The 144,179-nt window shown below is 43.1% G+C and overlaps 1 protein-coding gene and 1 pseudogene across 9 annotated transcripts; one reads left to right on the top strand and one right to left on the bottom strand.

Moving 5' to 3' along the window:
* Positions 1-35,406: 35,406 nt before the first annotated feature.
* Positions 35,407-98,522, top strand: LOC116461768 (SIN3-HDAC complex-associated factor-like; annotated as a pseudogene).
* A 1,458-nt stretch (positions 98,523-99,980) lies between these two features.
* SLC25A37 (solute carrier family 25 member 37) lies at positions 99,981-143,600 on the bottom strand. Of its 9 annotated transcripts, XM_058433553.1 has the most exons (9): positions 143,192-143,335; positions 135,439-135,509; positions 134,886-134,965; positions 129,325-129,448; positions 127,478-127,639; positions 125,447-125,491; positions 105,921-106,149; positions 103,892-103,948; positions 99,981-100,926 (listed from the first exon to the last, which is right to left on the bottom strand). In XM_058433553.1, the coding sequence occupies exons 7-9, from the start codon at positions 106,141-106,143 to the stop codon at positions 100,406-100,408; spliced, it is 801 nt and encodes a 266-aa protein (XP_058289536.1). In that variant the 5' UTR covers positions 106,144-106,149; positions 125,447-125,491; positions 127,478-127,639; positions 129,325-129,448; positions 134,886-134,965; positions 135,439-135,509; positions 143,192-143,335; the 3' UTR covers positions 99,981-100,405. The 9 variants fall into 9 exon arrangements, with proteins under 9 accessions (XP_058289536.1, XP_058289538.1, XP_058289540.1 ...); XM_058433555.1 differs by lacking the exon at positions 127,478-127,639; XM_058433557.1 differs by lacking the exons at positions 127,478-127,639; positions 129,325-129,448.
* Between the last annotated feature and the right edge of the window lie 579 nt (positions 143,601-144,179).

Raw genomic sequence — 144,179 nt, 5'->3', positions numbered from 1 at the left:
CACCAATAGAAGACAGAAAAGAAAATCTCATTTTTGACTGTGCTGCTGAGGACTTTTCACCCACTCAGAACCACAGAGCCTTCTTAGTGCATCGCTGGGAATAGCAGGTGCCAGCTAACATCTGTCAGTTAGCATCACGCTTCCCTGACAATTCATCTATCAGGATTAAATCATGTCTTAAGGCTGACATAACATTTACACATCCTTCTGCCAAATTGGTAATGTACATTTAAAATTTTTTTTGTCTTTTTTTTTGGAGACAGTCTTGCTATATTACCCAGGCTGGACTCAAACTCCTGAGCTCAAATGATCCTTCCACCTTAGCCTCCCAAATTGCTGGGACTACAGGTGCACACCACTGCATCCTGGTAGATAGCAGACTTAAATTATGTGTTCAGGGATAGATGGGTGTGGAGGGTGCTCCAAGGAGAAGGAATATGCCTTGCATTTTAAAGTAAAATTGGCATGCAATTAATGCAGAGTTGGCCTTAGAACTCCATCCCAAAGCCACAAAAGCTTAAACTTGACCTAAACAGCATCTGCAAACAAGAGGGATGGAAACGAGTTAGTTCTGTTATTAAGAAGAATGCAGGCAATATTCACAACATGAACTTGAGGGCAGGGAGGAGATGGCATTCTATCATGGAAAAGTTTGGAATCTCTCCCTCACTCCATCCTGAGAGCTGGTTTATACTTAGATCCTTTATATTTTTTTCCCTTCAAGGAAGATCTGACTCATGGAAGGCTAATATGTGCAGGTTCTCCTGCTTTGCAAAGACTTGGATGGTAGGTGACTATGTGGAGTGGGCACGGAGGATTGCAGTGAGTGAAGATACATGAGAAGGTGCTTAATTAGCTTTAGCAGAGCTCTACTTAGATGTTCCACAATCTCCTTCCTGTGGGGGGAAACAACCCAACATAATGAAAATAACAGCATGAGAGACTTTTGGATTAAATTAGAATGTACAGACTTACAGAGGGTGTGGATTTTTCTTTAGCTGCTCCATTAGCAAAACACACAAATTGCCAGAGAAAATTGATCATCAAAGTTCAGGACAAAGGTCCCGGGGTCCAGAATGTGACTCCCACAGAGGATTTCTCTGGGTTTTCAGTTTTCCTTATCTGTAAAATGCATACACAAGACCCTCTGTAAATTGCAAACTGCATCAAGAAATTCCGGTAGAAGTAATTCTTTAGATTAAAAAAAAAATGAACAGAGTGAAGGATAATGGCATGGGCAAGAAAAGACACATTAAAGACACCCGCAGTGTAGATTTCAGAATTCTGCAACCTCCTACGTGCAGAATCCCAACTTCAGAAATGTCTCTCAGGCCCTGACTTCAGTTGTGTGCCCTGTTACTGGGTTGTTGCCTTTCTTTGCTTTGAGCCAGTTGAACTTCATGGAAAGAGCAAAGGAGAAGGAGGAGGGACTGCAAAGAGTCCAAAGCGAGGGGGAAGAACCGGATGGGTAGTTTTCCACGGGCTACAGAAGCATCTTTGTACACATGTGAGCTCACTACCCCTCTCGTTGGCTCCTGATTGACCCCTGAGCAGAGAGATGGCTCCACATCCTGGAGATTAGATTTTATTACAGAGACAGACTAGGGGCATGTCAACTTTGGCATCAGGAAGGAACAAAAGCTGGACTGGGATCTGAGGAAAGGTGTTCTCATTATAACCCAAATAGGTTTTATAAAATCCTGTGCAGGCACACACCCCCATACAAAAATGGCCAGCTTCGCACACAGAGAAACAGCTTGGCGGAGAACGAGGCACACTACATAGGAGGTCATGGGGAAAAGCTCCAGAGAACTCGTTGACAATGAACACCTAAAAACCAGAACTAATTTGATCTTAGGCAGCAATCAATAGTGTATGGCATCTCGAGCAATGGAGGTAAGTGTCCCCTCCCTTCTCTGAACTGATCAGACAGAGGTTGGACACTAATCAAATATATGTCAAATGAATGAATAAATGAATGAGTGAGTTCAGACCTCGCCTGGAGTACTAGGTTCAGTTCTACACACCATACTTTGAGAAAAACTATAGCAAGTTCAGAAGAGCATAACTGGGAGGATGCAAGAGTACAAACGTGTCATGTGAAGAAAAGTAGGAGAAACTAGGAATATTTAACCTGAGAAAGGAAAGTCAGTGCTAGGGGTGGGGAAGGCATGGGGTTCAAGGAAGAGAAGAAGGACTAGACTTTTTCTGTGTTGTCCTAGGTGGAATATTCAAGGTGACACACGACTGAGATCAGCAACACCTGCAAAAATATTGGGCTGATGTGTGTTCTGCATCATTGGGGAAGTTTCTCGAAACTAATAATTATTTGGTAAGGAGGTCTTGAGAAGAATGAACAGCATGGTGCTACTCTAAGATCCTTGCCAACCTTCTGGTTCTGTCGTTCTAGAGAGAAGTATGTGGTTGCAACCCATCTGCCACCTACTAATTGTGAGATGTAGACAAATCACCCAACTTCTGTGAGTTTCAGCTACTCCTCTGTTAAATGTAGAAATTAATTCTTCTGGTGGTTAATTGAATCAAATCAGCTCTGCAGGTCCATCTTTGATTCATAAGGAAACCAATTGTGCGATTTCAAGGACAGTGAAGATCTACTGATTGATGATACCTGCTGATTAATATCTGAAGTTCCACCTGGAGGGATTCATTCTTGAACCTTAAGAATTTATTTCCAATTAAAATATGAATATTCATGGCAGAAGTAATGAATTAAACATAATGAATCATTTATTTCTAATATGAATAATTTTCTTAATTTCAACACAGCACCATGTGATACAGAAAATAAATTTGTATAAAAGAGAAGTGAAAGCATACTGGAGGCCTGAGAAGAAAAAGATAAACTTATATTTCTATTTCTAAATTTCATCTAAGTTTAGCCCTGCTTATAAGTCAGATAATTCTGATTGTTTTATTGCTTAGTCTTACATTCTGGGCTTAAGCTATTGCCTTATTTTCTTGGAATCCTTTTGACTTTAGACCTCAGAACATATATATTGTGGCCTGGAAAATGGATATCCACAGAGAGAGAGGTAATAAAGTTGTTCTAGAAGCAAAAGGACAGAGAGGGATGATGATTTCTCTCTATTGTGTCAGTCCTGTGTCCTTTCCTCCAACTCAGAAATTATTAATACAGTGAAGATGAAGGGGGACAAAAAAATATTTTTATATTTACTTTTATTTTTATTTTTAACCCGAAATGCTACAATTCTGAGCCCTTTACCTAAGTCTATCATTGCTTAGATTTCTCTAAATGTAGCATGGCATAATGAAAAGAGCAGATTCCAGCTTTAGGACCAACCTGGAACTCTGGCTGTACCTTTATATTAATATTAGCTGTGTGACTTTAGACAACTTATTTGATCCATTGAGACTCAGGTTCTACATCTTCAAATGGAGGTAATGACGCCTAATTTACAGGATTGTTCTATGGGTTAAATGAGATAAATTCAGCATATATTAGGCCATTAAGAACTGCTAGTTCACTTACTTCTTTTTGAGAAAATGTCTAAACTTTATCCACATGTTACGTAAATTTTTCAGACTATAATTAAATATATGGAATGGTCACTTAATATGTTTCGGATGTGCTGTTCCATGAAGCTACACAGCAGATGATATTTTCATTTGCATTTTTTGTGGTCACTTAATATGCCAGTGAGTTAATACTCTATAATATATAACCACCATATTATTGGACATGGAAATTGGAAGTAGGTAGGCAGGCAGGTAGATAGATAAAAACATTTCAAAGCAGACTCAGAAAGAAATGCAGAAAATGCAGAAGTAGTTGCCACAAAAAGAATTCAACGTGAGTCTCCAAGATAGAATAATATCTCCTGGGCTGAGCTATGACTCCATGGAATCCCATATGAGGCCATTCCTATAGAAAAAGAATTACGTCCCCTGAATTTAAATCATTAGAGGTAGAGGACCAGAAACCAGAGCTGCTTGCTTCTATGCCCAAAGCTGGATTGCACAAACACAGACAAAGAAAATAAATCAACAAAAATAGCTAAGAGGCATTTCTAAACATGTCCAGCTGCAAAAATTTATGGCTATTAGCTCTTGGAAAAAGGTCATTTCAGATAAGATAACTATTTATACAGAAAACAAAAATGAAACATATATTGATTGGTTTTCAGTTGACTCTCCCAGACCTGGGAGAGGTAGGAAGTAGGAAAAAGCCCAGGTAAATTGCTTGCTCCCATCTACGTCAAGTCCCCAAAATTTGGACAAGAGGGTGGCTTCAGAAAAAGCTGAAGTTCAGTGTTTTATGACCATGTGGGCCTTTTTTTATTTTCTCCAGCATTCTTTTGTAAAAGAGAGGAAAGGATCCAAAGACATAAACATTCTTGAGATGGAGGCTTTTCCATAGCCAAGTTAGACCTTTGAGTACTACAGGAGGAGTGGTTAATGGCAGAAATTCCCCTGGCAGGGAAAGAAGACTTTCTCTTTTAATTGTTCCAATGAATCTACTGTTCAAAGGCTGTATGATGTTGGAAAGTTATCCATTTCTCTACGTCTTAGTTTCCTCATCTATAAAGTAGTTGCTGAGATCTCTTCCAGCTCTACCAGTCAACATTTAATGATTTTTCTTCTATTTTTGAAGCTGTCAGACTCTTCTCCTAACCACATAAGTTTGAACATATTAAAATGTAAAAATAAAGTTTTCATATAAAGTGTCATTCAAGTAGATCCCTAGTAATTTGTCACAATGTCCAGCCCAATGCAGATTGAGTTAAATTTGCACAATCTACAGAAAGGGTTTGCTTCACATGACTGTTAAATAGAGTCAAAGGAAAGAATGACATTAGAGTAATTTGAGAACAAACAGGCATCTTTACTATAATATGTGCAAAGCAGATGCTAACCTAGCTGAGGTCTCCTGGACCCTGGAGAACCAGATAAGCTTATCTCCAACCACCATTCACACCCTATCAAAATCCAAACCTCAGCAAGAGGGTTGCTAAGTCCTGGTGGGCTCATTTCATTCTCAGCTTCCTCAGGTGTTCTCTGTTCTTCACTGTAAAAGTAGAACTCAATTTCTTTCCTGAATTCCTAAAAAACAAAACAAAACTTTCACACAAAGCATTCGTAAGTGTGATAGACTTTACTAAGGATGGGTTGAGGTGGTTAGGGACAAAAGTGAGTGTCATATCACAGCAGCAGGAAGATTTTCAAATTCAACATCAGGCATCCCTAATCTTATATGGTGGAATTTCTAATGGTTGCTTCATTGCATGTGGATCTCAGCTTTATTTCATCTACTAATTCCTCCAATCTCATTTCTTAATCTTTCCTTTCCTCTCTTCTGTATCCTCCCTCTTGGGAACACAGAGCGTCTTCTCCTTGGTTCAAACAGGGCACTATTTTTTTTTGTTGTCTTGACTTACACCTTTGGAAATTTTACCTTCTTTTCTTAGTAACTTATCAAAATGTTTTTCCAAACAATGGCATTTTTTCCTAAGAAGAATTCTGGTGCCTAAAATATCTTAAGTTACCTTAGCTTTTTCATCTGAAAATTTTATGGTTATAAATTATTACCATAAAGCGGTAAATTATGGTAATACATTATTACCATAATGGTAATAACTTATTACTCATCATAATGGTACTATATAAATATACAATTTATAACTCTAGAAAAATTTTCAGATGAAAAAGCTAAGGTAACTTATTTTCCAGTAGTCTTAAAATGACTTTAGTTGTACTCAGAAGTAAACAAACAGTAGACAATTAATTCAGAGCCTGTAATTAAGTAGGGCTCTAAGCCAGACTTTGATGAATCAATGAAGCTTAAAATGCAATATGAAGGCAAAAGACCCAGAATACCCAACATACTAAAAAAGAAGAAAGAAGTTGAAGGACTGACACTATCTGACCTCAAGACTTACCTCAAGACTTATATAACCTCAAAAAAGAGAGAATCCTCCCTAACACATTTTATGAGGCCAGCATCGTCCTGATACCAAAGCCTGGCAGAGACATAACCAAAAAAGAGAATTTCAGACCAATATCCTTGATGAACATTGATGCAAAAATCCTCAATAAAATACTGGCAAACCAAATCCAGCAGCACATCAAAAAGCTTATACACCATGATCAAGTGGGCTTCATCCCTGGGATGCAAGCCTGGTTCAACATACACAAATCAATAAATGTAATCCAGCATATAAACAGAACCAAAGACAAAAACCACATGATTATCTCAATAGATGCAGAAAAGGCCTTTGACAAAATTCAACAACCTTCATGCCAAAAACTCTCAATAAATTAGGTATTGATGGGACGGATCTCAAAATAATAAGAGCTATCTATGACAAACCCACAGCCAATATCATACTGAATGGGCAAAAACTGGAAGCATTCCCTTCGAAAACTGGCACAAGACAGGGATGCCCTCTCTCACCACTCCTATTCAACATAGTGCTGGAAATTCTGGCCAGGGCAATCAGGCAGGAGAAAGAAATAAAGGGTATTCAATTAGGAAAAGAGGAAGTCAAATTGTCCCTGTTTGCAGATGACATGATTGTATACCTAGAAAACCCCATTGTCTCAGCCCAAAATCTCCTTAAGCTGATAAGCAACTTCAGCAAAGTCTCAGGATACAAAATCAATGTACAAAAATCACAAGCATTCTTGTACACCAATCACAGACAAACAGAGAGCCAACTCATGAGTGAACTCCCATTCACAATTGCTTCAAAGAGAATAAAATACCTAGGAATCCAACTTACAAGGGATGTGAAGGACCTCTTCAAGGAGAACTACAAACCACTGCTCAATGAAATAAGAGAGGATACAAACAAATGGAAGAACATTCCATGCTCATGGGTTGGAAGAATCAATATCGTGAAAATGGCCATACTGTCCAAGGTCATTTATAGATTCAGTGCCATCCCCATCAAGCTACCAATGACTTTCTTCAGAGAATTGGAAAAAACTACTTTAAAGTTCATACGGAACCAATAGAGAGCCCGCATCGCCAAGTCAATCCTAAGCCAAAAGAACAAAGCTGGAGGCATCACGCTACCTGACTTCAAACTATACTACAAGGCTACAGTAACCAAAACAGCATGGTACTGGTACCACAACAGAGACATAGATCAATGGAACAGAACAGAGCCCTCAGAAATAATGCCACATATCTACAACTATCTGATCTTTGACAAACCTGACAAAAACAAGCAATGGGGAAAGGATTCCCTATTTAATAAATGGTGCTGGGAAAACTGGCTAGCCATATGTAGAAAGCTGAAACTGGTTCCCTTCCTTACACCTTATGCAAAAATTAATTCAAGATGGATTAAAGACTTACATGTTAGACCTAAAACCATAAAAACCCTAGAAGAAAACCTAGGCAATACCATTCAGGACATAGGTGTGGGCAAGGACTTCATGTCTAAAACACCGAAAGCAATGGCAATAAAAGCCAAAATTGACAAATGGGATCTCATTAAACTAAAGAGCTTCTGCACAGCAAAAGAAACTACCATGAGTGAACAGGAAACCTACAGAATGGGAGAAAATGTTTGCAACATACTCATCTGACAAAGGGCTAATATCCAGAATCTACAATGAACTCAAACAAATTTACAAGAAAAAAAAAGAACCCCATCAAAAAGTGGGCGAAGGACATGAACAGACACTTCTCAAAAGAAGACATTTATGCAGCCAAAAAACACATGAAAAAATGCTCATCATCACTGGCCATCAGAGAAATGTAAATCAAAACCACAATGAGATACCATCTCACACCAGTTAGAATGGCCATCATTTAAAAGTCAGGAAACAACAGGTGCTGGAGAGGATGTGGAGAAATAGGAACACTTTTACACTGTTGGTGGGACTGTAAACTAGTTCAACCATTGTGGAAGTCAGTGTGGCGATTCCTCAGGGATCTAGAACTAGAAATACCATTTGACCCAGCTATCCCATTACTGGGTATATACCCAAAGGACTATAAATCATGCTGCTATAAAGACACATGCACACGTATTTTTATTGTGGCACTATTCACAATAGCAAAGACTTGGAACCAACCCAAATGTCCAACAACAATAGACTGGATTAAGAAAATGTGGCACATATACACCATGGAATACTATGCAGCCATAAAAAATGATGAGTTCATGTCCTTTGTAGGGACATGGATGAAACTGGAAAACATCATTCTCAGTAAACTATCGCAAGGACAAAAAAACAAACACTGCATGTTCTCACTCATAGGTGGGAATTGAACAATGAGAACTCATGGACACAGGAAGGGGAACATCACACTCCCGGGACTGTTGTGAGTTGGGGGGAGGAGGGAGGGACAGCATTAGGAGATATACCTAATGCTAAATGACGAGTTAATGGGTGCAGCAAACCAACACGGCACATGGATACATATGTAACAAACCTGCACATTGTGCACATGTACCCTAAAACCTAAAGTATAATAATAAAATAAAATTAAATTAAAAAAGAAAAATACAAGAAATAAATTTATATATAATCATTAAAAAAATACTTAAACTGAAAAATAAATAAATAAATAAATAAAAATAAAAATACGAGAAATAAATTTATATGTAATCATTAAAAAAATACTTAAACTGAAAAAAAAAAAAAGACTTACAGTAACCAAGGCAGTGTGATCATTAGTTAAAGGAGACATAGATCAATGGAACAGAATAGAGAGCCTAGAAATAGACCCATGTAAATATAGTTAAGGGAATCTTTGACAAAAGAGCAGTAAATGAAATCTAATGGGGGAAATGATGGTCTTTTCAACAAATAGGGCTGGAACAATCAGATATCCATATGCAAAAAATAATAACAATAATCTAGGCACAGACCTAATACTTTCCACATAAGTCAACTCAAAGTGGATCATATATAGACCTAAATAAAACATACAATGCTATAAAACTTCTAGAAGAGAACACAAAATCTGTGCCACTTTGGATTTGTGATGAGTTTTTAAATACAACACCAAAAGAATAATCCATGAATGATTTCCATGAAAGAAAAAACTGATGTTAGATCTCACTAAAATTAAAAACTTGTGATCTTTGAAAAATATATTTAAGAGAATGAAAACACAAGTCCTAGACTGAAAGAAAATATTTGCAATCACTTATCTGATGAAGGATTCATCTCCAAAATATACAGAGAATCCTTAAAACTTAGCAATAAGGAAACAACTCTGTTTTAAAATGGACAAAACATTTGAACAGGCATCTCACCAAAGATATACAGATGGCAAATAAGCCTATAAAAAGACACTAAACATTATTTGTAATTAGAGAATTGCAATGTAAAACGAGATAACACTATACACCTATTAGAATTGCTGAAATTTTAAAAAATGACAATACCAAATGCTGGTGGGGATTTGGAGCAGTAGGAATTTTCATTCATTGCTTGTGGAAATGAAAAATGGTAGAGTCACCTTGGAAGACAGTTGTTTCTTAGAATGCTAAACACAGTCTCACCACATGACCCTGCAATTGTGCTCCTAGGTTTCTAGCCAATTGATTTGAAAACTATGTTCACACAAACATGCACATGAATGTCTATTGAAGCTTTATTCATAATTGTCAAAAAGTGGAAGCAACCAAAATGTCCTTGAATATATGAAAGAATAAACAAACTGTGGTACCTCCACACAATGGAACAGTATTAACAATAAAAAGTGAGCTACCAAGCTATGAAAAGACATGGAAGGACTTTAAATCCATATCAATAAGCGAAAGAGGTCAGCACAGTAATGCTACATACTAACTGATTCTAATTATACATTCTGGAAAGAGCAAAGCTATAGAAATAGTTTTAAAAAAAAAATCAGCGGTTGCCAGCAATTTGGGGGAGTAGGGGAAGTATGAAAAGGTGGAGCACAGGGGATTTTTAGGACAGTGAAACATTTTTAGGGCAGTGTAACATTGTAAGAGTGGATACCTGACATTATGCATTTATCAAAACCCATAGAACTTTGCATCACAAAGAGGGATGCTTAATATATTTTTAAAAACTCACTTAGTAGGCTGGGTCCAGTGGCTGACGCCTATAATCCCAGCACTTTGGGAGGCCCAGGCAGTCGGATCACCTGAGCTCAGGAGTTGGAGACCAGCCTGGGCAACATGGCGAAACCCCATCTCTACAGGAAATATACAAGATGAGCCTGGAACATCTTACAGTTTCAGAAAGTAAGAAAGCATTAAACACACACACACACACACACACACACACACACACACACACACACACAAAATGATGGGGGTATATCAAAGGGACATAGGAACCAACTGAAAGAGATTCCAGTGGCCAAATATGAAATAATTTAAGTAATAAAATAAATAAAGGAATAATGCATTATAACCCCAAGCATGAAATAAATACACATGAGCCCATTCTAGTAACAATAAATAACTGAATGAATGAATGAGAAGAAACAAAATCCTGTGCAGAAGAATTCAAAATAATTTATGTAGATATTCCATCCTCAACGAAGAGGGTGGAATACTTTGCTCTTCACTCCTTAAGATGGGCTGCAAATAATGACTTCCTTCCAAAGAGTGCAGCTTGGAAAGGGAGAAAACAGGATGAATTTTGCCGTGGAGAAATGTGACAAACACCAGTTCATCATGTGATCAAGGTCAGTTGATAGCTTGTACTCTAAATATAACATGGTGAAAATGGCACTTTACCTCTCTGACCTTCCTCCCCTAAACCCATGAATCCAGTCTAATCATGAGAAAGCATCAGACACATTTCAATAAAGGGCATCCTGCAATATACCTGACCAATACTTCTCAAAACTGTCAAAGTCATCAAGAACAAGGAAAGTCTGAGAAACTCACAGCCAAGAGGAGCCTCAGGAGACATGACCAAATGTACTGTGGCATCCCAGATGGGGTCCTCAAACAGGAAGATGACATTAGGTAAATACTAAGGAAACCTGAAAAAAATATGTTGGTAGATGTCAGTTATTAATAATGTATCAATATCAGTTCATTAATTGTAACAAATGCATCCTAGTAATGTAAGAGGTTCATAATAGGGAAACTGGAGAGGGTAGATGGGAGTTCTCTGGGGCATATATAGGACTCTCTGTACTATCTATGCGATTTTTCCAAAAATCTAAAACTTTTCGAAAATTAAAGTCTATTAAAAATATACGGTATATTCACCATTAAAAAAAAAAAAAACAAGTATATGAGTAGGCTGGACGCAGTGGCTCATGCCTGTAATCCCAGCATTTTGGGAGGCCGAAGTGGGCAGATCACTTGAGGTCAGGAGTTTGAGACCAGCCTGGCCAACATAGTGAAACACCATCTCTACTAAAAATACAAAAACTAGCCTGGTGTGGTGGTGTGTGACTGTAGTCCCAGCTACTTGGGAGGCTGAGGCAGAAGAATCACTTGAACCTGGGAGGTGGAGGTTGCAGTGAGCCAAGATCACACCACTGCACCCCAGCCTGGGTGACAGAGCAAGACTTCATCTCAAAAAAAAAAAAAAAAAAAAGTATATAAGTGATGGATTTGTTAATTACCTTGATTTAATTATTCTACAATGCAAACATATAGCAAAACATCACACTGTACCTCATAAATATAATAATCTATACATCATTGTCTATCAAATAAAATGTATAAATAAATAAAATAAAAACATACAGTATGACACACAACAAATATTTATTGAACAGGAAAACGACAATGTATATGGCATCAAGGAAACTATATTCTGCACAAAAAGAGAGAACATCATATATGAAAATGTTAGTAATATAAGGCTGTCTGATCTGAGTGTCAAATAACCGGTAATAACAAGTAACCTTTATTAAATGCTTACCATGTGTTTACTAATACTTCACGTGTATTATCTTATTTAATGCTCACAATAGCCTCCAGAAGAGGTGCTAGGATTATTGCCATTATAATCATCTCTGTTTTACAGATAAGGAAGCCGAGGCTCAAAGAGGTTAAGTAACTTGCCAAGTCATATGGATGACAAATGGCAGAGCCAGGATTTGAATTCAGCCTCTCTGATGACAAAGTTAGTGTATTACAGCTTAAAGGAGTTACAGAGACAGAAGCTGTCTTCTCTGGAGGGCCAGCCAGTTTTTATGGTAGCATGGGGATTTGAGCTGAACTCTGAAGGCTGGAAGGACTAAGATGAGCGGAAAGATGGAAGAACATTTACAGTGGAGAGAAGTCTGTGAGCAAGAGCTGGAAGGCGAGTGTGGCCAAGGCCTCCAGAGAGCAGACGCGAGCCTTACCCTCAGCCTCCTGTGTAGCACTTCTCCCAGCCCTGCTGGGTCTTCTCAAATCTGGAGCTGGGAAGCCTCTACCACGGCTCCATCCAGCTGCTTTGGGAGTCACACTCATGCCTTTCTATTGCACCAACATGGAAGGACAGGCATCCTGTCCGGAAACCCACAAATACTTCAAAAAAACCAAAGTTAAAAAAAAAAAATCCTAGCCACTGGAATTCCTTAAAGAGCTACACAAAGGAGAGTGGCACAAGGACACGCGCCCCTGGGGGGCTTTGTGAGCAGTACATCTGCTCAGCAGAGACCCACACTTCCAGCCCGGGTTTATGAGAGTGGGCACTGCCCTTCCATCACATAATGACTCCTTCTCTGCTACATTAGAGCCACCAAGTCTCCACTCTGACTCCTGCTGCACCTCTCAGATTCTAACCCTGGATTCTGTCTCTTTACAAAACAATTTCCTATATGCATCCCAAAGGCCACTCCTCTGCAATTTAGAGTCTAATGTGATTCAATACGGCAGCCAAAAGATCTTTCCCTGGAGAAAGTCTTTGGTTAATTTGTGTGGCTCTATGAAGTCGATTTTCCTATCAAGTCACATGGCCTTCTCCTCCCATATCATCTAAAGTGGTGGCATTCAACTACACGTCGATTAATTTTCTTCAGTCCTGGGCCTAAGCAAAGGGAGAGAGGCTTGTCTTCAGTTCTCCCCTCTGTTCACTAACAAGTTGGGGTGGTCCTTCCTCTTGTGCAGACTTTAGCAGCCCCAAGTCCACCCCAAGGCCCACAGATACATTCTCAGCAGCAGCCCCAGAGGCCAGGCCTTCTTGGAGCACCAACATCTCCACACTGCTTGCTGTAGGCTCTGTTCCCTGTGTAGGAGGAACTGCTCTGGGTGAATTCTTCCCCAGATTACAGGTTTCTGCACTCAATACTCTGTAATTGTGATAGCCTTTATACCCAGTGTGGTGTTTGGACAGGGAGCCCATCTGGGAATGGCCATTGTCAAAGCTGAGGGTCGCTGGGCACTGCCATCTGAGTTTCAGCTAATTGCCAGGCAAGGCCCTGGGTGCTGGAGAGGACATAAAGGATTGCATAAATAAAATGCAATTCTGTCCCTCCAATTGAGAAAAATTACATAGTAACTGTAAATAGTCAAATGAGACTCAGAATTGTTTTTCTCTGACAAATAATATTGTAAAGGGATGCAGCAGATGGTCTCTAAAAACATTTTTTATTGTCATTCTGTGATTCTCTGAATGATTTGCATTCATTCACTGGGCAAACACAGATTAAATACCTACCAAGTTGTATCCTAGGCAAGGCATTTAATCTGCATTAATTGACCCAGGACACTTTACCTGATTGGGGCTAGAGATGCAGCCCACGGCCATGAAATAGAAAAAAGCTAACGTGCCCACAAAGGAAAAGGACCCACACTTAAGCTTTTGTTAATGCCCACTTTCAACCAGCTGAGCTAACCAGTCAGAACAGGAGATTCTAGCAAGCCTTTGGTATATACACTATCTGAAGAGTCCTCACGGGCCCCCAAGTATTGGAGAAAGGAAATCAAGCCACCATTTCCAGTTTGGTTCCTAAATGGAGCCAAAGCAGAAATAGAACCTAGGAACTTTGGGCTTCCAAGCAAACACTGTATTTATGAGGCTCTGCACCTCCCACTGCCCCAGAGACTGCCAAACCCCATCAGAGTGAAGAAGCAAAGTGCAGACAATGCAATCTGTGGCCCCTGGCAAAGGACTAGGGATGTGCAGGATGTGCTCTGCTTTTAATGCATGTCCCCTTTTAATTACAGAACTGGTCAAGAGCTCTCAGCTCCCACGCACCCAGCTCCTTATAATGCTAGACTGTTCTACAGCCATCTCCAGCAGCAACAGAGTAACAAACACAACTGCTAGCCTCAGCTCCTCAAGGGAGCAGGGGTTCCAGCTGATATGACCAGTTCAGTAACAGTTCCTTGTTGCCTTGCTTTTTTCCAAACCAGGGCCTGTTGCCATGGGTCAAGGACGTGGACCCTCTGCTGTCATCCTCTCCCCAAAGAAGTCATTTTCCAGGGCAGGAAAAGGCTCCCATTAAATTTCCTTCTGCCCTGGAACAGAAGAGTAGTTTGCAGGAAGAACTTCAAATCTGGTTTTTGATGCTATTCAAATCAAAACACAGTACCTGAAAGGGGAAACCAAGTGAATTCTGGCAAGGATGTCCAGTTCTGCCTGGGAGATTTTAGCTCCACTATTTCCATGGCTACACAGACAGAGATGCCCAAGGTCTAAATGGGGTGAGAGCGTGTAATATTGGGATATACTATGAAATACATATTTGGTCTCTGCCTGGGATTCTTAAAACCTTTGGAATTTCCTGAGTGGTAATGAGAGGAGCGTCTTTTGTTATTCATAATAAGCCCCTTTCAACTATACCTGAGTTTATGCTAATGAAGTGACTCTCGGAGGATGGGGCCTGGACCCTGGAGGAACTGACCATGTGATTAGAGGACTGGAACTTTCACCCCCACCCTGGAATTCTGGGGAGGAGAGAAGGGCTGGGGATTGAGTTCAGTCACCAGTGGCCAATGACCTCATCAAGCATACTTAAATAATGAAGCCTCCATAAAAACTCTGAACTATGAGATTCATGGAGCTTCTAGGTCAGTGAACACATGGAGGTTTGAAGAAGATGGCACGCCCAGTGAAGGCATGGAAGTTCTGTGCCCCTTCCCCATCCCTTGCCCTCTGCATCTCTTCCATTTGGCTGTTCCTGAGTTGTGTCCTTTATAACAAGGGTCCTCAACCCCCAACCCCACCCCCCACCTCCCTGCCGCTGGGCTGCACAGCAGGAGGTGAGCCTCAGGTGAGAAAATAAAACTTCATCTGTATTTACGGCCACTCCCCGTCACTCCTATTACTACCTGAGCTCTGCCTCCTGTCAGGTCAGTGGCTGCATTAGATTCTCATAGGAGCATGAACCCTATTGTGAACTCCACATGCAAGGGATCTAGGTTGTGTACTGCTTATGAGAATCTAATGCCTGATGATCTGAGGTGGAACAGTTTCATCCTGACACCATCCCCCCATGATCTGTGGAAAAATTGTCTTCCACGAAACCAGTCCCTGCTGCCAAAAAGGTTAGGGACTGCTGCTTTATAAAACTGGTAATAGTAAGCAAAATGCTTCCCTGAGCTCTGTGAGCCATTGTAACAAATTATCAACCCTGAGGAGGCCGTCATGAGAACTCAATTTATAGCCAGCTCCGGCAAAAGCACAGGTATTAACCTGGGACTTGCAATTGGCATCTGAATTGGAGGCAGTCTTTGGAACTGAGCCCTTGCCCTGTGGGGTCTGCAATAACTCCAGATAAATAGTGTCAATTCAGAATTAAATTATAGAATACCCAGTTGGTATCTGCAGAAAACTGGTCAATTGCTTGGTCCAGGAAAACACACACATTTGATGATGAGAGGAGCATAGTCAGAAGTGTTCTGTAAGAGTGTAGAAAAAAGCTTTTTTCTTTTTAGAGCCCATGAGTACTCAGATTTGGGATTCTACTGAATAGAAGGGAAAGAGGACTGAGAAACAAATGTCTTGGAGGCTTATAGCCTGTTTCCTGAAACACAAACATTGCAGTAACTCACACTTCTTTCAGAGAAATTGCCAACACAGAAGAAGATATAGAAAAGCCAGGGAATTCCGAAGCCTCAGGCTCTGGGGGAGAGGGTTCTATCTCCATTCTGTATCCACTTCTTGAGAAGGTCAGTACAGAGATAAATATTCTCTAAAGTAACTAGCCACACAGCTGGTCTCCAAAACCACTCTCTATTAGTGTCAGGCTGTTATTTATAATCTTCCTTCAAGACTATATAATGTTGCCAATGTGCGTGTTTTGTGGACAGGATTTTTTCTTAGTGTATTGCCTCACGTTGGGAGTGAAGAATGCAGAATCTGAATTTTACAGATAAACTCTACCCTGGAACAGAGTTTCGGGTCTTGTGTCTGTTCTATATGACTCTCTTACCTTTAAGCTCTTCAATTAACAACTGTGCAACCAGCTTAGCTGGGTTTCAACTCCAACCCAAGTTAGCTACTCAACTTTTCACCTACATCAACAGACAAAATCCCTGAGCTCTGCTTTTCTGAAATTTTAAGGAACTAATGTAATGAATGTCTACTCTTTGTGTATTTATTTATTTATTTATTTATTTATTTATTTATTTATTTTATTTATTTTTTGAGACAAAGTCTCACTCTGTACCCAGGCTGGAGTGCAGTAGTGTGATCACAGCTCACTGTAGCCTCAAATTCCCAGACTCAAGTGATCCTTCTACCTCAGCCTCTTGAGTACCTGGAACTACAGGTGTGCGTCACCATGCTGGCTGTATTTTTAAAATTTTCTTGTAGGGCCAGATTCTATGTTGCCTTGGCTGGTCTTGAACTCCTGGGCTCAAGCGATCTGCCTGCATCAGCCTTCCAAAACGCTGTGATTATAGGTGTGAGCCCCACACCTGGCCCACCTACTCTTTTTAAGGCATTAACTCTTATTACTTGAGTTACAAATAATACCAAGCTTGTCTGATATTAATGATTTAAATTTATGAAATTTTTTTTTAGTTGTCTTCATATAATTTATTTTTTGAGCCTTCCAGCATCTGTGAAGAAGCTAGGACAAATAAAATTTATAAGCCATTGCTATTTTTTTTTTTTTTTTTTTTTTTTTGAGACGGAGTCTCGCTCTGTCGCCCAGGCTGGAGTGCAGTGGCGCAATCTCGGCTCACTGCAAGCTCCGCCTCCCGGGTTCACGCCAGTCTCCTGCCTCAGCCTCTCCGAGTAGCTGGGACTACAGGCGCCTGCCACCACGCCCGGCTAATTTTTTGTATTTTTAGTAGAGACGGGGTTTCACCGTGGTCTCGATCTCCTGACCTCGTGATCCGCCCGCCTCGGCCTCCCAAAGTGCTGGGATTACAAGCGTGAGCCACCGCGCCTGGCCCCATTGTTACTGTTATTGTTGCCATTTAACAGAGAAGGAAATTAAGGATCAGTGGAGCAGAAACTTGGCTAGGTTTACATAACAGGTCCGGATTGAAACCAGCACCAAAACCCTGGGTTCCTGACCCTTAGTCTAGTAAATAACTAAATACAGAAAATCTAACCTGTGTTTTTGTAAAAAATGATACTGAAACTTTATAACACAGTGCCCCTGCTCCTTTTCCAAAAGGCCTACTTTAATTCCTGAATGGATTCCAAGCTGATGACCACCTGTTGGAGATACTGTGGAGGAGACTCTTGCATTGGGCAGAAAACCAGACTACTTACACAATCAAGCCTCTCCTAACGCTAGGATTCTATTATGCTAGAACCCATTTCACACAGTAAAGTAGTAAGCACTCCACTTATTATGTAGATAGTAAGTTGCCAGACCAATGGTTCTGAACTTGAGATTATAGACACTTGAGGTTTACAGTATCTTTTTCAAATAACCAAGAACTCCATTGTGAATCAAGCAGTCTGAATTAATGACAAATAGTCTCTTGAGTATGCAAGTGCCATCGTAATTAATAACACAAAGTTATTAAAAATTTAGCAAAACCCAAAAATTACATGATCATTTAAACTGATGCAGAAAAAGCACTTGACAAAATTCTACACCATTTCATGATTTTTAAAAAAACACACACAAAAAGTAAATAGGACTAGAAGGAAACTTCTTCAATCCATTAAAGGGCATATATGAAAAACCCACAGGTAACATTATACTTAATGGAGAAAGACTGGATGCTTTCCCCCTACTATTAGGAAGAGACAAGGATGTCTACTCTCACCACTTCCATTCAGTATTACGCTGGGAGGTTTTAGAGTAATTAGACGAGAAAAAGCAGTAAAAGACATCTACATTGGAAAAGAAATATAATTACCTCTATTTGCAGATGACATTGATCTTATATATAGAAAACCCAAAAGAATCCACTAAAAACTATTAGAACTACAGACAAGTTTAGCAAGTTTGTGGGATACAAGATTAATATACAAAAATCAATTGTATTTCTGTATACATGCAATAGAATAATTTGAAAATGGAGTTAAGAAAACAATTCCATTTATAATGGCATCGAAAAAATAAAATACTTAGAAATAATTAACAAAAGAAGTGTAAAATTTATACTCTAAAACCTACAAAACATTGTTGAAAGAAAATAAAGAAGACAGAAGTAAATGGGAAAACATCCCATGTTCATGGAATGGAAGACAACATGTTAAGATGCTGATACTTTCTAAATTGATCTACAGATTCAACACAATCTCTATCAAAATCCCAGCTGATGTCTTTGGAGAAATTCACAAGCTGACTCTAAAATTCATATGGAATTATAAGGGACCCTAAATAGCTGAAACAATCTTGAAAGAGAAGAAACAAAGTAGGAGGACTCACACTTCCACATTCTAAAACTCACTGCAAAGCAATTGACATCAAGATAGTATGATGCTGGCACAAAAACAGACATATAAATCAATGGCATATCGTTGAGACTACAGAAGTAACTACATATCTCTCTAGACCATTGTTTTTTTTTTTACAAGAGCATCAAGACTATTCAATGGGGGAAAGAATAGCCTTTTCAACAAATGATGCTGGGACAACTGGATAGTCATGTGCAAAAGAGTGGAGCTGGTCCTCTACCTCACACCATATAAAAAGCAACTTAAAATGGGACAAAGTCTTAAACATAATAACTAAAACTATAAAAATCTTAAACTTTTAGGAGAAAATATAAGGCTAAGTCTTCATGACCTCACATTCAATAAAGGATACTTAGATATGATGCCAAAAGCATAAGAAGCAAATGTACAACCACTATGTATCTATAAATACACTGGACACAATCAAAATTTAAAACTTTTGTGTGTCAAAGGACTTCATCAAGAAAGTGAAAAGACAACACACAAAATGGGAGAAAATATTTGCAAATCATATATCTGATAAGGGACTTTTTTCCAGAATATATAAAGTACTCTTCTAAATCGATAATAAAAAGACAACATAATTTTTAAAATGACCAAAGAAACTACATAGACATTTCTCCAAGAAAGACTGTACAGTTATCAGGGAAAGGCAAATCAAATTCACAGTAAGATGCTACTTTGTCTCCACTAGGATGGTCAGAATCAAAAAGTCAGAGGATATGTCTCAATGTGGATATAGAGAAATCAGAAAACCCTCTGATTTTGTATTAAATGTAAAATGATGCAGACTCTGTGGAAAGCAGTCTGACAGTTTCTCAAACAAATATACACAGAGTTACCATATGAACAGGCAGTTCCACTCCTAGGCAAATACCCAAGAGAAGTGAAAACATATATCTGTACAAAAGCTTGTACCCAGATGTTTGTAGCAGGATTCTTCATAATAACAAAAAGTGGAAAGAACTCAAATGTTTGTCAAAGGATGAATGGATAAACAAAATGTGATATATCCATCAACAGACTATGATTCAGCCATAAATAAGAAATGAAGCATTCATAAAAGCTAAAACATGGATAAACCTTAAAACGGTTATGTGAATTGAAGGAGACCAGTCATAGAAGACCACAATTCCATCTATGTGAAATGTCAGAATAGGGTAATCCATAGAGACAGAAAGTAAATCACTGTTTGCACAGGTCCGGGGTGGTGGGGAGAATGGAAAGAGAGGAGTGGTAGCTAAATGGTGCAGGGTTTCTTTTTAGGTAAATAAAATGTTTTAAAGTTGACCACAGTGATGGTTACGTGGCTCTGTGATTATACTGGAAACCACTGGATTGTACACTTTAAATGGGTGAAGTGTACGGCATGTGAATTATATCTCAAAAAAGCTGTTAAGAAAAGTTAACAGTGGCTTTTGTGTTATGTAATTTTCTCAAACTTAGATACAGAATTGATACCCACCGTCACATGAGGATCCATGAAGTTTTAAATGTTAAAAGAGTCTTTTTCTATGAGCCATGAAAGAAAAAAATTGGTGAACTGTTCTTTATCACATTTAAAACACTTGCTCATCAAAATACCCTATTAAGAAATTGAAAAGCCTAACTACAGACAGGGAGATGATATTTGCAATACATCTATCTAACCAAACAACTTATATACAAAATATACAGAGAACTCATAACTCAATAGGAGAAAAAGAACCCAACTAAAAATCGGCAAAAGATGTCAATAGACAGAAGATGTACAAATAGCTAATAAGTTAATGGAAAGACATCCAATATAGCTACTCCTGTGAGAAATGCAAATTAAAAGTGTAGTCAGATGCCACCATGTATCCACTGGCATTAGTGAGGATGTGGAGTAAGAACTCTCAGTTACTGCTGGTAAGAATGTACAACCACTCACCAGCAGTGGTACAACCACTTTGGAAAATCTCACAGTTTCCTAAGAAGTTAAATATACACTTATATATGATGCAGCAATTCCATTCTTAGGCATTTACTCAAGATATAGGAAAACTATGTTCACACAAAGATTTGTGTATGAAAGTTCATTAGAAGCTTTGTTTGTAATAGAAAAGAAAACAGAAGTCCATCAGGAGGTAAATGGATAAATAAATTGTGGTATATCCATACAATCGAAGAGTATTCAGCAGTAAAAAGAAACAAACTGTTGATTCATGGAGCAACATAGACGAATCTCGAAAATATCATGCTAGGCAAAAGAAGCCAGACACAACAGAGGATATGCTATGTAATTCTATCTAGAAAAGAAGGTATGGCCTGTTAAGTGGCAGAAATCAGGCCATTCTTGTCCTTGGCTGCGGTGGAGGTGAGATTGATTGACAAGAGGCACAAGGGAGCTTTCTGGGGCAATGGAAATGCTCTCCATTTTGATTGTGGAGGTGGTTACATGACTGTATTACTTGTCAATATTTACTAAACTGTATATTTAAAATGAGTACATTTTATTGTATGTAAAGTATACCTCAATACAGTTGACTTCGAAAGTGTTTTTCTTACTCGTTTTGACTTTCTTTACACTAGACCAGAGAGGTCGAGAAACTCTGGACCACAGGGTAAATCCAGCCTGCCACCTGGATGACTGTGAGCTAAGAATGGTTCTGACATTTTTTAATGGCAGGAAAAAAAAGGCAAAAGAAAGACATTATTTCATGACACATAAAATATATGTGTCATTCAAATAATAATAAAGTTTTATTGGAGCACAGCCACAGGCATGGCTTTCAGACTATAGTGGCAGGAGACTATATGGCCTGCACAGCCTAAAATACTTACTGTCTGGCCCTTTCAAGAAAAGGTCTCCTGACCCCTGCTCCAAACAGTAATCTCTTCTCAATGACACCATCCCTTTGCAGGCTATAAGGAAGAAAGGAGTGCTCATGTTTGTACTTTTGAAACAAAAAAGAGGCAACATTTCTTGAGAAAAGCAACCAGGATAAACCAGCAACAATTTTTTTTCTTGCCAATGGCTTGGCTATTGGAAATTATGAGTGTTCTTTGGAGTTCTGTCACCTTTGTGAGAAACTGATCAGGCTTTGAGTGGCATTCCACAGACACAACATCCCCCCTGCCCCTTAGTCAGCTTGATGGGGCAGCCAACTGCTGGCCTTTGAGGGGAAGGACAATAGACTATTATACAGCTCCTCTCCGGGCCGGCTGTTTTCCGACACTTTCTTTTTCTCGTAGACCACTTGTGACTTGTGATTCAAAGACTCACTTCAGAAACAGCAGACACAAGACATCTTCATATCAGTTTACTATGTCAGCTGCCTACCTTCAGAAGAGACCCCATTTTCCACCATCAGCTCTCGTCTTAATGGAAGGAGCAGGGAGCCAGAGCAGAGATTTGCTTTCTTGTCTCTCTTCCCCATCCCAGCCTGCCCTGTGTGTCCTCAGGGCCCAAACCTGTTCCAAGAGACTCCAAGGGTCAGAAGCAAATCATGCCCTGTTGCTCTCCAATCCTTCACCTCCACAGTGTTTTTATTTAAGGGAAGGTTCAATGAGCTTCCAGGTAAGTTTAAAGGGGGAAAGGTAATAAAAACACATAGCTCAAGAGGTGTCTGTGAAAATAAGAAAAGAGACCATTAACTTTACCTCGTTGATATATTCAGGTGGTTACAAGTTCATTATCCCATTGAAACCTGAGATCTTTTTTTCTTTTTCTCCTGGTGGTGACTTTCTCTCTGTGTCAGGACGAAGGGTACTGATTCAGTTTTTCCTTCCTTAGGAGCATGTCTGTAAATTAACTCAGGTTTACAGTCAGAGAAATGCTGCCTGCTGGTTGACAAAGTTAAAACCAGAAGCCTCAGCTCAGAAATGTTCTTGTCAAGCAAATGCCTCATCTCCTGCTAAAAACATTTTGTCTCCCATGAACCCACATGAGGAAAATTCGGTGAGGTGAGTGGGTCATTTCCTTTGGCAAAGGAGGAGAAAGACAAAAGGCTGGACGTCTTTGTATTTATTCTGATATAAAGGTGACTTACTGCTTTGTTTACCTAATAAAATCTTTCTCCAGGTGTACACACTGAGATGGAAGTGTCTTATTTGCATGGCAGACCTAGGGCATTGAAAGCATAGCCCTGTTCACATAAACCCCTTTTCAAAGAAACACAGGAGAGGAGGACTTCAAACAGAATGAAAACAAGCTCACAGTGAGAGACGATACTGAATCATATTCTATTGGCTGGAACTGCAACTTGGAACCCATAAACTGCAATAAAAACTGCTCTTGTTATTTCTTTGGGGACACATCTTCCTCTGAGTACTTCATTTTCTATAGGAAAGAATGAGAATGGGACCTATCTGTGGTTCCTGGAAGACCTACCAGAGCAGACTCATCATCTGAAGGAGTCCTACCTCCATCTGGAAACTCAAAGTCACACTATCGGCCTGGCATGGTGGCTCACACCTGTAATCCCAGCACTTTGGGAGGCCAAGGTGGGCAGATCACCTGAAGTCAGGAGTTCGAGACCAGCTTGGCCACCATGGTGAAACCCTGCCTCTACTAAAATAGAAAAATTAGCTGGGCATGGTGGCACACACCTGTAATCCCAGCTACTCAGGAGGCTGAGGCAGGAGAATTGCTTGAACCTGGGAGGCAAAGGTTGCCGTGAGCCAGGATCGTGCCACCGCACTCCAGCCTGGACAACAAGAGTAAGACTCCGTCTCAAAAAAAAAAAAAAAAAAAGTCACACTATCTCACGTTCATGAAAAATGCCAGTGGAAGGTCAGATGTTTGTAATTCATTGCCATCTTCTTGACTTTCTTCTAATACACTAAAGTACAGGGGTGCCAGGAGGCCATGCTCATACAGACTTACAAATTTGCTCACTTGGGAGTCTGCTTCCCACATCCCCCAAACTCCTTTCTCCTTCCTTTTTTCCCCCACATCCAATATCCACAGCTGCCCAGCGCATAAATAAGATCATGCTGACTGCTGTTTCCCTGTAAATGAATACGTATTATGGTGTTAGGACTCAATATGTAACTCCTCACATTCTAAAGGTATTATTAAGGAGCATTTTTAAAAATGCAACTTGAAGACGGCAATGATAGATTAGAGGAATGAATCTTCAGAATCTTCAGTCTTCTGAAAGTGGAATTTCAGGCATTAGTGGAGGATCTATTCAAAGACAGTAGGGAGGAACTTTCCTGGTGCCTTTAAGTCACCCCCAGCCCTTCCTAGGAGCTGAGTTCATAGCCTCCCTAACTGCTGCTGTTGAACTCAATTTCAACCACCATTCTTGAATGGCTACTGCGTGCTAGGCACTGTAATAAGTACTTTCCAACATCCTACTTGGTTAATTTAAAATAGACATTTTAATTTAAATTTTATGGATATAGAGGTCAAGTAAATTACCCAAAGTCACCCACAGAAAGAAAGAAAGAGAGAGAGAGAGAGAGAGAAAGGAAGGAAGGAAGGAAGGAAGGAAGGAAGGAAGGAAGGAAGGAAGGAAGGAAGGAAGGAAGGAGAAAGAAAGGAAGAAAGAAAGAAAGAAAGAAAGAAAGAAAGAAAGAAAGAAAGAAAGAAAGAAGAAAGAAAGAAAGAAAGAAAGAAGGAAGGAGGGAGAAAGAAAGAAAAAAGAAAGAAGGAAGGAAGGAAGGAAAGAAAGAAAAGAAAAGAAAAGAAAAGAGACAAAGAGAAAGGAGCATGACTGGTCATGAAGTCAGAAGACCAGTATCTGATTGATGTTTCCAGTGTGCTGTTTCCACAACGGTCAGCTCCACTATCCAGAGCCCTAAAGGTCCAGGGATAGTAAACAAACCTGTGCTGAGGCATTGCTTATTATCGCCATTGTCAAATGCTAAGTGATAAGGTGAGACCTTTAATACAGAAAATTGGGGCTTCAATATAGAAAATTCTGAGTTGAGAGTGATGCCCTAATTAAAAAGAAATTAACTCATTTCCCATACCTGCAGGTCGAGCAGAGCTTTATGCATGGTCCCTAAACTCAGAACACAGCCCCTTCACACAGTCTCAAGAAAGGCAGCAAACCCTGATGGGATGGATTCACATTCAATCGACCAATACATATTTATTGAGCAACTAGTATATGTTCACCAGAGATCTACGTACTGGGGGAGATATAACAAGCCTAAGACTCAGTTCCTGTTCACAGCTTATTTGGAAACCAAACCATACATTGTAAAAAGATAACTAAGAGATAAAGTGGAATACTAAGTTGGGGGGCGGGGGCAGAAAATCAGCACTACAGGGGTTTAAAATAAACACAAATCTCTTGAAGTTGGAGCAATTAGGAAAGTCTTTACATAGGTATTTGGGGCTGGATTAGAGGGGGTTAAAAGGGAAAAGGGGTGGGGTGTGGTGGCTCACACCTGTAATCCCAGCACTTTGGGAGGCCAAGGTGGGTGGATTGCCTGAGGTCAGACCAGCCTGGCCAACATGGCGAAAGCCTGTCTATACGAAAAATACAAAAAATTAGCTGGGAGTGGTGGTGCACGCCTGTAATCCAAGCTACTAGGGAGGCTGAGGCAGGAGAATCGCTTGAACCTGGGAGGCTGAGGTTGCAGTGAGCCAAGATTGTGCCACTGCACTCCAGCCTAGGTGACAGAGTGAGACTCCGTCTTAAAAAAAAAAAAAGACAGGAGGAGAAGGAGCCACTGAAAGGAAGTCTGTGGGTAGGGAGCTATTGCAATGATCTGGCATGGGACAATAAAAAACGAAAAACTAAGAGAATTTAGTAACTCACTGGATGTGGACAACAAGGCAAAAGCCTCTAGACTCGAAAGTAGCACCGGGGTTTCTCCAGAAATAAGAAGTTGGGAAGATTTGGAAGTTTGATTGGGGATCTACTGAGTTGGAAGTGGCATTCGAATGTCCTAGATGTCCAGTGCAGAGACAGAGGATTCTAGTTCTTTGGAGGAAGGCTGGAGCCACAGTTAAAGATCTTGGCGTCCTGTGCCTAGAGGCATGGGAGCAGATAAGGCCACAGAGAAACCAAGTACAATAATCTAATTCATGTTTACAAGGCACAGTCTATGTTCTAAGCATTGTGTTTAACACTTTAAAAGAGTCACCTGAGTTATCTTCACAGCCCCACTAGGTAGACAGAGTACCCTAGAACCATTATTACTCATGCTTTTATAGATACAAACACTGAGTCTTAGAGAGTTTTTATTTTTATACTTTTTAAAGCATTTTATCACATGGACACATAGAAGGGAACAACACACATTGGGGCCTATCGGAGAGTGGAGGGTGGGAGGAGGGAGAAGATCAGGAAAAATAACTCATGGGTACGAGGCTTCATATCTGGGTGATGAAATAATCTGCACAACAAACCCCCATGACGCAAGTTTACCTCTGTAACAATCTGCACATGTACCCCTGAACTTAAAAGTTCAAAAATAAAAATAATTAATTATGCTTTATTATCTTAGAGATGTTTCCACTGAATATGTGGATTAAACTTAGCTTCCTGGTTTGACAGACTTATATAATTCAAAAATATTATTAATGATTTAATAGCCTCTAATTAAAGTACAAATTTAGCTAAACAAAAACAATAAACTCATCTGATTGTGATAAGAGTAATATAGGTAAGAATGACCAATTTGTTAATTATTCTTATATCTGGCTTCTGACTTATTGTTTCTATTAAAAAATGTAAAGCAAATAAAGATTTAGTCCATTATTTTTCTTGTCAGGGAAATAAAAACAAATAGAGCAAAAAAAACCATTTTATTGTATTTATTATTTTGAACTTTTTTATTTCAATAGCTTTAGGTGTATAAGTGGTTTTCGCTACATATATGAATAGTCTGATGAAGTCTGGGCTTTTCATGTACCTGTCACCCGAATAGCATGCCCAATTATTGTACCCAAGAGAGAGTTTTTATTAATATAATTTTCCCAAAGTCACTCGGTAGATAAGCAAATGATGGAGGTGGGGTTAGAGGCCAATTTCTCTGACTCCAAACTCATAGTCTTCAATACAACATTCTCCTGCATGGCAGAAGATGAGATGAGCTGGCTCACTAGTGACTATCAAGGCTGTGGGAGATTGCCAAGGCCAGAGAAGATGGGGAGGGTGGGGAGAGGGCCAAGTCCTCCAACACCTGGCAAGTGCCTCCCTCCTAGCTGAGCACCAGCAAAACGACTTTTGCTAAGAACACATGCCCAAGTCAGAGGGTCGAACCTATCATATCGAGTTCATCTTGATCCCCTCTGTTTATCTTCTCTCTTAGGCACTTCCTGAGCAAACTTGCTTACTTACCCAATATAGCCTTGTGTAGTTTTGAACTGATCACCTCCCTCCCAAATCCCTAGATGCTCTTTGTCAGTCTCCCAGATTGGCTTTACTATTGAACTGGGCTCATGATTTCTGCTTGAAACCTTGTATGTCTTCTGTGAGTAAACTAAGGCAGCATAGTATGACCTAAGAGTCAATAAGAAAAGTGTCTTGGGCAAGATCCAAGCCAAGCCTAACAAAATTGTGAGGTGGGGAAAATTTGCCTATTTTCATCTGACCTTTTTGTCTTTTCTCCTGAACTCACTCATGTTCAGGCTTTTGATCCAATTTATTTGAGGGGAGGAAGAGTTCAGATTCTTTACACCCACTTCTTCCTTTATAACCAGTTTGACAAAACTCTCCCATAGAAAAAGATATGATATACTCATTTACTTTAACATATAAATGACTGATAGTGATTCTATACATGAGCTCTACCAGGTATTTAACTCAACACAAAGTCATTTGATTTATGCCAAAGGAATAAAGCTCTAACGATAAACATCTGAAATCCAAGTCAAAGGGGAATCCTTAAAGAAGGAAAATTGGGCAACTTTAATTTGTAGGGTAGAAATTCCCCAAGATAAAATTCCAAACAATGAACTGGACTCGTGACAATCAATATGACAGTCAAAATTACAAAACACACAAGAAAATATGGAATTGTGAGTGACATCAACACACACAACACACAGCTAAATCAGATCTGAACCAATTATCAGAGTTGAAAAAGAACCAACTACAACTTTAAGAAATAAAAATTTCATGACTTAAAATTAAAACTTAATAAATCAGATTACAGCATATTGAATGCAACTGAAGACAGATTTGTTTAACTTAGATCATAAAAATTATCCAAATACAGCACAAGGAGTCAAAGGGATGGAAAATACAAACGAGAGATCAAAAGACATGGAGGAAGAAGTGTGAAGATTTAACAGATGTGTCATCAGAGTTCAAAGAGAAGAGGACAGAGATAACGGGAGAGAGACAGTATCTGAAGGAATAAACTCTAAGAATTTTCCAGAACTTATACAAAGGCCCTAGTCCAAATAATTCCAGATAAAAAAGAATCAGAAAAAAATAAAAAGAAATTTAACCCAAGTACAACGTGAGTGAACTGCAGAAACCAAAGACAAAGAGAAGATTATAAAAGGAGCCAGAAAAAGAATAAAGTGGAAAGCAGATTGCCTTCAAATAAAGTTTGTCAACTTTATTTGACAACAGCTGATTTCTCAACAAAAATAGGAGTGCAAAAGCCAATGAATGACTACCTTTAATATGCTAAGGGGAATACAACAATTTCTTCATAAAAATAATTCTAAAGGGTGTAATTCAGGCAGAAAGAAACCCCGAATAGAAATTCTGAGATGCAAAAAGAATGATGAGTAAAGAATGCAATCGTGTGGGTAAATCATACCACTGATTAAGACAGTAATAATAACATCAGTGGGCTTTAAACAAAATAGTAAAATAAGGACAATAATGACTTACTAGTCAGGCTTGAAGTTAAATGAATGAGCGTTCTAAGGTTCTTATACTGATTTGGAGGATGGCAAATATCGATTAACTTTAGACTTTGCAAGTTATATTATACATCTTAATTTTATAGGGTATTATCTAAAAGAATGGAAATATTATACAACTTCCAAATAATGAGGGATTTGGGAGACAGAGAGAGAGAAAGAGAGAGAAAGAGAACTAATATAGAGGGGATACATTTAAAATATAAAGAAACAAAAAATGTAAGACATAGAAAGCACAAAATAATATAGTAGATTGAAATTCAAATGTACTAGCAATTTCAATAAATATAAAAGGAATAAATCCTTCAGTTAAAATTTTAAATTTTTCAAACTGTATTGTAAAAAACATCTTATCCATAGATAATATGCTTATCTATGTAGAAAACCCTAATGTACAGACAAATCATTAGAATTATGGAGAATTTAGTAATGTTGGATACTAAGTCAATGTTCAAAAATCAATTACACCATCCACACAAAAACCTGCATGTGAACACTTATGGCAACTTTATTTATAATTGTCTAAATGTAGAAGCAACCAAGATGCTCTTCAGTAAGTGAATGGATAGATACACTGTGGTGCATCCAGACAATGGAATATTATTCAGTGCTGGAAAGAAATGAGCTAACAAGCCATGAAAAGACATGGAGAAACCTTAGGTGCATATTACTGAGTGAAAGAAGCCAATCTGATATGGCTACATATTGTATAATTCCAGTTATGTGACATTCTGAAAAAGGCACAAGTGGAGACAGACAGTAAAAAAAAAAAAAAAAATCTGTGGTTGTGAGGGGTTGTGGGGAGGGAGGGATAAACAGGGGAAGCCCAGGGGATTTTTAGGGCAGTGAAATTACTCTGTATGATGCTATAATAATGAATACATATCAATATACATTTGTCCAAACCTATAGAATATACAACACCAACAGTAAACTCTAATGTAAACTGTGGATTTTGGGTGGTAATAATGTGTTGATGTAGGTTCATTGACTGTGACAAATGGTCCACTCTGGTGGGGGATGTTGACAGTGGCAGAGGCGGTGCCTGTGTGGCGACAGGGGTAGAAAGGAACTCTCTGTATCATCTGCTCAATTTTGTGTGAACCTAAAACTGCTCTAAAAAATAAAGTCCATTTAATAAATTAGTTACACACCCCACATCTTTGAGTTGAATTGTGACTAGGAAACAAAATAACGATAGCTCTATATATCAGCAGCAAACAGAGAGGAAATATAATTTTTTAAAAGAGGTAACATTTACCATAACCTAAAAATATAAAGATGTACCTATGAATAAATCTACAAAAGATGTCCATTCTTTTGTAAAGAAAAATATAAAAATATTATTGATGGACACTAAAGAAGGCCTACATTAGTAGAGAGATATACTATATTTGTGGAGAGAAAGTTAACCGCACAAAAGTGTTAGCCATCTTCAAATTTAATAAAATGATTCTAAAACATCAGTGGATGAGCAAAGAACCAATAATAGCCAGCAAACTCTTGAAGAAGAACAAAGTAGAAGAAGTTGCGTCTACTCCTAATTCTTAGATATCAAGAATTAATATAGAGCTATAATATTTAAGGCAGTGGATGGACAAATTGACAAAGAGAACAGAATCATGAAAACTTGATTTATAACAGAACTAGCCCTGCAGATCAATGGGGACTGGATAGAAAATTGGATATCCGTATAGAAAAACTGAAATTGTACCCCTATTGCACACAATTCACAAAAATCAGTTCCAGGTAGATTGAAGATTTAAATGTGAAGGGCAAAACGATAACACTTTCAGAGGTTTATATAGGCTAATATATTTATTATCTTGGGGTGGGAAAGGATTTCTTTTTTTTTTTTTTTTTTGAGACGGAGTCTCGCTCTGTCACCCAGGCTGGAGTGCAGTGGCGCAATCTCGGCTCACTGCAAGCTCCGCCTCCCGGGTTCACGCCATTCTCCTGCCTCAGCCGGCTGAGTAGCTGGGACTACAGGCGCCCGCCACCACGCCCGGCTAATTTTTTGTGTTTTTTTTAGTAGAGACGGGGTTTCACCGTGTTAGCCAGGATGGCCTCGATCTCCTGACCTCGTGATCCGCCTGCCTCGGCCTCCCAAAGTGCTGGGATTACAAGCGTGAGCCACCGCGCCCGGTGGGAAGGATTTCTTACACAAGAAAGAAAAACTACAAACTATAAAAGACTGCATTAAAATTTAAAACTCTAAATAATTACAAAAATCATTAAAAGGCAAACCACAAACCAAGACAAGATACTTTCAACATATGTATCAAGAATACTTAAAAAATTCCTACAAATTAAAGAAAAAGCATAAATGATACAAAATAAAAACGGGCAAAAGACACAAGCAGGTAGTTCATGGAAGGGAAAAGCCAAGTAGTCAATAAACATAAGAGAAATGATAATCTTAATTTCATTAGTAATCAGAGAAATGAACATTTAAACTTCAACGAGAGAGATTTCTCACCCACAAGACAAGCAAAAATGTAAGTCTTTCAATATCAAGTTTCTACAAATATATGAACAACCAGAACACTGAAAGGTGGGTAAACTGGTACAGCTACTTTGGAAAACAACTTGGCATTATTGGTAAAGCTAAAGATGTTCAAATTATATGACTCAGCAATTTCACTCCTAGGGCTGTACTCTAGAGAAATTCATGCTCACATAACCCAGGGACGCATAGGAAAGAATGGCATAGGAGACATCTGTCAGAGCAACAAAGCAGAAATAACACGTCTCCCTCAACAATGTTATTAATTAAAATATTATTATATGTGATTTTCTTAAAGTACTTCATTGCAGAGAAGCAATTGAATTACAGTTACATGCCACAACAAGGTTGAATTTTTCAGAACATAATATTAAGCAAGAAAAGCAAGTCAAGCATAGAATTATAGTTGCTGGGGATAGGAAGGATGAAGAAATAAGGAGTTGCTAATCAATAGGTATGAAGTTTCAGTTATGCAAGATAAATACGTTCTGAGCTCCACTGTATGCTATTGGACCAATAGTTAGTCAAACTGTATTGTATACTTTAAAAATCTGTTAAGAGGGCACATCTCACATTAAGTGTTCTTACCACAATAGAATAAAAATAATAATAAAAGAGAGAAATTAATGTTAAAAAAGAAAAGCGAATCTAAAAAGAATGCCTATAGTATCATGTAATGATGTACATATACACAAATACACATATATACCACATATACAACAAACAAGCATAAATCTGGATATTATATTGTTTAGGAATGCTAACATATTTGGTAAAACTGAAGAAAAGAAAAGAAATGATGAAATAAAAATGCAAGGTTCCTCTCTGGTAAGAAAACAGGATATAATTGAGGGAGGTACACAGAGGCCTTCAAAGGTGACAGTTACGTTATTTTTTAGTAAACTAGTTAGTGGATACAGTATTTATTGTATTGATATTTATATCTAGATATTATTGTTCATCTATTTTATGTTCAGTTACAGCAATTAAAAAAAAATAAGCATTCATTCAACAAATATATATTGAGTCACTACTATGGCTCCGGCACTGTTCTAGGGGCTTAGGATGCACCAGTGAATGAAACCAATGAAGTCCTTCCCTGCTTACCTGCCAGCTGGAGGGCAGTGGCATATCATTACAAATGATAAACAATAAACATAATAGTAAGCAAGCCATATAACATGTTGGAATATGATAAGCGCTACAAAAAAAGAGAAAATGTTGAGCCATATAAATGAGAATGGTAGGGTGGGATGGGCAGTTTTACCAAGAAAGTATCTGGGAGATGAGTAACCTAGGTAAAAAGTTAGAGCCAAGCAAAGGCTCTAGGGCAGGAAGATGTCTTGCAGTATAAAGAACAGCTAAGAGGCTTGTGTAGTTGAGGTCAAGTGAGCAAAGAGGGGAAAGACTAGAACATGTGCTCAGGGAGGTACTGGATGGAGGGGGAGAACAAGGAGAAGTGGGACTACAGATTATGTATGGATTTTGAGCAAAAGAATGATATATAAATTTCCCATTGCTGCTGCAACAAATTACCACAAACAGTGGTTCTAAGAAATTTGGATTTATTATCTTATAGTTCTAGAGGTCCGATGTTCAAAATCAGTCTCTCTGGAGGCTGCAGGGAAGAATCTGCTTTCTTGCCTTTTCCACCTTCTCAAGTCAGTCCTCATGCCTTGGCTCAGGGTTCCTTCCTCCCCCTTTTTTTTTTTTTTTTTTTTTGAGACGGAGTTTCGCTCTTGTTGCCCAGGCTGGAGTGCAATGGCGCGATCTTGGCTCACTGCAACCTCTGCCTCCTGGGTTCAAGCGATTCTCCTGCCTCAGCCTCCTGAGTAGCTGGGATTACAGGTGCTCACCACTATGCGAGGCTAATTTTTGGTATTTTTAGTAGAGATGGGGTTTCACCATTTTGGCCAGGCTGGTCTTGAACTCCTGACCTCAGGTGACAGGCCCACTTTGGCCTCCCAAAGTGCTGGGATTACAGGCATGAGCCACCACACTGGGTCCCCTTCCTCCATCTTTAAACCCAGCTATGTGGTATCTTCAAGCCTCTCTCTGCTTTCGTCATGAAACTGTCCTCTCTCTCAGCATCTGTCTACTGCTTGTCTCTTATATGGGCCCTTGTGGGTCTACTTATATACACTCCCCATCTGCAAAGTCCCTTTTGCCACATAAGCAACCTATTCACAGGTTCCAGGGATTAGGATGTGGATATCTGGGAGAGAGGCACATGTTTCAACCTATTGCAAGGAACATAATTGAATTTTTTCTTTTCTTCTCTTTTCTTTTTTTTTGAGATGGGGTCTTGCTGTGTTGCCCAGGTTGGTCTTGAACTCTTTGACTCAAGCAGTCTTCCCACCTTCACCTCCCAAGTAGCTGGGATTACAGGCATGAGCCACCATGCCCAAATGAATATTTTTCTCAAAGGGATTTTGCAAGGGTGGAAGTAAGAAAAGCAATTAGGGAGCTATTTCAATCATCCAAGTGAGAGTTTATGGTGGTTCCCATCAAACCCATAGCAGTGGGGGTAGTTAGAGGTGGTAGGACACTAGATATATTTCTGATATAGTGTGAATATTATCTCATAATGGGTAGGGTGTGGGATTTGAGAGAAAGAGAAAAGTTAAGAATAAATCCAAAGTTTTTCACTTGAGCAACCAGAAAGCCCAAAACCCCATCAATTTAGATGGGGATGAACAGGGACAACACATTTTTAGGGGGAAGTTTAGGAGTTACTTTTTGTACATTGAGGGAGATTGCAAAAAATGACCACAATTTTTTTTTCTCATCCCTCTATGCAGGCCTCTTTGCAATGTGGTTTTACTGCTCATGCCATGAAGAAGTGACAGCTATTTCTCCATCTCTTGAATCTGGAAGAGTCTTGTGACTTGCTTTGACCAAGAGAATGTGGCAAAGGTGACACTAGGTGCCTTTCAAGCCTAAGCCTCAATAGCCTGTACTCCCACTACCTTGGAAATCTTCCCTGATACTCCATCCTGATCTAGACGATGAGAGACCAAATGGAGCGGAGATTAGTTGCCCAGTGCGACCCTGCAGATCAGCCAGCCAACAGCCAGCAGCAACCACTAGATCTGGGAATGAGCCATCCTAGACCACCCAGCCCCAGGTGAGTTTCCAGTGAAATCATACTGTTCATCTACCTTTGCAACTTCTTTTTTCCTCATTCAGTATTGTTTTTAAGATGTATCTGTAAATAAAGAGATCCACTTCAGTAGTTTTTAACTACCCGGTAGAATCCAATATGTTGCATATTCATTCTCCTACAAAAGTGGTGACAATCCTTGCATATGTTCCCATTTGTGAGTTTCTTAAGACAGATACCAAGAAATGAAAGTGCTGAGTCCAAGGGGGTGCTCATTATTCAACTGTATTAGGTGTTGCCAAATTCTTGTCCAAAATGGTTCTTTCAGTGCACCCACCCACCAGCAAAGAATGAAAGTTCCTTTTTCCATACATCTTCCCTAACACTTTGTGTAGACTTTCATTTTCTCAATCTTACAGGAATAAAATTGATCTCATTGTTATTCTAATTTTCTTATTCCAGATTGTTGTGAGGTTGAGAATAATTTTATAAATGTATTAGCCATTAGCATTAGGGATTCCCCTTCACATCATGCCTCTTTATGTCATTTCTCTATTTTTCTATTAGATTTTTTGCTTTGCCTCATCTATTTTTAGTCATTCTCTGTGGATCTTAATAACATGGATTACAAATTTCTTCTCCTGATCAGTGGATTTTCTTTCTTTGCACTTTATTTATGCTGTCCTTTGTTGAAGACATTTAAATTTTAATATAGCCTAATTTATTATTTTTGTTATTATAGTCAAATCTTTTTTCTTTTTTGCATGCACAAAATTTACTAAAGGCATTTTGTTTTTTGCTTATAGTCGGATCTTTTTTGTTTTGGCCTATCTGAAGTTAAAGATTTTCTCCTACATGGTTCAGAGTTTGCTTTTCACATTTAAGTATTTAATCCATTTAGAGTTTCCTTTTGTGTAGGATATAAGGATCTGATTTTATAGATCCACTTACAACCAATGTTTCAACACTATTATTGACTAATTCATCCTTCGCCATTAATTTTGATGCCTTGTCTGTCATATTTCAAGTGTCCACCTACTCATAAGCCTGTGCCTAGGTCATTTGTCCTAGAAACCGTGTGTCAATATCAAAACTGTTCCAATAACCACAGCTTTATAGCAAGTCTTGATATTTGATAGAGCAAGTTCTCCATTTCTTCCCTTGTTTATTTTTAGTCTTTTATTCTTCAGTAGGATTTTATAATCAGCTTGTCAAGTTTGGAACCCGTACTAGTTTCCTAGAATGGCTGCAACAAAGCATCACAAACTGGATGGCTTAAAAACGACAGAAATTTGGCTAGACAAGGCAGTTGAGGAGGAGGGGGCGCTTGAGGCGGGGCTGGCCCGGCATGCACTCCACACCTCGGGAATGTTATTGCACGTGGAACAGCTGCTTTTGGAAGACTATTGCCCAGAAGAAAAGATATTTGATTTTTGTAAGCCAAAGATGTGCCAAAGTATAGAGGGCTGCTGTATTTGCAGAGATAAGTCCTCCAGTTCTCGATCCACTGACAGTAAATGCTATGAAAAGGACTTCCAGAGCCTTTTTGGATTACATGAGACTTGCTCAGGAGACATCTGCAATGCCTGTGTCCTGCTTGTAAAAAGACGGAAGAAGGTGACAGCAGCATAAAAAAAAAAAAAAAAAAACTGGAATCGTGTGGTAGTTACAAGACCTGGACCCAGTATAAAGAGTACATTGAAACGAAAGAAAGTGAAAATTCTATCTGGGAACAGGATAAAAAGCATCCAGATCAGTAAACTGCAGAAGGAATTTGAACGTCATAATTCTGATGCTCACAATACCACCTCAAATGCGCCCCCAGCTCAATCTCCTTGTAACAGTAACCAGTTAGATGACAGCTCAGATACAGAAATGGTTTTTGGTTCTAACAGAACGCCAGATTTTGTCCTTTTTAGAGCTCACATACTGGAAAAGACAGAAGAGACATTGTGGGGTCATCTATAAAGGCTGTTTTGGGGAAGTCCTCATCGACACACATCTCTTCAAGCCTTGCTGCTGTCATAAGAAAGCAGCTTGGCCAGGCACTGTGTCTCACGCCCGTAATCCCAGCACTTTGAGAGGCCAAGGTGGGCAGATTATCTAAGGTCAGGAGTTCGAGACCAGCCTGACCAACATGGTGAAACCCCGTCTCTTCTAAAAATACAAAAATCAGCTGGGCATAGTGGTGCACCTGTAATCCCAGCTACTCAGGAGGCTGAGGCAGGAGGATCAGTTGAACCCAGGAGGCGGAGGTTGCAGTGAACTGAGATCACGCCACCTCACTCACTCTAGCCTGGGTGACAGAGTGAGACCCTGTCTAAGAAGGGAAGGGAAGGGAAGGGAGGGGAGGGGAGGGGAGGGGAGGGGAGGGGAGGGGAGGGAAGGGAAGGGAAGGGAAGGGAAGGGAAGGGAAGGGAAGGGAAGGGAAGGGAAGGGAAGGGGCTGCTGAGAAGCCAGAGGAGCAGGGGCCAGAACCTCTGTCCATCCCCACTCAGGAGTGGAGACTGAGGTTTTCATGTAAAAAGGGAATAAAAAAACCTAAATTTTGAAAAGACCACAAAGCAACAATCTGACCCTCCTATTTTTAACTTGGATACCTGCTATTCTGCGAAAAGACAATTTCTAGAATAGTTGTGAATGGGTTGATTTTCCCTCAGTCCCACACTTTGAAGCCAGTGTCTAGCTCACTAAAAAAAGAGTTGCACATAATATTTAAGATGCTATTTCATAGGAAAGCTGAATGCTGCTGTAAAGTACTCTTTAAGTCTTTTTTTAAAAATCCCCTTCTAATTAATGAAACTAGGGGAGTTTCAGGGGACAAAGACGGGATTTGTTTATGATAAACTGTAGTTTTTAGTCTTTCTGTATTGAGAAGCGGTGGTTGGGACATTTTTTAAGATGGCTAGCTACACTTGTTTTCCCTTATGATAATAAATTTGTCATAACTCAGTAACATGGACTTGCCCCTAGAGGTAGCTGTTAATAATTTTGAAATATTAAGGTCTTGCCTAGGTTCTATGATTCAACCTGTACTACTGATTATTAAGCAGGACAGCCTGAGCTTTCTGTTGCAAATATCTTGGAGGAGAAAGTAATTTCTCAATATATATAGAGGTAACTTGACTGTATATGTTGCATCCTGTGCTGCCTCCTTTCATATTAATATTTGACAAAGATTTTAATGTATGTGAAACTTCTACAGCAGAATCAAAGCTTCTCTTGGGGAAACGGCAAGACAGGTGAGACCTTGCAGGAATAGTGCCAAGGCATTACCACATGGTAGAGAACACACCCAATTAAAAATGTTAAACTATCCGAAAAATACAATGCGCAAGTCTTCAGGATGGCACAAAACCAAGGTTAATGCTACCTGGGGCACATTTCTTAGAGGGCTTGCTGAGTTCGTAAATAATCAACTTTTGCTTGTGTTACATGAATTTGATGACTTCATTGAAAATCTACACAATGCAGTTTCAGCTCTGGATTACTTCAGTTGACCTTTGTGAAGGCTTTTATCTGTGTAGAGTGAGCGTTTGACTTGTTTCAGCCTGTTAGGTTTTTATTTTGTTTCACTCTGTATTAAAAGCAAATTTTACTAAAAGAAAAGAGGTTTGTGTTCATGTTAAGTGGGTTGGTTAGGCTTTCTGAACATTGAGATAACCTGAACTTAGAGCCCTTCAGTCCTAAAATCCTCATGAAAAGCCTCTCACTCGAACCCAAACCAAAGCACTCTTACTGCCTCTTTTCTAAATGTTCAGGAAAAAGTATCACCAGTTCAGCCTTTTCATAATGAGGGAGAAGCACCTGCCTGCCTTGTAATAACAAGACTCAGTGCTTATTTTTTAAACTGCATTTTAAAAATCAGATAGTATAACAATGAGTGAGCCACCTTTTATGGGCACCCTGTAGATTTATAGTTCTTAATCTAAACATTTTATATTTCCTTCTTTTGGAGAAAACCTACATGCTACAAGCCACCATATGCACAGACTATACGGTGAGCTGGGTCAGCTCTCCCCCAGTCTTTGAGGCGAATTACAAAAGTCCAGCCATTATCATCCTCCTGAGTTATTTTGAAAATTTTTTTTGTATATGTTGGCTGCAGTATTAGTGGTAGAATATACTATACTATGGATCATCTCTACTCCCGTATTTATTTGTTTATTACTAGACCTCAACCACAGTCTTCTTCTTCCCCTTCCACCTCTCTTCGCTTGCAGGATGCACTATATGTAGTCATGCACTTTGTATTAATATATTAGAAATCTACAGACCTATTTTGTACTTTTTATACTGTTGGCTACTTATAATCAAAACTTTTACTAGGGAATTGAATAAGTCCAGTCTTATTAGAAATTTTTTTAAAAATACAGAAATTTGTTCTTTCAGACTTCTGGAGGCCAGAAGTCCAAAAGGGTATATCAGCAGGGTTGGTTCCTTCTGGGGACCGGGAGCAGGCAATCTGTTCCATGCTTCTCCCTGACCTTCTGGTGGTTTCTAGCAATGGTTGGCATTCTTTGGCTTGTAGGTGTATCACCCCAATCTCTGTGTCCATCCTCACACAGCCAATATCACCCAGCCTTCTTCCCTCTGTGTGCCTCCGTGTCTTCATGTGGCCTTCCTATAAAGATTAGGGTGAGATCTATTATGACCTCATCTTAACTTGATTACATCTGTGAAGACTCTATGTCCAAATAAGGTCACATTCACAGATCCTGGGAGCTAGGACTTTACCTTATCTATTAGGAATATACCATACAACCCTCAACAAAACCTTTGATTGCAATTACATTGCATTTGGCTGCCAATCAAAACCACAATGGGATACCACCTTACTCCTGCAAGAGTGGCCATAATAAAAAAAAATAGATGTTGGTGTGGATATGGTGAAAAGGGAACACTTCTACACTGCTAGTGGGAATGTAAACTAGTGCAATCACTATGGAAAACAGTGTGAAGATTCGTTAAAGAACTAAAAGTAGAACTGCCATCTGATCCAGCAATCCCACTCCTGGGTATCTACCCAGAGGACGAGAAGTCATTATACAAAAACATTTCATTGCACACCGATGTTTATAGCAGCACAATTCACAATTGCAAAAATGTGGAACAAACCCAAATGCCCATCAATCAACGAGAAGATAAAGAAACTGTGGTATATATACATACAATGGAATACTACTCAGCCATAAAAGGAATGAATTAATGGTATTCACAGACACCTGGATGAGATTGGAGACTATTATTCCAAGTGAAGTAACTCAGGAATGGAAAACCAAACATTGTATGTTCTCACTCATAAGTGGGAGCTAAGCTATGAGGATGCAAAGGCGTAAGAATGATACAATGGACTTTGGGGACTCGGTGGAGAAAGGGTGTGAAGCAGGTAAGGGATAAAAGACTACAAACTGGGTTCAGTGTATACTGCTCAGGTGATGCGTGGACCAAAATCTCATAAATCACCACTAAAGAACTTATGTAGCCAAATACCACCTAGTCTCAAAAACCTATGGAAATAAAAACATAAAATAAAATAAAAAAGAAATTACACTGCATTTGGGGATTTGTTTAGGAGAGGATTGTCATTTTTACTTAATTTACTTGCATTTTATTTATTTCCTTCTAGAACATTTTATCTTTTTCTTCATAAGATTTTTAAACATCTTTTGTTAAATTTATTCCCAGGTACCTTATTGTTTTTTGTTATGCTTCGAAATGGTATCTTTTTTCAAATTGCATTTTGCCACTTCTGTGTTGCTGGTGTACAGAATGCTGTGTATTTGGGGGCAATTGACAAAACATCCAATAATTATTATTCTTTCTAACAGTTTGTAGGAGTCGCTGGAATGCTTTGTGTATAGTCGTACTGTCTGCGTTGACAGTTTTATTTTTTCCTTTCCAGTCTATATTCCCTTTATTTATACTCTTTATCTCATTAAGTTGGTAGGACCTTCAGTAAAATGATTAATAAAAGTAGCAACTGGGGATATCCTTTACTTGTTTCCAATTATACAGAAATATTTTTACTGTTTGGCCATTCATTATGATGTTTGCTTTGATATTTTGTTTAAAATATTTTATCAAATTACTTTTTATTCATAATTGGGAAAAAACTATTTTGATTTTGTGTTTGCTTTCATCATGTCAACTTTTATACCAAAGTTTGATCAGAATCTATAAAAATAATTACATGTTCTTTTGTCTTGTTCCATATGTTACTATGGTCAATTTCGTTGAAGAATCTTTTAATGTTAAACAATTCCAACACTCCTGTGATAAACCATATTTAGTTGTGTTTTTCACTCCTTTTATCTTATTTATTATATCCTTGATTACAAAGTTATGATCACATTTTAAAATATTATGTTGCATATCAAGGAAAATAGAAATAGTCACACATAAATATTTTTATATCTGTGTCTATCTCTCCTCAGTTAGGGAGCAGAAATACAACTGTATTTTTATCTACATAAATATCTGCTATCAGATCCCATGAGTGAAGCCCTGACGTGTCCTGTCGAAGTGTTAGTGGATGGCAGAAGTTGTCCCCACGTGTATGCAGGGACACAGGTCCAGAGGGTGCCCTCTAAGAGCTGCATCATCAGCTCACCTGGTAGCAGTCACAGATGGAGCCATATAGGATCTCCAAACACCACTTTCTTCCTGGATGTCAGTGTCTGGGGTTGTTAATGTCTGAAAGGCCAAGAGTCATTGGAAATTCTATCAAGAAATAACAGGAGTTCTCTGAAGATCAGAGAAGGGCTGCAGATTCTAATTAGAAATACTACCACAAGGGAGGCTGGGAAGTCAGCAGTGACTGGGACCTTCAGGAGGGCGTTGGTCCTTCTTGCTTCCGCTCTGTTGCTCTAAAAGACATGTATATTTCTGAAGCTCCCATGGGGAACAGGATCTCCTTGATGATGCATCCACACAAGAGTGGTTGTACTTCTGAGAGGTCACACCAAGATCCAGTAATGTTGAACATGGCCCTTTAGGAGCCAGAAAAAGGGCTGCCCCATGCAAGTTGTGGTGAGGGATTCCCCTGGTTGTCAGAAGACCAAACCTCTCCCTCTCTTTGGTTCTTGATCCACCCTAATTACATTGGACATCACACCTGTGATTATAAAGTAACTGTGGCTGCAATATTTTAAAATTACATATAAGCTACCATAATTCACATATGTACAAGTTGTTGTGTAATTGTTAAAAGTTTCAGTTAGCCATAATCCTGCCTTAGATTAACTTCCTGGAATATGACACCAACGGAATATTTGTTAAAGGGGAGGTAGTCAGTGTAGGGTAGGGAGGTGGCGGCACTCTGAAAGAACACGATGGAAGACTTGGGCTCAAGGTATCAGCTCTGATTCCAACCCCAAACTAGTCACTTAACCTCTGGGACCTCATCCGCCAATGTGAAAACCATACTTGATGACTCTTCAAGCTTTTTTTTTTTTTTTTTTTTTTTTGAGACAGAGTCTTGCTCTGTCACCCAGGCTGGAGTGCAGTGGTGCAATCTCGGCTCACTGCAACCTCCACCTCCCAGGTTCACACCATTCTCCTGCCTCAGCCTCCCCAGCAGCTGGGACTACAGGCGCCTGCCACCACGCCCAGCTTATTATTGTATTTTTAGTAGAGACGGGGTTTCACCATGTTAGCCAAGATGATCTCGATCTCCTGACCTAGTGATCGGCTTGCCTCGGCCTCCCAAAGTGCTGGGATTACCGGAGTGAGCCACTGCGCCCGGCCAACTCTTCGAGCTTTTATGTGCTAGAATTTATTTTAATAAACCAGTTTTATAATCACATCTCCTATATTACCTTGTGTTTCTTTCTTTTGTGAGTGTCTTGCTTTCATCAACAGCTTGAAACGCATTGTGGGCAGAGATCCCATACATTCCTTCTTTTATATATTCCTTGTGGTCTAACCAGAGTTTACAATGTGACAGGAGCCAAATAAGGGCTTTGCAGAGTGAATGTGTGAATGAATGACTTTGTATCTCCCTGTGATGGTGAATTTCATGTATTAACTCAACTGGGCCATGGCATGTCCAGATAGCTGGTAAAACATTATTTCTGGGTGTGTCCCTGAAGGTGTTTACAGAAGAGATTAGCATTTGAATCAATAGACTGGGTTAAGAAGATCCACCTTTACCAATGTGTCAAGGATTGAACAAAAAGGCAGAGGCAGGAGGAATCTGCTGTATCTTTTTGAGCTGGGAAATCCATCTTCTCCTGCCCACCAACATCAACACTGCTGGTTACTTGGACCTTCAGACTCAGAATGGAATTGACCCTATTGGCTCCCCTGGCTCTGACGCCTTTGAGCTTGAATTGGAATGATGCCACTGGTTTTCCTGGGCTGCCAGCTTGTAGACAGACGGCATATCAAGAGACTTCTCAGCCCCCACAATTGCTTGAGCCAGTCCTTCATAATAAAGATAGATGATAGATAGATAGATAGATAGATAGATAGATAGATAGATAGATAATAGATAGATAGATAGATTTTTTTTTGAGACAGAGTCTCGCTCTGTCACCCAGGCTGGAGTGCAGTGGCACGATCTTGGCTCACTGCAACCTCTGCCTCCTGGGTTCAAGCAATTCTCCTGCCTCAGCCTCCCGAGTAGCTGAGACTACAGGCGCATGCCGCCATGCCCAGCTAATTTTTGTATTTTTAGTAGAGATGGGGTTTTGCCATGTTGACCAGGCTGGTCTCCAACTCCTGACCTCAAGTGATCCACCTGCCTCGGCCTTCCAAAGTGCTGAGATTACAGGCATAAACCACCACACCAGGCCAATATCTGCATGTCTATAAAGATCCTATTTGTTCTGTTTCTCTGGAGAACCCTGACTAATACACTGCTTAAACTCTAGCTCATAGTAGCCAGACAAAAGTAAAATATTTTCTCCATACTCTCTATAGTCTGGGTAATACTGTATATAAACTGAGCTTTAAGAAAACCACATGAGCCAAAAATCTTACAAATGTTGGCAGCTGTCAATTATTCTTTGTCTTATAAATGGCGCCTGTATCAGTCAGGGGCCCTGCAAGAAGCACTCTCAAAATGGGCAGTGTGAGAGTTTAGTCAAGGAGCTATTTACAAAGGTGTGGGCAACTGGGCAGAGAAGGTGCCAGGGGAAGTAATATCTCAACCTTGTGTTCCTCTGGACCCCACACTTCAAACCCTCAAGATGCACCATTATGCCAGAAAGAGTTCTGTTAGTCATAACCTTCCTCCCTCCCAAGTCCCTACTGAAAGGTCAGAAAATATATTTTTGAAAGATCAGAACAATGATGGTGCTGGAAAATTTTTGAAATGAGATTGCATGGTCAGAGAAAGCAAAGCAGGAAAGTCACAAAACAAAATACCAGAAGCAAATGCAACCCCTTCCTAGAGAGTACTGGAGAAGCTCCAAGCTTGGGGCAAATAGGAAGAAAAATTGTGAGCCTTTGGGGGTGATTATGGGGGCATGTAATGAAAGAGAATTAACTATTTTCTTGATTTCAGTTGATCCAGAAAGTTCTGAAATTTGGCTCACAGGTTCCTTGTAATATATTTCCCTGTATTTCCATCAGTGATATGTATTTTTCTTGCAATAACTCTATGCCCCTTTGATTGGAAAATCTAGCTCTGGAGCTCTTCCTGGAATAACTGTGCCAGTTAAGCTCTTCCCACTCCCAGCCCCACTTCCATCCTTTTGGGCATGCTGTATGCCCAAGACGTAACTGCACTCTAAAAGCAGTGGGTGGGAGAGACTAATGGAGCATCAGAGTAGCATTGAAAGGGACTCTAGTCTATACCACCTGCTGCAGCAGACATGGAGGAAAAAAGAAAGGAGGATGTCCTTCAAGGAAGGAAATACACAAATGTCCAACACACCAGAGAACAGCCTTCCTCGTTGTGCCTGCATCTCATTTACACAGTGAAGTACATCATGGTTGATAACATGTACCACCCTCAGCAAGAAGCCAGAGAGAAAACAGATGTATGTAACTAAAGAAGAAACCCACCCCAACTATTTATATAAACCAAACAAACGATGACATGCTGTACACACCATTGCTTTCTTGTCCTATATTTCAACCTCATTTTGGAAACTTTCCTGTTATCAGTACATAGAAAAGCTTTCTTATTTTGGGGGTGTTTTTTATTTTTCACTTTTTTGTTTACATCTGAATATTATTTCATTGTATTGATATATCGTAATTTATTTAAACACACTCTTATTGGTAGATAATTTAGGCTGTGTTATCAAACTTTCTGATCTTTGATAACCTTATAGGTGATAAGTGGTAGCCTGGGATAATTTTATTTTGCATCTATCTTATGATGAGTGAAATTGAACATCTATTCATGTGTTCAAGAACCATTTGTATTTTCCTTTCTGTGTGCAGTCCAGTCTGTTAATATCTTTTTTCTATTTGGTTTTGGTCTTTATTTTGAGAGAGATCATTTCTTTACTTACATCAGTTTGATTTATACACATTTGAATATCATTCAAATGACTGACTTGTTTCCAATATGAAAACTAAATTAAAAATAACTTGATCACTTTGTGTCAAACACAACTGTTTGTATACCATACTGCAGCGCCGTGGTCTTTTATTATTGGTAGGAATTCAACTTCTAAACTTGGGGGCTAAATAGCAATGAAATTAAAACTTCTTAAAGCCCCAAATCCATTATTTCTGAACTAAAATACATTGTAACTAACTTTTACAAAGGTTAAATAAATTAGATTACAAATTAGTCCATTGTTTCAAAATGCAGGGTCTTTTAAACCCCATAAACTTAGCTTAACAGAAAATATATTGTTGAAGCCAAGAAATTTCATAGAATATTACAACTTTAAAACTGGAAGGGACCTTTAAAGTTATTAATTCTATTGCATCATTGTATAGATATAACAGAAAATTCAAGCAAGTAGCCAGAGTTAATAGAACCTAACTCTCCAGATTCAGCACAGTGATCTTCCTATGCCACTTTGTTGCTCCTCTCAATCTGCTACTTAGGCAAATCAGAATTTTCTGTCCTTGGCAGCAAGTTTCTTTTCAAGAGATATGGGAATAAGCAGCACCAAACCCTTCGAAGAAAACTCAGGACAGCTGACCTCAAAGTTTTGCTGTGGGTGCTTCTCCTAACTGGGTTCATTGTTCTCCCAACCTTGACCTTAAGCTCCTATACAGGAAAGAATTCGGCAACACTGGGGAGACAACACACATTTTTAAATTTCTCCCCAGTGATAGACGGGACAGAACAAGGCAGCCCACGCAGGGGTGTGGCTAAGAAAATCTTTCAGAGCTGGACACCTCGTTGAATGCTGCCATCCAAGGTAAACACCAAGCTTAGTGAAATCTCAAGCAATTGGCTATTTGCCTTTATGTCTGATCCCCTGTAAAGGAGGGGTAATATTTGATGAAAAACAAAAGATCTGAGAAAACCACATAATAATCACGTACTGAGACCAGGTACAGGAGCTTAGTTGTTTAGATCCTGAATTAATAAATGATGTGAGATATGAAACCCCAGAGGCAAGAACTCCAGCAAAAGCAGTGGAGGGGATCAGCCATGTAACCCCTAGAGAGAGCTCTAGGCTGAGTAGAGGTACGTTGGAGAGTGAGGAACCAAGGGCCAAGCTCTCTTCTTTAAGTAGAGAAGGAATAAGTCCATTCCTACATGTCATTCTGGCAGTCTCTGAAAAACAAAGCAAAACAAAACAGGTATTTCTAAAAGAATGAGAGTTAGAATAAATGCCTTGATGGGCTTGGCTGAGTTGTGCTGTGAAGGAAGGAGAGTAGCAGAACATCTCAGAAGGATCACAAGCAAGGCTGTCTTCGCAGTAGTCCAGGAGACATCTGTCTACGTGGTGAGGACTGTCATGTGCAGATGGGCAACTTGTGCACTGCTCAAAGGCACTGTCCTAAGAAATGCAGGGGCTGAAATACATCCTGCACATCACTAGTAAAACTGCACAGGAAAAGAATTCCTTTTACAAAGGCACCCACAGGGCTGCATCTACCCAGAGGGAGACACTTTTTCTAATTCAGGCAAAGGTGTTATGTAGGTTACTGGCGGCTCGGGATCTTATTATAATTGTAGACCCCCAAGGCCTACCCCAGAACTGCTGAATCAGAATCTTCCCATTAGCAATATCACTGGTACCTTGTATGCCCATTACAATTTGAGAAACACTGGCCTAAAACACAGGAAAATACATTTATTTGCAGAAGAGGAAACAGATCCAGAAGACAGCACTTTGCTTAGAGAAGAGGTACAGGTTGCACTCAGGCCTCCTGAGTTCCAAGCTTCAACTTTTATTCCACGCTAATAACCTTTCATTACCCTTGGTCTATTTTATCATGATAGAACATGGGCATGTGGCCTGAATTCCTCATTGCTTTTAGAGTCCTGAGGCTCCTGGAACCCTCAAGACTTGTGACATATATTTTCAAGACCCCCAAGTTCACTTGCGAATGAGGATCGTTGGATTATAGCTGAACTAGGGCAGTGGAGGTACCCCTGCCCCTGCTCAGAGCTCCAGTCCTTAGATTCAAGCTAAACTTCAGGTCTAGGAGTGTTAGAGAAGACTGGTGTGTGTATGTGTGTGCGTGTGGGCAAGTGTGTGTGTGTGTGTGTGTCACAGAGAGCACACAGGCATGAGGAGAGGGTGGGTATGTAGAGCAGATAGAAGTATCTTGAATGCAAACCTTGCTCTTCTTCTGCATGGCTTTTCATTTGGGGTTTTAGCATTCTTCTAAGAGTACAAACCACCAGCTTAGCTTGTCATACACTCTCGAAGAATCTGTCCCCACATTTTCTTTGCATTCCTCATTTATGCAAACAGATTGTATGTCTAAACTTGGAGTGCCTTTCAACCTAAGTTGTTCCCTGATTGTTGATATGATCTCTCTTACTCTCCCCCCTTCTCCTCTCTCAATTTAATTGTGAAACCACCTTCCTAGAACCTGCTAGATGGTGATCAGCCTATAGGAATAGAGAGAAAGTCTGGAAGCAAAAGTATGGAGGAGAGAATTCACAGTATAAAAGCCTGGTTACAATACATCCATTTGGAGTAGCAAGCATCACCTCACATTGTAACTAGCAGCTTATCACGGTCAGAGAAAAGCTGCTAAGTTTTTCTCCTTAGGACTATCTATGTCTTTTATTCTGTGTGCCAGCTTTCTCTCTCTCTCTCTCTCTCTGTCTGCTCCTCCTCCTCCTCCTCCTCCTCTCCGTCCCTATCTCATTTTCCCTTTCCATCACTCTCCTCACCCTCCCACCAAGGAGGACCTCTTCTATCTTCTCCAAGCTAATTATGATTTTCCAAATTCTCCTTCATGAGTCCCAGCAAAGAGAGAAAGAAGTGGAAAGAGGTGTTCACAGCGTGAGAGCTTCTTCTCAAACAGGGGCTCCTTCCTCTGCCACCTTCCTGCTCAAAGCAGGCTGCCTCCTATCCCCGCGCGGCTCCCTGGGGCTAGGGACCCCTCATGCTTGTGCACAAAGAGGCTGCGCAGTCTTTCCAGCTAACGCAGCTCTAGTCAGCTGACCCTTAGTCAGATGCCACTAACTTCTGTCCCCGCTCACACTCACCCTTTCTCCTCTCCTCCCCAATTCTAGCCTTTTTTCAGGTAGGTGAAAGGATATTGAAGGAGTTTCCACTGGATACTTTTTATAAAAAAAAAAAAAAAAAGGAGGAGAAACAGCAATCTCAGACTGCGGGAATAGGTCATGGGGTCAGAAATTTGAAAAAAGTCAAAGTTTTTCATTGTTATGCTGGAGGAAGAAAGCAAGGCCTGATTGAGGAAACAGGAAGGCTGTGTGGTTTCGCAACTTTCTTCCAGTTCCACTCACAGAAAAGACAGACTTTAGATTCATCCATTATCCCCTCCCTCCTCTCACTCATTGCAGGAGCCTTGCCTTGAGAGTAAGGAGTTTTATTTTGTTTTGTTTTGTTTTGCTTTCCCAGAAGGACTCTTGGTTCATTACAAATCAAATTATAGAGAATGAGAATAAGAAGGAGAAGTTTTTCAATACAAGGTGCTGAGACTAGCCCAAGCCACCTGTCTCAGTATTTTGGCATGTCACTTTGCCTCTCTAGATCTTAATTCCCTTTGACATAAAATTAGGATAACACCATCAATCCAATCTACCACGCGGGAAGGTTGAAAGAAGCATGCCAGATAATGTATGTGAAAGAATTTTTTAAAAGTATAAAGCTGCTCTAAGAGTAGAAGGCGCTGTTGATATCAAATCACTGTTTTAAGTGCTTTGTGAGAAATAAGTTCGAGTAAGAATTCTTTACCAAAGAGTTACAGTACAATTAGGGAGGCAAGACATAGAGCAGATGGCACAGTGCAGAACAGATGACAGTATCAGGTGGCCTATGGTAAGGGTCAGAATGGTGGTGCAGGTGCAAGTCGGCGGCTAGAGACCTGCCAACTACATAAATGCAGAGTGAATAGTGATATTAAAGGGACAGGAGCTGTTTCGGGTTGCATATGACTCCCAAAAAGATATGTTAGAGACTCAACCCCCAGTACCTCAGAAGGCAACCTTATTTGGAAAATAGGGTCCTGCAGATGTAGTTAAGATAAAACCCTACTGGATTTGGGAAGGTGTTTAATCCAATGTGACTGCTGTCCTTACCAGAAGGGGAAAGAGAGAGACAAGGAAGAGAATGCCAAGCGAAGACATACATGCAGAGAATGACACAGGATAGAGAGACTTAAACTGTGCACCTGCAGACCAAGAAAGGTAATGGGTGGCCAGCAAATCCCCAGAAGCTAGGAAAAGGCTACAGGGATCCTCCAATACAGGGTTTGTTTGCTGGTTTTTTGTTTTTTGCTTTGAAATAGAGTCTCACTCTGTTGCCCAGACTGGAGGGCAGTGTCATGATCTTGGCTCACTGCAACCTCCACCTCCCAGGTTCAAGCGATTCTCCTACCTTAGCCTCCTGATTAGCTACAGGTGCATGCCACCACGCCCAGCTAATTTTTGTATTTTTAGTAGAGGTTTTACCATGTTGGCCAGGCTGCTCTCAAACTCCTGACCTCAAGTGATCCGCCCACCTCAGCCTCCCAAAGTGCTGGGATTGTAGGCGTGAGCCACCAGGCCCAGACTCTCATACAGGTTTTAGAGGGAGTGTGGATGGCCCTGTGGACACCTTGATTTCAGACTCCTGGCCTCCAGAATGGCAATAGAATACATTTCTGTCATTTTTAGCCACCCGGTTTGTAACACTTTGTTACAGCAACCGCAGGAAACTAATATAAAAGTTGAGCAGGGTCTTGTAAGCTATGCCATAGTCCCATAGGCACAGCTGGGGAGAGGCAATTATGCATGTCCTGTTATATCACAGTGAGGGATGAACTTCACCAGTCAAGTGAATCATTTCTCAATATGCTAGAATATATGGGAATAATATCTGTGTTCCCTCTGTCTAAATCAGCAATTTCTACTATACAGTAACCAGTATTATCATAGCTTCGTTGCTTAATATATTTGGTTTGGCTGCACAAACTCTTTTTTAATTACTTCTCCTTGCCTATTATCTGTTTATTGCCCATGAAGAATCATGCTGACCCTGTTCTTTTTTTTTTTAAATCAATGTTTGGCTTTCACGTTTATTGATATTCAGATCTTAGTGGTCCATACCCATGTCCTAATAATTTTTGACAAGGAGTTCTGAGGAGAGCATTCTGAAATAACCTCAGAAGCAACTCCTAAAGCACTGTGAGCCCTCTTTGATACTCCATAGATTCTGCTTCAAGGAAATCCTGTTCCCTGAAGAAGTTGTTATGGTCTATTGGACCAGTATCATACCTTGAGAAAGATCTAAGAGCCGTATTTACACATACAGCTGTCGTAGATCCAAAGTAGCCATTAGAGATGATTAGGTAAATAGAGCAATTTCAAATGTACCTAAATACATATTTGCAGAATAATAGTCTATTGGATGAGGTGTTTCTCTTTTAATAGGCCCAGGTTTTAAAAATGAAACTCTGGTTGGGTTACAAGCCCGCTAGATAGCACTGCCCCATCTCTATGTATTGCCAATTAATATATCATGGTTGTATCTGATAATGTCTTAGCAATCTTTGGGCTCTCTAATAATGATGGGGAGTATGTAACATTCGTTCGATGCAGGGCTCAGGACACAAATCAGTATTCTAGTTTTAGAGCAGAGGCTTCTGCTTGGGTGCCCCCAAAGATAGTAATTGATGTCTGTGTGCTATTTTAATTGTTTCAGAAAGTATCAGAAATTATTCACTCGCACTCAAACCACCACAAGGTCTAATTCAAGGGTCAATTGTGCATTACAAAGTTAAGAGTTTAGAGTCTGCAGCCAGACTGTCTGAATTTCAATTCAGCATCACAATTCACCAGCTGTGAAACCTTGTCCAGTTGACTCAACCTCCCTGAACCTCAGTTTCCTCATTGGTAAAATAGGGGTGATAACAGTACCTACTGCACAGGTTGCTTCTGAGGCTCACCTGATTTGATGCAGGGAAGGCACTTAGGGTAGTACCTGGCAGATAGTCAGTTCTCAAGAAATGCTTATTAAGACTTTTTGCTTTTAGCTAAATTTTATGAATTCCAACCAGATATTTTATGCTAACCAGAAACTCTGCTTTGCAATGGCATATGTCTCAAATTAATTCTTATTCATCATTAATCATTAAATATTATTTACTTATAAGATATCTCTTAAAGCCTGATTTATGCAATGGAAAAAATAGAAGGGGTCATTGGTGGTGACAATGCTGGAGATCATTTTTGCTTCTTTTTTTAAGATTCTCTTTCTTGTTTTTAACAATTCTCATGTCAACACAGTATCCAAACCATGAAAGAATATCCAGAGAATCCAGTCCTGTAAGACATTGTAATCTTTCTTTTTCCTTTTTCAGAGACAGGCTCTTGCTCTGTTGCCCAGGCTGGGGTACAGTGGCACCATCATAGCTCGCCGCAACCTCAAACTCCTGGGCTCAAGTGATATTCCTTCCTCAGCCTCCCAAGTAGCTAGGACCACAGCTGTGTGCCACCACACCTGATGATTTTTTTTTTTTTTTTTTTTTTGTAGAGACAAGTCTCACTATGCTACCCAGGTTGGTCTTGAACTTCTGAGGTCAAGTGACTCCCCCATCTCAGCCTCCCAACGTACTGAGATTACAGGTGTGAGATGCTATGCCTGGCCCTATAGTCTTAATATAATAGTAAAAATCACTTAGCAATTAGATGCAGCCTCTGATTCTGTCTCTCTCAATTTCCTGTTAAAATATCCAAGGAGATTCAGAAAAGTATGAAAATGAAAACTGCATGCTGATTGGTACTTTAATAGCCAAATCGGGGAGGAATTTCCACAAGATAAAGTGGTTGGAGCAGACGTGAAGGAAAAACCTACCCAGCATGATATAGAACTTAAAAATGTAAAGCACCAAAATTGAAACCCACACAGGAAGAAGTAAGTAGCAGAGTGAATACTACAGACATGGTCATAACCATTCAAGTCTCAGTTTAGGGGTCACCTCCTCTACAAAGTGTTCCTGTAACCCCTCAAGCTGACCCAGGTGTCTCTTTGCCTGTTGTCTGAGTTCTCAGTGCAGCATCTGCATTCTTCTACCATACCACCCACACATCATATTGATATTATCAGTTTCTAGATCTAAGTCTAAATCTAAATTGTGTGGGCCATGTGCTAGTCCTGTTTGCATCTCCTGAAACTGGCAGAATGGTTGGTCCACTGCAGGTGATCCATTAGACCATTCTGTTATGGTCCAACAGACCATGACAGCTTCTTCAGAGAGGTCAATTGTTTACCGAATTATCCAGTGTTTTGCCGAAAGCCAGATATACTCTCTGCTGCACTTTCCTGAACTATGAATTTTGTAGTCCATCAAAAGAAAGGAATTTGGTTATTCATTTATTCACCCATTTTATCAGTATCTTCTGAGTTTCTACCATGTGACAGACATTACACATGTATTCTGCCTGATATGACTCATGTCTTTGGTCATAAGCTGATGCCTAGTATGGATAATTCCTTTTTTAGGTTCTCAGGAATAATTCCTCTAATAATTTATTCAGAGCCTAATACTTCAGAACCTAAGATCAATGTCAAGTTCATTGGTCTATAATGGGATCAACATATCTTCTTCATTGTTTCAAAATTTAGAACCACAGCTCTCTATCTCTGAACTTCTGATACAACTGTCATTGTTTATGGTCCTTCAAATATCACCAGCAACAAGAGCTGGACACTCTCAACCACAAGTTTTTCTACATGGCACACGATGTCGTCTTTTAGGCTAGAAGACTTGCAGTCATTGAGAGAAGGTATCTTATATTTCCTCCTCTTCTTTAATTTTAATTCCTCTTAAAGTTTATGTAGGAAGATCATTGTCCCTGACAAAGATAGAAGGATAGAAGGTAGGAGACACCAGACAGTCTTGCTTTCCTTGTTAACCTGTCTTTGGTAACCTAACGAAGTGAGGTCATCAATACCAAAGTTTATTTATTTTTATTTATTTATTCATTTATTTATTTTTGAGACGGAGTGACCTTGTTTTGTGACCTTGACCTTATTGCCCAGGCTGGAGTTCAGTGGTGCGATCTCAGCTCACTGCAACCTCTACCTCCAAGGTTCAAGCAATTCTCCTGCCTCAGACTCCCTAGTATCTGGGATTACAGGTGCCTGCCACCATGCCCAGCTAATTTTTTGTATTTTTAGTAGAGATGGCGTTTCACTATGTTGGCTAGGCTGGTCTCGAACTCGTGACCTCAGGCAATCCACCCGCCTCGGCCTCCCAAAGTGCTGGGATTACAGTCATGAGCCACCATGCCCAGCTAATACCAAAGTTTAAATCTGTCCAAATTGAAGATTAACTGCTATAGGAATTAGCTTTCTACCCAAAAATAATCAGAACACTGGACCAAACACATGAAACAACTGTTTCAGATATTAGACAACCATTTTCAGATGCTGGACAACCGTTTTCCGATATTGGACAACTGTTTTTAGATATTGGACAACTGCTTTCAGGTACTGGACAACCATTTTTAGATACTGGACAACCGTTTGCAGGTGTCAGAATGGTGAAGATGTCAGATGTTAGATAGCGCCCTGGGGGTATTCAGAGGTTTCTATCTGAGCCTATGGCTGCTCCCTTAGTTGCACACGTGTGGACTAAAACTCCATGAGGCTGCAGAAGGAACCACCAGAAAGCAACAACAGATGAAACAATTTCCAGAGTTTATGAAAAGCTAGGAGCATTTCATGTTTTGAACAGACAGGGTGGAGAGACCTCATACTATGTAGGCATTGGCAACGGTGTACTGGGGCAGGTTTGTCCCTGTTTGAGACAACTAATTGCTAAGTTTTCAGAAATTTTAAGAGCTGTTTGATGTCACATTGGTAGATGCAGACTGGCCATGATAGGAAGCAAGCAAATGTTACAAATAGGTTTTTATTTTTTCTGAGAACCAGTTGTTAAACATTTACCAGTACACCACTAGGTACTGGGTAGTCTTTAGAAGAATTATGCTTTAGTAGTAAGGATAAACTAATCCTAGAACAAAAGCTACGCTGAACCCACACCCTACAAAAGCCCAAGAGCAAGCCTCAGAAGGGTCAAACTCATCTATAAGCAACATAACTTCAATGAGGGCCCAACACTTTTTTTTTTTTTTTAAGACAAAGTCTTGCTCTGTCACCCAGGCTGGAGTCAGTGGCGTGATCTTGGCTCACTGCAACCTCCTCCTCCTGGGTTCAAGCAATTCTCATGTCTAAGCCTCCCGAGTAGCTGAGACCACACACGTGCACCACCACACTTGGCTAATTTTTGTATTTTTAGTAGAGACAGGGTTTTGCCAGGTTGGCCAGGCTGGTCTTGAACTCCTGACCTCAAGTGATCTGCCCACCTGGGCCTCCCAAAGTGCTGAGATTATAGGCTCAGGCCCAACACTTTTGAAAGTAATACAACAAAATCTAGCTTGTAACACTATAGTATTCTTCATAACATGAACAGCCTTGTATCTATTAACTAAATGTAATTCATTATCAGAAACCATTCCAAAAAGAAAAAAAAAAACAGACTCAGGATATTTTAGTGAATTCCACAAAAACACTTAAGGAGGAAATAAACCCAAGTCTACATAAACTCTTCCAGAAAACAGAAGAGGAGGAAATACTTCCTAATTCAAATGCTATGGGACCAGCATTACCCTGCTATCAAAACCAAAGACATATTACAAGAAAAGGACACTGCAGACCAATATCCTTCCTCAACATAGATAAAAATTCTTTAAAAATATTTGCAGATCAAATCCATCAACTTAAGGATAACAATCCATTATGACCAAGTGTGGTTTATCCTAGGAAGGCAATGTTATCTTTGCCTTTGAAAATCAATTTATATCATTCACCTTATTAACACATTAATAAAAGAAACCAAAGATTCCATAATTGTGTGGTTCCATTTATGTGAAATTCTAGAAAATGCAACACTTTAGTGGGAAGAAGCAGATCAATGACTGTCTGGGCCTGGGATGGAGGAAGAAGACTGGCTACAAAGATAGGACAAGAACACCTTGGGGGTTAATGGAAATATTACAATTCTTGAGAGTAAAAGTAGTTTTGTGACATTTGTCAAAATTTATCAAACTGAACGCTTAAAATGGGTGATTTCCATTGGATGTAAATTGTACCTTTAATGTCAATTTTTTAAAATTTTTGGCCCAAACGCCTTTGTGGCAAAAGTAGTTTCCAACAACTGTCTTTCTATAGATCCCCTTTTCCCTTCCTTTGTTAGCCTGGTGATACCTTACTGCAATATCAGCTCTAGATGGCTGGTCAAATGCTCTAGCCCCCCGCTGCCAGAAATGGGAGTTAGTAATTGATTTTCTCAATGGAGAGTCCACAAGAGAAGATCAGAGCACGAGGGCCTTTGGCTTCCTCAGTAGAGAGGGGGAACATAGGAGGCTTTGGTTGTGATGATGGCATTTCTCTCCTTCCTTTCCTTCTTTTGTCATGTAAACAGATGTTTAAGTCTGGCTCTCCTGACACACTTTCCTTGGTTCAATTCAGAAACATCTATTCATTTATCAGTGATGATAAATACGTCAAGTACAGGACTTAGGAGTAAAAAGACCAGGTCTTTAGAATTGGTTCTGCGTGAGATTGAAGAAGTGAACAACCAGCTTAACCTCTCTTGGCTTCAATGTCATCCTTCATAGATGAAGATCAATAATCCCTAAAGTGTTTGCAATAAAATCTGATTCCTTACTTTCCAGAGGAAACACTCCTCCACACTTGCTGCCCTTCTCTCATATTGCTGCTCAAAATTGTCCATCTGCTTTTCATACATAACTTCAAAAATGGTGCCTGTAATATTTTAGGGATGAGTAACATTCAGTTTAGTACAATAATACTGCATCCATCTAGCAATCAGGTCTCTTGATTTCTTAATTCTCTAGAGTACAATCTAGGATCCAAAAATCAGCTTTAAAACAGGAAGGAAGAAAGGATTCTGAACAGCCTACCTACCAGGGTAACCATTTGCCTGAAAGGAGAAACCCTTGGACTTACTTAGAGTTAATTTGTTGGGAATTTTATATCCAAACCTAACAAGATTAGTCAGTTTGTTCTTAAGCCCATGATAGATAATTATCAGCAAATTAAAAGGTACATTCACAAACCAATTACAAGGGAGGAGACAGAAAAATCATAAAATACAGGTACAATAAAATACAAATAATTCTAGTGTAGAAAATAAATTATCTTATGTACATACTTCAATAGGTCCTCAGTGAACTACTGTATTGGAGCTAAGTACAACTGCAAATTTTATTAATGCTATAATCTTATGTTTTAAGAGACAATCTCTCAGATGTCCAGAAAACTCAACTCTCCAGAATGACTCAACCTTTGACAGTTCTGAAAAGTTGATGATGTTTTCTATAGTATCTTTTATCTAGCAGCTATTTCATATGTGTAAATGTTCTGTTATTGATTATACAGAAGCTCCTTGAGACCAGGTCATGTACTTCTCTGTAACTTTCATACAATCATCGTCATCTGTATCATGAGACTAAGATACCACCCTCACATAAACATAGTCTAGGTTAAAGGCCAAAGTGCCTAGAGCCCATGCAGAGTGCTCGACTAATGTGCCCAGCACACAGCTGATGCTTAACTAGTGTCAATCAAATGAATGATCTCAAAGCGTTGTGCAGCTCAAGGAGTACCTGAATTATTATTGATGTAGGGATCCCTGTGTCTTCTTCAAAGTTGTATTATATACATGGATGCCATCCTTTTTGTCTGAAAAATTTACTAATCTTCTGTCTACATAATTAAAATAATCTCTAAAATCCCACAAATTCCCAAAGATGTTCCTGATTATCCTGAAAAGATCTGATGGCTTCTCTTTGATCTCATGAAGGGTAGATTGCAAACTCCCACAACCCTCATCCCTATTCTCTTCTCAAAATGCTGTTGCTCCCCTCTCTCAAAATTTTTCTGAATTCGGACTCATATTTGATAACAACAGTTCACAGAATTGGTTTAACATTTACATTTCTTTTCCCGTTTCTCCTTCTATGTTCACATCCCCATGGTTGTCTTAGATTACATATTTTTAATGTCTCGGTAGAAGGTGTCTTTGCAATTATTTTTTGCAGTTTCCCATAGGCAATTAGGTGCTTAAAAATATCTTAAGAAATGTAAATCGGGGATTCAAGGATTCAAACACTTCCAAAAGAATGTTTTCACTGGGTCCTTTCCAACAACAAAACATTTTAAACTGGAAAAAAAAAAGGAGTATTAATTTGTGATTAACTCTTCCATAAAATTCTGGAAAAGGCCAAGACTGTTGCATACCGCTTATTACAGCTAACATGGGGCTATGTGAGCTGGGAGTGGGGGCAAAATGATAGAATTCAACAGAACAACAAAGGCATTGCATATACTTAGTTTGTCTTAGTATAAATACAATAATAAAATACATTTTTAATCTTGGAAAATTTAAAAAATAAGAAAACAGTACTGACATTTTCACTGCCCCAATGAGACCATTTGTATACACTTTAGACGTGTTAATTGGGTACAGTACTTGGGTAGAAAACACAGTCCCTACTCTGGAGGCTTTTTAAATCCTGGTGGGGGTAGAAAAGACCACACGTTTGAAGCTGTTAGGAAACAAAGTGAGACCACGTATAATCCAGTGCCAAATGGAGGACTTAATAAAGAAGAAAACAAAGCCTGTAAAATATTTGCCTACAGGTCCTATACCCAAAGTATGAGACAGTGTCCAGAAAACAAAACCCTCTATTCCAATGACCTGCTGGTTGAATGATAAGCATCGAGGAAATGTTCCTGATTCTAGCAATACTCACTGACCAGGTGGGAGACAAAGCTTCTCAGGCCATGAACCATGATGCAACGAAACCTTCAAACCAGTTGGGTTATGGGGAGGTTGGGGCTTTGTGAAGCTTTAATCCTATCACACCCTAGCTTAGCTATGGCCTGACACGAATGCAGAGTCTTGGCCAAAACAAACTCGACATTGGCCCTGAACACTTGAGCAGATACTAAAACACCCCAGCCAATCAAGTCCTCATCGTTCCCCCAGAACAAATGACAGGCTGAGAAAAGCAAGCAGTCATGCATATTTGTGCTGAGAAATTCTTAAAATGTGCATTTTATTTGTGCAGGACAAATCCCCACAGTGAATGAAAAGTGTTACCACCTATATGCTGTGCAGTGTTCTCTTTTGGTGAGATGGTGTGAGGGCTGCTTTTTGTTCCAGGCACAAGAATCTATCACGGTCAGGATCTTCCCATTTACACCTGTGGTTTCTAGTTTTGAAAATCAAATTCCATGCAGTTTAAATATATTTTCATCACTCAAAATCAAGGTAAAAAAATGAATAAACAAATTAATAAATGTCCACTCTAATGTGGCTAATTCACTGGCCTAGAAATAAATCTTATATTCTTTCCAAATCACAACTCTTATGACTTACTCTGGAATTCTAGAAAATATATTAAAAAGTGGTTCTCTTGAAATACCTAGGAGGGAATGGAATCATAGAATGTTAGAGCTGCACATGAGTCTTGGAGATGAATCAGCCCCATTTCTTCATTGTCCAGTTGAGATTCTGACAGGTGAACAGATTATCAAGACAACACAGTTAATTAATGAAAGGATCTCTATAGCAGGCTGCCACGTTTGTGAGCAGTCAACTGACATTTGTTGAGTGTTTCTATATCAGGAACTTCCATGTTCTTGCCTCTGGATTTCCCAAGATGGAAAACCTTCTCAAGGAGTTTATATTCAAGTAGGTGCAGATTGTTCATAGGCATATTTTTTAAAAACGTTAAACGTTAATATTTAATACTTTTTTGGTTAAAAAAATTAGATCTGCTATCCATACCACTCCCATTTTGTCTTAACCAACTCAGTTGAAGGAGTATGGCTGTAATGTGCTTCAGATCCTAAAACCTAGAATAAAAGAACTGGAAGGCATTGCTGCAGCTTTTATTCAGTCCACCCACTAAAAAATATCCTCACTATCCAAGTGTCCAAGCTATGAAGCTATGTAAGGAAGCCAATATGTTTTTAATAAGAAAATGTTCACTAAGTTAATTTTCACTTTTTAAAATTTGTACCCTCTCAAACATGCCACCTCACTCAGCACTGGTGTTTAGTTTCACCCTTTGAGTCAGCATCTTTGTTGGCCAGTCATTCCTTAATCATAATAAACATCAACATGATGCCAATTACTTTTAAAATAAAATTGAGTGTCTTATGAAAAGAATCCATAAAGCCAATCGCATTGATGTCAAAGCACTGTTCAATCACATGCAAAGCTGTTGATGGATGAAGGCCTGCTAGAAATAAAACAGTCAATGGAAGACGAGAAAATTGCAAAGATGGTGACATAAGTTACTTCAAAGAAGAATGGGCTGATATCCTAGAATCAAGAGATGCCCTTGGGAAAACTGATGAAGTTCTCAAATATTTTTCAAAAAATGATCATCACTGGGGTATGAAACTCAAACAAGAACTGGAGGCTACTGTATAATGCCAGCATATACTTTTGCCAGAAAAATCACACCCTCCCAAAAAATAATGAATATATATGCTATTCTTTGTTCATTCTAAGAAAAAAACAGTTTTAATTTAAATATATTTTTAATATATAAATATAAGAAGAACTTATTTTACAACTCTTCAAAATACAGTCTCCTTTGCTTTATCACTACTATTTTTATTTTTTTATCTTTTTGTTTTTTATTCTTGTGGATACCTAGTTGGTGTTTATGGCACACATGGGATATTTTGACATAGGCATGCAATCAGTAATAGTCACGTCATGGAAAATGGGGTATCCATCCCCTCAGGCATTTATACTTTGTGTTATGAACAATCCAATTATGCTTTTAGTTATTATCAAATGTAGAATCAAATTATTATGGACTACATTCACCCTATTGTGCTACCAAGTACTAGGTCTTATTCATTCTCTCTCTCTTTTTTTTTTTTTAGCCACTAACCATCCTTTTTAATCTGGATATGTGTCCTCAATTTTACATAGAATTTGTACCCAATAATGAAGACTGCCTGTAATTGCAGAGCTGAGGGACTGAGACCCAGAAAGGACAGCAACTTTTCTAAAGTCACACATCTACTAGTGACAAAGTTAAATCACTTAACGCTCCCGTCACCCAGAGATTGTTAATCTCTGTACAAAGAAGTAAAGAATTTGCCTTGCACTTAACATGACTTTTCAATCAAGGTAAGAATCTGATGGCAGGAGAAGAAGTAAAAGACACTGAGGAAAGATCTTAAGGAAGATTAAATAAAAATTTGTTTCCCCTTCACTTTAGCTAAAGAAATGACACGTCTAAAACTGATCCTAATCCAAAACTTACATTCCAGGGAGAAGACTCGCCCATTTTAAAGTGTGTTCTAGTACAATTAAGAGGTACACTTAAGATGGGGATTAATTTTAATGATTCTGTTTAGGGTTCTTTGTAAAGGAGAGAGTGCATAGAGGAAACCAAAACACTCCCCAGAACCATCATCCCTGCTGCCTGGCTCCTTCCAGCAAGTGATGATATAAGGCTGAAAAGAGCTTCAAGGTATTACAGAATGAATCTTTGCGTCCCCTCGAAATCCGTATGTTGAAGCCTTATGCCCCAGTGTGATGGTCTTAGGAGGCGTGGCCTTGGGGAGATGATTAGATTTCAGTGAGGTCATGAGGGTGGGGCCCTGTCTTAGTGTGCTTATGCTTCTCCAACAAAATACCTGAGACTGGGTAATTTATAAAGAATAGAAATTTGTTTTCTTACAGTTCTAGATGCTGGGAAGTCCAAGATTAAGGCATCAGTAGGTTTGTTGTCTGACGAAGGCTTGGTCTCTGCTTCCAAAATGGTGCCTTCAACACTCTATCCTCTGAAGAGGGGGAACACTGTGTCCTCACATGCCCAAAGACAGGAAGGTAAAAGGTGAGAACTCCCCCATCAAGTCTTTTTATAAGGGTACCTAATTCACGAGGGATAAGCTCTCATGGCCTAATCATCTTTCAAAGACCCCACCTCTTAACACTATTACATTGGCCTTGTCTGAATTTTGGAGGGGACACATACAAAATGTAGCAGGCCCCTCGAAGGGATTACTGTTCTAACCTAAGAAGAGGAAGAAGAAACCTAAGTGTTCTTGCATAAGAACAGAAAGAAAGACCAGAGCTCGCTCGCTCACTCTCTCCCCTCACTTCTCGGCCATGTGAGAACACAGTGAGAAGCAGCTGTCTGCAGGCCAGAGAAAGGGAACCCTCATTAGGAACAAAATCTGTCAGCACCTTCGTCTTGGACTTCTCAACCTCCAGAACTGTAAGAAATAAATGTCTGAGCCAGGCGCGGTGGCTCACACCTGTAATCCCAGCACTTTGGGAGGCCAAGGCGAGTGGATCAAGAGGTCTGGAGATCGAGACCATCCTGGCCAACATGGTGAAACCCCGTCTCTAGTGAAAAAATACAAAAAATTAGCCGGGCGTGGTGGTGGGCTCCTGTAGTCCCAGCTACTTGGGGGGCTGAGGCAGAAGAATGGCATGAACCCAGGAGGCGGAGCTTGCAGTGAGCCAAGATCGCGCCACTGCACTCCAGCCTGGGCGACAGAGCAAGACTCAGTCCCAAAAAAAAAAAAAAAAAGAAAAAAGAAATAAATGTCTGTTGTTGAAGCTACCTGGTCTATAGTATTTTGTGATGGCAGTCTGAGCTAAGACAAAAGATATCTGTATTAGAGTGCTCTAGAAAAACAGAAGAAACAGGATATAGAGAGATATATAGAATAGATTTATTATGAAGGATTGGCTTACACAGTTATGGAGATTGAGAAGTTCCATGATCTGTCATCTGCAAGCTGGGGGCCCAGGAAAGCAGTTGGTGCATTTCCAATCCAAGGACAAAGGCCCAAGAACCTAGGAAGCCAATGGTTTAAGTCCAAGTCCAAGTCTGAAGGCCTGAGAACTTGCCAGGGGTCTGGGCATTATAAATAGTGTAAGTCTTGGTCTGAGTCCAAAGGCCTGGGAACCAGAAGCACTGATATCAGAGAGCAGCAACAGGATGGATGACCCACTTTAATGAGAAAGAGCAAATTCAAACTTCCTCCACTTTCTTGTTCTATTCACCCAGTAGTTGCTCAGTGTTATTTGATTAAGGTGCAGTTTAGCTGGTCCTTAACAAATGAGTATGGTCTAAGTAGGCAGAGAATAGAGACAATAATGGAGATTATTATAGTAATATTAGAGATAATACCAAGAAATTCCATTGCAGAAAATATTACATAATTCCAACATCCCAGACTTGACAAGTGGATTTTCTGACCTGCCGCGCACAGAGCATACAGGAGGTTTCCAAATGTGAATTCAGGAATGTGGCTGCAGCTGTTCTCTGGAGCTGAGAGGCCCCAGATAGAAAGCTGAGTGGTGTGCACACAGATTCACCTAAAGGCGCACCTGCTATAGCTGAGTAGACTCAGAATGAATGAGAGGCTAAGAAGCAGCACTTTCAGACCATTCTTACCCCAGACTACAGCCATCAAGAAGCGAGCTCCATTAGAATGGATTTCCATTCAATGTGAATTTTTGAAAAGCTACATATAAAATGGCTCCAGTTACCCCTAAGTTAGGATAAACCAGTTATTCCCAACTTAGGATGGCTCTGAAGGGTCACCCTAGTTTCAGGACTCCCCACAGGGTTGGTGATGGCTTCTGTTGGAACTGCATCACAGCTTTAAGGGTTGATCCCCAAACCTCCTGCGTATGAACCATTGCAGCCTCTGCTTCTGGGGAACCCAGCTGTGCAACACTGCCCGAAGAAAGAAAAGGTAAGGTCCCTGATTTCAAGACTCAATTTAGCTAGAAATATCAAATGTAATCACAGAAATCATTACAGTATAGCACAGATTATAGACTATAAACCTCTTGAAGGTAGACATATTGCCTCTTTGTTTTTAGTATTTTCAGAGCCCAGCAGCAATCCTGGTTGTAATCACTGTCTGTGGTAATGATGGACAGATGGAAAACAGGTGACAGAGTTATCACCCATGAGAAGGGCTATCAGAGCTCAGAGCAACACAAAGTCACCATGGAGTTTTGTTCCTGGGAAAGGCATCACTAAGGAAATAGCAATTAAGTAAGGGTCTTCTACACAGTAGAGAGAGAGAAACACAATCTGCTATGCAAGAATGAGACCACAAAAAACCAAGACTAGACTGAGAAGACGGAAATATTGATAGCTGTCTAGACTGCCCATCTATAAGAGCCACTAAAATGTTACCAGAAACATAACCAAATGGACAATTGTGTGATTGCGTGTGCCCATATTTCTTTCAAGGGTGGTACTGGATGTAACTGGAAATAAAACTCTGATGATTCTATTGGAGTGAGGAGGAAACCCCAAAGACACATGCTCAACTAACAACACATGGCCACTTGACTTCCTTTAAAAGGGCAGGGCTGGGTAAAAGCAGGTTTAGGTGAGAGCTGGATGGCTGAGGATGTTAAATAGTCAGGGGGCTACTCTTGCCACTGCCATTCTTCTTCTTTGATTCTCTGAGTCCCCCACTTCATGCAGCCATCAGCCACTCCCTGACATAGACACTGAAAAAAAATTTGAAGAATATTAGTTTTAAAAGACATCAAATTGATTAGCCTGCTTTGGCTGCCCACACGCCTCAATTAAGTCTTAAATCTAGAGATATGCAGTAAGAAGGGAAAAAAATGAGAAAGATATTCGAGATGTCAGGGATAAGTTCACCCCATGATTGTAACTAAAGCTGTTTGAGGCTGTTTGCATTTCTGCCAGTTCCGTAAGTGTACAATTGTTGCATGCTTTCTGTGTGTTGTTTGTGTACATGTGTGTGTATGTGTGTAGTGAAACATCAGAAGGAAGGCCTAAGTCGTGTTCTCACTGTAAATCCAGTGATGTCCAGACATCCCTGGAAGCTTTTTAATGCCTTCTTGACTCCCAGTTCCCAAGACCAAGACTGTTAACCCTTCTCTAATGAAAGCCTCCCCTTTACTCACCAGAAAGGTAAATGGATATAAAACGAACTCATCAGGGTCATGGGCATGGTGAGACTGAGGAGCACAGCACTATTTGGGGGAAATGACTGGAACTGGGGAGTGAGGTCATTTTAAATACAGCCACACATGTATTAGGATTATTCTCTCTGCCAGTCTCCAGTGACTGCTGCTGGGGGCCTAGGATTCCTAGGACTCTCAGTGCTCATGGTGGGGCTCAAAGCTTGGCAGTCTTGTCACAATGAAAGGTTGTGAAGGTAGAAGGTAGTTTCCACACGTTAGCATTTACTTGTTGGAGTACAGAATAGAGGTGTCAAAAGGCCACAGAAATGCAAAGACTATTGGCAACTCCTCCTATTGGGCCCCAGCAACGCTGCAGGGTTCTGGGAAGGGGATTACTGTAGAGACACTGGAAGCTGCTTGATAAGATCGAACCACAGAGGAAGACGAGATGGACAAATCCGGATGGCCATTACTGAGCCCATAGGAGACCCCAGGAACTCTGAAGGACAAAAGGAAGGAATGAGGAGTTGGAATACCCAAAGGTTTGAGAAGGAGATTAAGCCAAAGAAAGACTGGTTTGTTGGAAATATTCAGACTCTGTTGTACATCCCAACACCAGATGGTTATTCCTGGGAAACATGGGCGTGTGTGCAGATGACTGGATTTACTGAGTTCACCAAGAAGACACAGCCACTTCTAGACATCTGGAAATCCCACTCCTGACTACTTATATTGTGGGTGGTTTCCCGAGCAGTGGAGAGAAGTAGCCAGCAGGCTCGCCATAGGAGCCCTCCTCTGCAACACTTGGAGAGGAATTTCGTTGATTTTCCTTTCCTGGGGTTTCCAGTCTTGACGGCATGTGGAATAACCAGCCTGGTGCAAAAGTGAAAACAGAACCTTCAGGAAGGCTGACTAAATACTTGTTGATATAATCAGAGGTTCTGAGTGCTGAGGGAAAGTCCCAGCACTTAAAAAGAATGTCTTCGATGCGTGCTTCTGACAGATGCCTTAAGTTCTGCCATGACAGCCCCACTCTGTTTGCCTTCAGTGCTGTTCATGGCATTTTGGAGGATTTTATTGGGGAAAGAGCTTGTTTTTTAATATAAGTATAAAACAGATTTTGCAGCCAGCTGTGGTAGCTTACGTCTATAATCCCAGTGCTTTGGGAGGCTGAGGCAGAAGGATCTCTTGAGCCCAGGAGTTCAAGGCCAGCCTGGGCAACATAGCAAGACCCTGTTTCTTAAAAGAAAGAAACAAAAAAATATACTGCATTCACATGATTCAAAAGTCACAGACCTAACTTTAGAATTGACTTATATATATGCACAGTCTCCCTTCCACACCTCACCTTCACCGCCATTGCTGTCATAACCTCCCCTGGCCATTGTTGTGAGGGTTCTGTGTATCCTTTGAAGGTTTCTTTTTGCACAGATGAGCAATATAAATATATATTCTCATCCCATCTTACCCAAATATAGCATATTATAACACTCTGTTTTATTTTTTGTTTTTTATTTGTGTGAGTTTTTTAGTTTAAAAAAATAGTAATTTTTTTACTTAAAAAAAACAGGTGTGTTTGACCCTTTCTGTATCAGATGTTTCCTTGTGATTCATTAATTTATTTTTATTTCCATAGGTTATTGGGGAACAGGTTATGTTTGGTTACATGGATAAGTTCTTTAGTGGTGATTTGTGAGATTTTGGTGTGCCCATCATGGAAGAAAATTCCATGCTCATGGGTAGGAAAAATCAATATCGTGAAAATGGCCATACTGCCCAAGGTAATTTATAGATTCAATGCCGTCCCCATCAAGCTACCAATGACTTTCTTCACAGAATTGGAAAAAACTACTTTAAAGTGCATATGGAAACAAAAAAGAGCCCGCATTGTCAAGTCAATCCTAAGCCAAAAGAACAAAGCTGGAGGCATCATGCTACCTGACTTCAAACTATATTACAAGGCTAGAGTAACCAAAACAGCATGGTACTGGTACCAAAACAGAGATGTAGACCAATTGAACAGAACAGAGCCCTCAGAAATAATGCTGCATATCTACAACTATCTGATCTTTGACAAACCTGACAAAAACAAGAAATGGGGAAAGGATTCCCTATTAAATAAATAGTCCTGGGAAAATTGGCTAGCCATATGTAGAAAGCTGAAACTGGATCCCTTCCTTATACTTTATACAAAAATTAATTCAAGATGGATTAAAGACTTACATGTTAGACCTAAAACCATAAAAACCCTAGAAGAAAACCTAGGCAATACCATTCAGGACATAGGCATGGGCAAGGACTTCACGTCTAAAACACCAAAAGCAATGGCAACAAAAGCCAAAATTGACAAATGGGATCTAATTAAACTAAAGAGCTCCTGCACAGCAAAAGAAACTACCATCGGAGTGAACAGGCACCCTACAGAACGGGAGAAAATTTTTGCAACCTACTCATCTGACAAAGGGCTAATATCCAGAATCTACAATGAACTCAAACAAATTTACAAGAAAAAAACAAACAACCCCATCAAAAAGTGGGTGAAGGATATGAACAGACACTTCTCAAAAGAAGACATTTATGCAGCCAAAAAACACATGAAAAAATGCTCATCATCACTGGCCATCAGAGAAATGCAAATCAAAACCACAATGAGATACCATCTCACACCAGTTAGAATGGCCATCATTAAAAAGTCAGAAAACAACAGGTGCTGGAGAGGATGTGGAGAAATAGGAACACTTTTACACTGTTGGTGGGACTGTAAACTAGTTCAACCATTGTGGAAGTCAGTGTGGCGATTCCTCAGGGGTCTAGAACTAGAAATACCATTTGACTCAGCCATCCCATTACTGGGTATATACCCAAAGGATTATAAATCATGCTGCTATAAAGACACATGCACACGTATGTTTCTTGTGGCATTATTCACAATAGCAAAGACTTGGAACCAACCCAAATGTCCAACAATGATAGACTGGATTAAGAAAATGTGGCACATATACACCATGGAATACTATGCAGCCATAAAAAATGATGAGTACATGTCCTTTGTAGGGACATGGATGAAACTGGAAAACATCATTCTCAGTAAACTATCACAAGGACCAAAAAACAAACACCGCATGTTCTCACTCATAGGTGGGAATTGAACAATGAGAACTCATGGACACAGGAAGGGGAACATCACACACTGGGGACTGTTGTGTGATGGGGGGAGGGGGAAGGGATAGCATTAGGAGATATACCTAATGCTAAATGATGAGTTAATGGGTGCAGCACACCAACATGGCACATGTATACATATGTAACAAACCTGCACGTTGTGCACATGTACCCTAAAACTTAAACTATAATAATAATAAAATTTAAAAAAATAACAGGTGTGTTTGACACCTTTCTGTATCAGATGTTTCCTTGTGATTCATTAATTTATTTTTATTTCCATAGGTTATTGGGGGAACAGGTGATGTTTGGTTACATGGGTAAGTTCTTTAGCGGTGATTTGTGAGATTTTGGTGTGCCCATCACCCGAGCAGTATATACTGAACCCAATTTGTAGTCTTTTATCTCTCACCCTCTTCCTACCATTTTCTCCTGAGTCCCCAAATTCCATTGTGTCATTCTTATGCCTTTGCATCCTCATAGTTTAGCTTCCACTTATGAGTGAGAACATACAATGTTTAGTTTTCCATTCCTGAGTTACTTCACTTAGAATAATAGTCCCCAGTCCATCCAGGCTGCTGTGAATGCCATTAATTTTCCTTTTTATGGCTGAGTAGTATTCCACTTTACGTGTGTGTGTGTGTGTGTCTGTGTGTGTGTGTGTGTGTGTGTGTGTGTATCACAGTTTCTTTATCCACTCATTCATTGATGGGCATTTGGGTTTGTTCCACATTTTTGCAATTGTGAATTGTGCTGCTATAAACATGGGTGTGCAAGTATCTTCTTTGTGTAATGACTTCTTTTCCTCTGGGTAGATACCCAGTAGTGGGATTGCTGGATCAAATGGTAGTTCCACTTTAAGTTCTTTGGATGTTTCTTTGTAATTTAAACAACTGGATGGTATTCCACTATATGAATATACCGTAATTTTTTATCAGTCCTTTGTAATCGTCATTTAGGTTTTATACAGTTTTCGCCATTTCAAATAATCTGGCAAGGGTGGAGCCTGGAGAAGTTACCAAAATGGCCATTTTGCACATGTGCAAGTACATCTGGAAAATAAACTCCAGAAGTGGAAAGGATAAATTTTGTAATATTTGTAAGTATTGTGTATGTGAGTGTATGTGAAAGTGTGCTTATGATTTTTTGTTTTGGAGGAATTTTAGATTTATGGGAAAGTTGCCAGCATAATCCAGAGTTCCTATATACACCTTATGATATTGCAATTTTTTGATATACAGACATTTACCATTTTTATGTAGCACTCTACTTATGTTTTGCTTTGTAGTTTCTACCTTTGCGGCAAAAAATCCATTATTTTTGTTTAGTTTGGTTTGGTTTTATCTTTTACATTAATTATTTAATTCATCTGAATTTGTTTCAGTATATGGTATAAAGTATGAGGTAGAAATATAACTTAATTTTAAAAATTATTGGCCAGGCCTGGTGGCTCACACCTGTAATCCCAGCACTTTGGGAGGCCGAGGTGGGCAGATCATGAGGTCAAGAGATCAAGACCATCCTGGCCAACATGGCGAAACCCCATCTCTACTAAAAATACAAAAATTAGTTGGGCGTGGTGGCGCACACCTGTAGTCCCAGCTTCTCAGGAGCCTGAGGCAGGAGAATCACTTGAACCCAGGAGGCGGAGGTTGCAGTGAGTCAAGACCGCACCACTGCACTCTAGCCTGGTAACAGAGGGAGACTCCGTCTCAAAAACAAACAAAAAAAAAGTTGTTAATGAAAATTCCCAATTATAGTATCTTTTGTTAAATAATTCTTCCCCCCAAGTATGAATATAAATTTAGTATATAGTAAAGGCGGAGTACATAGCAGGAGAGAAGTAAAGGGCAATTCTATTAAGTTGATCTTGCTTGTAAATATTAGTGCTTTGGGGACAACTTAATATTTCAATAAATTCATTATATGTTCCATTGGTTTTTCAGCTGATTTTTCTTGAATTTCTAGTAAATCATTATATTTGCATTATGTTTTATAATAAGAATAATTTTGTCTCTTTTTAAATATTTTTTGCTCTTGTTTTAATTTCTTATTTTATTGCATTGGCCAGAACTGAGGAGATGGGCAAAGGATGGAATCAAGTGCACAAACAGAGGGGCCTCACTTTAGAAAGGGAGATAAACTTACCTTTCCATTGAGGCAAGAAGGAGAAATGACAAAACTGCGCAAGGAAGTGGGAAATGAAGCACCCTCTTCTTGGAAGGAATGCAGAGGAGTAAGTGTCCTCAGGATAAGAACCAGGTTTTAATTAACACAAGAAGGTAAAAAATAAAACATTATGAGAAGAGGCTAGGATGTAGGGGAGTGTGTTCGCAGAGGGCAAAAGGGAACAGTTTAGAGTAAATGAAGAAATAGAAGTGTGGGTCATGGAGAGACAGCTCCAAGGCTTATGGACATGAGAGTCTTAGAGACAGATGACCAGGGAGGCGTCCGACTGGAACCTGACCAAGGATAACAGAGCTGTGAGCCATGGACCTGTTGGTTGCTGCAAAGTTTCTAAAAGGAGCAGTGTCAGAGTCCTCTAGAGCACAAACCACTGTGGCACTGGGGAGAAGCTGCCATAATGGGAATTGATTACCCTTCTAAGAGGGTTCCAATTCTGGAAGGCAGACAAGCAATAAGACCAGCAAATGTTATAATTCAGCAGTTCAAGTACTTTCAGTGCTGGCTAAAATGGAGTAGGTTTACTACAGCCTGTATCTTCCATTAATTACAACAATTCTGAGGAATATAAAAACCAACTACTGAGGGCTCTAAAAAGTAAATAATAGCAGGTGGATTGGGGAGGAAAGATCAAACTTAAAGAATGACCAGGGGCCAGGCGCAGTGGCTCATGCCTGTAATCTCAGCTCTTTGGGAGGCCGGGAAGGATGGATCCTGAGGTCAGGAGTTTGAGACCAGCCTGACCAACATGGTGAAACCCCGTCTCCACTAAAAATACAAAAATTAGCCAGGTGTGGTGGCGTGCACCTGCAATCCCAGCTACTCAGGAGGCTGAGGCAGGAGAATTTCTTGAACCCAGGAGGCAGAGGTTGTAGTGAGCCAAGATTGCGCCAATGCACTTCAGCCTGGGTGACTAAGCGAGACTCTGTCTCAAAAAAAAAAAAAAAAAAAAAGCAAAGAGTGACCAGTATGATGGTGAGTTTCTTTGTTTTTTGCTTTGCTTTGGTTTTGTTTGTTTGTCTGTCTCCTTCACCTCCCAGCTTTAACCTGAAGGTGGACCACGTTGCTGGAGGTGTATGGTTAATGCAGTTAGCAAAAACTGGGAGAAATTTCCTCTTTCTGGCCACACCAGGATAAAGGGTCCTGTGAGCCAGAAAGCATTGGAGTAATTCCCATTCTTTTCCCTTTTTCCCCCTTTCTTTTCTCTCTGCACTCTCTTCTGAGGCCAGCCCAGTTGCAAAGCTGCACTGTCACTGCAGTGGCAAGGGCACATAAGACTGAAGAGGAAAGCTCCTGGCTGGGCATGGTGGCTCACACCTGTAATCCCAGCACTTTGGAAGGCTGAGGCAGGTGAATCATTTGAGTCCAGGAATTCAAGACCAGCCTGGTCAACATGGCAAAACCCCGTCTCTACTAAAAATACAAAAATTATCCAGGTGTGGTGGCATGCACCTATAATCCCAGCTACTCGGGAGGCTGAGACAGGAGAATCGCTTGAACGCAAGAGAAGGTTGCAGTGAGCTGAGATCACACCACTGCACTCCAGCCTGGACAACAGAGCAAGACTTCATCTCAAAAAAGGAAAAAGAAAAGAAAAGCTCCTGTGAGCCTAAGAGTGAAGACAATTCCTACTACTTTTTTTCTACTATTTTTTCCCTACCTTTTCTCTCACCACTTTTCCTCTAGGATGGGGACAGGGGCTAAAACTCTTAAAGAAACCCATACTTCTGGCCAGAGGAACCAGGAAAGAAACCCATAGGATCATACAGTGTGTGGGAAATTATGTAGAGAAAAGAGCTGGAGAAGCAGATACTATAATTCTGTGTAGGAACTGACACAAATCTCAAGCTCACCATTGAACCTCACATGCATAGAACAGACCCAGCGAAGCATAGTAAAGGCTTGAGAACTGAACTATGATACAAATCACTGAAAAGTCCAAACTAAACTCTGAGGGGCCATGCATGGGGCAGATTTACATAGCATAGGAAAGACTTTGAAAATTAAACTGACATTGGGCCCATCCCCAGAGGGTGAAACAGAACTTACGGTTCAAACACAATCAGGTTGATTGCCTGCTAAAACAAACAAACAAAAACATTCTCTAGAGTATTTTACTATAACTCAAACTCTCATCACATAATTTTCAAAGTGTTTAGAATACCATCCAACGCTACTTAACATGGCAACAACTAGGAAAATGTCACCAAATCTCAAGAAAAGACAGTTAAAAATGCCAAATATGAGATAATCCAAATTATCTGACAAAGACTTTAAAGCAGTATTATAACCAAACACTATGAAGTACAAATAAACACTTTTGACAAAAATGTAAAGATAAACATACTCATCAGAGGAAAATTATCTTTTCAAAATGGAAAGTTTATAATTGAGAATATAATATCTGAAGTAAAGAATTCATTGCAAGGGCCCAATAATAGATTGAAGATGATGAAAGAGTGAGTGAATCTGAGTACAGATCACTAGTAAATTTCTAATCTGAAAAAGAGAGAAAAAAACGGATTATAAAACAAACAAACTGAGCCTTAGGAACTTGTGGGATGATATCAAAAATTCTAACATTCATCAAAAATTCCAACATTCATGTCACTGGTCCCAGAATAAGAAAGAGATTGGTGCAGAAATAATATTTAAAGAAATAGGATGAAAAATTTCCAAATTTTGTGAAAGACAATGGCGTACAAATTTTAAAATCTCAGTGAATCTCAAGCAAGACAAACTCAATAAAAAGCAACAAATTGTAATCAAACTGATAAGAACTAAATATGAAGGGGAAAATAAACCTTGAAAACAGCCACAGAAAAATGACACATTACATGTAGAAGACATTAATTCAAATATCTGCAGATTTCTCATCTGGAACCATGGAGGCTAGAAGACAATGGAACAGGATCTCTAACATGCTAACAGAGAAGTGTCAACCCAGACTTGTATATTCATTGAATAGGCTGTTCCAGAATGAAAAAGGAAGACGTTTTCAGAGGAAGGAGAACTAGGAATTGCTGTTCCAGAATGAAAAAGGAAGACGTTTTCAGAGGAAGGAGAACTAGGAATTTGCCACCAGATGATCTGCTCTAAAATAAATGGGGAAGGAAGTTCTTCAGACTGAAGGAAAATGATACCAAAGGGAAACCTATAACTTTCGTAATTTTGTAAAAACGAAGAGCAACAAATTATTTTAAATGGATAAAAATAATACTTTTTTGTTCTTAAGTTTTTTCAAATATGTATGATTATTGAAAACAAGAATTGTTTAGCTTTGCACAGTGGCAGTATCATAGCCAATGAGGTTTATCCAAGGCACAATTATTGCTGGTTATTGGTAATTATCCTATAGAAATGAAAACTTACGTTCACAAAAACATGTGTGTGCAGATAACAAGAGTAGCTTGATTCATAATCACCAAAAACTAGAAACAATCTAAATGCCCTTTGTTGCTGAATGAATAAACAAACTGTGGTACATTCATACAATAAACAATAGTCTATAATTTGTGTGACATTTGTGACATTCTGAAAAAGGCTAAACTATAGAGATGGAGAAATGTTTGTCAAGGGTTAGGAATGGCGGGAGGAGGTGACTATAAAAGAGCAACATGGCCAGGCATGGTGGTTCACACCTGTAATCCCAGCACTTTGGGAGGCTGAGGCAGGTGGATCATTAGGTCAGGAGATCAAGACAATCCTGGCCAACATGGTGAAACCCCATTTCTACTAAAAATACAAAAAAAAATTAGCTGAGCATGATGGTGCATGCCTGTAATTCCAGCTACTCGGGAGGAGAGTAGCTGAGTAGCTGAGAATACTGAGGCAGGAGAGTTGCTTGAACCAGAGAGTTGGAGTTTTCAGTGAGCTGAGATAACACCACTGCACTCCAGCCTAGCGACAGAGCAAGACCCCATCTAAAAAAAACAAAACAAAACAAAAAAAAACAGCATCAGGAAATTTGAGGAAGTGGTAATGGAACTATTCTGAACCTGATTATTGTGGTGATTACATGACTATGCATTTCTCAAAACTCAGAACTGAACACCAACACAGTAATTGTTCTTTACATAATTTTAGACATTTTTAAAAATGTAGTCGTCTGTTAAATTTTCAATTTCATGTGTCCCTCCCTTAAGTCAATATATACAGTATCTAAAAGCTGAATGGAAATTGAATTCTTGTAAATCTAAATATTTGAAAATTCACCAGGGGAGCTTAACTTTTAAGAGAATCATAGAAAACTTGGTTAGCACACCTGATACCTGCTACTATCTATGTAAAGTAGAGTTTTGGATTTCATCATCTCTTTAAAGTGAGATGGCAGAGCTGGAAGAAAAAGAGTGGGAGCTCTGAAGGGCAGTTCAAGTCCCTCAGGACCTGCCACCAGAGAAACATAACATCCTCCCCTGATTTAGTGAAAAGGATACCGGGAGATGGGGCTTGCACACCCAGGTGTGCTGTAACTTGCCTTTTTTTAGATTGGACTCACAGCTGAAGGTCACTGGGGCCTGAGTCCCCATGAGCCAGATCACAGCCACATCCCTCTCTCACACTGCCAGCCTAAGAATACCCTGATGTCAAGAGCAAACAGCAACACCATGAGAAGGAGGAAGTTGCCTTTGTCTCAGCTTCGTGTTTAGTGATGTATGTCAGAGATGACACCTGTTCAATAAGCCAGGTAAACTTTACGTTCCTTGTTCTTGGCTTCTTTCTAGCTCTGCAGTTAGCTCAGGTGCTCCATTCGGCGAGTTTGCACATCCTGCTCACATTTCCACAGGCCTCACTTTCCTAAGCTGTGTTTCAGGTTCAGTAGTCTTTCAAAAAAATCACAGACAACTCTGCCTTGCCCCTCCTAGGAAGGTGAGGAACACCTTTGCTCAATAACTTCCTGAAAAAACAATGGATGCAAAACTCATTGTTATCAATCACGGAGCATAATAAATACCTAAGGAAGTTTCTTATAAAGCAAGCCCAGTGTGGCTTATTCTACAAATTGAGTCTCCTTTTGAAAAGAACCAAATCCCATCTCCCTCCTGAGCCACGCACATATATACACACACACACTTGCCAATTTCTCTAGCTACTAAATCCACATTGGACACAATATGGGTTTTTTTTTTTTTTTTTTTTTGGACTGGTGAGCATTCTAGCAGTTATTCTCCTGAGTCTCTTAAAAATACAAATGCTTTCATCCAGTGATTCTGAGAAGAATAAGCTTGAACTGAAACGCTGGATATCAAAACCACTTCTGGGAGCCTCAAACTCCCAAAAGAAGCATTTCCCCTTGTTTCCATACCAGGGGCTGCTTCTGTTTCTTTTTTTTTTTTTTTTTCCAGTTCCACCCAGTACCCCCTACTGGTTTATCTAGCACTCCCCACTGACAGGATGCGTCTTTCATAGAAGAAGATGGTGCTATACGTAACACAAGGGGATGATATACTTAAAGTATGCATTTAGTAAATAAGAAGAGATTGGGCCGAGCACTGTGGCTCACGTCTGTAATTCCAGCACTTAGGGAGGCTGAGGCAGGTGGATCACCTGAGTTCAGGAGTTCAAGACCAGCCTGGCCATCGTGTTGAAACACTGTCTCTACTAAAAATACAAAAATTACCCAGGCATAGTGGCACACACCTGTAATCCCAGCTACTAGGGAGGCTGAGGCAGGAGAATTGCTTGAACCCAGGAGGCAGAAGTTGCAGTGAGCTGAGCTAGGACCACTGCACTCTAGCCTGGGAGACAAAATGAGACACCGTCTCCAAAAAAAAAAAAAAAAAAAAAAAAGATTGTTAAGTTATAACACAAATGTCCTCTCCTATTGCCAAAATACAAGAGTTCATTTTATTTCTCTAGAGTTCTTGCTGCAACTGGAAGGGATCAGTGAATACTGCTAAATTTTTAAAATAAAGTTAAGTATAAATCAAAGTTAAGTCATTAATTGTCTTACTATTGAAAAACCAAAGAGCATCCACTAACAAGAAAGAGTTCATGGACTCCTGGTCCAGTTCATCCCTCAGTCTCTGCCACACTCCCTTCTCTGGCCTGAATGTTTGTGTCTCCCCAAATTGCCTATGTTAAAATCCTAACCCTGATGATATTAGGAGGTGTAGCCTCTGTCTGGGCTGATTAGGTCATGAGGGTGGTATCCTCATGAATGGGCTTAGTACCCTTATAACAAAGGCCTGAAAGAGACCTATTGCCTCTTCCACCATGTAAGGACACAGCAAGAAGGCGCCATCTATGAACCAGAGAGCTGGCCTCTGCCAGACATTGAATCTGCCAGTGTCTTGTTCTTGGACTTCCCAGCCTGCAGAACTGTGAGAAATAAATTTCTACTGTTTATAAGTTGCTCGGTTTATGGTATTTTGGTATAGCAGCCCAATAAGACACTCATCCTATGCTATCTGATTTTCTACCTATCAAAGGAGAGTAACAGGTCAGGGGGACCAATGAATATCCCTCAGACCCTGCCTCACCTGGCATGCCATGCTGTGGCTCATTTCCTAAGGATTCCATGACCATACCAGCCATAGGAGCAGAGCTATTTTAGGAACGGCATAGGCCTGGGGCTTTCCTACTTTTGGAGTTCTCATCCCATATTAAATCAAAATTTTAAAATTTGCCAGTACACCAAAATCAAAATGCTTTGCGTTACCCTTGAGCTGCAGGCTAGAAAACTATATGGTAACTCATGAGTTTCTAGTAATGCCAGAATGTCCAGCTCCTTTATTGGGATGGGACTTCCTAGCCACCCTTGGAGCCACTTTACATTTATTAGGCCCTGGGGAGCCTTATTGGCAATGATTGTCGTTTCTAAGCCAGTCTGAGATAAACAGGAGATCCACTTCCTTGAAATAAGGTCCCTAATAGCCCCACAAGTATGGGATCAAAAAATCCCTGGGAAAGCAATACAGGTTCAGCCCGTGAGCCCCTCTTTAAAAGACAAAAATAATTTCCCATAGAAGCATCAATATCCCCTCAAACCAAAAGCCAGGCAAAGACGGGCTCCAACTGAGAAGTTTTTAAAACATGGCCTCCTGGTTCCATGTCAGTCTCCTTGCAATATTCCTGTCCTCTCTGTCCAGAAACCAAAGAATATCATCTGGTTCAAGATTTATGAGCCATTAATGAGACCATAATTCCCTTACATCCTATAGTGTCTAATACTTATAATTACCCAAATACTGGGAGACACCAACTGGTTCACGATATTAGATCTTAAGGATGCTTTCTTTTGTATCCCTTTGCACCCCAACTCTCAATATTCTCTCAATTGTTTGCTTTTGAGTGACCTTATTCTGAAACTAGTATTTCCCAGCAGCATGCCTGAACGGTACTGCCTCAGGGCTTTAGGGATATCCCTAATTTGTTCTGAAACATCTTGGCATGAAAATTAAGGGAGCTAGAGTTAGACAGGGGAGCAAATACTCCAATATGTAGATGACATCCTGGTATGCAGTCCCACTAAAGAGGACTCAGATAAGAATGGCATTCAAGTCTTAGACTTCCTAGGAGAAAGAGTACTGGATCTCTCCATCCAAGGCCCAGATTTCTAAACCAGAGGCAAAATATCTGAGGTACATCCTAAGACCAGAAAATCAGACCTTGTCCATCAAACGAAAGGAGGTTGTCTAAAAGGTGACACCTCCACAAACAAAGAAATAATTCAGAGCCTTCCTGGGTATGAGAGGATTTTGCAGGATTTGAATCCTAGGATTTAGGTTCATTTCTAAGTCACTGTATGAGGCCCTGACAGGGCCAGAGCATGAACCTCTCAGAGGAGTTTGCATAGTAATAAACCACACATGTGTTATATTAACAATTCAGGATTAGTTGAACTGCAAGTTCAAAAGACTTACCAATAGGCTACCTGGCCTCATAATTTCAGTAACCCCACTGCTCAAACTATCTGAATTCCATCAAAGGATATCTACCAAGTGTGACATTGTACCCACCTTTCCTGGGACCTTTAATTGCTATCATATTGCGGCTACTCTTTGGTCTTTGTTTAACCTCCTTGCAAAGTTTGTGTCTTCCAGGTTGTAACAGTTCCACATCAAAACTATGGTTATGCTAGGATTCCAGCCAGTCCCTGCCTTGGATTCAGACAGATGATTCACCCTTGGGACCCTTAGACAGGCAGCCAGAAATTTCTATGTCCTCACTATGCAGGGTCAATGCCCCGATCAACAGGAAGTAGATTCAGAAGACTGACTTCTTCCATCATCAATTCATAAGAATAAGGTATGGAATCTCTGGGAGGGGGGAGGGAAAATGAGACAGAAATAATACAGGGTGGTCACACCTGTATCATTAAAAGCTATGGGCTGATAAAACCCTGAAAACCAGGGTGTGGACCAAGCTGACTAAGAGCAACTAGACCCAACATGGTGCTGAATTTGACCCAGATTTCACCTAGGACCTTTTTATATGCACATTAACACACAAAATCCTACACACATTAGCGCCATGACAGTTCCAGAAACACCCATATTTGGTGTAAAACTGGGTGGCACCACAGTTCCAACAAATGCTCATCTTCTTCCAGGAATTTTCATGAATATTCCGCCCCTTGGTTTAAAAAAAAACATAAAGATAGAAACCCCAAACCCCACTGCAAGTCTCTGTCTTGAGTACATCTGCACTCCACTTTCTTAAGTGTGTACTTTTTACTTTGCGAAAAATCTCTGTACTCTCACTAAAAAACAAAATAAAATAAAATTTGCCAGTATGTCACATTAAATATAATTTATACATGGCAACATAAGCATTAGAAGCAATTAACTAGTTGATACAGTTTTGTAGACATCTAGCTGGGCGTTCATTAATTTTTGTTTTCTTTTGTTTTCATGTTTTGAAATTAATGCATTTCTTTTGGGTTTTCAAACATTCCCATTGTCCCCTGTAAAGCTGGTACACGTAAGGAGTTGATTCTCTTGTGCTTAATGGATACAATGGCCTTGCACAGAGGGACACAGGAATGGCACCTCTTGGCCAAATCCATGGTACACCAAACTCAAGATGCTTTTACCACCCATGGCCCAAAATGTTTGAAGAGAGGAGGAACCCAGAGTTCTAACACCATCAGTCAGTTTCACTTGTATTAGTCATTCCATATTCACAACCACTTTTTGAGCTTGAAATTAGTATCCTCATGTTCCAAACAGGGAAAATAACCACAAAAGGTCTCAGCAACTTGCCCAGTGTCCCATCTCTAGAAAGTGGGCTTTTGAACCCAGGTGTCATGGCTCTGAATTCCACCATCTTCAGCTTAGTTATGACTCCTGCAGGCACAGCAGAAAGTCATGGCTGTCTTTCCTGACACTTAAAGTTAGATAAATATTGGCCAACTTCAATGATTATTTAACGTTCTGCCATTCTTAAATTTGTTTGCATCATTTAGGAAATAATCATTCTTTTTATGTCTGTATCTTCTTGCCCAAAATTGCCCTTATTCAAGCTGTAAAAGGTACTCCCATGTAAGTGCTGTTTATTTTGCTTTTTTTTTTTAACTACTTTCTGTGTTCCTTCTTAGCCTTGCCTATCATGAGCAATCTCTCCTCTTTACGCCTAGATCACATGCTGTCTATAGAATTCACTTGGCACTTGGAACCCAATGTCTCCTTTTCATTCCTGCTGATCTGGTCTCTCTCAAACAGCACTCTGGGATCCTCCAAGCAAAGATTGGATCTTATGCTTCTTGCTGTCTGCCTTAGCAGTGTTGTCTAATAGTAAATGGGTCCTGGTTTCCAGATCCCCCTCTGATGCTAGCCAGTTATGTGATCTTGGGCAAGTCACCAAACATCTCAGTCTCTTTATTTATGAAATGGAAACAATAGTTGTCCTGCTTACCTCACAGGATTATTACAGAGATGAGACAGCAAGTCAATGTCTAGGTAAGTGCTTTGCAATCTAGAAATATTATGCAATTATACAGGGTTATTAGCCAAAAGTATTGCTGAGTGATATTGGGAGGAGTAGGTCGCTAGGGTCTCCTGCCAAACAAAGGAGTTTATAAACTGTGACAGGGACCACTACTGCACTAGGCTTCCCAAGATCACAGCAGGTGCATGAACCAATGGATTGGATTTGATGTGACAGCTGATTTGGCAGTCAGCCTTCTAAGAGAGCAAGGAAAAATTACCAGGCAGTGTCACTTTTCTGAGCCAGCAGATCTCCTGGTGCCTTCAAAAACTCAATCCCTGAGTGTTACCATTGGATCACCAGACACCTAGAATATACCAACAGCTATTGCCAACACTCAAGTACTTACCTTAACAAAACATCAAAGGTGCAAGCACAGATGCTGGTACATGGAAAAGGCACTTTGCCAAATCTTTTCTTAAAGTCCCAAATTGTCAAGGTGAAGAAGCTGTGAGAGTAGAATTGGCTAAAGCACAGTGCATAGTTCTGGAGGAAGCTGAGGCTGGGGAGAGACTGAGAGGGAAGGAGGCTACAAGCCCAGGATGAGGGGCAAGAAGGGAAAAATCAGATGCTTCAACTAGTAAATCTGGGCTTAACAATTCACTGGGGAAATGCTTGCTATGGAAAAGGAATAGTACGTTCCTTTTCCACATACTGAGCTATTCCACAGTATAGCTCAAAATGGAAGCAAAGCCACCACCTGTAATAAATTGCAAGCAAAGAAAGACACCTGGGCTGTCAAGATCTAACATCGCCAAGGCTAGCCCACCACTCCAAGTCTAAAACCTATCTCCCTGTCCCCCAGTCTAATACCTACTATGGCCAGCAGGCCTCTTCATTCTCTCAGCTCTTTCCAAAGGCCCTAGCTTTTGTTCACAACGGTCCATCCGTCTTTCCTATAATGGCCCCCCTTGGTATATGCCACTCAAAGCCTGTATGGCTGCACTTGACAACTGGGCAAGTCTCTCCTCCTGCACAAAGCCTACTCCATCCACCCCAGTACCTTGGAATGCCCCACTCCGCTGAGATCATAGAAGACTTGGTGCATGCATCTCTTGTAGAGCAAGCTTTTCTAGAAACACAAGTGAGCAAATGTGCATGTGTTTCTAGTTTGAGTTCCCCAAAAATCAGAGCCTGAGTCAAGGACATGGATCAAGGACTTCAGTGCAGGCTGTTTATTTGGATGACGATGCCAGAAAGCAGAAGAGTATACGATGTGAGACAGGGAAGGAACCAATCAAGGATGCATTATTAATGATCTACATCTTGAGCAACTGGGCCTCAACCACATTGGAATCCTCTGAGGAACCACATGGAATGTGCCTGGGAATTGACCTAACTGAAGACGGGTGGCTGGATCATACGGCCATGGTCTTGCCTTCATTGTTAGGGTTGCCTTTGGAGGCTTTATCTTGCCCCTCTTTTTGTGCTTTCAGTTCACAACTCACACAATGGTGTATGTCACCTTTTTGGTGTGACACACCTCCCTGGGCTTCAGAGAAAGCCCTGAGGCTGCAAATCCATGGGAATCAGTTTGATGCACCACAAGTCACCCCAAGATCTGCTGCAGTGAGCATGCACATGCTTTCTCTTGGCAACAAGATCATAAGCTCCTGGAGTGCAAAGATCATAAAAGGATAAAGAAAACCAGGCAGATGGCTTCAACTGTAGACTGACATCATTTTGGCTAAAACCTTGAGATAGTTTGCTCTTGGTTGTTTTCAATTGATGACATTTTATTAGTCCCTTTCCCTTATGTTCTCACTGAGAAATAAAACCATAGCATTATATGGCAAAACCATAGCATTATATGGCAAAATCATATAAGGAAATACTACAGGAAAAGCTGTGCCTTCGTTCATTGTAGCAGCAACTGTGTCTACCACCATCTTTAATTCAGAAGAAAAGTGAGAGAAATCTCACCTTTTTCCATTAGATCCTTTGCTGGCCCCCATCTTGCCAGTCCTTCAAGAAGCAGGGTCAGACCCAAATGACCAGACTGACTCTGGGGAAGTCAAGTCATTTAACCTCTCTGAGCCTGAACGTCCCCATGTGTAAACGAGGGACAGTAACTGTGCTGACACCACAGGGATAATGCGAGCATCACATACGGTAATGTTTGAAAAGACTTTGCAAACTGTAAACAGACATTCAAATGTCAGCTATTATTATAGCAGGTTTGGGTCCCAGATACTTGCCCTGCAGCAATCCCTGCTGTGCCAGCTGGACAGGATCTTGCTTCCTTCTCTGAAAAATCCAGCTCAAGTTTTACACCACCTAAGGACACATGTCCCATGCTGCCCAGGTTATTATTTATGTAGGTGCCTTGTGTGATTTCAGTGTCCCCCACTGACCACAGGGCTTTGTGCTTCGCTTTTTTTTTTTTTCAGCTGAATTTTAGACTCACACTTTTTAAAAAATCCGTAAGAATGGCTCTCAACTTCCCCTGGGGAAAGTACAGGCACCTCAGCATGACCTCAGGGCCCTGCCCAGGTGGAGACCTGGCTACCCCAGTGCAGGCCAGACCACTCTCCTCCTCCTACACTCTGGCCTCGTCACACTGCTCCTGTGCCTCCTGCACCCTGTCTCTCCAAGTTGCAATGCCTCCTCCTTGACTTCCTCCATCCAACTCACATTCATCATTTTCAAGTTAGTTTCACCCCATTCTTCCATGAAACCCTTCTTAGGCCTCTTCATACACTCATTCCTTAGGTTTTTGTTTCTTTGTTTGTTTTTAATTTTTGTTTTAGAGACAGGGTCTCGCTCTGTCACCCAGGCTGGAATGCAGTGGCACAATCATAGCTCACTGTAGCCTCAACCTCCTGGGCTCACATAATCCTCTCACCTCAGCCTCCTGAGTAGCTAGGACTACAGGCATGCGTCACCACGCCTGGCTGATTATATTTTTTATTTTTTGTAGAGACAGGGTCTCACTATATTGTCCAGGCTGGTCTCAAACTTCTGGCTTCAAGCCACCCTCCTGCCTCAGTCTTCCAAAGTGCTGGGATTACAGATATAAGCCACTGTACCTGGCCAATATATATATATATATTTAGTATCTAGTATGTGCCAGTGCTGTGTAAGTGTTGTGAAATGGTGAACCTATCTCTCTTAATCCCTTTTCTTACAGATCTAGAGACCTTACTCACAATACTGGTCTGGGACTTAGACAGTGTGCCTGTGAGTTTTTCCTTTATGGCTATTATATGCATGCACTTTGCGTCTACCCCACTTAAAAGCTAGATCTTTGAAGAGGGCTTCTTTGCACCTTCCTACTCACAAGCGAAACAACATGCAGCATAGGATAGGCATATGTTAAAAAAGTGCATGACCCCACTCTCGGCCATAGGGCAAAGAAATACATGGGAAAAGCTATGAGAAATTTTCTACACAATGATCAATTAAAAACATTAAAAACATAGGAGCATGCCTTGACACAAACATGACTTAACTAAATACAAGAAGGTTTAGTTCTAGGCCCCTAGACAATACAAGTTAATGTAGTTTCCTTTACAAATGCTGCCATGGGGGCAAAAATCTGTTACAATAAGAGTCCAGAAGTTGAGACAGATGGAAGTTTACAGCTTGAGAACTGAGAGATGAAGGGGTGTGGCTCTCGTATTAATGAAAATCAGATGCCACCTTGTGGCCAGAAATCAAAATCCAGGGATTTCACTGGGGAAAAGAATTGAGTGCTGTGAGAATCAAATAGAAAATTGCATTCCACAAGGAACACAGATTATCCCAATGAAGACACTGTATACTCACATTTACCCTCAAAAGACTTCTTTGCTGTAATCTATGACCTCCTTATAGCCATAATCCTTAAGTCAAACACGTACAACACTCAAAAGCCTCCAAAAGCCCTGCTCATTATCCATAGGACCGGCTGTCACCTCAGCTAAAATGCAGTGTTGATTTATCCCAACAAACTCTCAGGGAAATATTGGTCTCTGAAATAGTAAAGATGACATCACAGATATTTTCAGGGAAATTGGGTGAAACACAATTTTCTTTCAAGAGCAAATAAACTCTCAGAGACAAGAGAATGAATATTTTGCAAAATGTTGGCTATATGAAATCATTTTTAACCAATATTTTATAGGCATATATAAGCGACCAATTTTGACAGTACTGGGAATTTTAGGATTTCTCACAAACTAAGAGCCACTGAATAGAAAAGATCAAAATAAACATAATCATGCCTTATTGCAGATATCTAAACTTTTTTAAAACTACAGACCAATACTCTCATGAACATAGATGCAAAAATCCTCAACAAAATATTAACAAATCAAATCCAACAACATGAAAAGAATATGCACCATAAACAAGTGGGATTTATCCCAGGTGTGCAAGGCTGGCTCAACATTTACAAATCAGTTAATGTAATCCAGCACATTAAAGGCTAAAGAAGAAAAATCACATAATCATATCAATAGATACAGAAACAGCATTTAACAAAATTATACCCATTCATAATCAACATTCTAAATAAACTAGTAATAGAGGAAAACTTCCTCAACTTGATAAAGAAAATCAACAAAAAACCTACAGCTAATATCATACTTAATGATGAGAAACTGGAAGCTTTCCAAATAAAATCAGGAATAAGGCAAGTCTGTCCCCTCCCACCACTCCTTTTCAACATTGTATTGGCTGGAAGTCCTAGTGAATGCAATAAGACAAGAAAAGAATAGAAAACTAAAAGCTATACTGATTGGGAAGGAAGAAATAAAACTGTCTCTGTTCACAGATGACATAATTGTTGATGTGGAAAATCTAAAAAAATCAACAAAAAAACACCCTGCAATAAATAAATTATAAAGCCAGGTTGCAGGACATAAGGTTAATATACAAAAGTCAAACATATTCCTATATAGCAGCAAAAAACAAATAAAATGTGAAATTAAAAACACAAAACCATTACATTAGCACCTGCCAAAATAAAATACTTAGGTATAAATCAAACAAAACACATACAAAATCTAAATGAGAACTACAAAACTCTGAAGAAAGAAATTTAAAAAGAACTATATAAATGAAGAGATATTTCAAGTTCTTGGATAGGAATGTTTTATACTGTCAAGATGTTAGTTCTCCCCCGATTGATCTATAAACTCAATGCAATTCCAATTAAAATCTCAGCAAGTTATTTTGTGGATGTCAACAAACTGATTCTAAAGTTTACGTGGAGAAAATAAAGATCTAGAACAGCCAACTCAATATTGAAATATTGAAGGAAAAGGGCTGGGCGCAGTGGCTCATGCCTATAATCCTAGCACTTAGGGAGGCCAAGGCAGGCAGATCACAAGGTCAGGAGTTCAAGACCATCCTGGCCAATATGGTGAAACCCTGTCTCTAATAAAAATACAAAAATTAGCTGGGAATGGTGGAGCGTGCCGGTAGTTCCAGCCACTCGGGAGGATGAGGCAGGAGAACCAACTGAACCTGGGAGGTGGAGGTTGCAGTGAGCCAAGATTGCACCACTGCACTCCAGCTTGGGCAACAGAGTGACACTGTGACTCAAAAAAATTAAATCAAGTTAAATTAAATTAAAAAATAAAATGAAATATTGAAGGAAAAGAACAGTCAGAAGACTGTCATGATGCAAACTCTAGTGTTATTAATAAGCTACAGTCATCAAGACAGTAAAAGCACTCTTTCACTAAGTGGTATTGGTGAAAGAATAAACAAATAGATCAATGGAACAGAATAGAGCCCAGAAACAGATCCACATAAATACAGGCAGACCTTGTCTTATTGCACTTCACTTTACTGTGCTTTGCAGAGGTTGTGTTTTTTATAATTGAAGGTTTGCGGCAACCTTGCATGAAGCAAGTCTATCAGGGTCATTTTCCCAACAGTATGTGCTCCCGTTATGTCTCTGTGTCACATTTTGGTAATTCTCACAATATTTCCAACTTTTTCATTATTATCACAGCTGTTATGGCAAGCTGTGATCAGCGATCTTTGATACTACTATTGTAATTACTGACCTACGTCCATATAAGATGGCAAACTTAATTGAGAAATGTTACGTGTGTTCTGACTGCTTCACTGACCGGCCGTTCTCCAATCTCTCTCCCACTCCTCAGGCCTTCCTATTCCCTGAGACATAACAATATTGAAATTAGACTAGTTAATAACCCTACAAAGGCCTATAAGTGTTGAAGCGAAAAGAAGAGTCACACGTCTCCCACTTTAAGTCAAAACATAGAAATGATTAAGCTTAGTGAGAAACGAATGTCAAACGCCAAGATAAGCCCAGAGATAGGCCTCTTGTGTCCAACAGTTCGCCAAACTGTGAATGCAAAGGAAAAATTCTTGAAGGAAATTTAAAGTGCTATCCAAGTGAACACACAAATGATAAGAAAGCAAACAGCCTTATTGCTGATATGAAGAAAGTTTTAGTGGTCTGGATAGATCAAACCAGCAACACCATTCCCATAAATCAAAGCTTAATCCAGTGGAAGGCTGTAACTCTCTTCCATTCTATGAAGGCTTAAAATTGTGAGGAAGCTGCAGAAGAAAAGCTTAAAGCTAGCAGACATTGGTTCCTGGGGTTTAGAGAAGAAGCCATCTTCCTAACATAAAAGGGCAAGATAAAGCAACCAGTGTTGATGTAGAAGCTGCAGCAAGTTATCCAGAAGATCTAGGTAAGATAATTGATGAAGGTCGCTACACTAAACATCAGATTTTCAATGTAGATGAAACAGCCTTCTTTTGGAAGAAGATGCCATCTAGGACTTTTAAAGCTATAGAGGAGAGTCAACGTCTGCCTTCAAAGCCTTCAAAAGACAGCTTGACTTTCTTGTTAGGAGCTAACGCAGCTGGTGTCTTTAAGTTGAAGTCAATGCTCATTTATGATTTCAAAAATTCTAAGGTCTGTAAGCATTATGCTAAATCTACTCTGCCTGTGCTCTATAAATGGGACAACAAAGCCTGGATGGTAGCACATCTATTTATAGCATGGTTTACTGAAGGTATTAAGCCCACTGTTGAGACCTACTGCTCAGGAAAAAAAAATTTATTTCAAACTATTACTGCTCATTGACAATGCGCCTAGTCACCCAAAAGCTTTGATGGAGGTGTACAAGCATATTAATATTTTACGCCTGCTAATACAACATCCATTCTGCAGCCCATGGGTTAAGGAGTAATTTCAATTTTCAAGTCTTATTATTTAAGAAATACATTTCATAAGGCTACAACTGCTATAAATAGTAATTCCTCTGATGGATCTGGGCAAAGTAAATTGAAAGCCTTCTGGAAAGGATTCGCCATTCTAGACACCACTGAGAACATTTAGGATTCATGAAAAGAGTTCAAGATGTCAATATGAATAGGAGTTTGGAAGAAGTTGATTCCACTCCCGGGGATGATCTTCAAGGGTTCAAGACTTCAGTGGAGGAAGTCATTGAAGATATAATGGAAACAGCAAGAGAACTAGAATTAGAAGTGTAGCCTAAAGATGTAACTTCATGATAAAACTTTACGGATGAGAAGTTGCTTCTGTTTTTTTTTTTTTTAGATGGAGTCTTGCTCTGTCACCCAGGCTGGAGTGCAATGGTGTGATCTTGGCTCACTGCAACCTCTGCCTCCCAGGTTCAAGTGATTCTCCTGCGTCAGTCTCCCAAGTAGCTGGGACTATAGGCACGTGCCACCATACCCGGCTAATTTTTTGTATTTTTAGTAGAGACGGGGTTTCACCATGTTAGCCAGGATGGGTCTCCATCTCCTGACCTCGTGATCTTCCCAAAGTGCTGGGATTACAGGTGTGCACCGCCATGCCCGGCCAAGAAGTTGCTTCTTATGGAGGAGCAAAGGAAGTGGTTTCTTGAGATGGAATAATCTATTCCTGTTAAAGATGCTATGAACATTGTTGAAATAAAAACAAAGAATTTAGATATCTTACACAAACTTAGTTGATAAGGCAGCAGCAGGATTTGAGAGAACTGACCCCAATTGTGAAAGAAGTTCTACTTGTGAGTAAATGCTATCAAACAGCATTGCCTACCACAGAGAAATCTTTCATGAAAGGAAGAGTCAATTGATGCAGCAAACTCTCTTGTTGTCTTATTTTTTTTTTTTTTAGAAATTGACACAACCATCCCAATCTTCAGCAACCGCCACCCTGATTAGACAGCAGCCATCGATATGAAAGCAAGACTTTCCACCTCCAAAAAGATTATGACTCCCTGAAGACTCAGATGATTACTAACACTTTTAGCAGTAAAATATTTTAAACTAAGGGGTGTACATTGTTTTTTAGACATAAGGCTATTGTACACTTAATAGACTGCAGTATAGCATAAATATAATTTTATATGTACCGAGAAAGCAAAAAATTTGTTTGACTCACTTTATTGCAATATTTGCTTTATTATGGTGGCCTGGAATCAAATCTGCCGTATCTTTGAGGTATGACTCTATAGCCAACTGATCTCAGACAAAGGAGCAAAGGCAATACAATAGAAAAAAGATAGTGTTTTCAACAAATGGTGCTGGAACAACTGGACATCCACAAGCAAAAAAAAAAAAAAAAAAAAGAATCTAGTCATAGACCTTATGCCCTTTACAAAAATTAACTCAAAATGGATCACAGTCCTAAATGTAATATGAGAAACTACGACATTCCTAGAAGATGACATAGAAGAAAATGTAGATGACCTTGGGGTTGGCAATGCCTTTTTAGATAAAAACCAAAGGCAGGATCCAAGAAAGAAATGATAAGCTGGACTTTATTAATATAAAAATTTCTGTTCTGCAAAAGACACTGTAAAGAGAATGAAAACCCAAGCCACAGACTGGGAGAAAATATTTGCAAAAACATATTTGATAAAGGACTACTATCCAAAATATACAAAGAACCTTTAAAACTCAACAATAAGAAAACAAACAACCCAATTAAAAAATGGGCCAAAGACCTTAGCAGACACCTCACCATGAAGATGTACACGTGGCAAATACACATATGAACAGACGCTGCACATCATATGTCCTCAGGGAAATACAAATAGAATAATGAGATCCCAGTACAAACCTATTAGATGGCCACAATCCAGAACACTGATGACACCAAATGCTGGCGAGGATGTGGAACAACAGGAACTCCCATTTGCTGTTGATGGGAAAACAAAATGACACAGTCATTTTGAAAGACAGTTTTGGCAGGGTTTTTTTTGTTTTTTTTTTTTTTTGAGACAGAGTCTCACTCTGTCACCCAGGCTGGAGTGCAGTGGCGTGATCTTGGCTTACTGCAACCTCTGTCTCCCAGGTTCAAGCGATTCTCATGCCTCAGCCTCCCAAGTAGCCGGGATTACAGGCGTGCACCACCACACCCAGATAATTTTTTATATTTTTAATAGAGACAGGGTTTGGCCATGTTGCCTAGGCTGGTCTCAAACTCATGGGCTCAGGCAATTTACCTGCCTTGGCCTCCCAAAGTGCTAGGATTACAGGCGTGAGCCACCACACCCAGCCTGGCAGTTTCTTACAAAGCTAAGCAGACTCTTACCTATGATCCAGCAATTGCCCTCCTTAGTATTTCCCAAAGGAGTTGAAAATCTATGCTCACACAGGAGCTACACATGGATGTTTATAGCAGCTTCATTTGTAATTGCCAAAACTTGAAAGCAACCAAGATGTCCTTCAGTAGGTGAATGAATACATGGAGTACATCCAGACCAGGGAACATTATTCAACACCAAAAAGAAATAAGCTATCAAGCCATGAAAGGACATGGAGGAATTTTAAATGCATGTTACTAAGTTAAAGAAGCCAATCTGAAAAGACTACATACTTTGTATGTTTCCAACTACCTGACAGTCTGGAAAAGGCCAAACAATAGAAACAATAAAATGATCAGTAGTTGCCAAGGGCTACCGGGAAGGAGGAAAGAATAGACAGACTGCAGAGGATTTTTAGGACAGTGAAACTATTCTGAATCATAGTACAGTGATGGATACATGCCATTATATTTTTGTCCAAATACATAAAACGTACACCACCAAGAATGAACCCTAATGGAAACCATGGACTCGGAGTGATAACGATGTGTCAATGTAGGTTCATCAGTTATAACAAATGCATCAGTCCGATGAGGGATGTTGCCAGTGGGGGTATAATGCATACATGGGGATGCGTTATGGAAAAAATCTAGTATCTGCCTCTCAGTTTTGCTGTGAACTCAAAACTGTTCTAACAAAATAAAGTCTATTTTTTAAAAAAGTTTTAGACATATAGACCCTACAATAAAAAACATCATGGAGGCCAGGCACACTGGCTCACGCTTGTAATCCCAGCACTTTGGGAGTCCAAGGCAGGTGGATCACAAGGTCAAGAGATCGAGACCATCCTGGCCAACATGGTGAAACCGCGTCTCTACTAAAAATACAAAAATTAGCTGGGCGTGGTAGCACGCACCTGCAGTCCCAGCTACTGGGGAGGTTGAGGTAGGAGAATCGCTTGAACCCGGGAGGCAGAGGTTACAGTGAGCTGAGATTGCGCCACTGCACTCCAGCCTGGCAATAGAACGAGAACCCATCTCCAACAAAAAAAAATCATGGAAAATATACAATGTGCTTTCCTATAGTAATGGACTGTGGGAAAATAAGGGCATCACATTCCGTGAGCTGCTGGCACATAAGACCCATTTTGTTTCAAGCACTAGGCTGGAGGGCTTGGACTGTACCAGAGACCAACAGTCCTCACTCAGAGTTCAGAAAGACATACAGGCAAATAAATTATTTACTTGCAAGTGCACAGAAACATAGCAATTAAAAACATATTAAAGAAACGGATGTGAAATAGTCACATCCATCATTCTCCTATATCAAGTTCCTGGATTTTAGTCTTTATTTGTAGAGTAGTTTAGGAAGTGGGAAGTGAGAAGAAGTAAAGCAAAATGGTAATGAATGATTCTTTATGGTAGGTAAGTTAAAAGGCCTGTGAGATTTTCCTTCTAATTTCATCTAAAAAGCATGTAATCATATTTTAATCATAGACTTAGAAGCTAGATAGAGCCTGTACTCTGTGGACATTATTACAGGCTAGAGAAGCTAGAGGAGCTATTATTACACGTCATCTGGCCCAACCCTTTCATTTCACAGCTGAGGAAACTGCAGACCAGAGAGATTAAGTGATATACCCAACATCACCCAAGATCACTCAACCAGTTTAGTGACCTGCAGGACTAGCATCTAGGCCTCTGACCCATCTGTTATATGCTCAATGGTTAAAATGGACCAGAGCAAACAAATCACTTCATTATATGAACAAATAAGAAAGTTTTCCTTGCATTGGAATCCTCTCAAAGGTAATTATATGCTTTTCAAATGTGGCTTTGAGAAACTTGCTGATCTTAAAAACAAAAGAGTTATAGAAGCCAAGGTGGACATTCAAGAGAGCATCAAGAAACAAAGATTTTGATGGAAGTCAAAATCAGCAAAGATAATCTCTTCAAAATAGGAAGCTGGATCAGATTAAGTGTGACAGTAAGAGTCTAAGGACGTTTGTTAAATGAGTGCTCTTGACAACCCAAGCTCATTGGAACACCACGAGGCTTAGAACTTCATGTTCCATTCTGTGTAAAGGAAGTTTTTCTACCATGATGAATAAATAGGCCCAGGGTTTGGTTCATTCTTCCCATCTAGAACATTCTTTTCTCCTGGCTGCTCTTCTCAGTATGACTGCCTCTCAGTCTCATTAACCATGACCCCCTTCATGTGTAATTTATCCAGATTTTACTCATTTGTGAGCTTGAGGGGAAATGTGAGAGGGAGTCGTGCAGGACAATTTGCCCTCAGACCTTGGACCCTACTTAAAGATTGCGAAATGACCATGGAGTTCCATTGTTATGGATATACACAAAACCCTGAATGGATCACTGGATGTGCTAGAGACTATGCAAAAACCCAAGGAAGCTCCTAGCACGTAGGTATTACCAGTTTCCAGGCTGGTGATGTTTTCGTAGTCTTAGACCAAAGCCACTGAAGCTTGGGAATTGGCCTTGAGTCCTCAGGTTTTTCTGTTGCAGTCAAGGACTCTCAATGTTGAAAGTGCTGATAGAAAGCAGCACCCATTAAAGTCTCATGAAGCCCAGAGCTACAGACAGAAGACATTATGACTATCTATAACTATTTACATTAAAATTTGCACATTGATATGGTTTGGGATTGGGCAGGGTGGCTCACACCTGTAATCCCAGCACTTTGGGAGGCCGAGGCGGGCAGATCATTTGAGGTCAGGAGTTTGAGACCAGCCTGGCCAACATGGTGAAACCCCGTCTCTACTAAAAATACAAAAATTAGCCAGGCGTGGTGGCACACACCTGTAGTCCCAGCTACTTGGAAGGCTGAGGCAGGAGAATCGCTTGAACGCAGGAGATGGAGGTTGCAGTGAGCCGAGATCATGCCACTGCACTCCTGCCTGGGCAACAGAGTGAGACTCCATCTCAAAAAATATGTATATATTTGGTTTGGATTTGTGTTCCCACCCAAATATCATGTTAAATTCTTATCCTCAATGTTGGAAGTGGGGCCTGGTGGTAGGTGACTGGATCATAGGGGCAGATTTCCCCTTTGGTGTTGTTCTCATGATAGTGAGCTATCACGAGATCTGGTTGATTAAAAGTGTGTAGTGCCTCCCACCTCGTTCTTTCTTCCACCCACTCTGGCCATGTAAGACAAGCCTGCTTCCCCTTTACCTTTCGCCATGATTTTAGCTTTCCTGAGGCCTCCCTGGCTATGCTTCCTGTACAGCCTGTGGAACTCTGAGCCAATTAAACCTCCTTACTTTATAAGTTACCAGTCTCAGGTATTTCTTTATAGCAGTCAGTGCAAGAATGAACTAATACACACATTATTTATTTCTAAATTTTATGCAGACACAATCGGGAGAGATTGAGGATGTGCTAGTATATTTCACCAGCTGGTTGCATTAGGCTCAACATAGAAATCCTGGGATATATATTTGTCACCTGTCAACCCAAGCTAAAGGTGTCCATCAAGAGAATATTTTCACTGTTCAGCAGGCAGCAAGAACTCCTTCCACGAACTCATATACTGATGAGGACAAACACCCCTGGTACATATAACCCTTTGTTCTTTTTAAACCCCCTCTTCCCTTAAAGGCAGCCACCCCAAGGGGCAGCATGACAATAATGAAGAAGCCAGATGTCCACGGTCCCTCTTTCTGTAGCTCTGGGCTTCATGAGGTTGCAGTCGGGTGCTCTTTCAACACTGAGAGTACTTCACAACAATAGAAATACACAAGGACTCCAAGGCGATACCCAAGCTTCAACTGCCTCAGGTTGAAGACTAAAACATCAGCGGTATGATTTTGATTTATACTTTTTCTTGTCACAGACGAGTTTCTGATGACAGTGGACAGGGGTTGGGCTGTCTGTCTCTGCTAAAGTGGCCCTTGTGTCCTCTTAGCAGTAGTGCTGGGGGCTCTGCCCAGAGTCTCACTTACTATGGAAAATGAAACATCAAAGCTACCATAGGTAAATATGAGCATAAGGAAAGAACAGCTTCTTAAAGAAGCTATGGCAACAGGAACCTGGAAGTCCAGAATTGTGTTATATCCATGGCTTCACAAAAGAGAGGTCACATGTTTACCAAAATAACATTACCTTCAGGAGGCAAGGCCAGAGAAATGGGGAAGCTCAGAAGTATCCTAAATTTGATAAATGTATTGGGAATACAGATTTTACGGTATGTTGCTGGGGATCCTTAAAGAAATTTCTTTCCTACAAAAATGCCAGGACAGCAGATGGTCTACAAATCATTTAACTTCTTGATAGATATCTAGTTTGTTTTCCAGCTTTTCACTTTCATGAACAAGCCTGGGATGTGCAGTTTTGAGTGTTTGTCTAATTATTGCCTTTAGGTAGCCTCTGAAATATTATGCTAGATACAGTAGGAATGGTGCTGGGTGCAGGGGGTCAGGGGAGGGGGGGATGTGGAAGCAGCTGAACTTGGTGAAGGTGACATTTAAAAGGGAATCCAAAAAGGCAAGAGAATAAGTGTAGGGAAAAACAAACCGGGAACAAAGACAAGAGCAGGGAGAGACAATGTAGGGCTTTTTTTTTTTTTTTTTTTTATGGCTTTAGTTGCTTATATTTCACACCTAAGCTTGTAGAACTGATGACTACCCCTCCTTTGTAAAAGGCTCACCTCTTGATTACTTCATAACTCTCTGACCACTCCAGCCTCTCCTGGTTCCCATTTCTCTCTTCACTATTAAATGTAGGCCTTCCATGAGATTGTTTTTTCTCTCTAGGGACTCTCCTCTGCCCATGGCTTTGGCCATCACATCCCTTGGCCTATATGCCAGGTCCTTTGTTCCAGTTCCAGCCTTTCTCCTGACCACCAACATTGCATTTCCTTCTGGGGGTCTCCACCTGGATGTCCCACAGGGGTTTCAAGCTCAACAGGACATCAGAAGTTTGTTACATACAATGAACAGTAACTGTCACTCTTATGCAAAATGCGGGAAACAGTAGGCTGGAGGGCTACGGAGAAAACAGGAGTGAATAAACCACAGTCTCTGCCCTCACTGGGCACACAATTCTGGGGAGAAGGCAGCAAAAATGCAAAGTGAGGTCAGCCATGGCAGGTTGGAGGCCTGTCAAAGAGGCTGTAGATACTGACAAAGAGGAGAGAAAGATCACATAGACAGGCAAATTAGGAGGAGCTCCACAATGCGGTAGTAAATGCTATCTGCAAGGCAGCCTGAAAAGGGGAACTTGAATGAGCAGAGAGGAGGTGGCAGGAGAGGGAGGAAAACATTCCAATGGGAACAAAGTTCTGGAAACAGCACAGCACCACCCTGTTAAGAAGATTAAGACCTCAGGGTCTTACACAACCATCCTGCTGACCTATTCTGTTTCTCTCTAGTCACTACCTTACACACAAAGCTAAACTGGGAACTGCCATATGCAGGAAAGCCTACTAAATTCAAACAATGGAGAGCCCTTGAAGATCTTAAGCAACTGAGTAACATGGTAAGCCTCTGGCAACAAGGGGGGATAGTCTCTTGAGAATGGAGGACAAGTTGAGATCCAAGAGCTCTCCAGCAGGCCACTGGACATTGAAATCTGGAGTTCAGGAGAAGAATTGGGGTGCTACAGCCCCACATCTAAGAACCATCTTCCCAGAGGAGGGCAGATCAGCACCAAGGGGTGTGGAGAGACAGGATCCCCAGCGGCAGAACCTTTCCAAGCAGCCATACTTAGGTGGCCCAGAAAGGAGCTGAAGCTGGTGAGTGGCCAGAGAAGGTAGTCATAGAGGTGGGAGGCCAGCAGGAAGCAGGGAAATGGAAGTCAAGTAGGGGAGCTAAAGAGAGAGCCCTCAAGTGTTGTGCATGCTCAAGGAGAAAGACTAGGGAGGGACCCATGGACTTACGAGATGTGGCGTCTATGCCCAAGGAGGAAGACTAAAGACAGACTCATGGACTTGGAGATCAGGCATCTATGCCAAGAAGGAGCAGGACTAAGGAGAAACCCATGGACTTGAGATGAATTTTCCATGCCCAAAGAGGAGGAAGACTAAGGAGAGACCCATGGACTTAGAGATGAGGGATCTTCTCTGCCGCCACGTATTAGTCCTCTCCGCCTGGTCTTCCTACTCCTCTCAGACAGCCCAGCCTGTTCTCAGCGTGCCCTAGAGTCCTGCACCCCCCAGGCCTCTATTGACTTCACCTCTACACTCTCATCGATCCAGTCCCACTCATTCTGTTCCAGTCTCCTTCACCTTTCTCTTAGTCATCCTTCTTCTGGACGATTTCACTGTGACACAGAACTGACCATCTCCTGGCCTCCTCCATATTTCTTCTTCACTCGGTCCTGTACACTTTAGCCAGATGAATTTCCCTAGAACCAAGCTCCAATCATGGTGTCCCCTGCTCAAATATTCTTGGTGACTCCCCATTACCTACTGCTTAAAGGTCAAACTTCTTACAATGGCAGTCAAAGCTCTTATGTGCAGCTTACTTACCATGAGGGTGTCTCCTACAAAGCCCTTATGGATGCACACCAAGCTCTTTTCTCCCAAATTGTTCTTATTTCTCTTAGGCCACTCACTGCATTCAGACTTAGACCAGAGGCAATGCTTTGTTCCCTTGCAAGCAATCATAACCCACCTCCACATCTGCCCAGTTGGCTGTGTCTCTCTCTTGTACAAGACTAGGATCATTACTTCTTCTCTGAAATGTTGGTCACGTTAAGTCCCCTCCTTGGGTAGCAGCAGAATTCTCTCCTGGAAGAGGTAGCTGATAACTAGAAAACATGGAACTCAGTAAGGAGAACTTGCCTGCAGAGGAAAGGGTATACCTTCCTTTTACGGCCTTTTTAGGGCTGGAATTTGAATGTGGTCATGCTGGAGAGGGCTCTTGAGTGATAGAAAAATAGAAAGATGCCTCCATGAGGAGGCAGGTGGCAAACTAAGAGGGGCACCACAGAAGGGCCCCCCAGGTTGACGTTGGGTTCTACTTTTTATATTTTCCTCTCAGCAAATCTTCACCGAACACCTAGCACATACCAAGCACTATGCTATGTGCCAGCAGTGGTGTGCCGATAAACTAGCCATTGGAAAAGCAAAGGCCTTGATAAGTAGCGCTTGACAATTTCTGTGGTGTAAATATACCCACTGTTGCTGATTTCAAGCTGCCAACATGGTAATGTGGAATGTGAAGCTGGAAAGGAATGTGCGCTGTACAACCTAGAGAGCTGGTGCAGGGCCAGCCCCAGCACACCACTGGCTGGTAATAAAGCAGCAAATAAGACAGACAAGGCCACTGTCTCATGGAGCTTGGTCTAATGGGCACAAAGCTACTGTTTTGCTTCCATGGCTGACTTTGCTACCATCTTGGTGGGTCAAGATCTGATTGTCTTAAGGAGTTTGCATCTCTGTACTCTTCTACTAGGCTGTAGGGCCTTCGAGGACAGGGACCACATCTTATACTTCACTCTGTCCCCAGCACCTGCATGAGGCTCTGCTCATGCGAGGCACAGCTAATTTGTTGGCTGATTGATTCCGTGGTGGAGGGAGAGGGGGAATATCTGTTGACTGAATCCATATCTACTGGAAGCAGACCATCTGTGCCGCCCACCCCAGAGGAGGGGAAGCAACCACAAGCTGGAGTAGCACAGCATTGGCCATGGGCAAATTACAAAACAGGGAGTTTATCCCAATGCTCCCCATCCACTAACCACCACCCCTTCCCACCTCCAGGCACCCCTGCATTGGCCAGTTCTCAGGCCTGACCTCAATTCTGACCCTGCACCCTGGCAGGCCAAGGGCTTCAGTGGTCATACTGAAGGTGGGTGCTCAGACTTTCAAAACTGTGGAAGAGTCAGAGTCAACCCTGGCTTCTCAAAGGGGTCCAAACCTTCCCTCCTCCCACCTCCAAAAGAGGTCACATTCTCTGGCTTAAGCTGAGGTGTAAGACAGAGAAGACAGGGATGAGCACAGCATGTTCCAAAGAACCACTTGCAGCCTGCCACACCCAGGCTTTCACAATGAGAAAGAAAAGTGCCACCCTCCCCAGCATAGTGAGCCAAGCCAGTAGGAGGGCTGCCGCTCCTGCCCAGCAAGACAACACAAACACCACCATCAGTCTGCTTGCCCTGGGGAAATGGGGTTGCAGGGGCAGTTCCTGTCAAAGCTGCAGCCTTGGTCCTTAGTGCTCAAGAGGAACATGCATAGGCCCCGTGAAGGACGTCCCCTCTTGCCATCCATTCCCTTCTCATTTCAGGATTCCCACCACAGAGCCCACAACACTTCGAAGATCAGTACTTTATTTTCTCTAGCTCCAGTGTTGCAACTGTAGCAGCATATCAGAAACATCCCCACACAAAAACACACAATTCTCCCCTTCTTCAAAGAGCTGGCAACAATTGAGAGGCAGAAACAATAGTTACTACGGGCATCTGAGAAATTTAAGAGATAACACTTGCTCACCCTTAAAACATACATTGTGCGTCTTGCAGGTAGGAAGCAGCAGTATATTTGTCATTCAAAGACACAATCATCCTTAAATAAAGTTAAATAAAACCTTATTGGCATAACAATGTGTTGGAGATGCAGCTTTATGGGGACTTTGGAAGAAGGTGCTTGGAATAAGACATGAGCATTTTAAAAGAAAAACAAAATGAAGAAAGCAAACTACACGTAGAATGTAACCCAGTAAATAGATTCAATGCAAAGTTAAGAAAACATAGTCATGGGGAGAAGATTTCACCCATTTGGAAAAAATCAGCTTATCACTCTAAAATAAAGCTTTGATCTACAGGTAGTTGAAACTCAAATCATGGTTTGGGCAGAAGAGCTACTCACACACACACCACATAAAAGTACGAGTGCTATACTCAGGTGGCACTGGCTGGCTGCAGATGTCACTCCGAAGACACCAATGACTGAGTATGTCCAATGGTTATACTGAGTTGGTCACCAGGGTGGGATAGCAGGGTGGGGAGGCCTCTATTTCGCACTTTGCAATGTCAAAGTCACAATAAGAAATCGGACTGCAGTCTGCACGGGGCAACAATACCAACTTTGGAGATAAAGGCCAGAGGGGAAAGTTAATTTCTACAAAATTAACAAACACTTGTATCTGCTCAGTGCTTCACAACTTTCAAGGCTTTCCTCAACCTCCTGATGACCAGGCATGCAGGCTGGCCAAGTGGCTCCCCGAGCTGACTCATCCCTCAATCATACAGGGAGGGGCCTGCAATCAGGGCCCACAGGGCTCCAGGGTCCGGTTTTTGCCTTTTTTTTTTTTTTTTTGAGACAGTCACTCTGTCGCCCAGGCTGAAGTGCAGTGGCACAATCTCAGCTCACTGCAACCTCCACCTCCTGGGTTCAAGCAATTCTCCTGCCTCAGCCTCCCAAGTAACTGGGATTACAGGTGCCTGCCACCACACCCAGCTAATTTTTTGTATTTTTAGTAGAGATGGGGTTTCATCATGTTGGCCAGGCTGGTCTCAAACTGCTGGCCTCAAGTGATCCGCCTGCCTCGGCCTCCCCAAAGTGCTGGGATTACAGGCGTGAGCCACCGCACCCCACCTTCACTTCTCCTTCTTGCATCCCCCTAACCAAAGGAGTGCTCCTAGAGAAATCAAGTTTATTTTCTAAACACCAGTGAAAGCAAAATCCAGTGGGAAATACCTTGCTTCAGCGTGGCATATCTTAAGTGGACCAAAAGGGGTGGTAGGATAATTTTTTTACAAATTTGCTTTAAATTCTACTTTGAAATTTAGAATTTGATTTTTTCCCCTCCATTTGCAGAATTTAACACCATTTAACACGAACCCAAGGCAGGTTGAGAGCGGAGATGTGAACATTTTCAACAGCAGCGTGGACTTTACGGCTTTCTACATCCCCATGTGGGTTGAGGCCGCGACTGGTTTTGGGGAGTGGGGAGCAGAGCAGGGAGGAGGTGTTAACCCCCAGATGGGACAGGGCAGCAGCCAAGCCCCATAGCCCAGCTGCAAGGGGCTGTTCACGGGGCACACGTGGGAGGTACCCAGTTTGGCTCTTTCCCATTCCTGATCTGAAAAAGGAAGTCAACTGACTGATAAAATCCCTCATCGCTATTAGGGCAAAATCTACCCCCCAAGGCACTGTGTGCATGGTCCCAAGATGGAAATTCTCCACGTTACTTCCTAGGCAGTAGCACCACTCAAAAAAATCCAGGCCTGTGCCTCCTCGGTGAGATGCACCACACTGGCCGTGCTGGGTGGCGGCAGGTCAGGACCCGGCTCACTGAAATGCAAACACACATGAGCTTCCTGCTCATTTTTAAAGACAAGCTCCGGTGAGGGCTCCAAATCAGAGACAGTGCAGCTCGTCTCATCGGTATTCCCTTGCACGGCAGCCTGGCAGAGCACCAAATGGCGCAGCTAGGGAAAACGGGCTTGTATTTTCTCTGAGCGGCAATCTGACTCGGCACACACCATTTCAGAAAGCGAGGCTGCGAAGCCTGTGTTCTCGGGTGACGCAGAGCAGACAAGGAGGCAAAATGGCTTCGGGAGAGGGGTCTTCCGACTCGGGCATGACGGTCCAGGTCAGACCTCAGCCGCAGGGCCCTAGCAGACAGGCCTAGCTCTTGTCACGTGCAGTGAGAAGCTGTGACATGAGAATTAATGGTTGGGACAAGACAGGGGGACAGACAAAGACCGGAGACATGCTTCCCTAGACTGCACAGGGAAACACAGGAGATGAGATTCAGTCAAAACACACGTAGATCACGTTACCTTAAGTGCCTGAGTTAAAAGGCTGATGCAGAAACAAGTCCTAGGATGAAGGTAGGATTTATCCCAAACACCTGCCCCACAAGTCGCCAAATGCTGCCTATCAAGGGCTTCTAAGTGCTGACCCGGGAAGGCAGGCATTCACATCACTCACAACCAGGGGAGGAAGCAGTCTCAGCAGGTTTATGCCCAGTCTCCCCAATTCTGCTGGGCTCCACCACCCTCCAGCGTGCGAGATCCTGCCACCTGGCATGTGTGCGTGTGTGTACACAGCAAGAGAAAATAGGCCAGGGCCAGATCTCTGGTCCTGGAATTTTGGGGAAAGACAAAGGAAAAAGGCACATGAAGGTGGCTAATTGAATTTAAAAGAAAAAAAAAGGTAGCTGCAAGTGGCATATCATTATTTTGATTTTTTTTAACGTACCTTTTTTCCCCCATGAAAAGAGAAATTCAAAATATAAACTTTATTATTTTACATTCAAGTGAAACTTCCATCTGGAGGGGCTAAACACAGCTGCAGGCCACATTCAGTGATTACTTTGGTGCCTTTTTCGTTCACCTGATGGAAGAATTCAACCCTCTTATTTAAAAACATAACAACAAAAATAGCTGGAGAGTCCCAGCCGTAATACTAGGTGTAGACACGCACAAGCACACACACAAATTCAAAAACTTCTACATATAAAAATAAAGGATAAACATTATCCATCTATTTTGTACTGTGTAATGGAACTTTTATATACATAAAAAATTTGTTTGCTGTTTTCAGTCACTGCAAATTTTCTTCCCTCCTCTGGGATCTAAGGATCCAGGAAGGAGGCTGCCACAGTGAAGCAGAAAAGCTACATTCTGCCCAGGGAGGAAGAGAAAAAGCAATTTCTCACTCCCCTTCCCAAGTCTTTCCTGTCCACCACCACCTCGGATGTCCCTGCAGACAGCCTTCTGGTGAGCGGCCGTCCCATCCCCTCCTCTCTCTAAGGCATTGGGGAGCAGAGGGCCCATAGGCAGCACCCTCCAAAAAAAAATGATCTAGGTGTGAGGAGAGGGCAAGGGGCTGGATGCAGGCAGAGAATGACTTTAAGATTCTATGATCCCTTCCCACAGCCTGTTCCTTTAGTATGGAGCTCGATTTTCCAGATGGCGCTTGGTGAGGAAGTACTTGAAGAACTCATAGACAGACCAAGAAATGGCGGTGGAGGGCATCTGGTAGATGACACGCGCCTGGATGCCTTTGAAGTAGCCGGCCAGGCCGTTGAGCTGGTACACCGTTCGGAAGGCATTGGCCATACCCGACAGCCGGCCGCTGATGTTGGCCAGCGAGAGGGCCACGTTCTCCTGAGTGTTGAGAAGGGTCTTACAGACGTCCAGGGGGGTCGTGGCGGCCGCGGCGAGGGCCCCGGCCAGCCCGCCTGAGATGATGTGGGACTGCGGGTTGTAGGTCCGGTGGGGGTTGACCTGCTCCTGCAGGAACTCGTAGGTGATGAAGTGGATGGACTGGAAGGGGATGTTCATGGTCAGCTGCGTGGTGTAGCTCCGGTAGAAGGCCCCTAACCCCTCGGTCCTCCACACCGTCCGGATGCAGCTGAGAGCTGACCGGTGCTGCGAGTTGTACATCTGCAAGCGCTGCTTCACCACTGTGGTTGGAACCGCGGGGCAGGCCAGACGGACAGCCAGTGGGCAGTGGGTTGGATGTGGCCCCACCCCAGGTCGGAATGAAGCCAAGCCATAAAGAGAAACAAGCCAGTTAGACACCGGAAACAGGCGAGAGCCAGCACACACAGCCCTAGTCTGAGCAGCCACGGAGGGCCAGCTCCCGGCAGTCCTGGGTTAAAATCCATTTTTATCTCCAGGACTCAACGCCTGGAAGGTGGCTATTTCCTTAAGTTTCTCCCGCCTGAATCTTGCTGAAGGCAGCCCCCGAACCAGGCAGCCACTTCAGACTACAGTCGCTGATCTATTTCCCAGATCCTGGCTACACCTGGTAGGAACCCTCAGGACCCACCACAAAGCTGAATCCTGTCCCCTGTCCCCTCTGCCCTCCTCCTTCCCCAACACATCTACTGGAAGCGTGTCTCCTCGTGTATTCTCAGGGGTTTGTGCCTCCAATGGTAATTCTAGCTTCTGTGACACAGTGTGTTTGGAACAGACACTAGAATTATGTCTGCCCAAGTTCAATGACATTCTAACTGGAGTTCACAGGACAAGAGGCAAATGAGACTAACTGTGGTACCTCAGGCTCAGGGTTTTAATGGCCTCATGTATTGCCAAATAAATACACACAATGTGCTTTACTTTTAAACAAATAAAGACTGTAAGCCAATAGTTATGACAAGGAGAAAGAGAGAGTTTGAGCCTCACTTTTTTCTCCTTTAAAAAAGATAAACAAAACCCTTGCTTGCCTACACGAAGTTAACGACCTGGTTAGTGACCAGGTCCCTGAATGAACTGCCATAAAAAGAAGCCCAAGATATATATTATGTAAGTGAATATTTATTTGGGCATTTTAGGTTTTTCATTGAACTACTTCCTAGAAGGGTTCCTCTCCATCCCCCCCTCCCCCCGCCGCTTACCTAAGAATGCCTCTTTCCTGCCCCCAAAACACTCTGTCTTGAATGCACTCATTACAGGACAAGCCATGAAGGCAGGTCAGTTTACTGAAGGACATCACATCTCTTGAGAAAGATAATGTGTACAAAACAAAACAGAACACAAGCTGTCTTTCTCAGCTCTCTACTTTGTAAATAAAAAGGGGGAAAGGTGTGTGTCCCTCCAGCACGCCTCATGCGGCACACGATGAAGAAATCAACGGGAATGGAGAAGGTGATTTTCTTCATCTGCCCATCGGGTCAACCTCAGCACCTAGATTACAGAGACTCCCCACCCACCTCCCAACCTGCCCCATCACAACCCTGAAGGTCAGACCAAGTCCTCTATCTGCTAGGACATGGAGGGTAGCTGAGAACAAATTTAATAGCTTCACCTTGAAAGACAAAAGATAGACATACTTATAACATGAGACTTAAAATGTTGAAACTTTTCTTTCCAATTCTCCCTTCTGGCCAGGAACTTTTTCAGATGAGGCAAAAAGGTGAAAAGAGCTCCACAGCTCACCTAAAGCCATCGCCAGGTAGAGAATGACCCAGCTGAAGGCCTGCCCAGTGCCAGGCCCAAAAGGTACTCACTATTCAGACACGAGCTGGCTAAGACGCCGGGATATATAAAAAGGGAACAGACTCTGGTCTGCCCAGCTGAGGCTTGCTTCATATTACCCCCGAAATTTAAAAGAACAAAAACAAGATAATGTGGAAAGAGATGGCTAAAACAAAATGACCCAATGTTAATTTCTGAAGCACAGTGATGGACACACTGGGGTTGATCATACTATTCTCTCCACGTTCACATCTGTTTGAAATGTGATCCATAATCTTTCATATTAAAAACAGTCAAATTGAACACTAGCCCTAAAGAATAGCCTCTGATGGGTTCCCCATACATTTGTCTAGGATGGATAAGGGTTAACAAGGGCTAAGAGAGTGAGTGTGTGAGAGAGAGTTTGTGTGTGTGTGTGAGTATGCACACACAGGTTTTAGAATAGTGCAAAAGCATGCAACAGAATCACCAAGAAACAGATTCTCGTCCCTAGCTCCAAGGATTCTGATCCAGTAGGCTCGCTGTAGAGCCTGAGAATTAGCATTTGTTTTCTTTTCTGTTTTGAGGCAGTCTTGCTCTGTGGCCCTAGCTGAGTGCAGTGGTGCAATCACGACTCACTGCAGCCTCAACCTCCCAGACTCAAGCAATTCTTCCACCTCAGCCTCCCGAACAGCTGGGACTACAGGCACGTACCACCACACCTGGCTAATTTTTGTATTTTTCATAGAGACAGGGTCTCATTATGCTGCCCACGCTGGTCTTGAACTCCTGGGTTCAAGAGCTCTGCCTGCCTTGGCCTCCCGAAGTGCTGGGATCAGTTTTAAACCACCATGCTGGCCAGAATTAGCATTTCTTTTCTTCTTCTTTTTTTTTTTTTCTTTTTTCCTTTTGAGATGGAGTCTGGCTCTGTGGCCCAGGCTGGAGTACAGTGGCGCGCTCTCGGTGCACTGCAACCTCTGCCTGCTGGGTTCAAGTGATTCTCCCACCTCGGCCACCCCAGTAGCTGAGATTACAGGTGCACACACCACACTAGGCTAATTTTTGTATTTTTCGTAGAGATGGGGTTTCTCCATGTTGGCCAGGCTGGTCTCGAACTCCTGACCTCAAGTGATCCGCCCACCTCGGCCTCCCAAAATGCTGGGATTACAGGCGTGAGCCACTGCACCTGGCCTCAGAATTAGCATTTCCAACACCCCTCAAGATGTCTGATGCTGCTGGTCTGTAGAACACACTGAGTAGCTCCGAACACAGGAATACCAAAAACTCCTATGTTCACGTCCCTTCTTGAGGCCTTTGATAACGTAGTAAAAAATTCAATTCTCCTGTCTGCTCTGACTGGAGACTAGGAGCCGCCCTGCCCACCTTGAGTCCTCTCCACTCCCCCACCACCATTTTTTGTGCCCCTTTGCACATCCCCTACTGCCCCTCCCTGGGACCATGAAACATTACCTTCTGCTGGATTCATTACCGCATCGTGGAGCAGGGTGGCCATACTCCCAGCTATCCCTGCAAAACAAACTCCAGAAAATTACCCTCTGCGATCGGGTGTTCTCAGGAAATTCCTGGAACCTAAAATCAGACGGAACCCAGGACTTAGCTTTCTAAGAAGCAAAATGTACTACCAGCTCCACCCAGGTGAGCACCGACTCTTAAAACCCTAAAGTGAAGGTGGAAATATGATAAAAATGGGGATGGTTAATTTAGGCACACTCACCCACATTTTAATCTTGCAAAAACATGGTTTTCTTTCTTGCAGTCAACCCTGGGAAAAAGCTAAACCTGCAAGTGTTGGTGCTTCCCAGAAACCACATACCATGGCTTTTTCCACTGTCTAGATGTTAACTCTCTCTTGTCCCTTGCCTTTGTCTACACATTAACTCACTTTGCCCTTAAGCTGGGGCCCTGAAAGGAGATAATATCATATCTACAGCTGAGAAGGGGGAAAAAAGAAAATCTGGTTAAAATCCAGGCTTAAAAAAAAACAAAAACAAAAAACTGGGCAAGAGAAGAGGAAATCAGGAGAATCTGCATTTTATAGATTTCCAGGGTCAGTCTGCAAAGCGACGGGACTGACCCCATCTGAGAGTCGAGTCAGGCCTGGCTTCAAGAACCAGGAACCCCAAAAGCCAGAATCAGGCCTGGAATTTTGCTTTCGGCTTTGAGTTTCCTCCCTTTGTGGTGACACTGCCCCGTAATTAAAATGACCACGGGAAGGTGGGAGGAATGAGGAACACCAGGATGACTCTTCAGCAATGCATGTAATACCCACTCCCCCACCACACACATACTTATAATCACTCCCAGCAAGATCACCACAGCATACACCACACGTTGCAGAAACAGTGCAGGGCAGCACTTGGCATAAAATGGATTCTGTCAAATCTCTTTCAAGGAGCGAAACCGTTACATAAGGCAGTTTCAGCAAAAGAAGGGCCCCAGTGTCATAGAATCAGGGGTAGGTCAGGGCATAGTTCTTTAGAGACCATCTCAATAAATGCACTAATGGCCAATTTTTACAAAGCAAAACAAATATCTGCAAACCAGCCAGGCACACTTATGACCAAGGTTGGGTAATGGGAGGAGAGATGCTTTTTGAGCAGAGTAAAAAGAGAGGGGGAGAAGTTCTTGTTGGTCATATCTATGTCTCCATTGTTAAAAAAATGAATTTTGTCAAAATAAAAGTACTTTATGCTGCTATCCATATTTCCATTCCAAACCCAAAGAAGAAACAACAAAAGCCAACCCCACTAGAGAGGAGAAAATAAAAGCTCAGCCCTCCCCAATAACACATGCCTTATGTAAGAGCTGCTGGCAGATTTGCACCCCCCCACCCCGCCTCTCTCCCTCAAAACAACCAAACAAAATGATTTCAGCCCTTGCTTGCAGAGAGATGAGACTCAGACAAACAGAAGAGAATGGGGGTAAAATTCCCAAATCCCCGGAAGCTTAAGGTGGGAAAGGCCTTCTGCGTTGTTGCGCGAGTCCTTTGTCAGCCATAAAACTTCTTGACCTTTTAAAGCTTAGTTAGATCTTGGCGTTGTAGAGACCTGTTGTACCAGTTTTTAAATAGTCTCAAAGAAGCTGTCCAGATAACTTTTTTTTTTTTTGAATCCAGCATTCAAAAGTTTTGTTTCTATTCAGGGTTTCTCCTATGTCTGATCATTAATTGCTTTTGAATGTTTAAAAACACAACAAACAAACAAAAAAAAAGAAAACCCACATAACAATAAAACCAAAACAACTCTGTCACTGATTTCTCCCCAGGCTTCAGAAAGCGGAGGGAACAGAAAAAAGCATGTGTGTGCGCGCGCGTGTGTGTGCGTGTGTCTGGGTGTGCGTTGCACACACAACTCTGAGTTCTTTATTCGTGAGCAAGTGGGCCGAAGTCGAGGCGGCTGGGTCACAGGGAAGAACACCCTGGGGAGGGACGTGTTGAAGAAGAGAACTTTCTAACTCCAGACAAACGCTTTCAAAATACCGTTGGCTAGGTGGCTGTTTCCTTGGTGGTGGAAAACGTCATTTAAAGTCCTTTTCATGTTTTCATAGCAGGCAAAATACATGGCGTGGGCTGGCCCTGCACCCATGATCATGACGTTGACGCCCCGCAAGGGCCTCCAGAAGCCTTCAGTCCGCATGATTTTCTTGAGGGCTCCATAGATACTTGTGTACTGGGCTTTGGGATCTGGACTCAAACTCTGCATTCGTGTCTGGGAGTGGGCAAGAAGAGAAAACAAACAAACAAAAAATAGAGTTAATCAGGATGGTAAAGAAGGAAAATAAGACCTGGAGAAGGAGAGAGAGAAAACCATGTTCATAGTTTCACAGGATTTCTCTGGAAAGGAAACGTATTTGAAATCAAAATGAATTCTACATGGACATAATGAAATCTACATGAATGTGTGCATGTAGATTTCATTATGCTCCATAAAGGGAGAAACAGAGAGAAGGCTGTGGAAGAGGAAGACCTTCCCCTGCCACTGGCAAGTTGTGTGGCCTCTGGGGAATCCCTTAACTTCTCTGGGCCTTAAGACCTTCAGTTAAAATAACAGGGTTGTTGCGAGCAGCAAACCAAACAATGCATATGGAAACACTTCAAAAACTCAGAGTCCTAGATAGACGTAGAATTGTCCTGTGGTGCCCACAGTGGTTGTGAAGACTTCTGTGTCCTCACTTATCTGAAACCTCTGTGTTCTGGAAGCTCCTGTTCAGTCCCTACACCATGAAATCTCTCCAAATCCTCCAGCCCTCACTTGCCTTGTCACCTCTAACCACCTTTCTACGTTTCATAAGTTGGCACTTAAATATAAATGGTCTTGTTCTTAATTTTTTTTTTTAAGTAAAAGCAAGTTTGTTAAGAAAGTAAAGGAATAAAAGAATGGCTACTCCACAGACACAGCAGCATTCTTAATTTCTTCATATGCATAATTTTGTCTCCTTGAAGCAGAGACCTGGCTTTCCCCTCCTCTGTCATCCCTAGGACACCACCTAGGAGGGAAAAGCGCTTGCACAGGTGTGATGGTTAATTTTATGGGTCACCCTGGATGAGCCACAGTACCCAGATATTTGATCTAACACTAGTTTAGATGTATGTACGAAGGGATTTTCTAAATGAGATTAACATTTAAATCAGTAGACTCTGAATAAAGTAGATTAACCTGTATACTGTGGGTACATACACCTCATTTAATCAGCTGAAGGCCTCGTGAGAAAAAAACTGGGTCTCTCTCAAGGAAGAAATTCTGCCTCCAGACTGCCTTCAGACTCAAACTGTAAATCTCCCTAAATCTCCAGCCTGCAGATTTTGGACTTGCTAGTCCCCACAATCATGTGGGCCAATCCTCAAAGTAAATCTCTCAATTTCTAGGTAGGTAGGTAGGTAGGTAGGTAGGTAGGTAGGTAGGTAGGTAGATCAGACAGATAGGTAGGTAGGTAGGTAGATTAGATAGGTAGGTAGGTAGACAGACAGACAGATATAGATAGGTAGGTAGGTAGACAGACAGACAGACAAATAGAGATAGATAGAGAACAGGAAGAGAGTTAGACAGATAACCTCTCTATGTGGCTGGATATAGATGTCTCTGTCTCTCCTGGTTTCTGTCTGCTAGGACCCAAGGAAGGTCTTCAACCAAAGGCTGGTCTTACAAACCCAAGTAGACTTTACACATCCTATTACCTGTTTCTCTGGAGAACTCTGACTAGTACAGTAGGTAAGAAATACTCGCCAAGTAGAAGATCCACCATGGCTCAGTCCCACCAAAGTAACCACATTCCTTCCTTCCTTCTTCCTCCCTCTCACCCTCTCTTCCTCCCTCCCTCCCTTCCTCCCTTCCTTCTTTCCTGCCTCCCTCCTTTCCTTCCTCCTACCCTTCCCTTCCTCCCTCCCTCCCCGACTCCCTCCCTCCCCCACTCCCCTCCAACACACATCCTAGAGGAGAAGCTTTTCAACTTTTGGCAGGGGTATCCTTTTATCTCCAAACAAAATCATACAAAAAATCTAACCCTATATATAAAAAAGGAGGGCTTCTCTGATTGAAGATAGGCAAAGGACTCCCTGGGGCTCCCTCTCACTCCCCAGGACAGAGAGCCCCAGGTACCCCAGGGCTCGGGAGGAACAGTGAAAACCACTCACCTGAATTAGTGGTCATTTTCAGAGTTCAGATTTCACCAGCTATTAAAACCACAAAGGAAATGGACACACCAAGGCCAACTTTTTATTTTGCCCAGAAAGGACACAAAAACAATAACAATATAAGCAACAATCACCACCGCCCTCTACCACAAACATCATTTCCTAAAAGAAAGGGCATTTTTAATGCTTAAAAAAAAGTAAGGAAGACTGCCTCTGATTATAAAATGGTACATTAAATTAGATTTAGCTTTACTTTTTTTTCTTTGATACGGAGTCTTACACTGTTGCCCAGGCGTGAGTGCAGTGGCGCAATCTTGGCTCACTGCAACCTCCGCCTCCCACGTTCAAACGATTCTCCTGCCTCAGCCTCCTGAGTAGCTGGGATTACAGGCACCCTCCACCACGCCCAGCTAATTGTTTATATTTTTAGTAGAGATTGGGTTTCACTATGTTGGCCAGGCTGGTCTCAAACTCGTGACCTCGAGATCCACTTGCCTCAGCTTCCCAAAGTGCTGGGATTACAGGCGTGAGCCACTGCACCTGGCCAGATTTAGCTTTATTAAAAACTCACTACTCTGCTCCCTTTTTCCTACCACGGACTGGTGAAAACATCTTCTGGCCCAGCCCAAGGCAGCTGCCAAGACACCTGGGCCCCAGGGTCCTAGGGAGGGTAGACCTGCATCCTTTTGTTTTTTAAAGTGATTTCAATTTTAAGTCTTTTCAAAAAGGATTTGATCTGATTTAATAAGATGATACATTAGGCTAGGTGTGATGGCTCACATCTGTAATCCTGGCGCTTTGGGAGGCCAAGACAGGAGGATCGCTTGAGGCCAGGAGTTTGAGACCAACCTGGGCAACATACTGAGACCTCATTTCAACAAAAAAATAAGAAATTAGCCAGGCATGGTGGCGCACCTCTGTAGTCTTGGCTATTTGGGAGGCTGAGGTGGGAGAATCCCTTGAGCCCAAGAGTTTGAGGCTGCAGTGAGCTATGTTTGTGCCACTGCACTCCAGCCTGGGTAACAGAACAAGACGCTGTCTTAAAAAAAAAAATTAAAAATTAAAAAAGGGATACATTATAAGCAAGAAAGACCAAGGGAAGGACAAGCAAGTGAATGTGCCAACCAAGAAGGTATCTGAAGCAAGAGAATACCCAGGTCATGGTCACAACACCTCATTCAGCTCCCGAGTGGCCCGTTGGCCAGACCAAATGAAGATGTACACACCATGCCAAGTGTTCATGCTGGGAAGGAAGAGACAAAATTCCTCCTTTAGGACATACGAAATCGCTCAAGTTTTAGAGCAAATAAAGCTTCGCGTGTCACCTGGCTTCTTCTTATACTTGCCCCTGACAAAAGGCAAGGGTACCAGGTGGTACAATGTGGCTGTCAAGAACCCCAGCTTTGGAATCAGAGAGAACTGGGGCTGAGTTCAGATTCCATCACTCATGGTGTGACCCTGGGCAAGGTCATTAAACTCTCTAAGTTTGAGTTTCCCCACTTGAGAGAATGGTTGGGAAAATTAAATGGGATAATATGTGTCTAAAACCATCAATATTGTCAGTAATAACACAAGAGTCCCCTGTCGAGGGGCTACATGACGGTGATTCATGGAGAGGCCAAGTGATAGGGTTCTAGTGTGTGACCTTCCAGGGTTATGCAGGCCACAGAGGTGGGGTTGTGTTTGTCTTGTTCACAGCAGATCTCCAAGGACCAGTAAGATGATTTATTGGGAACCCAATAAATATTTGTTGAATGAATGAATTGATGAACAAACTAACCCAACTTAGAATACCCACTGGGGTGAAAGGGTACTGTGTCTTGTCTCTTAGCCCACCACCCCTAAACAGGAGCCACACTTTCTTGGACTTAGCTGTCCTTGCCATCACCTTTAATTTGGACCTTTTTATATCAATGCAAAGTTCACGTGTCACCGCATTTCTCAAGCCTGGGTGTGATCTGCAGAACCACATGTGGAGTCGAGGCAACCTGTCCCAGGGGGCCTAACATGGGCCTGTGAACAACAGGTGGCTCCAGGCAGTGCCCTTCAGAGGAGAGGCCCCCACGCTTTGGAGAATGGCAGTGTATCTTCTTGGGGATGAGCCCTGGCTGGAGCCCTGAGGTTTCCAGCCTAGGGCAAGGTCCTACCAAGGTTTTGCAAGCCCAGCCTATGGTCAGAGGTGTTCCTTGAGTTCCAGAGCTCTGTTGAGCAGGGGTGGCAGTCTGAGCAAACACAGAGCATGGAGAACTGGCTACTGAGATCGCACTTTGGACCTGATGCTGGCTCTGGCTACAACCCAGTGACCTTGGCCACGGCATCTCATCTCTCCGGTCCCCAGTGTCCTTGACTGGAAAATGAAAGGGAGGATCAGAGCAGGGGCTGATGATCAGAATTACCTGGGAAATGTTTGAAAATATCCATCCATAGACACCACCCTAGCATACACTGATTCAAGTCTTCTTTTTCTTTTTAAAATTCCCCAGATGATTTCGATCAGGACTCAGCTTGAGGAACCACTAAGTGACCATCTAGACCCCTTCCAGCCCCAGCCCTCTGCCTGGGCAGCAGGGAATTACCCCTGGTTACCTATGGAGGGAATGGCTGAGTGAGGGCAGGGGGCACAGAAGGTGCCCGGGCTGTACAGCCACCCAGCCCAAGGTTGTCAATCTCAATTCCAGCTCTGGGACCAAGCAGCTTCCTTAACCTTAGGGCATGGCCATCCTTGGCTGGAATAATCACCCAGAGAGCTGCTGGGAAACAATTGGCACAGGCTGGCTGTCAACAATGACTGTCCCCATCCCACCTCATGATATACATGAAGCCATCAAGAGGGTCTCTCCTTTACAAAACTGCTCACGTCAGCCAGTTGGAGGCTGGCATCACACCAAGACTTACAGGAACATTTGGGACTGATTTCTCACCCCCTCCCCTTTTTAAATTACGGGTAGGGCAGTTGGAGGAAACACTACTGAACCAAAACGCATCATTCTCTTATGAAAAAAAAGGTCAACTGGGTATCTTTGTGCTGTGAAAGAAAAATAAAACCTCAGGGCCCTAAACTCACTATGTCAAAGGAAAAGAAAGTTAAGCTTGGGAAGTGAGTCATGCAAAAACTGACCTTCATTTTGTTCCCAAACAGACAGCTCTAATTTCATAAGCTTACTTTATCTTATGTAAAACGTACATTTACTGAGTGCAAGACCATGATTCACTTTCCCCAACTCCCTTCTTTTCACAGGTAAAATGCAGATTCACTAAGTGCTAATCAGAACCTCACAAGAATGGTACCACTTGCCTAATGCCTACTCTTCCTCCTTTTATTTTTCTTCTCTCCCTCCTGCTTGCTCTTTCCCCTTTAAATACCGATGTTCCCAGAGCCCTCTTTGGAAAAAGCACAGGACACGGATCCTACTACAAGTTGTGTTTCTTTTTCCCGATGCATCCTCAACCCTGACAGAATAAACCTCTAAAAGATTGAGTTCTGCCTCAGTCACCGCACCTCAGTGGACTTCTCTGTCCTCAGGGTGGTTTACTCAAGGGCAGGCTGTAGTTAATGACAGAAGCCCCAGACAGAGGCAAGTGGCCCACGAGTGCAGAGATGGGCCTGGTCAGACCCCCGCTGGGATCACTGCAGCCATAGCAGCCAAGTTTGGGGCCAGAGCCTCATTCATCCTGCAGCACCATCATTTCTTCCACCTGCCTGCAGGGAGCACCCACTGAGGTTGGCACCAGGATACAGAGGAGAAAAAACGATGGGGAAAAACAAGGAAAGTGTATGATAAGAGGAGGAGGAAACGAACCACCAGGGTGCCTCGAAGGAGTGTAGGGAAGAGGCCAGGAGGGATCAACCCTGCAGCAGCCTCAGGAGAGGCAAGAGAGGCAGAAGGCAGGCGGCTAGGAAGGCAGGCAGAAGTGGCCACAGCCAGAGAGACAATAATCAATTTAGTCTCTTTTTTATTTTTTATTTTTATTTTTTTAAGACGGGGTCTCACCTATCACCTAGGTTAGAGTGCAGTGGCGCGATCATAGCTCACTGCAGCCTGAGCCTCCTGGGCTCAAGCAATCCTCCCACCTCAGCCTCCTGAGTAGCTCAGATTACAGGTGCGCACCACCACGCCCGGCTGATTTTTGTAGAGACTGGGTCTTACTATGTTGCCCAGGCTGGTCTCAAACTCTTGGGCTCAAGTGATGCTCCTATCTGTGCCTCCCAAAGTACTCTCTTTTTAAAAGCTCCACTACCTGTAAAATGTAAAAATGAAGGCTGGGCATTTTCTGTTCCTTGAGGATCAGAGAGGGGAAAAAACGTCTGGGAGTGAGTGGAAGCAACTCAAGTGTCATCACCAGATGACGGGATAAACACAATGTAATATATCCATACAGTGGAATATTATTCAGCCTTAAAAAAGGAAAGAAAATTCTGACACAGGCTACAACACAGATAGTTCTTGGCAACTAACATGCTAAGTGAAATGAGCCAGTCACAAAAAGACAAATACTGGGCCGGGCGCGGTGGCTCACGCTTGTAATCCCAGCACTTTGGGAGGCCGAGGCGGGCGGATCACGAGGTCAGGAGATCGAGACCACGGTGAAACCCCGTCTCTACTAAAAATACAAAAAAAATTAGCCGGGCGTGGTGGCGGGCACCTGTAGTCCCAGCTACTCGGAGAGGCTGAGGCAGGAGAATGGCGTGAACCCGGGAGGCGGAGCTTGCAGTGAGCCGAGATTGCGCCACCGCACTCCAGCCTGGGCGACAGAGCGAGACTCCGTCTCAAAAAAAAAAAAAAAAAAAAAAAAGACAAATACTGTATGATTCCACTGATATGAGGTGCCTAGAGTAGTCAAATTTATAGACAAAAAGTGGAATGGAGGTAGCCAGGGGCTGGGATGAGGAGGGAACAGGACGGAGAGTTCTTGTTTTATGGGTACAGGAGTTTGAGTTTTGCAAGATGAGGAGAGTTCTGTGGATGGATGATGCTGATGGCTGTGTAACAGTATGAATGTACTTAATGCCACTGGACTGTACGCTTAAAAATGGGTAAGATGAGAAATTTTGTTATGTATATTTTACTACAATTTTTAAAAATACAAAAAAAGGAAGTGAGGGTGGAGAGGAGGAAAAAGGAAATGAATGAATCAGGATGCATAGACACAGGGCAGAGATTAAAAATAAACACACACACACACACACACACACACACAAACCGGAGACAGAGAATTTCACAAATTTCTTTTCCTGTCCAGGTTTCAGTTCCTGCCCAAGACCGAGCTGCCAGTCTCCTCCTGCTAGGTAAAATCAGTTGCCATGTTTGCATTTTAGTTCTCCCTTCTTGGAAATTCATAAGCACATTAGCATACTACAGCCTCTGGGAAATCCTTCGGGAAAGAAACCTGTTCACTTGGTTATCCGAGGCACTTCCTAAACCTCTGTCTTTAGCAATGCAAGCCTTGTCTCATTTAATAAGCAGAGACACCTGACCAAACACACGTGTGAAAACACATCTGTAGCCAATGGGAACCTAAGCCCTTGAAGCAGCAAGTGCAGAGAACATCCAGGTGTCAGAGAGAGTCAGAAAGACCCCTCTGACAACTGTGTGGGGAGCGGCCAGAGGCAGGTGGTTGTGTGGTTGGCCCCTGGAGGGGACAGAGGGTGCCAAATAAGCAGCTGAGAGGAGCCCTCACGTGCTGCCTGTGAACAAGCATTCCTCCTCTGCGCCTGCCTGCAGGATGGAGAAATGTGTCCTGCCCGGGGAATCAAGAGACAAGGGTCTCTGGCCTGACTCTGCCACTCCCAGTGCGACCGGAGCAAGTCCCCTCCAGCTCCAGAACTGCTCCAGGACAGTGAAACTCCCAGTGATATGAACTCTGTATCTGCATCCACTGGCTCCACAAACTCCTAGCAAGGCTAGAACAAAGTGAAGGGTCAGCCCCTGACACCGATTCTCCCCTAAGATGACAAAACAGGAAAGGCCTGTCTCACTGGCCTGTTCTCTCACTGCGGGGAGGAGGGAGAGTGGAAAATGCACGTTCTGTCCCAGGTGAGCTGGCGGGATCATGTAACAGGAGCTGCAATGGCCCTAGGGAGACCGCATCCAGCCCAGCCCCTGCCTTTTCAGATGGGAAACTGGGGCCCAAGAAGGAAAATGACTTGTCCAAGATAAGTGGGTAAGGAGCCTCCCATCCAGGCCTAGGACCAAAAAATAAAAGAGAAGGGGGCAAGCTGAGCCTGGTAGGGGGCCTCAGGCCCTTCTGGGGGTCCTGCAGAGGTCATGTCACACAAGCCAGCCCCCTGTAACATCAGAAACTCAGCCACTGACTCCCTGCCTGACCTGGAGACAGCCTGTGACTCCCACCTCTCCAATTTCTCAAAAATAAAAAACTTTCCATGTTCGAAGTTCACGTGGCATTTCTAGTACTGAGGAGACGATCATGTGAAATCTACTCATGGCTCGTTCTAAAGCATTTGCCTTACACCTACCTTGAGACAGGTGCAATGGGGATACAAAAAGGAAACAAACAAGCACTGTGATACCATGAGCAGCACAACTCCAGGGGGGCCCAGGGCTGACCCCTAGAGGCTGCTCCGCACCGTCTCTGTTCCAGACCTTCTCCCAGAGAAAGGAAATAAGGCTCGGGCACCTCAAAAAGTGTTAGGATAAATGCCAAATGTTAGCCTCTGCTGCCCAATGTCTGCTTCAGAATTCAAAATCAAACCGGTGTTTTCTCTTGTCTGTCAACTGTCCCCAGCTAGCACTGACATTCACTAAATAAACCACAGTAAAATGCGGGGCCAAGCCCAGCCCCCTCCCTGTTTTCCAAGCCTCACCCTGCAGCCCCCTGGCCAGCAGCTCTCCCGTGTCCACCATGAGCCCATCCAGAGCTCTATGCTCCTGCTTCACTGGGGTCTGCTGAAGACACTTTCAAGACACCAAGAAGCCAACTCCCATCCATAATTGTCCAGAAAGGATCAGACCAAGGAGCTGGTTCCTGCAGAGCCCTCCCTCACTGAAACTCCACGCCACAAATCACAGCAGGAGGCCCAGGAGGAAGAGGCTTTTTTGGCACCATGCTTTATGGAAAGGATTGTCTTCCTAAGTAAAGCCACAAACCCCATCTAGGCCTTGGAAAGCCCTGTCTCACCTTCCAGCATCCTTAGAAGGCACACACTACAAATGCAGAAACCCAGACCACATCAAGGAGCACCAAGCATACTAAAACCGTTGGGCTCCCCGTCCAAAACCACCCATTCCCTGTCCAAAACCACCAGCCTTCCTCACTCAAACCTGCTCCCTTCCTAGGCTCCTTGACAGAAGAGAGACTCTTAACAGGGTGGCCCTTTGAAAAGCCATATAAAAATCATGCAAAATTGGCCAAGCATGGTGGCTCACACCTGTAATCCCAGCACTTTGGGAGGCCGAGGCGGGCAGATTACCTGAGGTCAGGAGTTCGAGACCAGCCTGGCCAACGTGGCAAAATCCCATCTCTACTAAAAATATAAAAATTAGCCAGGTGTAGTGGCACGTGCCTGTAATCCCAGCTACTCAGGAGGCTGAGGCAGGAGAATCGCTTGAACTCAGGAGGCGGAGGTTGCAGTGAGCCAAGATCGCACCATTGCACTCCAGCCTGGGCGACAGAGCAAGACTCTGTCTCAAAAAAAAAAAAAAAAAATGCAAAATAAAGCAGGAGGACATCACTCAGCATCATTCCCACACACCGCAGGCAAGAGCAGAGTAGCACAAATAATCCTTTAACTGCAGCTGTCAGAGCACAACTAAGTTTATCCCTAAGTTGAAGATTCCAAATCATGTCTTTTTCTAACATCTCCCAAACTGGCAAAAATAAATACATAAAGAGAATATACATATAATACATATACATAAACACACACATATATATACACATATATACATATGCACACACATATATACACATGCATATATACATATGTATATACATACATATACATATATGTATGTTTTTAATGAAAAGGAAAATTTGAGCTGGGTGCAGTGGCTCACACCTGTAATCCCAGCACTTTGGAAGGCCGAGGCAGGTGGATCACTTGCTGCCAGGAATTTAAGCCCAGTCTGGACAATATAGCGAGACCCCATCTCTTCAGAAGATAATTTTTTAAAAAAATTAGCCAGGTATGATGGGTGCCAGTAGTCTTAGCTACTTGGGAGGCTAAGGTGAGAGGATCACTAGAGCCCAGGAGACTGAAGCTGCAGTGAGCTATGATCATGTCCCCGCACTTCAGCCTGAGAAAGACTCTGTTGCAAAAAAAAAAAAAAAAAAAAAAAATTGGCGCTCTTAATGTTTTGAAACCAGCAAGAGAAAAATGATTCCCTTAAAAGTAGTCATTGCCCCCACCTCAAAAAAGCAGGGGATGGGGTGGGAAACAATTGCCTATCAGAATCACATGGTGGGAGACTCAAGCAGAGTTAGAGGAACATACATTCTGGAAAAAGCTTCCTGCTCATCTGAAAAGTCTCCAGTGAAAACTACCATTTTGGAACAAGCAAAGAGCCCAGCCAGCTTGCTAGAAAGTCAGCCAGAAAAGCTACAAAAAAAAAAAAAAAAACAAGACAAAATGAAGAGTTGAGACCTGGTGGAAAACACTTGTTCAACTACATCAGGTCTACGTGGCTTTCCCTGCCTCACCTACAGGAAGGCCTAGACTTCCTTCAGCGTTCAGGTCACCCTGATGTTGGAGGGGGCAGAAAGTGGGTTCATATGTGTGAGAACAAACCATAAAGGCTCCTCTGTCTTTCCACCTATGTCCCCGAATGGTCCCAGTTTTCAGAAGGGTCACACTTGTCCTTCTGAAAAGACCAGCCACAGTCTGACCTCCTGGACATCTGCCACCTCTGAAGTGGACCACAGAGGATTCCCACCACCTGTCACTGATGCTCTCCAGACACAGTCCTGAAATCTTCAGGGTCTACTGGGGCTTCAGGAGGCACTGCTATTGCTAGGGGCAAAAGACTCAGTGAAGAGTTTTCATTGCACATTTGGTAGAAAATAACAATTCCACTAAGATAGCAATAACCAAGTTCCTCAGCCTCCCAGGAAAGAAGCCACAGCACCAAACCCCCCTTTCTCCTTGGAACAGGTCACAGCAGGACGTGCTTAGAGATCCAGACTCCAGATCACATCCAACCTGGAGAAGGTGGCCAGAGGGAAGCCATCTGAACAGCCACCTAGAAAAAGGGAAGGTATGTCAAGCTGTAAGAATTAGAGCTGTCACTATAGTCTCTTCTACACTATTTCATTTTGTGACTATGTACATATGTTACTTTGACTGGAAAAGAAAAAGGCAAATTTGGCATGGAGAGGAAGAAAATAATTCTCGCTGCAGGAGGATGTGAAAATGCTGGTGCATCTGGGGAATGAGGACCTGTGGCTGGAGGGTCTGGTGTGCCGAGAAGACAGCAGTCAGGTAAGGGTAGAGAGGCAGCCTCAGACTTAGGAGAGCAGCTGCCACCTTAGATGATCAATTAATGTTTGCTGGAAGAAAGGTAGGATGGGGCTAGACCATGCAAGGCCCTGAATACCTTGCTGGAGTGTGTGGAATTTACTTTATGATCAGGTGTCTTCCATGGCTATGAATCGCACCCAACAGCAATATGATAGGAGCTATCAAAAGCCATGCAGTAAGCAAGACAGATGGGCTCTTCAATATCTAGGAGAAAGCAACAGGCCGTGCAACAGAAGCCTTCCCTACCGGGCCCCTGGACAGGCTGGCCGCTCTCTCCAAAGCTGCACCTGCTTGCCAGGCCACCAATAGCATCACATACCAGTTAGATTTCCCTCTCCGCCCACTGGCAGCAGCTCCCGGCCTTGCCTGTGGTTCAGAGGGTGCCATTCCCACATCCCCTGACCCTGGGAACCCAATGTGGTCTCCACCCCTTCTCTAGAAAAGCCTCCAATGGATGGCAGGGTCTGTGCCTGGCCCATGCCCAGTGTACCCAGAACACACTCAGAATATCCCATATGTGGCCCACCCAAAAGGATTAAGTTATCTCTGCCCTACAGGTGGGGCAAATTCCAAAGATGCCAGATAACAGGACTAAGATTTCATGGGTGCAACTGCTGACCTCACTGCAAGACACAAAGGGAAGGGACAACCCTGGACTGGAGGGGGAACTGAGCTGCCAGTCTCTCCTGCCCTAGTAAGAGGGACAGGACCTGAGTCACAGTTCTTTCTCATCCTGCATCTGGCACTGATACACTGTATGGCCTCAGGTCAATCAACTTGCTCCTCTGAGCCTTCAACCCTTCTATTTACAAAATAATTATAACAATAAAAACAGCAATATTAGCAACCAGTTATCCCCATTCTACAAATGGGGAAACTGAGACACAGAGACCAAATGACTCGCCTCAAGGTCACAAAGTACAGAAGCAAGATTAGAAAGAAGCCAGGTGGTCGGCCAGAGTCATGCTGTTAACCACTAGGCTATCCTATCTCTCACAAAGGGATGGACGCGCTAAAGGATCCCAGGTGATCTTCAACTTCCTTCTGTCCCAATATGCTCTGTTTCTACAACACGCTAAGTCCCATGGATGCCACCTCCTATGTGCCTGACCTTGGGGAAGACCCTATGTCAGAGTCACCTAAACCCTTACTTGTTAATGTCCACAAAATCCCTGGGGGCTGTGTCTATGCCCAGCTGCAACAGTGTAACTTACAGGCAAAGTCAACAGCCCTGACCCGTGGAGGTCACACAACTTATCTGTTCCACAACCCTGGTCATCACAAGACTGGGCAATAGTGGTTGGTTCAATACAAACCCATTCTGTCTCCTAAAGAAGCGCTTGAGACATTAACCAGCTGAGGTCACAGAGAGGCATCTTGACAGACGAAAGCCTGGCACTCCGTCAGTATTCAAAGGCTAAGGCTGAAATATTCCAACAGTCACGGTGCTTTCAAGAGAGAATTGAATTCACTGCTAGTAAGCTGGACTACCCAGGGCCTCCCCTTGACTCTGCCAGCCTTGTCAATGTCACTGGCCCATAAACATCCCACTCATAAGCAAGGAAGAAATGCCTCATCCTCAAAATTGTTTTTTTTTTGTTTTTTGTTTTTTTCTTTTTTTGAAACAGAGTCTCCCTCTGTTGCCCAGGCTGGAGTGCAATGGCATGAACTCAGCTCACTGCAACTTCCTGCCCCCGGGTTCAAGCGATCTCCTGCCTCAGCCTCCTGAGTAGCTGGATTACAGGTGCATGCTACCACACATGGCTAATTTTTGTGCTTTTTGGTAGAGACTGGGTTTCACTATGTTGTCCAGACTGGTCTCAAACTCCTGACCTCAAGTGATCCACCCACCTCGGCCTCCCAAAGTGCTGGGATTACAGGCGTGAGCCACCGCACCCAGCCAAAATTGTTTTCCTTTTGTATATAGACACACTCACTGAAGCGTCACAAAGCTGCCCAGAAGAACAAATTTAACACAAGAGTCCACATCAAAGCACCGTAGATGCACATCAACCCATGTGCGGGGAGATAAGAGGAGTATCCAGGCACCTAGAGTATGTAGAGTATGTTCACAGACTCCACACAAGGCTCCCGCCCTGCTCCACACTGCAGCCCGGCAGCTCTGCCATCATCGGTTTTGGACGATGGGGCTCCCTGTTGAGCTTTCTTTTGCTTTCAGTTCCCCTACCCCTCCAACCTCCCCAACTTTGTTCTGCCAGTGAACAAACAGTTAGACTTGCCCAAGCTCCCACTGCCAGACTCGCCCCTCTGACCAACTTGCTACCATATTTTGCTGAAAATCCCAATCACAGAATCTCAAAGAAACTGAGTTCAACCACCCACCCAATGCTCAAAGACCGTCTCTGCCCATAAGAAACGTACGTTCTGGTTGGGGAAACTAGGTGCCATGGGGAAGGGGTTGGGATAGGATGGGAAGGGCGTCAAACAGTCAATGAAGACCTCCCAGGTAAGACTGCGTTCCTTCTGGGCACGTGGCCTGGGGCAGCAGGAAAAGCCAGAGGGACCAGCTTTGAAGTTCATCCAGTCACTCAACCATCACATAGAGAGCTTCTACTCCACACCAGCCACATGCCTGAGAGCACAAAGACGACCCCGGTCCCCACCTACCACAAGGTCGAAATCCTATTCTATTTTTCAGCTATATGAACTTGGATAAGTAACTTAACTTCTCTGAACTTCAGTTCCCTCGTTTGTAAAATCCCCTAACCATGCTTCCTGAGAAGAACGAGAAATCCTTGTATTCACCTAGTGGAGTACAGTAGGTACTCAATAAATGTTTATCTTCACCGGAACTATTTTTAGAAAGGCTCCAGTATATTCCTTACCTGGTAGGGAAAAAACCACCACCTAGGTTAATCAGAATGGCATAAATTGTCATTAAGAACCACAGAACTAGCTTAGTCTTGCTAGAAGGTGTGGGTGTTTTTCTCTACTTGCTGATAAATGGCTGTTTGGCCCAAAGAACAGCATTGCAGGTTTGAATTGAATCCCTCCCATCAGACTACAGAAGAAAATGACTAAATCAAACAATAGATCCTGGAGTCCCAGGAGGAGGCTACCAGCCATAGGGCACTGGTGTTGGGAACTCCAGGTCACAGTCCCTGCAGCATCACAAGGAAGGGACAGAAATAAAACCCCATCCTGACCCTAGGTCCCCCCCAACACACCTTTCAGTTTCTGATGGAATATACAGCCCCACGACCTCAAAGCTGGAAGGACAGGCTTGGAGACCCCTCTGTATCTAAATCCTAGCTCTGCGGCTTCCTCCTCAATGTGTGTCCTTGGGCAACTCACTTCAGTTCTCTGCCCCTGTTTTCTTATCTGTAAGTGGGGTTCCTAGTGGCACCTACTGCCTAAAGTCTCTGTGAGGATTCAAGGAAAAGCCCTTTGCATGGGGTCTGGTAGACAGCTGCCTGCTGCTTTTATTTCTGCTTTTTTTTTTTTTTTCCTTTGGATAAACAGCAAAAAAGACGTCATTCTTGGCAATGACATCATTTTTACCAATTCCTTCCTAAGCCTCACTGCCTAGGAGCAGGATCTGCCCTGGCTGGGAGCACTCTCACCTGTACTCACTAGACACGACACTAGGATGTGGCAGGACCACCTGAGCAGCCCTTCCCTTCAGCTGCCCCAACTCACAGAAGGGAAACCAAGGCCCCAAAGAGCAAGGGGACTCACACATGGTGGCCCCCTAAGGGACTCTGACCCCTCCCCATTCACCTTTCTTCACTAGCCATTTCTAAATGGATGGACTAGGCTGCTTAAATTAATACTGATTATGTAACAAAGAAAACTTAGATAGCTAGCAGAGAGGTAGGGGAGGGAAATCACTATTATCAGTTTACACTGGCACAGAGGCCCAGACGAAAGTGCTCTGGGAAGTTCACTCACCTGCTCAGAGCCAAGGGCAGCTCTGGGGACCTTTGACCAGTGCTGAAGTCCAGGGCCAGGGCTAGGCAGGGACCTTGAGGGCCAAGATTCCCAACACTGCTGACTGGTCTCGTGTGGCCAAGTTCATACTATGGAAAAGGCCCTCCCTGCTGCTGAGAGCTGGCTCGTCTCTGAACCACAGGGAGACCAGCCCTGGGGGCAACAGCCAGAGGCAGCAAAAGTTCAGCTACAGGACTGGGCACCAAGAAGTCCATACTCCGCAGTAGCCCTGGAGGACCTGGGCTCCTCATAGCCCATGGGTATGGGCACGCTCTCTGGTCCCTTAGAACCTAGGTGCTACAGGGCACAGATATTTATACCAAGTGTGTCTCAGTAGACCAAACAGCAGTGCTCCCCAAACTGTACACCTAGGTAAGATGGACACAGCCCTGTTCCAAGTTAGAAGACCTAAATTCTGTCCAGCTCTGCCACCCAATCTCTGAGCAACTGCACAATCATTTCACCTAGCTGGGCGTAAGCTGTCCACACCGGACAGGCCAGGGAGCCAGGCACCTCAGAAGCCCATGCTGTCTCCCAAATCGGGTGTGGTCCTCCCAGCTTCTACAAATCCAGTTCCCACACCCTTGGCGGAGGCCACACCTTCTAAAGCACACCCCGCTATTAGCCTATTATCCACAGAAGAAAGGATTTTTAAAGCAGCCCCGTCGCCAGCCTCCTCTTGCTCATTCCTCCACGTATAATTACACCAAGTGATGCGTCTGCATGTGACTCCCATGAAAGGTCAGGGAAACGTGAAGGAGGGCGGCAGCACTGTGATCTCAGAGCCAGCCCCATGCTCACTAAAACACATGCTCAATAAATGACTACCACAGATTCAGAGATGAACTCAATTCCACCCACAGGCAGGTAACAAAGTGGGTTTTTGTTTTTTTGTTTTTTGTGTTTTTTTTTTTTTTTTTTTGAGACGTAATTTCACTCTTGTTGCCCAGGCTGGAGTGCAGTGGCTCGATCTCGGCTCACCACAACCTCCGCCTCCTGGGTTCAAGCGATTCTCCTGCCTCAGCCTCCCGAGTAGCTGGGATTACAGGCATGCGCCACCACACCCAACTAATTTTGTATTTTTAGTAGAGACAGGGTTTCTCCACGTTGGTCAGGCTGGTCTCGAACTCCCGAACTCAGGTGATCTGCCCGTCTCCACCTCCCAAAGCAGGTATTTTAAGTCCTCCTCAAATTCTGCCTGCTGTGGATCTGTCTCCCCTAGCGCAATGCACCTGGCCACAGTCTGGGGCCCACCCCACAGGTTAACAGCTGGGAATGTAAGCCCCATCAAAGCTGGGCTCCAAAATCTAGGGGTGCCAGGGGGCGAATGAGGGGTCCAAATTTCCGACCGAAGCCAGATTTCCCACAAAGGTTACTAACTTGATAGTGACTAACCACGTGGTGCCAAGTCACAGCTCTAAGCCACAGCTCGAAGGGATGTTCTTTCTCCACACACCTTTCACCTTTCACACTGATGACAATCACAGAGAAAGATGACAGGACACCAGACGCACCAGGCCTGTCGTTCTAAGGGTCTCAGGGAGAAACACCAGAGGAAACAACCGCAAGACTCGACTTCCAGCCTCCAGGACCCACTTGCTGAATTTATGCTAGACAATATGTACAAATTACTTCCAAAGCTTTTGGAGGAGTCACTTTACATCATATTGGATGCAAAAGGTAATAGCAGGAACCTTCCATCATGAGTGAGATTTTTATGCTAAAACCCTCTCCCTGGAAACCATTGCGCTAGGGGAGACAGCATATAATTTAAACCAAAGCTGTCTGACCAGAAGGGTTTCCAAAAGTGAGAGGAGGAGGCGGGGACCAGAGATGAGTGACTCCCCAGACCACAGAAGTCTCAGCTGGTAAAACTACAGGATCGTTCTGCAAGAAAATGCTGCCACCACCTAAATGTCAGTGCAGTGCTAGGGGCTGCTGGACCTAAGGGAGCAGGTGTCATCTTTGCCTTCAAGGAGTTTACAGTCTAGCAGAGGAGAGAGAAAGTACTAAAAATCCTATCGATAAAAAATTCCAAACTCTAAATGCCATGAAGCAAAAGTAGAAGGTGCAATGAGGGCAAACGCAGGGGGACCTCATTTAGATTTGGGGAGGGGTCCTGACAGTGACGACTGAAGGTGAAGTTAGGGCAGAGGTAGCAACAGGTGGGATGTGGACAGAGGCTCCAAGAAGGCTGGTGTCACCTGAAGATAAGCCTGAAACAAAGTGTAGGACATACAGCCCATGCTGGGCCCTGAACACCAGACAGAGCAGAGGGAGGGTGTTTTACCCTTAATGCTGTGTTTCCATCTATATGGTCCTCATCTCTTGCCTTTGGCCAGGCGCGGTGACTCATGCCTAAAATCCCAGCACTTTAGGAGGCCGAGGCAGGCAGATCACCTGAGGTTGGGAATTTGAGACCAGCCTGACCAACACGGAGAAACCTCGTCTCTACTAAAACTACAAAATCAGCCGGGTGTGGTGGTGCATGCCTGTAATCCCAGCTACTTGGGAGGCTGAGGCAGTAGCATCGCTTGAACCCAGGAGGTGGAGGTTACAGTGAGCCGAGATTGCGCCATTGCACTCCAGCCTGCGGGGGCAACAAGGGCAAACCTCCGTCTAAAAAAAAAAAAAAAAAAAAAAGGCCGAGTGTGGTGGTTCACGCCTGTAATCCCAGCACTTTGGGAGGCCGAGGTGGATGGATCACAAGGTCAGCAGATCGAGACCATCCTGACCAACATGGTGAAATCCCATCTCTACTAAGAATACAAAAAATTAGCTGGGCGTGGTGGCACGCGCCTGTAGTCCCAGCTACTCAGGAGGCTGAGGCAGGAGAATCGCTTGAACCCAGGAGGCAGAGGTTGCAGTGAACCGAGATCGCACCACTGCAGTCCAGCCTGGTGACAGAGAGAGACTCCATCTCAAAAAAAAGAAAGAAAGAGAGAAGAAATGAAGTGAATATAAGAGGAGACCGTTTCTCACCGCGAAATCTACAGGCAGTGCAAAACACCATGGTGGGCAGATGCTGCAGGGAGGTTCCCCAGCTCCCCAACCCCGTCATTCCCACGGATGCTCCTCTGGAATGATGGGCTAACCCCATCTGTGCTGCTGGCAGTGCGGGGTGACCTTGGCCATGCCGGCTGACCCCTGGATGACTCAGCTTCCTGGTAGTGAACTTGTGAAAGGTTCTGGCAGGAAGGAGTCAGAGAGCTGTAAACAGAGCCTTCCAGAAGCATCTGCCACACTTCTCCCCTTGATTCTAGGGCGGGGCTGTGGCCATTCAGCATTTCTGTAATTGCCCGGATGGATGATTTGCAGTCTTGAAGTGTTGTCGTTGGAAGTTTCAAGTATGTTAAATAAACTACCATTTATTTCTAGGCAGGCACTGTGGAATTCAGGGGCCCAACATGGTACATGGGCCACTGGTCCTTCCCACCACTGCTCAGCACCCCTGCAAAATTCCACAGCAGGGTCTTCCTAGCTTCTGCTGCAAAGCAAAAGTGCTTGTGAGCCTATATTTTACACCCAAAGTTGAAACAGGGAGTTAAAGTTATACTGCTGTGTGAAAATAAGGAGTGGAAATTTTAGAACTGGTGAATTCCCAAGAGAACCATGTAGTGTTAGTTCAATCTTGCCATTTTATAGACAAAGAAACTAAGACGTAGACAAGTGTTTTTCCCAGAGTCGCTTGATGGGTAGGCCCCTGGTCATCTCAAGCTAATTACAATTCACCCTAAAATGCAAATCCAAGCCTTATATGTGTGTATCTACAGAAAGATCTGCTTTCGCCTTGCTTCTAGTCCTTTCCTTCCCTGCCCTCCAGTCAAGCAACACCATGAATGGCCGGTTCTGGATTGACAAATGTTCTCCGTGGCTCTCCCAGTCCCTTCCTTACACTCGAGCTACTCAGGTGAGATCCGAAATCCGTTTTCAATTTCAAGTCACTCACTTCTGGTAGAAGCCCAGCTTTGCAGTAACTTGTGGGTTGTAGGGTCTGAAAGAGAATTTCAGAAATTTCCTTATGATTGATTTGTCAGAAAAAATGCAAAAGATTCTTGGAAGAGACCTCAAGGGAATTTGAAAACAAGAATTCTTATCCAAGGTCAGGCAAAGCGTCACCAACCAGCCCGCTCCCAACTCCCAGAAGCCTGTGGGGTGAGCAGTGCTAATTCCAAGGATAAACGGAACCTGCTACCACCTAAAATTGTGCTAATACGCACCACACCCCCACCCCCATAATAGCAAATTACAGTTCTAACTCCTTCTCTACTTCCTTCCGAAATTTGAAAAAAAAAAAAAATGTAAAAACAAATAAGTAGCTAAGAGTCATTCCAACTTGTAGATGAATTTTTTTCTTGTGATTTTATCACCTGCGCAATTAAAAGTCATTTCTGAGCTGATATTTTTGAAGCTCTAAGGGCCAAATACAAATCTACCTTAATTTTCTAAGTAAGGCAATTTAACACTTCACTCTTCCTGGCCCAAATATATAAATATACACAAATATATATACACAAACATACACACACACACACACACACACAAAAATTCAGTTATTGCCTGAGAAGCCAAGGTTCAAGAAAAAAAAAATTTTTAAGCACAATTTCATTAACAGAGAGATCTCCAGTCTTACATACACTTGAGGTTTCTAACTCCTTTCACAGATAACCCTTCTCCCCACACAGGGCATTTTCTGTTCTTTTATTTATTTATTTTCATTTTTTTAGAGACAGGATCTTGCTCTGTCACCCACGCTAGAGTGCAGCAGCATGATCGCAGCTCACTGCAACCTCAAACTCCTGGGCTCAAGCAATCTTCCCACCTCAGCCTCCTGAGTAGCTGGGACCACAGGTGTGCACCACCCACCACACAAAGCCAATTTTTTTTTTTTTTTTTTTTTTTGAGACAGAGTCTTGCTCTTGTTGCCCGGCCTGGAGTGCAATGGCACGATCTCAGCTCAATGCAACCTCTGCCTCCCGGGTTCAAGCAATTCTCCTGCCTCAGCCTCTCAAGTAGCTGAGATTACAGGCATCTGCCACCACACCTGGCTAATTTTTGTATTTTTAGTAGAGATGGGGTTTCACCATGTTGGCCAGGCTGGTCTCGAACTCCTGACCTCGTGATCCACCCGTCTCGGCCTCACAAAGTGCTGGAATTACAGGCGTGAGCCACCGCGCCCAGCCTATTTCTTTATTTTTATTTTTAGAGGTGGGGTCTTGCTCTGTTGCTGAAGCTGGTCTCGTACTGCTGTCCGCCAGCAATCCCCCTGCCTCAGCCTCCTGAGTAGCTGGGATTACAGGTGTGAGCCAGAACACTCATCTACATTTCCACAGGGAATTTTCTATGCTTCTATCCTGACCATTTCTTCTGAGTGACAGCTTGGCATTGTCTAACGACCCTGAAAAAGGCCCACACACGTGCTCCTTCAAAGCGCCCAACAAAGAGATTTTGTAACAAAGACCCCCTGTGCCGGGGAATCGGTGGACACACAAATAGAGCGGATAGCAGGTCTGTGCCCCTGTCACCGCACTGGCCTGTTGGTGAAACAGGACTTGGTTTCCAAAGCTGCGAGATCCAAGAGCTTCTGTCTACACCCTAGACTATCACGGACTCCAGGGGAAAGTTCCCAAGCTCTCATCTCAGGCCCTTTACCAAGCCCAGCTGACTGTGCCCTTGGCATTTGATAGCAGGCCACCTCTGAGAGAGGAAGCCTACAAGAGAGAGGACAGCAAAGTGTCCAGCTCTCCAGTTACCTTTCAAAAGAGACAAGAAGTGACACACGAATCTGAGCCTCCAGAGCAGGCCCTGGCACTACAAGATCCCAGGTTCATCTTTGACCTTTGGAAGGCACAGTTGTCGCCTACACCATCCTCAAGTCTCTCTTTGCCCTACAAGTTGTGACCTGGACCAGGAAAGGTCACTCAGGCAAACCCTAAACCTGCACACATCACATGAGCATGTTTTATTTTTAGCAACTTACCTGGCCACTGCTCCACCAGCCACTACTGCCACCTCTTGTGAGCCAACGATGAGCAGAAATGCCTCTGATGTGACCGCTGAGCCTTCCTTCCTCCTGTTTCCACCCTCCTCTGGGCCTTAGTTCAACAGTGCAAGTTCCCACCTGGGAGGAGGCTGGGCTTCTCTGAAAGCCACCAGGCAGTCAAACAGGGAATTAAGATTTCAGAACAGAGAGGAGAAGAGCTGCCCCCTGATGAACCCAAAGCATAGACACTTTCTCAGCTCAGAGCAGAACCCCAGATTAGAGTGCCGGCGGGATGCAGGCACCCTGGGGATGGCCAGGCACCTTGCAAACAGGCCGTGACGTTCTCAGGGACAGAGAGAATCATACAGTTCAGTTGTAACATCCACATCTCCTTCAGGTCTAGAGAGAGATACTGAGATATTCCTTCCTAGGGGGGCCTTTCCCAACTCCTCCCCATGAGGTGCAAGATGTCTGAAGACAGATCTCATCACTCCTTAAAGGAATGATTCACTGGACATCTGTTCTTCCTGCCACACAGGGGTTCCCATGGGGAATGCCTGGGTTGTGTCAAGCCTCCATCTCCTTAGTGCCCAGCACCCACAGTCATACCCCATAGGCCCTATTCCTTAATTACAGTCACGCATCGCAACTGATAGGGATATGTTCTGAGACATGCATTGCTCGGCGACTTCATCCTTGTGTGAACATCACAGAGTGTACTTACACAAACTGAGCGGGGATAGCTACGGCACACCTAGGCTGTACGCTATAGCCTGTTGCTCCTAGGCTACAAACCTGTACAGCATGCTACTGTACTGAATACTGCAGGCAACTGGAATACCATGGTATTTGTTATCTAAATGAATCTAAATATAGCAAAAGTACAGTGAAGGCTGGGCACGGTGACTCACGCCTGTAATCCCAGCATTTTGGGAGGCTGGGGCAGGCAGATCACCTGAGGTTGGGAGTTTGAGACCAGCCTGGCCAACATGGTGAAACCCCATCACTACTAAAAATGCAAAATTAGCCAGGCGTGGTGGCGCACACCTGTAACCCCAGCTACTCGTGAGACTGAGGCAGGAGAATTGCTTGAACCCGGTAGGCAGAGGTTGCGGTGTGCCGCGATTGTGCCACTGCATTCCAGCCTAGGCAACAGAAGTGAAACTCCGTCTCAAAAAAAAAAAAAAAAGTACACTGAAAATACCGCATAAAAGTTTGTTTTTTGCCGGGCGCAGTGGCTCACGCCTGTAATCCCAGCACCTTGGGAGGCCGAGGCAAGCGGATCACAAGGTCAGGAGATCGAGACCATACTGGCTAACACAGTGAAAACCCATCTCTACTAAAAATACAAAAATTAGCTGGGCGTGGTGGCGGGTGCCTATAGTCCCAGCAACTCAGGAAGCTGAGGCAGGAGAATGGCGTGAACCCAGGGGGTGGAATTGCAGGCGTGAGCCACCACACCCAGCCAAAAGATTTTTTTTAATGGTACACCTGTGTAGGGCATTTACCATGAATGGAGCTTGCAGAACTGGAAGTTGCTCTGGGTGAGTCTGAGTGAGTGGTGGTGAGTGAATGTGAAGGCCTAGGACATTCCTGTGCACTACTGTAGACTTTATAAACACTGTACACTTAGGCTACACTAAATTTATTTTTTAAACTTTAGCTTTCTTCCATAATAAATTAAAATTCAAGGTTGGGCATGGTGACTCATACCTGTAATCCTAGCACTTTGGGAGGTCGAGGCAGGAGGACTGCTTGAGGCCAAGAGCTTGAGACCACCTGGCCAACACTGCGAAACTCCATCGCTACACCAATTTAAAAATTAGCTGTGTGGTGGTGCGCACCTGTAATCCCAGCTACTCAGGAGGCTGAGGAGGGAGGATTCCTCGTACCCAGGAGTTCGAGGCTGCAGTAAACTATGATCTCAACACTGCACTCCAGCCTAGGTGACAAAGCAAGACCCTGTCTCTAAAAAAAAATAAATAAATAAAATTAATTAATTGCATTTAGCCTACTGTAATGTTTTATTTTATGAATTTCAATTTTTTGACTTTTTGGCTTGTAATAACACTTGGCTTAAAACACAAAACATACTGTACAGCTGTACAAAAATATTTTTTCTCTATATCCTTATTCTATAAGCTTTTCCTTTTAACATTTTTTATTTTTTTACTTTTTAAACTTTTTTCTTAAACACACACATTAGCCTAGGCTTACAGAGGGTCAGGATCATCAATATCACTGTCTTCCACCTCCACATCTTGTCCCAATGCAGCTGGCACCTCCTGTGATCGCAATGCCTTCTTCTGGAATCCCTCCTGAAGGACCTGCCTGAGGCTGTTTTACAGTTAACTTTTAAAAAAAAAAAAAGGCCAGGGGCAGTGGCTCACACCTGTAATCCCAACACTCTGGGAGGCTGAGGAGGGCGGGTCACCTGAGGTCAGGAGCTGGTGACCAGCCTGGCCAACATGGTGAAACCCCGTCTCTACCAAAAATACAAAATTAGCCATGCGTGGTGGTGCATGCCCGTAATCTCAGCTACTCTGGGAAGCTGAGGCAGGAGAATGGCTTGAACCCAGGAGGTGGAGGTTGCAGTGAGCCGAGATCACGCCACTTCACTCCAGCCTACGCGACAAGAGTGAATCTCAAAAAAAAAAAAAAAAAGTAGGAGTACACACTAATGACAAAAAGTATAGCATAGTAAATACATAAACCAGTAGCAGAGTCTTTCATTATTATTTGCAAGCATTACCTACTAATTGTGTGTGCTATACTTTTACATGACTCGCAGCATAGTAGGGTTACACCAGCATCATCCCAAACACGGGCGAAATGCAATGCATTGTGATGCCCTAGGTAATAGGAATTTTTCAGCTCCATTATAATCTATGGGATCACTGTCATCACATATGGAGTCCATAGTTGACCGAAACATTGTTATGTGGTGCTGACCGTAATTTAGTCATTCAATGAAGGGCAGGGGATGAAGCTACATTTTCACAAATGCCATTTGAATCTTCCTAGGGAGCCACATTACTGTGAATCAGGCTAACGCAAGCCAACGTTTAGCAAACGAACCACAGAGGCGGTGACTAAGGAAAGCAGCTTTCTTGATCCTTCAGTTAAAGACACACCCTGGGTTTACCCCTTCCACCCTCATACGTATATACACGCACTGGCAGCATCTTCTTGCCTTTGAAAAGATGTCCCCACCTCTCTGGTCTGACTCCCTGGATCTGATCATCAGCTGGCCACTCAGCAACTTTAATCCAGGCTCCCAACAGCCCTAGGACACCAGTGATCCACAGGAGGGCAGAGAAAGTGGGGGGGGAGGGGAGCACTGCGCATCAAGGACACGCCGTGAGTCAGAGGCAGTGCCCGCGGGTCCCACTGCCCGGCAGGTCTGGCTGGCCAGCTTCCTGCAGGCTGCAACTCTCTCTCCATGTTCTGCTTCTAAAGCCAGGCCTTGGGCAATGCAAGGCGCCCGCAAAACCCTCAAGATGGGCACTGTGGGGACCCTGAGACAAAGGCACTTGTATGTGTTACCTCCTTCTCTTCTTAAGTGAGTGAGGAAAACAGTGACGGGAAAGGCCAAAGTGGGGAAAAGCCCAGGCGTCTGCAAACACACAGAGTCATTCTTCCGGGATCATTAGTCACCTTCCTGCTCCTGGGGGACCCCTCCCCACAGTGTCCCCAGACTCATCTGCCTGGTGCTCAAAGGGACAGACTTTCTTGGAAAATAAAAGTAAGGATATAAAATGAGAATCCCACAGACGTCCTCACCCTAACAGCCCTGGGTACACCTCCCTGAAGGTGGGCTCATCCTGTCCTACCCTGCCGGTTTCTGCTACATGCAGCCACTACTATCCCCTGTCTACATTACCACGAAATGAGCATGCTCAGACAGCCACCCTGTCTTGGCTCAACAGATGGGAGACACTGTAAGGAGAGAGGTTAAGTGCCCAAAGCCAGGCAGCTGCACTGAGTCCTAGTGCTGGAATGAGAGCCTGGATTTTCCATTCCAATGAGCTAACCTTACCCCTCCCACAGGATCCCAGTGTGATAATAAATACCATGACCTAGCACCTGCACAGAGCTTTATACTTTTAAAGCGGTGTTCCCCGTCAGCCTGCCTACGCACTACATGCACAAGCAGACCTGCCAGGGGAGGCAGGATGGGCACCGTTACTCTTCCTTATTTCAGATAAGAAAACTGCAGCCCTAGTGGACCACGGAATGATGATGTAGTGCTTTTCCCAGTAAGTCACTTATATACATATACTGTGATCTGGAAAGGAATCCTCAAGACTAGTCCGAATTCAAAACACTATATTGAGTGCAACTTCGACTCACTGCTGAAATGAGAAGGTGTCACAGAAGCTGCAATTTGTTCCACAGAGAGAAGCCAGATGCAGCCAAAAATATCCTGTTGCAATAACCATATGTCATCATCCTTTTTCCTTGCTTGCTGGAGTATTTGCCCAAAGAACTCCTAACTATACGTTAGAGCCCTGCATTCTGTGCCACACTTTCTGGGTGCCATGATTTCCTGGAGTTACTCCCTCGACTCAACTCTGGTTCCTCCGTCCCAACAATGCAGCTAGGCCCCATCATCAATCTCAGCCCTTTCTCATATTCTAGAATCCAGCTCAAGGGCTCTGCTGCCATTAACATCTGAGTCTGCATCCAACATCCTACTGGCTTGCTCCAGCCTAATTCCCTTCCTTTCTTCTCTCGCTTTTAGCTCTGGAGCAGAAAAAGGCCCGAGTTCTAGGGCATGTAATTTTTCTGAAGTTCAGTTTTCTCAAACATGAAATGAGAAACAACACCTGCCTTTTCTCACCTTCAAAGGAGAGCTAAGAGGATCAAATGACCAAACAAAAGCTAACAATACAAAAATAATATAATTAACAATTGCAACAGCAATATACAAACATACCCAGGCATTCAAGTAATACTTTTAGAAAAAACAAGAGGAGCTGATATTAATGGAGCATTTGCCATGTGCCTTAACATTCTAGGTGTATCATGTCAATTAATTCTCACAGCAACACTGAAATGGGTAAAGTTATTAGCCCCATTTTATAGATGAGAAAAATAAAGCAGAGAGAGGTTTCAGGAACTTGACCAGGTGCCACTCCAGGCAGTCTGGCCACAGAGGTTGTGCTGTTAACCTGAACAGCTCTAATCGTCAAGCACATTGCCTCTGATACAATCTGTCATTAGCTTTGCGTGTTAAGGTTTGCAAGAGCCATTCACAAATCTCTCTCACCTAAGCTTCCCAACAGCCCTGTCAAAAAGGTAAAGTAGATGACACTAGTCTAGATTCACAAGGAGAAAACCAGCCCAGAGAAATGATTAGCCCAAGGTTTCCAAGCTGGTTAATGGCAGGACCAGGACTTAAATTCACAGGGCCTGCACCCTACCCCAGTTTGGTGACCTTTGTAGGGCCTCAAGACCAGCGTAAGTCGCAAACACTCCTCTGGGTCCCCCACCCACAGCAGCGTCTCAAATGCACCCTTTCTGGTCATGCCAGGGAATAAACACTGTTGGCTAAATAACAGCCAGGGTCTCTCTTTCATCAGTGACAGCCATCACAGACCACGTGGTCAGCCAGACCTCAAGGTCCCAGAGCCTTCCAAGTGGCTCTCTGGATGGATCTGATGGATCCAGAGGCTCAGTGGACCCGGAAGAAGTTCCCTCAGTGACACAAGGCTGCAGTCCTCAACTTGACCCACACGGCCAGACGTTTCCTAGACCTGTTATGCAACCCTTGCTTCAAGCAAGCTGCTGCTGGGATTTCTCCCTATTTCAACATGTTTTGTTTTCTCTTCAGAGAGAAAGCACGAATGTGAAACCATAACACCTCTTAGGACCCGACAACGGCCCTTCCTGACTCTCTGGGGTTACGAGGAGGGTGGGGGATGTTTTCAAGAGCACCTTCTGTGAGCCAACTTGAGCCTCCAGAATGACTAACCACCGTGGGAGGGAGGGTGAAGATGGTGGGGAGGGAACACAACTGAGGACCACTGTCTCTCGCAGGAGAAAGAACAAATTCCAGAGCGCCCAGCAAAGAAACTAGAATGACGCTACCCTGTAGGCTCTAGACCTGCAAGACGGCAGCAGCTTGAGCAGTCCAGAGTCCATACACCCCAGACCTTGTTCTCCCAGCTCACTTGCAAGTCTGTCAAGACAGGCGACTCTTCTCTTGAAAGGGAGCTGGTTCTGTCACCTTAGCTCAGGGTCTAATTATAGGAAGCACGCTTACTTTGAGAACGGGGACCAGGCATTCTTATTTTTGTAGCCCAGTGGCTAGCACAGTGCCTAGCCAAGAGGGCACTCAGGAAACAGGGAATGACATGAGTGGCCAAATGAAGACATTGCCTCATCCGGGTATAGCTGCTGCTTGCTGGGTTCTACCAGACACGAAGACCAAGAAAATTTTTTGTGGCCATAACATGCATGGATTCAAAACTAATGCAAAACAAAATCAAAAATGATTTAGTCTCACTCTGTTGTCCAGGCTGGAGTGCAATGGCGTGATCTCAGCTCACTGCAACCTCCGCCTCCCAGGTTCAAGTGATTCTCCTGCCTCAGCCTCCCAAGTAGCTGGGATTACAGGTGCCCGCCACTGCACCCAGATAATTTTTGTATTTTTAGTAGAGACGGGGTTTCACCATGTTGGCCAGGCTGGTCTCAAACTCCTGACCCCAGGTGATCTGCCCACCTCGGCCTCCCAAAGTGCTGGGATTATAGGTGTGAGCCACCATGCCCAGCCAATAGCAAGTTTTAAAGCCTTTCATAACTTCTTTTTTTCATCTTTTTTAAAAAGCTGTGCCTTCCTTCATTCAACCAATATTCACAGAATACTTCTTTGTCATTCTGTGGATGAGTCCAAGAAAGGCTGGAGGAGGAAAGAGTTTCAGTCTGTGTGCCCGCCATGCAAAGGTCGGGCTTTACGTGCAAGGCAAACAGAAGTGCTAAGGGAATATCAGGTGGGGAGAGACACAGGTGTGAACTGCAAAGACGTGGCTACTCCCTGTCTTTCTGCAGGCTTGCAGGCTCTGTGGCAGGCACCATGAAGAATGGGCTGGATCTTCCACTCCAATCAGCTAACCTTACCTCTCCCACGGGACCCCAGTGTGACAATAAGCACTACGACCTAGCACCTGCACTGAGCTTTATACTTTGAAAACGGTGTTCCCTGCAAACCTGCCTGTATTTTCCAACTAGATGCACTAAAAAGACCTGCAAGGGAGGCAGAATCGGCACTGCTACTCTTCTCTATTTCCGATGAGAAAACTGCAGCCCACCAGCAAACTGCTGGGCTTGGAGGCTGAAGAGCAGGACCGGCCATGACTGACGTGCAGAATGAACTGCAGAAGCTCCTCCATCAAATACTTACTGAGCATCTACTGTGTCTGGCAATGGGAATACAGTGGTGACCAGAAGAGCATACATCCCTGCCCACTTGGAGCCTACATTCTGATGAGGGAAGAGAGACCATAAACAATACAAATAATATTATAAATATAAGTAAAATATGTAAACAATATAAATAAACGACGGTGTGTGTTACGAAGTAACAACTGCTGGGGAGAAAAAATAAAGCAGAAATGGGCAATAGGGAAATGTGAGGCAGGGGAGAGTAAACTCATTTTTTTTTTTTTTTCCAGTCTTGCTCTGTTGCCCAGGCTGGAGTGCGGTGGTCCAATCACAGCTCACTACAGCCTCGACCTCCCAGGCTCAAGCGATCCCCCCACCTCAGCCTCCCAAGAAGCCGAGACCACTGGCGCATGCCACTATGCCAAGCTAATGTTTTTATTTTTTGTACATATGGGGTCTCGCTATGTTGCCCAGGCTGGTCTCCAACTCCTGGCCTCAAGTGATCCTCCCACCTCAGCCTCTCAAGGTATTGGGATTACAGGCGTGAGCCACTGAGCTCGGCCTGAACTCACTTTTAACTTGGGCAGTCTGGGATCTCAAGGAAGAGGAGACATCCAGGTCCCCGAACCAAGGCAGTAAGTAGCTGTGGGGAGGGAGAGAAGGAAACACATTCAAGAAGTATTACAGGTACAGCCACAGGCAGGCCTTCCCTGCATACAGGGCAGTGGTGGGAGAAAGGCTGACGACCATCCCAGGGGGCAGAAGGAGGGCCCGAGGCAGAAGGGCAGGCCCGAGGGGAAGCCAGGACCACCATTCTGGCCACATTGAGTCTGAGGAGGCTCCGAGGCAACTGGAGATTCAGCTCCAGAAAGTCTGGGCCCAAGATAGTGATCTGGGAGCCATCAGGTCCCAGGAGGAAACTGAGGCACGTGTGCTGGGGAAAATGAGGTGGAAGGGCACATTCCTCAGGAAAAGCCATGCCCAAAGAGGAAAACTGAGGATCGCAGGGTGAACCCCCTCTCGGAGGTGCCCCTGGCAGGGACAGAGGCAGCAGGGTGGTCCAGGAAGATGATGGGTAGCCAGGAGCCTCTGAGGCTGCAGCTGGGCAGTACAAAAGCCAGGAAGCAGGGATGGCAGATGAGGAAGTAGAGACCAGTGTCAATAGTTCTTTCATAACATCTGTTGTTTTAAGGAGGAAAAAAAGGGGCAACGGTTTGTTTATGAGAAGAAATTTGGGGGGGCAGGTGAGGTCAAGGTGAGAAGTCTGGGGTTTGTTTAAAACAGGATGGGCTTGGATCTGTAGAAACACTTTTGAGAAAAACTCAATGGAGCAGGAAGGCTAAAGATCCTGGAACTGAGTCACTCAAGAGTGAGGGGACAAAAATGACATCACCATCACCATTTATTAACAACGTACGCACCATGCACTGCAGCAAGAACTTTACATATGTTGCCTCATTTAATTCTTACAACCCTATAAAATAGCTCTTGGTATTTGATATGGTTTGGCTGCGTCCCCACTCAAATCTCATCTTGAATTGTAGCTCCCATAATTCCCACATGTTATGGGAGGGACCCAGTGGGAGGTAATTGAATCATGGGGGTGGTTTCCCCAACACTGTTCTCATGGTAGTGAATAAGTCTCATGAGATCTGACGATTTTATATGGGGAAAGCCCCTTTCACTGGGTGCTGTCCTCTCTCGTCTGTTACCATGTAAGATGTGCCTTTTGCCTTCTGCCATGATTGTGAGGCCTCCCCAGCCACGTGGAACTGTGAGTCCATTAAACCTCTCTTTCTGTGTAAATTACCCAGTCTCGGGTATGTCTTTATCGGCAGCATGAAAATAGACTAATACAGTATTCATATCCCCACTTTGCAGAGAAGGAACCTGAGCTTAGAGAGGTTAGGTAATGTGCCCAGGTGTGCAGCCAGGATTCAAATCCAGGTGTCAATGTGTTCGTGCAGCCAGGATTCAAATCCAGGTGTCAAGGTGGTTTGTATACATCTCCCTTCTCTGCCATATTGATGTACCTTAAAGGAATGAAGACACCTGTTCCCTTACAGTGGGGGTGGAAGGCAAGAGAGTTTGGAAGGACGGTGACAAGAAGATGGGTTTGATCGAGGTCCTGGTTTCCCTACAACATGGAAGCAAGATGCTAGGCTGAGGCTGACAACAATAGGGTGGGGAGCTGAGGAACAACAGGAACCCTGTGAAGGATGCAAGCAGCTGCCCAGACACATAGAGCTGAGGCCAGGGAGCATGCGCATTGGAGGCAGTGTGAATGTCCCCTGAAGGGCTTGGCTGCCCAAGGGACAGATGGGCTGTCCAGGACCCAGGTGGGGCAAGCCAGGGTTGGAAGAACCAAAGGCAGAGAAACTGAAGGCCCAGCAGCTGCAGCAGTCAATCTTGGGGTCCAGGCTATAATAATCTGAATTTAAGATCTCAGGAAGGTTCTGAGTTAGGTCAAGGCACCATGGAGGTGAAGGCCATTGACTCAGAGGTGTAAGGAATAGAGTGATTTGGACTTGAGTCGGGTGTGGACAAAGAGGGGCCATCCTCAGGGTAAGGGCAGGATCTGTGGAGGTGAAGTCTGTGCATCAGATGCCAAAGTCCTCAGGGAATGAGGGAAAGTGACGGCAATCATGCCGATGATGATGAAGATAAAGATGAGAGCAGACATTAGAGAATATCCGCTGTTCTGTGCGTGTACCAGGCATGTGAAGTGCAGCGAGGGCTTAACCCTCACAACCACCCTGGGAGATCAGTACCATCTCTTCTCCTTTTTACAGACAGGAAAATAGCAGAGAGGTTAAGAAACTTGCCCAAGGTCACACCTAACTGGGAAATGGGACCCAGTCCCAGGGATTTGGACTCAAGGGTCCATGCTCCCACGGGTCCAGCAAGAGGAGCTGGATTTCCATCAGGAGGAGGAAGTGGAAGAAACATTCAGTAAAGAGGGGAAGATGTAAGGGAGCTTGTTAACAAGGAACTTCCACAAGGCCCACTGGAAAAATGAGGGAAGAGGGAAAGAAGCAATGGAAAGCTGGGTCAGGAAAGAGAAAGCAGGAAGAAAATCAGGATCCCCATTTTACAAGTAAGGACATGAAGAAGCTAAGTGTCCTGCCCAATCAGTAAGTCAAAGACTGGAATTTGAACCCCAAGATAGCTCTCTAAGGGTGAGAAAGCCATCTCAGTAGGAACTTGAGGGAAGGTTGAGGGAACTTGAGGGAAGGTTGAGGGAACTTGAGGGAAGGTTTCCAGTTCAACAAAAAGAAAGAGGCTGGGCATGGTGGTTCATGCCTGTAATCCCAGTACTTTGGAAGGCCAAGGTGGAAGGATCGCTTGAGCCCAGGAGTTCAAGACCAGTCTGGGCAACAAATTGAGGCCGCCATCTCTACAAAAAAATACAAAAGATTAGCCTGGCATGTGCCTGTAGTCCCAGCTACTCAGGAGGCTGAGCTAGGAGGATCACTCAAGCCCTGGGAGGTCAAGGATGCAGTGAGCTGCAATCACACCACTGCTCTCCAACCTGGGTGACAGACCGAGACACTGTCTCAAAAAAAAAAAAAAAAAAAAAGAGAGAGAGAAAAAAAGAGAAAGAGATTGGATATACCCCTCCTATGACAAACGTCAGACACAACATTCAAGGTGGGCATGGGAGTGGCAAAGCCATGCCTCCTGGCGTGGTCCAGCCAACACCATGATCACAGGGGTATGTCTGTGGCCAGCATGGATGGGACATGACAGCCGGTATTTCGGATTAAAAACAAAAACAAAAACACAAATTCTTTGACAAGAAAAGGTTCAGTACTAGTGGAGACAGGAAAAGAGCCAGAAAGCTCTGGGGTTCAAGAAAGATGCTGAAGGCTTCCACACCTGCAGGTGAGTTCATCCCATGAGTCAGAGAAAGGAAACCCCCTGAAGTCAGAGAGAGTCAGAAGCCCAAGACTGAAAAACAGAGAAAGTGGGACTGATTCCCCAAGACTGGTCACTGCTGCAAGATAGGACAAAACTCATCTTTAATGAGATGGCCACATGGAGCTGAAATGTGCCCAAGTGGAAGCCAGGAAAAGGTTTGGGAGGCAGATTCCTCCCTTCCAGGTGACACACACAACCCCCACCCCAGGTGCACACCCCTGTATAGTTTAAGCAAAGCAGCTGATTAAATCCTCCCATTCAACCCCAAATACCTCTCCCTGCTAAAACGCTGAGGCCCCCTTTGCTGTTCACAGTACTCCTGGGCACCCGCCTCCAAACCACGCCCTAGCCTGGCCCTCAAACCACGCTCCAGCCTGCCCCTCCCTAATTTAGGGCAGAGAAAAGTGAATGAGGTTCTCACCCTCCTCAGCGTAGGCCTGAGGGGTGCAGGCCATGGCTGCCTGGGGGTTCATGAAACAAGGAACAGGACTGCAGCTCACGAATACCCCTTTTTTGATTCCTCGCTCCAAATTCACCTTTTAAACAAATCGCCTCTCATCAAAGGACAGAAAAGAAGGGAGCAGGGGAATGTGAGGGAGAGGAGACAAGAAGGGAGAGAGAAAAATCATTATAATTTTGTCCCAGGAACTAGAGCAATTTGGGATTTCACGCCCTTCTGAAGCTGAATGGCATGGACCGAACTGCACTTTGTTTGGAAAGCAATGAAGTGGGTGGGAGGAGACTCTGGCAGCTGCCTGCACCGCCCCCCAGCACCCTTCCTACCAGTCCGCCTGCAGCCAGGAGAAAACTCAAAAGGGGAGAAAAGTCAGAAGTTGAGGTAATGCTCTGCTGAGCTGGGCAGGCTGGCTGTGCACGCCATAAGGTCAGCCAGGAGGCTCCTAGAGTGAATGCTCTGGGGTGCACCAACCTGGGAAGGAGGGCTCATCCTAGGACAGTCACAGGCAGGGTTTCCCCCAACAAGCAAAGCAAAAGAAGGGTTGTGAAAAGGTCAGCGGAAGTCCCCCAGCTTCAAATCTTTCCTGTTTCCTTCTGCCCCTGCTTTCCCCAGGCGGGACTCAGCATGGTCTCCGAGTGGTGTGCCTAATCCGGTTGGAATTTCCTCCTCCACCCACCTGGCATGCTCCTCAAGTCTTGAGCTCTCCTGACCAGACCAGGGGTTCTTGTATCCACCCCAAGTGCCCCTTGCCACTCTGGAACACCAGAAAGAGGCTCATGGAAAATCTGCCACCAGGCCCCACCTAGAGAGGAGTAAGTCATTGCCACCATTTGGTGAGAGCCCTGCAGAGACCCTATACTCCCTCCCTGGGTATCACTTTGCTGCTCACTGTCACCGCAGGGGCAGCCAAAGGTCCCAGTAGACTGGCCCTTTATGGATGAATGAGCGCTCACATCCCACCATGGGAGGACCAAGGGAAAGAAGAAGACACAGGAAGCAGCAGGAAAATTGCCAAAGGTCTTCCAAATATCCATTTCATAACTCAGTGTCGCCTGCTGGGACTCCAAGAGATATTTCCTCAGGTTCAGTGGTTTTCATATTTGTTTGACCAGAACTCCCAGCCAGAAGTATATTTTTTACACTTCTATAAAATGTACTCGGGGACACACACACAACCCAAACAGAATTTCAACATTTCTCCCACTGCATGCCAGGCACGCCCGTATTTTTATACTCTCACTAATAACTTCTTTCATTTATTTATTTATTTTTTAATGCAGAGCCCACTAATGGGTCATGGCTCACCATGTAAAAAACACTAGTTAAAGTGACACTGGGGATGTGAGGTGTGACCTCATGAAGAAGCAAATTTAATATTATAATGGGAAGCATCCACCAGGCCAACTTTGCACTTAGAACTGCAAAATAAGTAGCACCAGGTTCGGGGTTGAAAGTGACCAGCACAGAGTTCCACAGTCCACATTACCTAGGATAGAAAAAAGCCAGACGATTCAACATTCTTATTTGTCATTACAAGATCAGAGTTAAAAATGGTGCCTTTCAAAATTGGAGAAAGCTTTCTCTCTTTCAAGATCCGATTTATATAGATTTGTTTTCAGCTGTAATAATTCTTTTGATATTTCAAGTAACATAAAAGAGGACGATGGGTGTTGTGTGTTCAGAGAAACAGGGCATGGGTTAAAAATGTGGAGAGGGACTGAGCAGGTCCACTGTCCCCACTTTATAGTGATAAAACCAAGGCACAGAACAGTGCCCGAGGCATGAAGCAAGTGAGAGCAGGGCTTGAAGCCCAACCCAGGTCTCTTGGCTCAGTTACTCCCGGTCTTCGCCATCATCCAAAATACTTAAGAGGAACAAAGGTGTGGTCTCCCCCAAGCCTTTCCACGATGCAAGATGCACCCCTGACTCCTCACGGTGGGCAGACAACTGTGCTGATGTTGGCAGACCCTGGCACTCAGTGGCAGCCTCAAAACCAACCCTGCACACTTCAGCATGGAAGGGCCCCTAAGGGTCAGTTATAATCCCAGAACCTAGAAGACTTCACTGATTAGCTAACCCACGCCTTGTTTTACAGACTTGTCTAGGAAAACCAGACCGGCTCCTTCTGCCATTCACACCATGTTAACCTGTCCACAGGTGAAAACTGCTATGGAAAGTAATACTAAGTACACAGGTGACATCTGAACCAAAACATATCAACATCTATGGGACAGGGAGAAACGAAACACAGATCACACAATTTAAACATGTGAGAAACGCCTCTTGAGAGTGTCAAAGGGTGCTCAGAAGGCACAACTAATTATTTCTAATCCTAAAAATAAGCTAAAATGATGCTCTGAAGTGAACTCACTGTAGGGTTCCCGAATAGAACATTCATCTCAAGACACCAGTAGGACTAAGGCCTGCTCAGATAACACCTCCCTGCTCCTAACTTTCCCCAGGCTCTGCCCAGGGCAGTTGAGACAACAGCTTCAATCAAGGAGAATTTTATTACATTGGAGAGATTCTTTCCCATACAAATGCCACCTGGTATCAGTCCAGTGTCTTTCCTGGAGATCAGAACCATTCCTCTAACTCCCCACCGGGACACTGGAGGGACAGATGGGTGATGGCTCAGGCTTAGGTCCAGCAGCACCTTGGAAGCCCATGTCTTTCCTCACTGGACTTCTGCCTGTCCAGATACTGACTGCTGGCTCCAAGCGAGCTCCCCGGAGCCGGGAAAACCCTCTGAGTTATACTTTCTGGTCTTCACACCTGCTCGTGCAGGACCAGCACCAGCAACAAGATAAAGCTGCTGGGGGTGCCTCTGTGGGACCTGCTTTGCAAAGTAATTGCCACCTAGAGAGGCCTCCGAATCCCCCAAAGCACACTGCAGCTGCAGCCGGAGGTTAAGAGGTGGTGTAGGAGCCTGGGCAAGGTAATCGGTTCGCCTCAGTTTCTTCATCTGTTAACCCCCAGGGCTGCTGCATGAATTAGATGAGTTATGCCTATAAAGTGCAACGTGTAACAGTCAATGCTGGCATTACTTCCTGCACCACTCTATCTTGGCCCTGGGGTGTTCTGGGCAGGCTGACAGAGGGCAGCTCTCAGTCTACCAGGCAAAACGCACCTACTAACGCTGCCTCTTTACAGAAATGCAGTTAAAACTACCGGGGCAAGTGACAGACAGGGTTTAAAGGAAACTGAGTGCCTCTCACACAATCCACAGCAAGGGCTGTAAGGCACAAGCCCACCCACCTCCCTGCAAGCAAAAGGAGAAGGCAAACGTCATTGCCTCCCGGCGGCTCGGCGACCCAAAGTCGGGGGAAGAAGTGCAGGAACCCTCAGAAAGGGGATCCCACGGGCCGCTGTCGAACCGGTAAAGAGCTGCCACTAGTCGAGAGAAGTCTTGCCGGCCCCAAGTTCCCGAAATAACCCGGGGAGCAGCAGCCACACACCAAGTCCCGAGGGCGCGCGGCCGGGCCAGGGCCACACGTTTCTCAGCGCTAGCGTGGTGAGGGCTTCCCCTGCGGGGAGCTCCCTCGGAAACCGCGCACGTGTGGGCGGCCCCAGCCAGCCCGAACGGCCAGCGTAGTAAGACTGTGCAGAGCTTCAGCGATCGCGTCCCCCGGGAGCCCAGTCGCCGCCGAAGCCAGCGGTGCTCGCCACTCCGCCTCCCCCGCCTCAGCGCCGCCAGCAGCCGGGGCCGGGCACGCGGCTGGAGCAGCGGGCGGTGCGGGGAGAGGACCAGGCACCCTCGCGGGGTCGGCGGAAGGCGCGGCGCCAAGGCTGCGCGCAGCTGCTCCTGGGGCGACCCCGGCGAGCCGCGGTCCTGGGGAGAGCTCGGTTTCGGGACGCTGCCCCGAGGCTGCCGGCGCGCGGGATGCAAATGCGCGCGCGCGCTCCTCCTCCGTTCGTTGCGTCCCCGAAGTCCCCCCGCGCCTCACCTTCACCGAGTCCACCGGGTACATGACCGAGTGCTCCAGGATCCCGGCCATCGCTCCGGCTGTCATGTGGGTGGACACGGAGGCGCTCGTCGGCAGGTTCTCGTAGTCCTCCGACCCGGTGGCGTCCTTGCCGCCGCCGCCGCCATCTCGGCTGTCCCCATCCATCCTCCGCGCCACCGCCTGGCTGCCCACGCTCCCGCTGCGCAGCTCCATCCGCCAGCTCGGCGGGGCGCAGGAGGCTGCAGGAGGTGGGCAGGGAGGGGGAGGGGCGCAAAACTTCACTTCTTAAAGTGGGAGCCACCTCCCCGGGGCCGCGGCGCCTGACGCCATGGCGGGCTGGGGTGGAGCGCAGCGGCCCGAGACACCAATCGCCGGGAACCAAGAGGCCGGCGGCCGCCGCGCCATTGGTGTGCGGGACAGTGGGGACCCGCCTCCCTGTGTGACGTCACCGTCCCGTGCACATTTCCAAGCAACCGGACGGGGGCGAGAGGAGACGTGGGGTGTCCCGGAAAGTTGTACTATCTTGAGGATGGGCTGGTCCGAAAGGGGCAGGGGAGGTCATTGGGGAGGGGCCGCAGTGGGTTATGCCCAGAGCTGGAGGCATGGGTGACCGTGTCTCGGGGAAAATCCGCCCCCGGGGCGGTTGGGTTTGCAAACAAAATCGCTCAGCGACCTTTGGCATTCCTAAGGCCTGAATTTAAAACTCGGGGGCCCGTTCTAGACTGCTTTGTTGGAGAGACCCCCATTCATTCGAAATTGTTTCTCTCAACCTAAATACATAATGCAGAGCTAAATGTGTTCCTCTTGTTCTCACCGAGAGGCCGAACCCACCCTGCCCTGGACCGAGCAAGGCTATAAGGAGTGACCAGGAGGGAGCCCCTCTGAGTAGGCACCTCCAGGAAATTTTCTTTGGGTTTGATATGCCCATAAGGTCTATAGAGGCCTGATCTCACAGTAGGAGTGTGAACTTGCCAAGAGTAAAATCTTA

This window comes from Hylobates moloch, unplaced genomic scaffold (genome assembly GCF_009828535.3).
Source record: "Hylobates moloch isolate HMO894 unplaced genomic scaffold, HMol_V3 SCAFFOLD_22, whole genome shotgun sequence".
NCBI classification, from domain to species: domain Eukaryota; kingdom Metazoa; phylum Chordata; class Mammalia; order Primates; family Hylobatidae; genus Hylobates; species Hylobates moloch.
This window is presented reverse-complemented; position numbering and strand designations above follow the sequence as displayed.

Bases quoted from the DNA above. Each gene is read 5' to 3' on its own strand.
- SLC25A37 (XM_058433549.1), bottom strand. From the start codon at position 129,283: ATGGAGTTTCGCAGTGTTGGCCAGGTGGTCTCAAGCTCTTGGCCTCAA. The intron at 127,640-129,193 runs GTATGAGTCACC...GGTGGCTTTCAG, and splicing joins CCAAAGTGCTAGGATTACAG to AGAAGCCCAGCCTCCTCCCA. The intron at 125,492-127,477 runs GTAAGTTGCTAA...ATTCTCTTTCAG, and splicing joins GCTGGTGGAGCAGTGGCCAG to ACCCTACAACCCACAAGTTA.